This window comes from Notamacropus eugenii, chromosome 4 (genome assembly GCF_028372415.1).
Source record: "Notamacropus eugenii isolate mMacEug1 chromosome 4, mMacEug1.pri_v2, whole genome shotgun sequence".
Lineage (NCBI taxonomy): Eukaryota > Metazoa > Chordata > Mammalia > Diprotodontia > Macropodidae > Notamacropus > Notamacropus eugenii.
Window position 1 is genome coordinate 45,328,159 of NC_092875.1, and position 144,179 is coordinate 45,472,337.

Below are 144,179 nucleotides of genomic sequence, written 5' to 3' on the forward strand. Positions count from 1 at the left end.
TATTCTCTTTATATTTACTGCGTCTATACCATGGGTGGGGAACTTGAGGGCCTAGAGGGCCACATGGATTTACTTAATAAAATTTGATTCAGTCAAAAGACCGCACTTGAGGACCTAGAGGGCTACATGTGGCCTCGAGTCTGCAGCTTCCCCACCCCTGGTCTATACATATACACACACACACACACACACACACACACACACACACACATATATGTTGCTTTCCACATGGAACGCAAGCTTTTTGTGAGTAGATATTGTTTCATTCTATTTGTATGCTTAGTGACTAGAAAAGTGCTTGATACATAGTAATAGTAATAATAGCTAGCATTAATATATTGCTTTAAGGTTTGCAAAGGGCTTTTCCAATATTGTCTCATTTTATCCTCATCATAGCCCTAGGAGGTAGATATCATTATTAATACCATTTTATACATGAAGAAATTGAGGCAGACCGAGGTTAAGTGCTTTGCCTAGGATCACACAGCTATTAAGTGTCTAAGGCTGGATTCTAATTCAGGTCTTCTTGATTCTGGGTTCAGCGTTCTTTTCACTGTACCACCTAGCTCCTTAATAAATGCTTATTAATTAATCGATCGATCTGATTGCTTAAGGTGCCTTCAAACCAAGCTAGGTGGCACAATGGATAAATCAATGGGTCTGGAATCAGGAGGACTTGAATTCAAATCCAGCCTCCTATATTTATTTACTAGCTGTGTGACCCTGAGCAAGTTACTTATCTCTGTATGCCTCCATTTCCTTAACTAAAATGGGAGAATTTACTTCCCAGTGTTGTTGTAAGGATCCACATGTTGCCAATACTTCAATTTTCTGGCCTGTGTCTTTGGGGGGGAATGACCCTTCCATTTCTGGAGACTACATCCCAAACCTTTGACATAGATAGGAAAAGAGTGTTGGGTTCCCATCTCACCCTAGGACTTGGGTCCTTTGACTAGAGGGTAGCGGATTTTAAGGTTAATAACTTGTTGGTGTTTCCCTCTGTCCTCAAAGGACAGTATTGTTTTCCACCTTTTTTTCATTATCCAGGGAGGGAAATAACTTGAGCAGGACCAAAGCCTGTGTGACTGAGCCAAAGGCAGGCCTCAGAACCCTATTTATCAAAGCCCCAGAGGAGTGGGAATAATTACTGGCACTCTGTTGGGGGCGTCAGTAACACCATCGGAGCACAAGGATCACTCAGGCTTTTCAAGGAGAAAAATTAAAAAGGAAAAGCAAGAGAGGGAGAGAGAGAGAGAGAGTGAGGAAGGGGAGGGGGTGGGCAGAGATGATGCTCTTTCCTCACTAGCCTGCCAGTGACATCCCTCTGTCCCTTGCATGGAGTGGCAAGGAGGTTACCTAAGAGAGGTTTTGTCTGATTGAAAAGAGGCTGAAGTGGAGGAAGGGGGCAATACAGGACCTGTCCTCAGCTTCTATTCTTAGAGCAAAATGGGCTGTGTTGCCTTGGGATTAGGTTGGTTAATAAGAAAATCATGGTGGGTAAGCGGGTGGACTTTCTTTTATTTAATAATTGATTAGTTCGCTCTTCAGAAAAGTCAGCACTGCTTCATTTGTTTTTAAACATAAACTCTTAGAAGATGACAGCTGGAAAGGATCTCCAGAGGTCATTTAGTCCAGCCTCCAGCCTCCAGTCTCCAGCCTCCAAGCTGAATCTTATTGAACAGGTTCCTAAAGCTGGATGTTAAATACATCTGATGAGCAGAGGCTAGTCAAAACTCTTCAGACATGAAATTGTCAATTATCTTTTAAATCTCAGTCCAGGTGTTCCTAGCTAAGCAAGCAGATCAGAGGATTTAGGACTGGAAGGGGCCTTAGAGATCTAATTGACTAATCAATAAACATTTATTAAGGTATAATGCCTGGGGCTGAGAATAGAAAGACAAAAAAATAAAAGGGCTCCTGTTCTCAAGAAGCTTATAGTCTGTTGAAGAGAAATAAATACATAGAGAAGAAAAAACAAGCTACATGAAAAATAAATACAAAGAGCTAACTAAGGAACAAATACAAAGTTGATGTCCTTTCCTCCATTTCTATCCCATTTGGGGGCATCAATGACGTGTTAGATCAGGTGGGAGTGGATTTAATCATATATCCTAGCTCCCCCTCCTGCATTTTGTCCTTCCTTCTAGCTTTGCATTAATTTTAAAATTTAATCTAATTAATTAATTTAATCTAATAAATGAGTGTGTGGTCTGTGCAAATGCACAATGCAAGAATGACTTCCCCATCAATAATAAGTCATTTCCCATCTGTTAAAATATAATCAATTCCTTTTTTATATTTTGTTATTCTTTGCCCTTTATATTTTTATCTTGAAAAAAGTGTCCAAAATAAAACTCAGCTTTTCCCCAAAACTCATTTCCAAACTTCCTGATTGCTGTTGAAGGCACCACAATCTTCTCATTAACTCAGATTAACTTCTTATGCTCCCTCACCTTGTTTGATCAAATGAGATACTTGTAAAGCACCTAGCACAGTGCTTGGCACACAGTAGTTGTATAAAATGGGATTCTCAAAGTACATGACGGAAAGGAAACATATCAAAGGCATGAGAATAATCTCAAACCATAATATGACCCAAAAAGTATCCTCCTCCCCGTCCCTGTTCAATTAGTATTTAAGTCTCATTGTTCGTACCTATATAACATTTCTCCCATCCATCCATGCCCTTCTCTTTGTTAACTCAGTTATCACCAAAGTCCAAGCTCTCATGACCTCTTACCTGGACCACGGTAATAGTCCAATGGCATTCCCAGCATTCAATTTCTCCCCTGTCCAATCTCTCCTCCACTCAACTGCTAACTGATACTCCTAACACCTAGCTCTGTCCATATCATTCCTTCAATTGGGAAGTTTCGATGACCCCCAGTTACCTCTAGGATAAAAGACGAACTCCTCTGACTTTGAAGTCCTTTGTTATCTGCTTCTAATCTACCTTCCCAGACTGACCTCACCTCTCTACCCCTTGCTCATTTCGTGGTCCCTGCTGAAGGAAAAATCACTGTAGAGGGAACTTGACACAAGATTCAATTGGACAAAGTCATCCTGAGGGCAGTTATGGATGAAACACGGAGAACAAGAGAGAGATGAAAGAGGAAAATAATCAACAAATTTTGATAAACTTTTTTTAAACTCTCAAGGACAGTTGAGCAGTACATTGCATATATACACTCAAGTATCAGAATTCATTTCAAGTTTGCAATCATTTCCCTGGAGGGCTGGGTTCAAGTCTTCCTCCTAACATCTGTCTGAGGCAAAAGAGTATAATGAAAAGGACATCAGGCTTAAATAAGAAGGCCTAGATTTGCATCTGGCTCTGTCACTTTCTACTTAAGTGATCTCAGGTAAGTAACTTCCCTCTCGGGTCCTCAGTTTACTCATCTGTAAAATGAGGACATTGGACTTCATGACCTCTAAGGTCCCTTTCAGCTCTGAATCTGAAGTCCAGATATTTATATAAAGAAAGTAGAAATGACATTGATGGAAACAAAAGTTGGGGAAAGCAGGTGGACTAATCCAAGTACAAGCATCCACAGGGGAGGTCGTTGTTGAAGGTAATACAGTTTGAAGAGTATTGAAGAATGGATTCTCTAAGCATATGATGGAAGGGAACATAACAAAGGCACGAGAATAATCTCAAACCATAATATGACCCAAAAAGTACCCAAGAAAAGATAATAACTACCAACCTGTATGTTCATTTTTTCATGTATATAACATTTTATGAGAATTATCTACACATGGTATCTTTGATGATGGTATTCGAAGGGAACTGACTGACACAATTGACTGAAAGATGTAGAGAACAAAAGATGCCAGGGTGCTGTTTGTTGACTATTCAAAAAGCAACAACAGCTATTTGATTTAGTAGAGCAGAATACCTCTCGAAAGGCTTTTCTTCAACAAATGGTCTCCCATACCTACATCAAAATCATACAAGAGTCCTCAAATACATCAGCTTGTTCATGATGACTCTTTGATTTTTAATATCAGGGAGAGATATCCTCACCAAAGACATTCATCACTGCCATGGAGGACAAAGTCAAGGTGAAGAAGGATTCCCAATATATTGGTGAAGTCCTCTAGATTCCTCTGTTTACAGAGGATGTAGTGCTGATTACATTAAGCAATGCCTTCTAAGCAAAATTCAGAATCACTCTGAAGATTTTGGTTTATCTACACAGGAAAAACGAGGTGGATGAAGAATGCTTGTTGTCTAGTCTATTTCCAAACAAGCCTTAACTTTCTTAACATTAACATCTGGAAAGATAATAGCATTTATGGAACATAGTTACATGCTACAAGGAACTTGATCAATCTTACCCTGGGGTCAAGAAGACCTAATTTCAATTTGCTCTTGGATACTTAGTAGCCCTATGTCCCTGGGCAAGTTGATTAAAAAATAAACAAACAAACAAAAAAAAAAAACTCTGTATGCCTCAGTTTCCCCATCTGTAAAATGGGGTTAATAATAAAACCTACCTCCCCATGTTGTTGTGAGGATCAAATGAGATAATATTTATAAAGTACTTGGCAAACTTTAAAGTGTTATACACGCATTACCGTTATTATTAAAAAAAAAAAACTGTTGTGAGGAAAGTTCTTTGTAGCTTTTAAAGGGATTGCTACTGGACCAGTGGCATAGGGAATGGGGAAGTGAATGAGGAAACTGCCTCTATTCATGCAAATGAACACTTCCTCTTCAGTTTAAAGGCTTAGGAAGGTACTTAGAACACTGAGAGGCTAAGCAATTTGCCACAATCGGTGTGTGGGACTTGAACCCAAGCCTTGCTGGTTTTTAGGCTAGACTGCTAGCTTCTACGCCATGTTACTTTTCCAGTCATTAAAGTAGTATAGAAACAGGATCTATTATTCACCCAAAATCTGTGTCTCTGTAACTTCCATCCAATGGTTCTAGTTCCGTTCTCAACAACCAAGTGGAATAAGGATTTTTAAGGTTCTATACCTAAATGAGATTACTCCAACAACCTTCTGTTTGTTTATGAAGAAAATAAAGGCAGTGAACTAGGTATTCTTAGGATATGTAGCTTCCATTTCCTGGACAATGAGACACCTAATGAGAGAGGAGAATAGGTGAGGGGGCTAATTAAGGTGACTCAAGACAGAGCAAAAGAGGTTTAATTCTATTTAGGAGTTAATAGTCTCTCCTTGAGACAACCTGTGTAAGACTATGAGAAACCATTAGCCAGAGGGATAATAGAATCATGATTATTTTTTAATTGTAATATCTTTCTAATATGATCTTATGCAAAGAATCTAGTTTAGATAAGGGGCATTTTTACAACATTTCTCTCTCTCTCTCTCTCTCTCTCTCTCTTTCTCTCTCTCTCTCCCCATCCTTCTCTCTCCATGCTCTCCTTTCCTCTTCTCTCCCCCTCTTTTTTCTTCTTTTTTTCCCCTCTCCCTCCCTCTCTCCCTCCACTTCTCTCTTCACCTATCTTTTCTTTACCTCCATCTCTGTTTCCCAGTTTCTCCCTTCCCCCTCACTATTTCTCTCTCTCTCCATTTCTCTTACTCTCTCTGTTCCTCTGTCTCTGTATCTCTTTCTCCATCTCTGTCTCTGTCTTCCCACCTTCCCATAGGACAAATCAAAGAGCTACAAGGAACTTGATCAACCCATGCCTAAACATTAATCTCCTTTATAACATATGTGAGAAGTCATTGCTCAAAGTTTTTTGTAGTGCAGGGGGAGCCCACAGTTTCCTGAGGTAATCCATCCAACTTTCCGTTAGCTCTAATCCTTAGGAAGCCTTTTCTGACATCAAACCTACCTACACTTCTCAGCAGCTTCTATCCTTAACAAATCTAGATCTCTCTTCCACATGAGAACACTTCACATACTTGAAGACCTGATTAAATCACCCCTAAATCTTCTCCAGACTCAACATCTCCATTTCCTTTGCTGGCTTCTTGTATGGCATGTCTTCTAGCCTTCCTGCCATCTTGATCTCCTTTTTCTGGAAATATTCCACCCGGTCTACATCCTTCTCAAATTGTGGTGCTCAGGACTGTATTCCAGATGTGATCTCATGAAGATGGAACACCAGGGAACTATTAACTCATTCTGCATGTTGACTTTCTAAATACAGACTAGAATAGTGCTAGCTTTTGTTGACCATCATAACCCACTTGACTCATGTCAGATGCACTACAATTCCTCATTCTTCTTCATGAGAGCTGTTGTCTAGCCATGCCCCTCTTCTTGAATTTGAGAAATAGATTTTTTGAACCGAACTGTGGGAATTTATATTACTCCCATTACATTTCATCTAATTCAATTCAACCCATTGCCCTAGTTCAGGGTTTTCCAAATTTTTTTGTTCTGCAAACCCCTTTCAAAAGCAACAAACATGTACATGTGTGTGTGTATATACATATATATGTATATATATATATACATACACATACATATGTGTATGTGTATGTATATGTATATATATACATATATATATATAGTGAGCCACAAGGGTAATTTAATACATTATTCATAATATTCTTTCAGATTTATTCACTGAGTGCTTACAATAACTATAATGGTAACTTTTGCTCCCCCAAAACTCCAAATTAAAATTTACATGATATAATTATGGTTATAAAATATAAATTCTATTCTAAGTCATACTCATAAATATTTAATAAACAGTATATAATATATAAACAGTACATAAATGTAAAATCATAAAACATTATGAAATAATTATGAATATTTTATGTACGGAGGGAATGAGTACTTATATAGCATCTACTATGTGCCAGGCATTGTGCTAAGAACTTTTAAACAAAAATTATCTCATTTGACTCTCACAACAACCCTGTGAAGTGCTATTATTATCTCCATTTTACAGCTGAGACAGAGGCTAGATGACTTGCCCAGGATTGCACAGCCTTTAAGTGTCTGAGGCTGGATTTGAACTTAATTTGTCCTGACTCCAAACTTAGCAATCTATCCACTGAGCTTTGGGATTTCTCCAACAACTTTTTATTCTTTTAAGAAGAAATAAGACAGCGACCAAGGTATACTTAGAATAGGTAACTCCAGTTTCCTGGAGAATAAGACACACAACGAGAGGGATGAAAGTAGTCCAGGGAGCTAATTAGGAAGGACACCCAAGACAGGGCGAAAGAGAGAGTGAGTCTTATTTAGGACATGGATTCCTCTGTCTGGGACATTTTATAAGAATTAAAAAGAAATAATCTGGCAAGATTTCATATGCTTACTATTAACTGTAAAATTTCATACTAAATATCTTTTTGTAAACAACATATTGTAGGTATTGTAGAATTATGGGTTTTAATCCATTCTGCTACCCACTTCCATTTTATGGGAGAGTTCATCCCATTCACATTCACAGTTGTAATTACTATCTGCCTTTCTCTCCATCCTATTACCCTAGTTTATGCTTTTCTTTCTCCCTTCTTCCTTTCCCTCTTCACTAGAGTTTTGCTTTTGACCACTACCTCTCTCAATCTGCCCACCCTTCTATACCCCCTCCCTTTTCTTTCCTCTTTCCCCTCCTACTGCCTATAGGACAGGTTAGATTTCTATACCTGAGTATGTTATTCTCTCCTTGAGCCAAATCCAATGAGTAAAGTTCAAACAATGCTCATCTCTCTCCTTTCTTTCCCTCTACTGTAATATGTCTTTGTGCCTCTTCATGTGATGCAATTTACTCTTTTCTGCCTCTTCCTTCCCTCTTCTTCCATTCCAATCCCTTTTCACCACTTAATTAGGGATTTTTTTCATCACATCAAAGTAACATTAAACCCACCCCCTCTGTCTATGTATATCCCTTCTAAATGTCATAATAAAGACATAGTTCCTCTGACCTTCTAAGTTGTCTCTGGCATCAATGGGCTGAGAAGTCTAGAAATTACCACTGCTGCCAGTTATTCAGACACCCCCACCCCCATCCTAGGTCTGCTCTAGTTTTGCTGGGGCCAGGTCTGTGCTGGCCCAGTCTGCACTAGACTGCCCTCCTCTCTCAGCCCAGTGCAACAGACCCTTCCTATCAACCTTCCAGGTTGTCTTGGGCTTGAAATCTGGCTCACTTGATCTCTTTGTGGGTTCTGCTGCTCTAGAATCCATTCAGAGTCACTTTATAAAGGTATTTGAAGGGGTTGGGGGAGAGCTCAGGCGAGTCCCTGCTTTCATCCCATCATCTTGGTTCCACTCCCTCCCAAATATCTTTTTAAAAATATATTTTCTTGAATGTAAACAACATTTTGAAAGAAATAATTTACAACTTGGAGGATGTTTAACATAATATAATATTTATGTATAAATTTAATTTTGATGTTCAATTTTTAAAAATTTGAACAAAGGTTTGAAATACCTGGCTCAACATCAGACATCATAGGGAGGTGAGAGAAAAACATGAAGTTTACTCTCATCACATTCCACTAAAGGAAGGAATAAAATGCACACTCACTTTGGTATGAAAACCTATCTTACAATACAGGAAAGTGGGGGAGAAAGGGATAAGCAGGGTGGGGGGGATGAGGGAAGGGAGGGCTATTGGAGGAGGGAGCAATTAGAAGTCAACACTCTTGGGGAGGGACAGGATCAAAAGAGAGAATAGAAGCAATGGGGGGCAGGATAGGACGGAGGGAAATATAGTTAGTCTTACACAACACAACTATTATGGAAGTCATTTGCAAAACTACACAGATATGGCCTATATTGAATTGCTTGCCTTCCCAATGGGGATGGATAGGGAGGGAGGGAGGAAGAGAAGTTGGAACTCAAAGTTTTAGGATCAACTGTCGAGTACTGTTCTCGCTACTAGGAAATAAGAAATACAGGTAAAGGGGTATAGAAAGTTATCTGGCCCTACAGGACAAAAGAGAAGATGGGGACAGGGGAAGGGAGGGATGATAGAAGAGAGGGCAGATTGGTGATAGGGGCAATTAGAATGCTTGGTGTTTTGGGGTGGGGCAGGGGACAAATGGGGAGAAAATTTGGAACCCCAAATTTTGTAAAAATTACTGTTAAAAGTTAAATAAATTAATGAAAAAAATATCAGACATCATATTAAATCTGGTTCCTCATCAAGTTTATTTAATGATGATGATGATGATGGTGATGACAACTGCTAGAATTTATATAGTTTGAAGTTTGCAAAGTGCTTTAAAAATATTATCTCATTTGATCCTCACAACGTCTGAGAGGTAAGCGTTATCATCTTCATTTTACAGATGAGAAAACTGAGGCAGACAGATTAAGTGATTTGCTCAGAATACCATAGCTAGTAAGTTACAGAGGATAGATTTGAATTCAGGTCTTCTTGACTTTAGGTCTAGGACTTTATTCATTGTGTCACCTAGCTGCTTCTGTATCTTTTCTTTAAAACAAGAATAAAGTGAAAATAATCATTCACACAAATGGGAGGTAGAATTTAACAAGTTATCTTGCTAAAAGACAGAAATTAATTTTATTTTTAGTCATCTCATCAGTTGATGAAAATGAAGAGCTAGTTACGATAATACATTATTTACTTTTCTACTGGATAATGACAAGGCTATATTAAATGATAAGTGTACTTGAAGTTCAATTACATATATTATTTCAATAATACTTATATATAAACTAATTTTATAAATAATAACCCCAAATGTGACTTTCTTCTCTTCTACAATGGGCATACCATCTATACTCTCAGAGAATTCAAGAGAGAGATTAGAGTTAGATATAGAGATCTTGCAATATTCTTCATAAGCATTCTCATTCTCTACTAAATGAAAGACCAGCATTGCCAAACAGCCCACTTGAAAATCCACCTGATTAGAAGAATAGTAACTTAAGCAGATGATTAGTTTAAATCAGAAAATAGCCTTAATTTTTCCATGAGAAGCAATATAAAGTTTGTTTCTGCAGTATGTTTAGAAGATTCTGTGATCATTTCAAGCTAGCTCATCATGCAAACACTCACTGATTATGGTTTTCAAACAACCAGACACTGGCACTACAACAATGAAGAAATTTGCAATATTTTGATCACATGATTATACAGCTGATGAGGTATAGGGTAACAAAGGGGATGTAACATAATGTAAATGAAGTATTATGCATGACTGGTATCTGATTATCCACTGAGAATCAGTGTGGACTCAAATGCCAAACCATGGCAATTTGGAAACAATTTGAGGACAGGTTGAAAAACTGCAAGAAGTCATCATGCTTAGTCAGAAACAATTTGATGTAACTGTTTCATAAATACCAAAATCATTGCAAGCATGATCATGACAGTTTCAAATCACTGAAGAAATAAATCTGTAATGGTTCAAACAGGCACATGCTTGTTGTCACAGAGGAAAAAATATATTTGCAACATAATTGAACAATTATTTACTACTTAAGGTGCCATTAAAGATTTTTTATAGCACGAACCCCTTGGGGGTTTGCAAACACTAAATGGGAATTACTGTTCTAACCCAATGAGTCCTTTCTGGATCTGTTCCTCATCATCTAATGTGCTAGCTTTTTCTCCAAGTTTCATTTCATTTGCAGATTTACTAAGTATTTCATCTGTGCCTTCATCAACCAATGTAATCAGCTGGCATTTTATTAAGTATTTACTACTATAGAAGAAAAAATTTTAAGAGTGCCAGGCACTCTGGTAAGTATTGGGAATAAAAGAAAGAAATAGCAAAAATAGCCCCTGCCCTCATGGAACTTACATTTTAAGTTTCTAAATCAAGATTTCTTGATCTGGGGTCCATGAACTTGTTTTGTTTTACATATATATGTGTATGTATGTATATGTGTGTGTATATTTTATATGTATATATGTGTGTGTACATGTATGTGTTATATGTATATGTGTGTATATGTGTATATATATAACAATATTTTGATATAATTGATTTTCTTTTTTGTTTTTCGTAGTTTGTTTTATGCATTTAAAAAAACCAATACTCTGATAGAGGGTTCATAGACTTTGCCAGACCACCAAAGTGATGCATGAGACAAAAAAAAGGTTAAAACATCTTGATTTAAGACATTATCGAAAAATGTTAAGTAGCAGAGGGTCATGGTATTCTCATCTTTTCCATGAAGTGAAGACAGATTTCTGATGTTATGGATAAGGAAGGGGAAAGGGAAGAAACACACACTTATTATCTTCTACATAGCAGGCACTATCACTTTCTAAATATTATCTCAATCTGATCTTCACAATGACTCTAGGAGGTAGGCGCTATTATTATTGCCATTTTACAATTGGGGAAACTGAGGTAGACAAAAGTGAAATGACGTACAGGGTCGCAGAGCTAGTAAGTGTTTGAGGCTGAATGAATTCAGGTTTTTCTGACCCTGATGTCAACACTCCAGTCACTACACTATTTAGTCACCTCAGTAATATATAAGCATAATGGAATCAGCATCAACCACCAATCTATTCATTAAAAACTATTTATTAAGGATCATGCACTGGGACAGATATGAGGAGAAATAAAGACCTGGTACCTGCCTTTAGAGAGTTATAAGCCAGAAGATGAAAGATGTTAAAACAACTTTGCCGTAGGCAGGCTAGTGGCCAAAATGATTCCTTCCTTCCTCCTTTCCTTCCTTTCTTTCTTCCTTTCTCTCTCTCTCTCCCTTCCTTCCTTCCTCCTTTTGCTCCTTGATTCCTTCCTTCTTTCCTTTCTTCCTTTCTCATTTGTTCAGTGCCTACTATGTGCTAGGTTCTGTACCAGCTATGGGGTAATGATGGTGGCTGTTTTCTCTTCCCTGCCATAACATCTTACATAACAGAACTCCCTTAAACAATCCTTGCTCAGTGCCTAGGCTGACTTCAGATGGTATTTCAAACCTATGAGAGGTTTGGCAACTGTACTTTGGGTGTCCACTGGAGAGATGCAATGTTTTATTAGAAAAATAATTAAATAAGGTGGTCTCCGCGCACCCATCCCCACACCCAGTTACCAACTCTGCTTCTGGGATGATTAGTTTCATGCAAAGGAAGCAGTCAACTCTAAGTCCTTCTATGGAGGGTTGGCAGAACTGTTTTAAAAATGAGTTAAGTACCAAGGGGAAATGGCGCTCTCCATTGTCAAGAAGATACAGTTGGTGCTGCTTTGATTTTTCTCTTAAAAAAAAAAAAACGCAGCAGCAGCTGCTATTTTCAAAGTCAGAGAGAAGATTTTTTTTTTTTAATCTCAAGGAAAGAAGTAGCAGCAGGGTGTTACCTTACTCAGTCTGTGCCCTTTAAAATCCGGCACAGGATATACTATTAATTTTCCTCTCTCTTTTCTGGCATGGGGTTTGAAAAATACCCATCATGCTGCACATCTCTGGATGAATTATTTTCAGATCTGCTGCCATTATGAATATGGTGTGAATAGGAAGCCCTACTCTGCACCCCAAACACACATCTCCTTGCCAATAGCAACTGGTGACCACATGGCCAAAGTCCTGTTGATCCTTCCACCAAAGCAAACTAAAGCTGATAAGGTCTGTCTCCCTCTGCTGCCACACAATGCAGAGATGTGCAGCTGCCCTGACCCCCGGGCCACTGAAATTGTTCGCAGGTCAAAGCCCTGAATATCAATAGACTAATTCCTTAGCCTTCCAACCCTTCAGTCCTCTGCTTGGAATGGAAACTTCTATGCACAGTTTTCACCTTTGACCCTCACCATCATCATGGCTTCACACTTCAAAGAATACTGTTCATGTAGAAAATGCCTTATTGAAAAAAAAATGGTCATAGAGACACAATTATTTTAGAAGCTTCGCATTGTATTTTAGCTGGGGACAGGAGCACAGGCTAAAGTCTTGCAGGCTTTCAGGATTCTGATCTAAATGCCGAGGTTTCAAAATATGAAAGTCGGAACTACAATGGACTGAACACACAAAGCCGATCTTGGCTCCTTGAAATACATGAAATTAAAGAGTGATTCTCAGTTGGACAACTCACCTTCCCATTTTCAAATGCAGGCAACAAAGGACCTGGCTAATGAAGCCAGCGTTTGATAGCTGAATTACACTGGTGCTTTCCTCTTTTCTCTCTAAGCCTTTAAACAACAGCTGTCTGTGAACGGCTCTCAACAGTCATGCAAGAAGCCTCTGACCTTCGAAGACTCTGATTTCTCTTCTGAATTCCACATCAGAGCCCTTTCCGTGGCTAGTCACAATATGGAGGCCCTGCGGGTCAGGCTGGAGATATGAAACCCAAAGAGGGGAGTTATGAGCTTCAGCAAAGATGCAGGGCCCAAATGAAGTAAACTGCTCTTGATGGATGGGATGGAAGAGATGGTCAACCAGTAAGCTTAGCCCTCACTCACCTTGCTCAATTAGATTATTGAGCAAGAGGGATGTATATTAATGAAACAGGAGGTGTTGTAGTCTGGAAATATGGCAGCACACAATGACAATAGAGGTTAAACCACTTGATCCTATACAGATGTCTCTTTGGGGTCTCTGAGGTGATCCTACACTCTGACAGCAAAGGGCCAACTATGGTAGGTCCTAATAGGTTAGAAAATCTTTGAGTACAGTAGACTGTTAGACTGTTGTCCAAAGACCAGTCTGGCTAGAGATGAAGAGGCTGGACACAAGGTGATCAATGTTTTTCATTTTGGTTTGGGTTTTTCTGATGTTGTCTCCGAAATGGACAAAAATACGAAACGTTGCCCTTCATTCATGTGCAGTCTCTTCCAATTTTTGTTCTTATGGTTGTGGACTGAAACAAAGGGGGAGGGGATGGCAAGAGCATATGAAGAATCTTTTTTTATATAAAAAAGAATAAATTAGTATTATAAGTATTTATCTCTCTCATTGCCCCACCTTGTATAATGAAAACAAAAGAAAAATGAACTGGCCCTGCCCCCAATCTATGTCTCATTGAACATTTTCCACCACATTTCTGGCAGGAAGTGGGTTATATGTCTGATCTTGAGTCCTCTGGACAAGTGTGATTTATCATTGTATGGCTCATCGTTCTAAAACATGTCAAAGTTGTTTTTTTCCTACTGTTGTCATCGTGTAATACTCATCCTTCAAGGCTTAGCCTTCAAACACCACCTCCTACATGTAGCCTGCCTAGAACTACCCAAGCAGAAGCAAATCTCTCCTACCTCCAAGCTCTTGAAACACTATACTATGCTGTTCTTGGGCACCTACCACACTTTACATCACAATTATTTGTGTGTGGGAAGCAATGAGTTGTCATGAAAGTGAGCTAATTTTGAAACTGGAGTCAGTTTTGTTCCTTCGCCCAGCATTTAGCACAGGACTTTGCACTTGATAGGTGCTTTATTCATTCATTTACATAGCTTTGAAGTTTGCAAAGTGTTTTGTATCTGGTATCTCATTTGATCCTCACAACAACTCTGTGAAGAGCAATCTTTGGACAAATAACAATAACAGTTAATGTTTATTCAGCAGTATAAGATTTGCAATGTACTTTCCAAATAGTATCTTATTTGATGCTATTTAAGAATGGTAGCCAGAGAATTTTCGTCATTTCTCATCCAGAAAACTACCCAGGTACCAAAAAAAATTCCCACTCAGCTATATTCCTGGGCTCCATCAACCCTGGAAATTGATCATTCTACAATTAAAAATTTAAAAGTTGGAAACTCACACCCTCTTAGTATCCCCTGCCCCTGAGGACCTGCCTTCTCTCTGACTGAAGAGATTGGGAGACGGACATCTGGGGGCTCCTCCCTGATCCTCCTCCATTTAAGGATGATATTTAAGGAATTCTTCTCATCATTTCCCAGTCAGTCACATTGTTGGACTTCATCATTTCCAAAAATGCATATTCTGCAAAATGACATGAACTCAGAAAAACACACCTCTTCAGATCATTTTCCCACCCAGAATATGTAGCTTCATCATGCCTCATTTCTGTGCATCAGGTGCTCCTATACACTTTTTGGCTTCTTTTTATAGGTTGTCTCCCCCATTAGAATGTGAATTCTTCAAAGATAGTCTTTTTCCTAGCACTTAGTACAGAGTCTGGTACATAGAAGAACTTAATAAATGTTTATTTAATTTAAATGTTTATTTATTATTGACATTCTCACAGCTACAGGAGGTAGGTGCCATTTTGCCGTTGAGGAAACTGAGGCAGACAAAGGTTAAGTGACTCATCTAAGGTCACACAGCTAAGCATCTAGGGTAGCATTCAAATTCACATTTCAGTGACAAGTCTAGTTCTATTCCTTATTTCATACCAGAAAGAACAAAAAAAAAATGGAGTCAAAACCAAAAGTATGCAAGGAGAGAGGCATGCTCATGTCATTGCCTTCAATGAATTCCAGTCACCATACTGGACAAAGTTGAGGCAAAGCATACCTCAGGGCACTGAAAGATCCATTGATGTTCACACTGAGCCACTGTTGATGATCTTTGAAATAAAAATCATAACAAAAATTTCATTCATAATAGTAATTTAAGATTTGCAAAATGCTTTACAAGTAATTATCTCATTTTATCCTCACTATAATCCTTCAGGTTAAGTGCTATAATTATCATCCTCCATGGTGGAATAGTAAATAGAGTGCTGGGCCTGAAGTAAGAGAGACCTGAGTTCAAATCCAACCTCAGACACTTGCTAGCTGTATGACCCTGGGCAAGTCACTTTAGCCTGTTTGCCTCAGTTTCCTTATCTGTCAAATGAACTGGAGAAGGAAATGGAAACCACTCTTGTATCTTTTCCAGGAAAATCCCAAATGGGGTTGCAAAGCCTGAATGACAAAAATGATCATCCCTATTTTAAAGATGAGGAAACTGAGAAAGATAGATTAAGTGACTTGTCCAGGGGTCATTCAGCTAGTGAGGCAAGGGATCATGGAGCACAGGGTTGGTGCTACAGAAACAGTGAATGGTAAATGGTATCTAATTAAAAAAAAAAAACACAAGTAAAAGAGTAGCGTCTGCAAAGCACAGGGCAGCAAGCTTGTTTTCAATTCTTTGCAAAATTCTAGAATATGCTATTAAAGAGATGGTTGGTGAACATCTAGAAAAGGAAGAGATGATCTCAAAGCCAACATGGCATCATCATGATCAAAACTTGCCAAGCTATCATCATTTCCTTTTTGGTTTTTTTGGCAGGACTGTTAGATTGGGTAGATCCGAGAAAGACTATGTGATTCACCTAAATTTCAGCAACGCATTTAATGTGAGATTCTTGGGGAAAAGATGAAGAGATATGTCCTAGACAGCAATACAGCTAGGTGGATTTGGAGCTACTCAGATAGTTGGGTGCAAAGAATTATCTTTAATGACTCAAAGTCATCTTGGATGAGGGGTGGGGGATGGGGTTCAGGCATCTGTGTTTTATCCTAAGCTGTTTTTAAAATTATTTTTAAATTGAATTTTATTTTTTCAATCAACAAATAAGCCATCTTCTCTTCCACCTTCCTCACCCTCCTCCCTCCATTGAGAAAGAAAGAAAAACAAAACTCCTCTAACAAACATGTAGAGTCAAGGAAAACAAATTCCTATACTGGTAAAGTCAAAAACAAAAACATGTTTCAATCTGCACGCTGAATGTATTACTTCTCCACCAGGAAATGATAAGCATATTTCATCACAAGCCCTCTGGAACTGTGGTTGGTCACTGCATTGATCAGAGCTCCTCAGTCTGTCATAGCTGCTTGGTTTTTTTTTTTTACAATAATGTTTTAATTATATCAGTTGCGGTTCTGTTTACTTCATTCTGCATCAGTTCATACAAGTCTTTCCAGGTTTCTCTGAAACCATTCCCTTCATCATTTCTTACACACAATAATATTTCATCACATTCATATACCATAGCTTGTTCTGTCATTCCCCAATTGATGGGATCCCCCTCAAAAAGAACTGTTATACATACTTTTGCACATCCTTAAGTAGAACTAATTCCTCCCTTATTCTGCCATCCCCCTTTCCCCTCTTTCCTTCTCCTTTCTCTCCTGTTTCCTTATTGTGAAATATATTTCTGTACCCAGCTATATGTGTTTCTGTGTGCATTCCAACCTCCTTTCACCAGTTCGGATGAAAGTGAGGTCCAAGTGTCAGCAACTCCCTTACTTTTTCCCTGTTTATATAGACTTCTGCTTGCCCAGCTCAATTATGTGAGGTAATTGTCCCCATCCTTCCTCTTTACCCACTCCCAATTTATTCTTCTTCTGCTCCCTTTGATTCTATGATATTAAACATTTTCATTAAAGACATTGACTAAAGGCAAAATGGCAGATCACACAAAGCTTGGAGGGATACTTAACTCTCTAGATGACAGAATTAGGCTCCACAAGATCTCTACAGGGTAGAATACTAGACCAAATATCATAAGATGATGTGTAATAAAATGTCAACAGAATATAGCTAGATATCAGTTTTCTGGAAAAACAAGGGGGAAGGGTAGATTTAGTGGACTTCCCTCTCTACTTACTATCTATAGCTTTGTTAAGTTGGACTCCATGAAACAAGATGACCCTGGCCAGTTCCCCTGGTGCGCCTCCTTCTCCCTACCTTTCCAACTTTCTTTTGTATGTTTTCTTTCCCCATTAGATTGTAAGCTCCTTAAGGGCAGGAACTGTCTTCTTTTTTCTTATTTGCATCCCCAGCACTTAGCACAGTGCCTGACACATAGTAGGCACTTAATGTTTATTGAATTGAACTTCAGTTCAGTAAGTCAACATCATATGGTAGCCTCCCCAGTTAATGGGATATTAAGTTGCTCTCGGAGAAGTGTAGTTTCCAGGACTAGGAAGGCAATAATTCCTCTATTCTGTCCTGTTCTGACCCCATGTAGTATCCTATAATCAGTTGTGGGTGCCAGCTTTTAGGAAAGACAGAGATAAGTGGGAGAGTATACAGGAAAGAATGACAAGGATATAGCATAGGGCCCTGAGAATGTATTATAAAAGGATAGGCTCTAGAACCTGGGAATGTTTAGCCAAAAGAAGAATGGACAGTCAAGTAGGAGAGAGTTAATATTTCTTATGCTTGGCCCCAGTAGGGAGAAATAAGATTAAAAGGGTAGAAGTTGCAGGTTAACAGATCAAGACAATTTCAGGAAAAAAAAACACTAATAATTTGTTGTTCAGTCATGTCCGACTCTTTGTGACCCCATGGAATCTGTCCATGGGGTTTTCTTGGCAAAGACACTGTAATGGTTTGCCATTTCCTTCTCCAGTAGCAAACAGAGGTTAAGTGACTTGTAGTTAAGTCACAGCTAAGAAGTTTCCGAGCCTGGATTTGAACCCAGGACTTATTCTATCCCCTGCACCATTGAGCTGCCCCCATTAATAACTAGAGTTGTCCCAAAGTAGAATAGTCAGTCTTGGAGGTAATGATTTCCCCTTCTCTGGAGATCTTTAGGCAGAATTCATTTAACCACTGACTGGAGATGTTAGGAATGGGATCTTTGGTATGGGTGGGACTGAATAAATGTTGAAGTCATTTCCCAATCTCAGAACTTGTGATTCTTGTAAATAACATCAATAACTAGCATTTATACAGCACTTCCAATGTGCCAGGCACTGTGCTAAGTGCTTTATAAATATTATCTCATTTGATAGATGCAAAGTGCTTTACTTAAAATGCAAAGCTTAAAGCCCTAGCCACAGCCAATCATTACTGCATTCATTATTTCTATTGCTAGATTAAGCCTGGCATACAGGTGCTTGGGGACAGGTCACGAAACTGAATTCAGAAGAACAGTGGGAAGACTAGAGGCAGACTGCTAGTTCTTCCAAGGTAGGTATCAACCCTTACTCATGGCCAGGATTTCCTGAAGTCATTTGCTTTGTTAATCAACCAAATGACCAAAAAAACATATGTAGTCTGTCCAGTCAATCAGAGTCATTTCTTTGCTAGGGTTTCTTTTCTGAATCTTGCAGGGCCATCTCCAGTGGTCCTGGTCTATATCTGGCCACTGGCTCCAGATGACTCCAAAGGAGAAAGTGAGGCTGGTGACTTTGTATAGCCCTGCCTCACTTAAATCCAATTCACTTGCAAGTCATGGCATCACCTTCCTGATGTCATGATCCTCTTCGCGAATGAAGGACAAACCACAGCCACAATCACACAGAACCTTTCTGAGTCTTGTAGAAGCAATTTCAAACATTATTAGGATTTAAAGATAGTTTCACATAATTTTAAATGATCTCAGGATTATCAGATGAGACAATATTTTGTACAGCATTCTGCAAACCTTAAATCGTTATATAAATAATGACTATTATTATAAGAAATGCAGCCAGATCCTAAGCCAGCATCAAAAGACAACCAAAGGATATGCAGAACAGAGAGTTCCTAAGGCCACATCTGGTCATTTGGGACTCGTCATTTCCTTTGGAGGTGGATCTTCCACTGAGATAAAGTATATGGAGAACGATGTAAACCATCAAACATTGTATCCCAAAGTCATCTGTTCTTCTGAATTAGGTCTCCTTCCATTAAGGGACATTTCCCAAGGCACAACTCTGGCAATAAAATTTCAAGTATAGTGCTGCGGACCTAGTAAGTGTCCTATAAACACAGAATGGAACTGAGAGCTGTCATAAAGCAAATCCTTATAGAGTATATCTTTTTCTTTTGCCAGAAAAATCTATGTTAAAAATTAGCTTCTTGTGTTTCAGACCAAGGAATTAGTATCATGTAAACTTTAGATATAACCAAGAACACATAATAAAAGCAAAATCAGAAACATAAGCCTCTCTAATTATGTACATGAGTAAAATTATGCTCCAAGTCCTATAAAATGGGCACAAAGTACTGTATAAATTGATTATAGCCCAGGCTCCAGTGGAATATGGAATGTACATAGAGTTCCTAACATACTATACTAGACCATCTGAAATTTTGGCCTAAAGCGAATATGCTGACACAACATATATTAAATATCCTTTTATAATTTACAAAAGCCTTGGGGGAGGATTTAGATGGGGAGGATTTCTTAAAGGTGCTTTCTAGAACAGTAACAACCACATCAAAGACTGAAACTAAAGACTGTGTAATTACACTGATCAAGATCCACCCTGGAGAAGAGATAGGAGGAGGCACCCCCTTCCTTTCTTCACAGAGATGGGAGAGCATGGAGGGAGAACACAGCCTATACTGTCAGACTTTATTTATGCATTGGCTAACTGTGCTCAATGGCTTCCTGCTGTGCCTTCTTTTCCTCTATTTTTATTGTTCTAAGAAATGACTTTCTGGGTGCGAGATTGGTATATTATATCAAAAAATGTTTTTAAGAAATTGGAAGCTCTTTGAGGACAGGGATTTTTCTTTTTTTCATAGTCTGTAGAATCCATAGATAAAAACTTGAAAGTTTTCTAATCCAACCCTCTCATGTTATGTAGGAGGAAACCAGAGGAGGTCTATAGAAAAGTTGAGCAAATTGCTTAAGGTCACAGGGGAAATTTGAGACTTTGTCCTTGATCCAGACACATTGCTCTTCTTAAAAATTAAATTAAACATTTAAAAATGTTATTTAATAAATTTATTAAACAACCTTTTCTTTTTTGTCTCTAACCTCTACCACCTTTTCTTTTTTGTCTCTAACCTCTACCACCTCCATCAAATATACAAGAAAAACAAAACCCTTGCAATAAATATGTACAATCACGAAAAATTAACTTCCATATTGGTCATTGTCCAAAAATTCATGATTCATTCATCATCATCATCCTCATTGCTGAGTGTAAAAATAGCACTTTAAAGTTTACAAAGTACTCTGGCCATCTCTAGTCATATCTGGCCACTGGACCTAGATGGCTCCAAAGGAGAAAGTAAGGCTGGTGACCTTGCGCAGCCATGACTCACTTAAATCCAATTTACTTGCATGTCATGGCATCACCTTACTGATGTCATGGTCCTCTTCAAGACAAAGGACAAACAGCAACAACAAAGCATTCTGCATATGTTAACAGATTTGAAGCATACTGAGTCCAATATCATTTTCCATTATCAGTTCTCTAGAATCATGATTGACCATTCTATTGATTAGAGAACTTAAGTCTCTCTGAATTGTTGATTTTTATGGTAAGCTCTGCTCACTTCATTCTGCATCTGTTCATACAAGTCCTTACAGATTTCTCTTAAACTGTCCCTTTTGTCATGATTAGTAGCACAAAAGTATACTATTCAACCATTCCCATTTGGTTTCCTGTTCTTTGCCACCAAACTAAAATAAAAAGTGTTTCTACAAATATTTTTGTAACATACGGGTCCTTTCCCTCTTTCATTGATCTCTTTAAGGTATAAGCCTAGTAGTATTGTCACTGGGTCAAAAGTTTACATAGTTTAGTGGCTATTGAGATATAATACTAACTAGTTTTTCAGAAGAGCTGGACCGAAACACAGCTCTACCATCAATATACCTGCACAAAAAGTACATCCATGTACCAGTTTTCCTATTTCCCCTTCAATGTTTTTCACTTTCGTTTTTTGTCAATTTTTTCAATCTTATTTAATTTACATTTGTCTAATTTTTAGTGAATTGGAGCAGTTTTGTAAATGTCCATAGATAGGTTGGATTCCTTCCCTTGAGATCTTTTTGTTCATATCCTTTGACTATTTATCATTTAGGGGTGGAGAAGAGGCACTATTCTTTCTACTATCCCATGACTCCTTCTCTTTGTAAACCTAATGCTTACCAGTCTGTCTGGCACAGACACACTGATGCTTAATCACTGCGCATTGCTTAACTGGCTGAAATAAATCTGAACACCGCCCAGGTGGAGGAAATGGTGAAATATCAGAGAAATCTAAGTGAGTAGTATCACCTTTCATATCCACCTCTGACACCTCATCATGACACGGAAGTACCCCTAGGTTCTAGACATCTGACATCATGAGTGTTACTGCTGACTGTTTGTCTCCAGGGGATTTCTGGGCATCTGTTACTGTTCTATCAGAAGTTTTCTTTATGGTATCTAATTCCATAGCAGTTGGTTTCTTCCTACTCCATCCCCACATCCTTTGATTAGATTTGCAAAACTAAAAGCAAATGCATTTTTACCAGCCCTTTTCAGGTTTACTTCATCCCTGGTCAAGAACCCATCATTCCTATACTTTACATCATGGTTCAAAAATCTAAATTCTACCCCCACATATCATTGTCTTTATCACTTCTTTATTGAAAATGGCAAATATAAAGACTACAAAATATGTGGAAATATTTCACTGAAGCAAAATTAAAACAATAAACACATGGATGAGCAACTAAATAAAACAAAGAAAGAAAGAAAGAAAATATTGTACAAGATCCAGACTGAAAAGAGCATTGCAGAGGAGAAGGGATGGGGGAGCGAATTCAGGGGAGAGGAAGAGAAAAGATAATTTGTCATCATTGGCATTTTTGAAGTTTGCCTTCTTTCCTTTAAACTATGTTATTCATATGACTTTACATGAAGCTATATTTCTTTTTCTCTAGATTTGTCAAGATTGTTATTAAGTTCATAATTTTAAAAATGTTTTTAAAAGAGTAGGAAGTATTGATCACATAATGAAACTTCCCTTTTCCAGGGAGGATAAACTTAAACTGGCAAGAACAGAACAAAAATGACTGATAGGGAATTGATAACCAAGATGAGCAGGAAGATATTACTAGGACACCAAGCTCCCCTAATGAGTTCCACTTACCAGGCACAGATAAATTCTATCTTTAGATGCAACTGGAAGAATTGGCAGAAGTGATCACTGAACCACTGCCTTGATCTCAGAAAGACTGCTGAAAACAAGAGAGATACAGTAGGACTGGAAAAGGACAAAGGAGCCTCTATTTTCAGAAGAGGAAAGAGAAAGGAAGCTAGAAGCTGCAAACCACAGACCAGGGAATTTGATGTCAATTACTAGCAAAAATTCCAGAATGTCTCATTAAAAGGATGGTCAGTGAATACCTAGAAATGGAAATGGTGATGACAGAGTCTGCACGGATTCATCGAGAGCAGATCATTCCAGACTAACCTCATTTCCTTGTTTTGAAAGGGCTATTTGCTTTGCAGATGGTGGTGGTGGTTGTTTCTTTTGTTTTCAAAGAGGACCAGTGACATCACAAGCGATGTCTTGACTTGCTGTGAATTGGATTTAAATGAGGCAGAGTTGTACAGTGTTGTCAGTCTCACTCTTTCTCCCTGAGTCATCAAAGTCCAGATGATTGGCAATGGCTCAGGATGCAACGACACAGAAGGCACTAGGTTGAGGAAGGCTTCCTGTAGGAGATGGAATTTTAGTTGGAACTTAAAGGAAGCCAGGGAGATCAGTAGTTGGGGTGGAGAAGGGAAGCATTCCAGGCATGGGTAACAGCCAGAGAAAATGCCCAGAATCAAGAGATGGAGTGACTTGTTCATTGGAGTGTTATGTTCATAGGACAGCCAGGAGGCCAACCTCACTGAATCAAAGAATATGAGATGAGAGGGTAAGGTATAAGAAGAATAGAAAGGTAAGAAAAGAAGTTTGGACTTGATCCACTAGGCAAGAAACTTACCTTTTATTGGGCTGACAGTATATGTATAAACAAACATATGAAAATATAGACAGGATCAGTACAATGTAATTTTGGGGAGACATCAAACATCTATTGAAAGGTATTGTGGCCTAGTGGATAGAAAGCTCGGCCTCAAAGTCATGAAGACCTGGTTTCAAGTCCCACTTCTGGCACTCACTGGCTGTGTGACCCTGAGTTGTGTCACTTTACCTCTAGACAATTCTCTTAGAGAAGGTACTAATCTGCATTAGTAGAGGGAGTTCCCTTCACCAATGAAATCTAAGGTCCAGTCCCTTTCCCTTAATCTTCTATTAAATATATTAGATCCCTCTTTTCCCTTTCTCTCCATATTTTTCCTCCTTGAATAACTTTTTTTTAAATTTCTGAATGCTGTAGATAACTTCCCTTACCTTGGTGGTATACTTTCTAGGGATGTACACATTGATAATGAGGTTGACACACACATTGCCAGAGCTCGCTCAGTGTTTGGGAGGCTCGGAAGGGAAGTATGGGAGAGAAGAGGTATTAGACTGACTACCAAACTGAAGGTCTACAGAGTCGTTGTGTTGACCTCATTGTTGTATGCTTATAAAACACGGACAGTCTACCAGCGTCAGAAAACTGAGTTACTTCCATCTGAATTGTCTTAGGAAGACTCTGAAGTTCACCTGGCAGGATAAGGGACCTGACACTTACTCAAACTAAACTGCCACTCATGCAAACTGCTTTAGAGAGTGCAATTCCAATGGGCTAGCCATGTTGCTCAAGTGTCAAACATATGTTTGCCTAAAAGACTATTTTACGAAGAACTCACACAGGACAGGTACTTACATGTAGGTCAGAAGAAGTGATACAATGACACTCTCAAAGTCTCTCTGAAGAACTTAGGAATCAATTGGGAGACATGGGAGACACTAGCCAGGATTGCCCAGACTGGCATGCCTGTATCAAAGAAGACACTGTGCTCTGTGAACAAAGCAGAATCACAGCAGCTCAAAAGAAACATGAGATGCACAAATTTAGAGACATGCCATCCCTAATGCTCATGTGAACTACTTGTGCCTGACCCATAGCAGAACTCATATTGATCTGATCAACCATAGTCAGACACACCATAGCGACATCACGATGTCACTTCAGTCCTCTTTGAGTGTGGACAGCAATGATCCCAGGGCATGTAGTAGGTGATTAATAAAGACTTCTGATTTGACTTGAAGTGAGAATGGTTCTGTCTAGATTGCCTTTTAGATATTTCTGCCTGAAGGGGAGAACATGGCCTGGGAATTTTGGAGGTCTCTCAGAGTACCATTTTTTTAAGGTATTGAGACATCATTGGCAGAAATGTACTGTGTGAATGTGAGCTGCTGTTATGAGGGTCCCTTGCCCTGGAGGAAGTAAGTTCTTTATAAACTGAACAGAAAATTCCACTTCTGAAAAAATGCCAACACACTAAAGCCAGAGAAGGCAAAGAGCGCTTATAGACAGAGCTGATCATTAGATGCTTTAATTTGGAAAATATTTTCAAGCAGGGATTTCCTTTTGAGTCCTACAACATACTGATCTGAAACATCTCCCTCTACATTCTGGAACAGGACTGTAATGCTTTAATCATTAATTGGATTGTGGTCGAGTTAACGAAGAATGCACTGCAGCGTTTTCTTTTTTTTCTTTTTCTTTTTCTTTTTTTTTGGAAAGAGCATATGGCCTGCCTTTATTATTCATTAAACATTATGCTTCATCCATTAGCTTGGCTCATAAAACGTTCCTAGGTCTCTAAAATGAGAGAGCCACACGAACTTCTCTGTAATTTCCCTCCCAGCCCCCAGCCCCCAACCCCCTCCTGGAGCTCAGGGAGGCCTAAGCTTCCTTTCAGTTAAGCCCCATTTGGCAACATCCTTGTTTCTCCTAATGCCAACCATCCCATAAGCCACAGGCCTAAGGACTGACAAAGTGTTTCAACATGGATCTAATCTACAGCCTGTAGATCTCAGAGATGGGCTGCTTCTGGGGGACTCTGGAAGAGACAGCAGGAATGGTGAATGAATGGCAGCTGTGATGAGGAGAAAGAAAAAGAAAAAGGCAAGAAGCAGAATAGGAGGATGAGGAAGAGGATGAGGGTAATAGTGATGAAGGATGAGGCAGAGGAAAAAGCACTGGCTTGGCACTCAGAAGGTACAGCTAGGAGGCATATAGTGAATAGTATGACTAGTCAGGGAGTCAGGAAGACCTGGGTTCAAATCCAGCCTCAGACACTTTCTAGCTGTGTGACCAAGGCAAATCACTTAACCCTGTTTGCCTCAGTTTCCTCATCTGTAAAATGAGCTAGAGAAGGGAATGGCAAACTACTTCATTATTGCTGTCAAGAAAAACTCCAATAGGGTCATAGTCAGACATGACTGAAAAATGATTAAACAACAACAGATTAGTCAGAGGATCTTAGTGCAAACACCTTCTGACTCTTCCTATCTGTGTGACCTTGGACATATCACTTGGCTTCCTGGGGTCTGTCTCCTACTCAGCAAAACAAGAGGATTGGATTAGATGGCTGCTAGAAGGCACCATAAAGCGCTAGGCTTGGAGTCAGGAATACCTGAATTCAAAACCAGTCTCAGATACTTACTAGCTGCATGACCCTGGGCAAGTCACTTCACCTGTTTTTGCCTTAGTTCCCTCATGTGCAAAATGGAGATAATACTACAGCACGTACCTTTAGAGGTGGTTGTGAGGATCAAATGAGATAATATTTGTAAAACGCTTTGTTAGTACAGTGCCTGGCATGTAGTAGAGGTTATAGAAATGCTTATTCCCTCTCCACCCAACTCCCATGCCTTCTGAAACCCTTTCCAGTTACAGATCTGCGACCCTATCTATGATGATAATGATGATGGAGGCAAGATAGCAGAAACTACTGGGAGACCTGGGTTTCAATCCTGACTTCTATACTGATCAGCTAATACTATACTAATTCTATACTGATATCCAATGGGTAAACATTGGGCAAGTTGTCTTACCCTTCTAGAAACTGTTTTCCCACCTGTTAAAAGGAGATAACAAAACTCATGCCAAGAAACAACCTGAGCAGGGAGGATAAAAACCAGTCTTGGAACAAAAGACATTCTTTCAAATCTTACCTTATGACCCTGGGCAAGTCATTTGAACACTTGGTACCTCTAAGCAACTCTGAAAAAGCTACGCTGTACATTATGGATGACTTGCAGAGTTATACAAGCTTAATAAGCATTACACCCCTTCTACATTCTTCCTTGATGTTTCTCACACACGGATAGATTTCCATCTCCCATCTCCATGTCTTTGCATAGGCAGTGTTCCATGCCTGGAATGCCCTTCTTCCTCCCCTCCACCTGTAAGATATGTGTTCATCCTTCATTGCCAAAGAAGACCATGCCATCGGAGAAATATGACTTGTACTTGACTTTGTTTTGAGTGAGGGAGGGCTGTTCTCCTCCAGAGCCATCTGAATCCAGTGACAAGATATTCATCAGGATGACTGGAGATGACCCAGGATGAGGTAGTTGAGGTTAAGTGACTTGCCCAAGGCCACACAGCCAGTGAGTGTCAAGTGTCTGAGGTGAGATTTGAACTCAGATCCTCCTGACTCCTGCACTGGTGCTCTATCCACTGCACCACCTAGTTGCCCCCCACCTGTTAGAATCTTTGCCATCAAAGCTCAGATCAACTCCTGCCTTCTCTATGAGGGCTTTCTTGGGGAAAGGGTGGGTATTCTGTGCTGGTCTCTAAGCAGTAGTCCCCTTTGTGTGTTGTCCCTTCCCTCCATTAGAATGGTAAACTCCTTGAGGGAAGAGGTTGGCTTTGTTTTTGTATTCATTTTTCTGTTGTTTAGCACACTACTGGGCACATAATATATGATTGTATTAATATAAAATATAATGTACTGTATTAAAATCACATAATCTGTGATTAATAAATAATAATTCATTCATAAAGCTGGTGTTTAATAAATGTACATTGACTCACTGGCAAAGGGAGTTTTCACACCAGAAATTCTTTCACATGGAAGAAATCACAGGTCTTGGCATCGCCTGTTTCTCAGGACCATGAAAAAGAAAGTATGTTACACATATTTGTTATTATGTATCTTCTAGATACTTAGTTATTTACATATTGTCTCCCTCGTTAGACTGTGACTTGGGTGAGGGCAGGCACTGTGCTTTTGCCTTCTTTTGTAGGCCCAGCATTTAGCATGGTGCCTGGCACGTAGAAAGTCTTAACAAAAAGCTCAATGCCTGAAAAATCCCTGAAATTGTCTGGGCTCAGTTTCTTCACTTGGAAGATGAGGGGGTTGGGCTACATAAGCTCTGGTGTCCCTTCCAAATCTAAACCAAAATCCAATGATCTTGAATCTTCGTAATCATTGACAAAATTACTGCTGTTTGGCTGTGTGGCATTGGAGCTGGATCTTGAAGGACAGTAGCTGGCAAGTCTATAGTGATGCAAGTAAACAAGCATTTTTTAAGCCCCTGCTATGTGCCAGGTTTTGTGCTAAGCCCTTATAAATATTATCATATTTGATCCTCACAACAACCCTTAGAGGGTTGGTGCTTAGAGGTAGGTGCCATTAATATCCCCATTTTACAGTTAAGGAAACTGAGGCAGACCAATTAAGTGACTTACCCAGAGTCACAGAGCTAGTAAGTGTCCCAGGCTGGACTGGAACTCAGGTCTTCCTGACTCCAGGTCCAGGGATTTATCTACTGTTCCACCTAGCTGCTTTAATGCTTATAGATGCAACAGGTATCATTTCCCATTTGACTGAGAACATGAAGAAACCAAGGCTCTGGGAGGCTTGACTGACCTTACTAATAGTCTAATGGCTTGTGAATGACATACCTAGGGTGGAACTTCATAAAGCATGCTGGGTATTCCTGGGTTTCCAGGGATGGAAAGTTACTGCTGGGGCAAGGTACCTCCAGTACCCATTAGCCTTTTAACGTTTGCTGAATTGGAGTCTCCGTTACTCTCTCTCCTCTCCTTGGGAAGTGCAGTTTACTGCATGAAAAGCAGACAAATGTCTCCCCGCATTCTGGGACAGTCTTTCCCTTTGAATGGCCACACAGTGTGTTTAAAAGAACACAGGCTTTGGGAGTCAAAGGATGGATATTCAAACCCCAATTCTGCCACTCCCAGTACAACTTGTATTTGACCTTGGGATAAGTTAAGTCCCCTTTGTGGGCCTCAGTTTCCTCAATTGTCAAATGAGGGTTTGGCTAGCTGACCTCTGAGATCTCTTGCTACCTCTAGATCTCTGATGTCCTGAGGGGGCCTGGGCAGCTACCAGACAGACAGGATAGGCCTCTTGGACTCAAGGTGCTCCGTACAGTGCCACCCCTACTCTTACATCCCGGAGGTCCTTAATAATTATTCCTGGAATGAAAGGATTCCATTAAGGGAAATCAGCAGCCCCTGGGAGGGATCCCGTGGACCACCCTCATTTTCACAAGGCACATTTGTACTGAGAGGGAGGGACAGCTGCTTGCAATCTAGTTGAAGGAGTGCTTATAAACTCTGCACCCTCCAGTCCGTTGTATGGCTACTCTCTGTTCCCCACCTGTACTCAATAAGCCCTCCTTCCCCATACCTAGTGCCTCCCAGGAAGAGACACTTTAGGGAAGGAGTAACTGGAGAAAAGAATGGGGGAAGCACGGTAATCAAAAACAACAACTAAAAAAATTAACAGAAGTTACCCCAAAAAAATGTTTTCAACAATGGAATTCACTTTCCATACTTTAAAAAGGGCTGGGGAGAAAAAATTGTCCCTGCAAATTAAATCTGCTGCCAGGGGGTTAGCTGCTGTAATCTGATCTTCCATCAAATACCTGGAATTTTCATGCCCAGGGTGATCAGACATTTCCTTAAGAGTCCATTTTGGTCAGGGGAAATTGGCTCTGGGTTTTCCCTTTTGGTTCAAGTGGGGCTTGAGGCACTGGAGAGAGAAATTTGGTCATCTCAGCCTAATCCCCCAGTGAGCCTTATCTATCTCACAAAGCCAGTCCAGGCTGCCTAGGAAGGCAGGCATCTTCCCATATGGCTTTCCTTTCCCTTCCCTTTCCTCTTCTCCCCTCCCCCAGGAGGTAGAGGGAGGGCCAGTTCCATCACAAGGATCTGGGCCAATGGACACAGCTGTAGAGAGGCTGAGGTTCTTTCTTTGTCCAGGACTAAAGAGAAAGAGCATCAGGGCCTCTTCTCCAGGAAACATCAAGTCGGGCTCTCCCATGGACGGTATACTCTCATTTACCCGGAGCAGCAGGGACCCCATTCATCCCGGAAATCCCTCAGATAATCCAAAGCCTCACTTTAAGCCCTCCACCCAGCAAATCTTTCCCAGAATAACGGGGTACATTTCACACCATTTTCTATTCTTCATAGGAATATCTCAGGTATGGTGGGCTGATCATATCTCAGGTATGATCACTTACAGAGCCCCACCCCATACAAAGTAAGTGGTAAGATGCCTAATTAATCGATCTTATAGGCCTTGGACAAGGGTGGGAAAGATCTTCACAATACACCAAAATAATTCAGCAACACTCTAGGGACATCCTATAAACTATCAAATAAAACCCACTCGCTAGAAGTTGGAGCTCCATAGAATTCCATCCCATCCCTGAGGAAAAGATGCTGTGGGAGAAAAGAGGAATATCAGAAGAGTCATGGGTTCTATCGGGATCTCAAAGCAGAACACCTGCACTAAGAGAAGTCCCAAGAAAAGACCAGCTCTTTCCCCAATTTCTGCTCTCAATACCCATTTCTATCCATAGACACTATGGTGTCATATATGACTTTATCACTCAAACATGTCCAGCAAACTGAATTTTGACAGAACCACATGGAGGTCAGGAGCCAACTAGAGATAAAAGCATAAAGTGAGTAGCAAACCAGACTTCTGCCTATATGTCTGGAATTTCACCAACTGAGAGCTCAGAGTAATTGTGATTGAATTAATTAACTTTTCATCTAAAATAAGCACTCTAAAACTGAAGGGGAGGGAAACATGTAGACTTTTGGGCCAATTATATTGACCCCTAGGCTTAAAATGAGCTTGTTATTGTAATGTCTTACAATGGGCAGTCATATTTAGTAGGGGAAGGAACAGACCTTTAGTGGTAGGGCATTTTGGAAGAAGATGTCCCCATGCTCATGAAAAAATTTGGCAATGAGAATATGCAAAGGGTTTTGGCCGTAGAAATCAGAATCAATCAGTCAACCAGTGGGGAGAGGAGATGAAAAGGGAGGAGAGGGGAGGGGAGGGAAGAGGAGAGGAGACATTCACTAAGTTCCTATTATGTACCAAACATTACTAGGTGATTAAGAAATAAAAACAAAATAGTTCCTGCCCTCAAGGAGCTTATATTTTATCAAGGGAGATAGCATGTTCATAACTAAGCATATTCAAAATTAATAAATAGATACAAGCTAATGGGGAGTGAGCAGTGCTAATACAGATATTCAGCTCTCACATGACTCCAGGAGGATCATGTAGGATCACAAAGGACCCTAAGGATCCCAGGATCTTCCTCAATGTCCTGCTGCTGAACTTTATTTTCTGGGCCTTCCCATCTGTCTTCAACTGAACCCTCCTATACTAGTAATGATAAGAAATATGTGAGTTTGGCTCAATTTCCTAAATGGACACGTTTCTCTCCTTATGACACAGCAGTATTGTTTTCATAAGTAGCACTGACTAAAACAGAAATAACTCCAAAAAATCATTTCGTATATGTGTTCTGATGACTTTAAAGGTTCTTGATGTCTACTCATATGCCTTGGAATGTCTGCCTACTCAGAAAACAATGCCAGATGGAACAAGATATAGGCTCCAAGATGATAAAAATTGCTAAAACTATAACTTTAAAATTCCACATGTGAAGCAAGACAGGAGGGCTTTTCAGGAATCACTTGGAGACAAGAGATATGATTTATTCACCTTTTTTACAGTTTAAGACCATATTATGCTAAAATTTAAAGAAAAAACAAGCATGACATTCTCTAAGCTTTGTTCATACATTCATTCTTCTTTTAATGTATAATCAAAAATAATGTTATTTGGGGAAGTTGGAAAATTCACTTTGATTCTAATTCATTCATTGATTTTTTTCAAGAAGAACTTTAGGTAGGATTTAGGCTTTGTTTGATGTTCCTGATTAGAAAGCGAAAACTCTCCCCTACCGGCTAAAACTTTTGGTTTTAAAGACTGAATTCTTCACTTGGATTCAGGTAGGTGGCTCTGTGGATATCGTTGCATTCTTTCTAGGAATAGGTTTGATTTCTTTACAAGGAGCAGAATTTATGGGCATTGGGAGAGTTTAGAAGCCATGCTGCTTGGTTAAAATGCCTAGATGTTCACACTTACCTGCACCCAGGTACTCCTTTCAGGGCTAGGAGGAGAAATCAATTACTCTTTTCTTAGCTCCTAACCCCAATTCATGGACTGACCCCTTTGATCAGGCTTTTGTAGGATCAGAGGAACACAGATTTAGAGATGGAATGCACCTTAGGCAATATCCAAGATATCCAAGTCCAGTGCCCTCCCTTCCTTCTCTTTTTTCTTCCTTCCTTCCCTCCCTTCCTTTCCTTCCACTCCCTCTTCTTCTTTCTCTCTCTTTCCTCCTTCCCTCCTTTCTTTTCTCCTTCCTCCTTTTTCCTTCCTTCCTCCCCCTGACTTCTTCCCTTTGCTCTCTCCTTTCTTCCTTCCTTCTCCCTTACTTCCTCTACTTTCCTTCCCTCCTTCCCCCCTCTTTTTCCTTCCTTCCCTCCTTCCTTCCTTCCTTTCTTCTCTCTCTTTTTTGTTTTTGGATTAGCTATTTCTAACTCACTCTGCCTTGAATTACAGTGGCCATTCAGGGGCCAATCCCAATATGACCAACATGAAGACTTTAATCTTCTGTCTGCCTGTCATTGAGCAGTCTAGTGACCTCCAAGACCAGTGGTTCCCCATCAGACAGCTCTCTTGCAACTCAGAATTCCCAAATCCAAGCTCCAACAGTTTCAGCCACCCTAGCATCAGGAGATACAACTGGCTGCCACCTCATTTTCCAGAGAAAGAAACTGAAGCCCAGAGAGGTTAAATGATTAATTTGCTCAAGGTCACAAAGGTAGTCAATGACAGAGAAACCAGGGCCCCTAGCTCTAAATCTAACATTCCTTTCACTGTACTGTGCTGCTTCCTGTCCACTGGAAGTTAGACTAGCAAAATTGTTCCAGCCACCACATCTCTTAAAGAACAGACCAGTTCACCAAAGAATCCCCTGAACTTTGTACCCAGATAAAGCTCCCAGCCTCCTGGTTTAGACCAGCGTGGGTACAATGCTTCAGCAGTCCTGGCCTACCTTGTGGTAGCTAGATGGTTCAGTGGATTGAAGGGTACCTTTGGAGTCAGGAAGACCAGAGTTCAAATCCAGTCTCAGACACATCCTAGCTATGTGACTCTGGGTAAGTCACTTAACCTCTGTTTGCCTCAGTTTCCTCAACTGTAAAATGGGGATAATAATAGCTCTTACTTCTCAAGGGTTATTGTGGATCTCAAATGAGATAATATTTGTAAAATATTTGCTTAGCACAATGCCTGGCACGTACAAGGTAATAAATGTTTATTCTCAGTCTCAGTTGGGTCTCTTGTCACTCCTCCTTTTTAGGATGTATGGACTAGCTAAATAGGCTAAGACACAGCTTTCATAAATGAAACAGGACAATCTTTCCTTCCTAGCACAGCACATGGAATCATAACTCTGGACCCAGAAGGGACCTTAGAAGTCCCCTTTCTTTTATGAATGAGGAAACTGAAGGATAGGGGATCAGCCAACCTTAGGAATGAATGAATGGATGGATGGAAGGATGAATGAATGGATGGATGGATGGATGGATGGATGGATGGATGGATGGATGGATAGATGGATGGATGGATGAATGCTCAGTCATTCCCATACAGGAGGAGAATAGGGCTGGTTCTATCTGTACTTTTATATACTTCAGTCCTTGAAGGATTTGGTGCTCCTGCCACTAATATAGATCTCAACCACCCCATGAAACAAAATCATTTATCATCCAGTGATGAACCTTCTCCCAGTGCAGTAAGGATGATCATAGTAGTGTAGACTTAGTGCTAGAAGAGACCTAAGAGATCATTGACTCTTGGTTGTACAGATGATCAAACTGTAGATCAGAGTGACTTGCCCAGGCTCACAAAGCTAGTATCAAAGGCAAGGTTAGCACTCAATTCTTCCAGTGACCAAAATACTATGCCATGCTACATCCTTAGAACAGGCCCACAGTCTACCACTAGAATAGATACAGAATCTGCCACCCATCCCGCTTCTGGCTTCATGAGACAAGCCAGCGACCAATTTTTGCTGCCTTAACTCTAAAGTTCCTGGGGTCAGCTCTATCTCCTGCTGAGGCATCTGAGGATTTTGGGGAGAATCTATATTTATACTTCATCAATCAATCAATCAAATGTTTATCAAGCATATACTATGTGCCAGGCCCTGGAGGATACAAGTACAAAGAATGAAACAAAGTCTACTAGGAATGAGCTTAGATTCTAATGGAGGTGGCAACACGTATATGTAAAATAGATAAGGATGAATATGTCTTTGTTGAATCATATAATTGATCAAAGATTTGGAGCTGGAAGGGTCCTGAAAGGTTTAACCTCCTTATTTTACAAATGAGGAAACTAAGGCCCAGAGATGTTGTGGCCCAGAGATTTGTGCAAGTTCACATAGCTAGCAGATGTCTGAACTGGGGTTTGAACCTGTTGTCCTGGCTCCAGCTCTCTGAAGATTTTTCTGTAAAGGCTATAAATCTGCCATTTGGTGTTACACTGGGAACTTTGAAAATTTCTACTGGATGAGGGTGGGAGGTTGAAAGAACACATTTCCTCCTACTCTCTAGGAGGCTGGGTCCTGTACCTCTTCCTAAAGGTGATTCCTCCTCCTTCGCCACTTTGCCCCTATCTCCAAGGCCAGCATCTCTAGGGCAGAAAGGTTTCTTGGGATAGGACCTATGTGGGTAAAGTGGCTTTCTTCTCTGTCCTGCCCTGCACACCCACCTCAGGGCTCAAGTCCTCTTGCTATGGGTACCCCTCTTCTATCTGCCTTTCTTAACTCAAATCTCTTTCCATCCTTTTCAGCTCCTGACAAGCAATATAGTATAGTACGGTGGCTCTCGGAGTGTAGCTCATTGACACCTGGGACTGCCCAAAACCTTTTCAATGGGTCCATGAGGTCAAACCTTTTTTATAATAATACTAAGATGTTTTAATTTCTGATGTGACAAATATCTATAGCTATAACCATCACAAACAAAAGCTCTTTGTAGGTGGGGATCCTCAATATTTTTAAGACAATAAAGGGGTCCTAAAAACCAAACATTTTGAAAACAGCTAGTATAGTAGAAGGAATATCAACTCTGTAGTCAGAGGATTTGGGTTCAAATCCTGCTTCTGTTCCTTCACCTATAAAGAGATAGGATAGTACTAAGTGGCATCTATGGTCCCTTCCAGTTCTGGATGGATGCTCCTACAATCCACGTATGACCCTCCCCCATCTCCACCTTTCTCTATCCTCTCTAGCTCTTAAGAGGCTGCAAGGTGTATTGTATTGGGTGTGAAACATGGAGTCAAGAAATGTAAAGAAGGAAGGAAGAAAAACATTTATTAACCATTAATTATGGGCCAGGCAATGTGCTAAACCTTTTACAAAGATCATCTTATTTTTATCCTCACAACAATCCAAAGAAGTAGGTGCTATTGTGATTCAGTTTTACAGTTGAGGAAACTGAGGCAAATAGTGGTTAAGCTAGTAACCATCTAATGCTGGATTTGAATTTGGGTCTTCCTGATTCCAGGTCTAGTGCTCTGTCTACTGTGACACCTAGCTACCTCTAGATTCAGATCCTGCTCCTAATATCGTATGAGTCACTTAATTGATCAATGAGTATTTCTTAAGCACTTTTTATGTTCCAGGAAACAAGGGAGGCACTTAGCTCCTCTTGGCCACAGTTTCTCTATGTAGAAAATGGGAATGACAACACCTATAACACTTGCCGCAGGACTGTTTTAAGGATCAAATGAAATAATATAAGTAAAGGGTTTTGCAAACCAAATGCCAGTTTTTTCAGCTTTTATTATCTGTATCTATTCCCTCTTAAAGGTCAAATCCAAGGTTCTCAGATCGACACTACCCACAACTCAATGATCCTCAATTTAGTGCCCATAGACCCAGGGTACTGTTCACATTACATCAAGAAGAAATCCTCAAAGTCCCAAATGTGATGTTAAAAGAGATATTTATACTTTGGATAATGAAACACCTTCAGGTAAAGCCTCATACTTTTCTAACATGACCAGCTTTTCCTGGTCACCTTGAGCAAATGGACTGGTGACACAGTGAATAGACGCCTGGAGTCAAGAAAAGCTGCATTCAGATCCAACCTCAGAGCCTTACTACCTGTGCAACCCTGGGCAAGTCACTTGACCTCTGTTTGCTTCAGTTTCCTCATCCGTCAAATGGAAATAATGGTACCTTCCTCCCAGGTATGTTGTGATAAGCAAATGAGATGATATTTGTAAAGTACTGAGCACCGTACCTGGCACATAGTAGGTGTTACATAAATGTTTTTGGTTTTCCTTTCTTCTCATAGTTGAAGAAGAAACTCTGGACAATCTAGTGGACAAATTAGCCACCTTGTACAACCCACCATCACTATCTTTTTCTCTTTGCTCTTGAAAATGACCCAGTTTTCAAACCCTGGCTGGAAATCAACTTCAGCATACACTCAGCTGGAAGGATGTTCTGACACTGTAGTGAGCCTGGGGACTTCCTCCTACCTCTGGAACAACTGTCCCACTGGCCAGTCCCCAAATTCCATAGATAAGAGTCACTTCCACAGCTCCCCTTTATCTTTACAGAAAAAGTCAGCCAGGCTTCTCTATCAGTGGCCCCAGATGTTTGTTCTGAGGAGTTGGGAACAATGTGGCCAGGGCAGTCTCTGCTTCCCAGCAGTATCTGTGTTCTTTCCTCAAAAGCATCCTGTTCCCATACCCTGGGATCTCTTCACTTGCAGCTCAGTTTTGTCAGTTTCCTGCTCTCCCAAATTCAAGAGGGCCCCAGAATCAACTTCTATTTTAAGGCTCCCTATTCACTGATCAAGGAACAAGGTTGAGATATTGGTTGAAAGGCAAGTCCTCATTTAAAAGCAGACTAGGGTCCTCCTACTTAACCTATGGTATCTGAATCAATAGATCATATAATATCCGGGTTGTCTGAACAGTGAATCAGATTATGCGTAGCAATGGACCTGACTTTTCAAAATCAGCACTTGATAAAACATTCATAACTCCAGTGATTATCATTAGTTTCTCTGTCTCACTCTTAGGAAAACTACCAAGGATAATTCTGACTTCTTCCAGATGTGTGGAGGGGGATGGTTAGGAGATGTAATTGGCAGATTTCATAGGTCAAATACTTTCATAAACTGTAGAGCCCCCAGAAGGGAATGATGAAGCACTTTGCGTCTGTGCCCTATGAGGGCTGCTTGAAGGAATTGGGAATGGTTAGCATGGTGAAGAGAAGATTAGAGAGATGGGAGAGGTTTTTGTCTTTGAGCATTTAAAAGGGTATAACATAGAAAAGAGATTAGGTTTGTGTTTGATCCCACAGTGCAAAAATGGGAGTGATGGGTAGAGACTGGAGAAAGACAAATTTAGGATTGGTATCAGGAAATGCTTGCTAACAGTTAGAGATATCCCAAAGCAGAGCAGGCACGTAAGGAAGCAGTGGGCTCCAGGTCACTAGAAGTCTCTGAGCAAAACCCAAATGACAGTTTATTGGTTGCATTGTCATGGGGATTCTTTTGTGGGTGTAGGTTGGATTATGAGGCTGTTGAGGCCCCTTCTGATTCTGAAATTCTGTGATTCCATGATTCTTATGACCACTAATTAACCAGTAAGTTGGTCAATAAACATTTATTAAGCATTTGCTATTTGCCAGAAAGTCGATCAACAAACATTTACCAGGCACTGAACTAGGTGCTGAGGATACAAAAATAGGTAAAAACACAGTCCCTGTCTTCAAAAAACTCAGTTTAATGGGAGAGACAACATGCAAACAACCATGTTACATGCAAGATAGGTACAAAAGAGACAGAAAGGAAGCCTAGGAGGAAGGCACTGCTAGTAGATCAGCCAGGCTGGGCTGCCTCCTTTCAGCAAATTTCCAATTTTAGAGGCGAGAAACTATATTGCTGGTAATGCAAGTGAACAACAACAACAAAAAAAAAACCTTTTCAGAAAGTTCCAATGGGTGAACACAGGAGTTCATAGAACTAAGGGAAATCCATCTTAATCCAGACACCTGGCTGAGAAAGCCACATCCACCGCAATGCCAATTCCCTGGTTAATTCGTAGGGGCAAATTCCTTAAGGGAAGTCAGCATTGGAAGGACATCAGAAACCTGTGCTTTCCAAAAACAGACCATCCGTGTTTCCCTTAATAAACAGTACTAGAAGGAGAAAGCAGAGCGTTCCTGGGGCTCTCCTTTCTCTGGGTTTTTGTCCTGAGCCAAGTGAGCACCCTGCTGGTGGAAGGGAGGAAAATCAAACCTCACCTGCAAAATACAGATGACAATGAACCAACGGAGCAACGGTTGTGGTGGAAATCTGCACGCATAAAGTAAGATGCTGCCTAGTCTTTGTGTGAGGCTCCAAACCCGGCCATACCAAGTCTCAATTTGGGCCAGTGGCCATGTTAGCAGTAACAAGAAGAATCCACAAGCATTTATTAAGCACTTGCTGTATACCAGGCATGGTACTAGATGTTGGAGATATAAATGAGAGAACAAAAAAAGGCAGTCCCTGCCCTCAAGAAGCTTCTATTCTATTTTATTATTATATTATATTACATGATAGCATATCATATCATATTCTATCCTATCATGTTATACTATATATAATAATTCTAAAATATTCTATGTAATTCTATTCTATATTATATTCTATTTAATCCTAATTAATTATATAGGGAAGAGAAAGTTGTAGAGACGGGAGAGGTTTCTTTCTTTGAGCATTTAAAAGGATATAATAAAGAAAAGGAATTAACCTTGTGTTTGGTCCCAGAGGACAAAAATGGGAGTGATGAGTAGACTGCAGAAAGACAAGTTTAGGAATAATATCAGGGAACTAGAAAGTGGGGGAGGGTGTGGAAAAGGTGTCCGTACCATCCCCAGTTCCTTTTTTCTCTCACTGCAGCTATACACATCACCCACTTCTCTCTCACTTTAAGAATCAAACAAATTGAATCTCCTTTTCCATGTACTTTTTCTGGGTTACATTGTGAGCCCATTTCCCACATATGTCCATATCCTGTAATATATGGAAGGTAGCACATTTAGTATTCCTCACACAGAAAGGTGGGATGGCTTCTAGATGATTCTAAAGATCTCAGGTTGCTCAGAAAACTCAAGTGGTTCCCTATCACCCCTAGTATAAAATAGAAACTCAGTTTTGGCGGCAGATGATAGTGTGGATAGAGAACTGGTCTTGGGGATAGAGAGACCTTGGATTGAAGTCTTGCCTCTAATACACAGGAAGTGAACCAATGATCCGGTCAAGGGCAGTAGGCCAGTGATGTCAAATTCAAATAGAAACAAGAGAGTACATAAGGATTCCTGCCAGGTGCATATTGACTGAGAAAACCACATATTAGCACTATCCATGTTTTATTATATTTTAATTATTTTGCTAAATGTTTCTCAATTGCATTTTACACTAGTTACATCAGACTGGGGAGTGGTGAAGGTTGCATGCTACCCATAGACTTACTGTTTGAACGCTCTGCTGTAGTCAATTCTCTTAAAACTCTAAGTTATGGAGGAGATGCCAACCTGTATTAATAGAGAATTTCTCACCAGCAGCTCCCTATACCAGTTAAATTACAGATCCAATCCCAACAAGAATCTTGCCAAGAGGCAACATGATGTAGTATCTAGAGTCAGGAAAACCATGGTTCAAATTCTGCCTAAAATACTATGTGATACTAAGCAAACCAATGGATTTCTTTGTGCCTTGTTTTCCTCATCTGTAAAATGAGGGGGTCAGACTTGATGACCTCTAAAATCCCTTGCAGACCTAAATCTATGGTCTTAGAGAGATTCTCTCATGGACATTAAATTAATTACACTTGGGCTCCCTTCTCCAAATGCTTAATAACAGCTGTTATTCCCATTTCATTTTATAATTATAAAATGGTGTATAGAGATCAGCTCTTTTGAGCCTCACAAACACTTTGGGAAAGAGGCAGTACCTTTTTACTATCCCTATTTAACAGATAAGCAAACTGAGGCAAATGTTACACCCAGGGTCAGTGACAAGACCAGGACATGAACCCAGTTTTTCTGATCCCAACTCCAGTGTTCCCAGCAATTGCGTTCTACTGCACCATTTTCAGAGCCACAGAATTTCTGAGTTAGAAGCCAAGAAGGCCATTTCCTTGAACTTGAATTTGAATAAGAATCTCTAGAACACAACTGACAAGGTCTAGCCTTTGCTTTGAAGTTCCCACTTGAGCAGGAACCCGCTATTTGCCAAGGCAGTGCTTTTTGGGGCATCACTAATTATTAAATGGCAAGACAAAGATTTGCTTCTTAGCCATTTCCATCCATTGCTCCTAGGTCTGCCTTCTGGGGACAGAAAGAATGAGTCTAATTCTTCTTCTCTTTGCCATCCCTCTAAATCCCTGAATGAGACCACTAGTGTCCTCCTACAATCCTCCTTCCAAGTCATTTCCTCTTTAGACTAAACATTTCCAATTCTTCAGTAGATTCTCATCTGGCATGAACTTATAGCTCTTCACCCTCATGATTACCCCTTCTCCAGATTCTCTCCAGATCATCAAAATTCTTCCTAAATAGAACATAATACTATCGATGTAATCTGACTAATACAGAGTACAGTGGCAGCTAGATGAGACAGTGGACATTAGTACTGGACTTGGAGTCAGGAAGACCTAAGTTCAAATCTTGCCTCAGATTTTTACTAGCTGCTTGACTCTAATCAAGTCACTTTAACCTCTATTTGCCTCAGTTTCCTCACTGGTAAAATGGGGAGAATAGCAGCACCCATCTCTCAGGATTGTTATGACAATACAATAAGATAATATTTGTAAAGTGCTTTGTAAACCTTAAAGCATTATACAAATGCTAGCCAGTCTTATTGTCTGACACTATGCCCCCACTTGCCACAGCCTAAGATGGCATTAATTTTCTTGGCATCCATGTCCAGCTGTTGACTCATATTGAAAGCACTAACTTGTTTTTCAGACTGTTATCTAAACATGACATCCCATCTCTAATATTTATGATCCTGTATTTTTTGAGCCTGAGAAACATTTGACATTTGTCTCATTTGATTCAACTCAATGCTCTGACCAGGTAAGCTCTTTCTGAATCCTGACCATCACCCAGTGTTCTAGATATTCCTCCAGCTTTGAATCACCTGCAAATTTAATAAGGATGTCACCTATACTTTTGACATTTTTATCAGTAACTTGAATAAATAGCATAGAGCCAAGCATAGATCTCTGAGGCACCCCTGAGGGCCTCCATCCAACCTGGCATCAATCGATTAATGATTGACTACTCTTTTGTTGTAACCCCGTAACCAGTTCTGAATCCATCCAAACTGCAATACTATCTGACCAATATCTCTTCATCTTATCCATAAGAACAGGGTGAAAGATTTAATCAAATACTTTACTATTCTAGACAAACTATATTTACAGCCTTTTCCTGACATACCAGACTGATGATGCTGCCAAAAAAATAAGGAAATGAGTCTGGCATGTTCTGTTCTTGCTCAACTCACACTGCCCCTCTGGAATCACTGCTTCCTCTTCCATATGCCCACTAACCACCCCTTTCAGCCCTCCCCCACTCAAATCAAGTCAACTGCAAGTTGTGTCATCATCTTGGTGTCGTGGTTCTCTTCGAAAACTAAGGGCAAACACAACAACCACCCCTTTAGTAACACACTTTAGAATTTTGCCAAGAGTCAAGATTGAACTCACTGATAAAAAATTTGCAGATTCGTCATGTTCTTTTTTCCCCTCTATGATCTTTCAATCATTGAAATTGGCTCAGCCATTACAAAGACCAGTTAGTTTAGTATCTTGGGACATAGTTTATCTGGGTCAAGTCACTTGATTTCATCCAAAGCACCTGAGGCTCTTACTATTTCCGTATATATCTTGTCTATGAACTTGTCTACCATTTTTCTTCATTTCCGACATCATTCACATTACCAGAGAAAACAAGGAAAGAGGTAGATAGCAAATCAGGCTTACATTAAAGACCTGCCTCTGATACATGTGGTATGTGTGACCTTGGGCAAGTGATTTTACCCTTCAACGCTCCAAGCAACTTACTGAGACTCCAAGTTGCAGGGGAGGTATGAGTTTGTATTGATAAAAACAAATTCCCTATACCACAGGTGGAAAACACATAGCCTTTGGGCATTATTGAACTCCCAATGAGGCAGAATCAGATTAAAATGCAAATGAGGAAAATTTATCAAAAATAAGAATATAACAGAACACAGATAATGTTAATATGTGGTTTTCTAAGTCAATGTGCCCCACCTGGATCTTTAGGTCAGTAGCCCCCATTTTTTAGTTCGACACCAATGACCTACAGAAATCACAGACCCACTCCTCTCAAAAGAGGAAGCAGAATGGAACTGCCCTAGTTTCCCTACCATGTGCTGTTATCAAGCCTTCCATCTGCTGCAGGAAGTAGTCTTCTCCCTGCTTTCGACTCCTTTTTCCCAATTTAGCTTTTCTCGTTGTTCTTAGTTTCCTTCACCAGCCTCAGCTCATTCTAAGCTGTAGCGCCTTGAGCCCTATCCTTCCAGACCCATGCTTTTGTATTCATCCTTTGTCATTTGCCCCTGCTTTCATCTTGACTTTTCTTTTTCAAATCTAAGTTGGTTGATGAATTACCTGTATGTTCACATTTGTCTCTTTAGAAAACTCCCCTTTTGCTCCCTCATTAGATGAGTTTCTCTTTTTTGTCTTCAGAATTGCATTCTTGGGCACTTCCTTTTCCTCTGGGGCTGACTTTGCCTGTAGAATTTCAGTCTATCTTTTGTCTGAACACTTTGAAATCTGCGCCCTAGTAATCTAGGGCACATGTCAGTCTCTGCCTGGCCTCACTGTCTTTACTCTGCTCCTGTATCAGAAATTCCAAGATGTCCTAGACAATGAGGAGGGGACAACAGCCACAGGGCTGGACACCCAACTGTGAAAGGAGAGACAGAGCAGTGCAAATCTAAGCTGTCTATACTGGGTGATGGACAAAAATGTACCCAGGGGGCAGGGCTTCTGGATGCATACTCATGGAAACCAAATATCCTTTACTCTCACAGAATCACAGATTCCTAGCTGGAAAGGACCTAAGAGACCGTCCAACCCCCTCATTTTACAGATGAGGAAACACATATTCAGAGAGTCATACAGCTAGTAAGTGTCAGAGACAAGATTGGAACCCAGGTCTTCTTGACTTCCAGTCTGATGCTTCACACACCACAGTCTCTCTAGAGACAACACTACTCCCATCCCCCAAACTGTGTCCATACAATCCCACACAGAAGAGATGTATTTTACCATGCTGAAAAAGAGAGAATCGGAGACACTGTAAGTTAGCCGATTAAAAATGTATTCCATTAAAGCCACAGTGTGCTAAATGGGACCGTCTTTTATTTTTTCATGATTTGTCATTGCTAAGGGCAGAAGACAGGAACATTGGTCTAAAGGTCCAAAATGCTCACAAGTATCTCCTTTCCTTGCAATAGAACTTGTGGGGAGGAAAGGAGAAAGCAGGACATGTGCAACCTTTAGAGTTAGCCTATAAAGTGTAAAGAAATGACTTTTTAATGCATCATTCACTTGTTCAATCCCAAAGGAGAAAAAAGCCAATAGTTTTGGTTTTTTCCCCTCCAGGCAATAACTACAGGTGCTCATTTGAAAGGAAATCTGTGCATCTCATTCCCAGGACACCTTGGGGTTGAAGTCTAAATTTCTGCTGGGTTTTCTTTTGGTGATCTATCAATTTCTAGGCCCTCCCTTTCCATACAAGTTATCTTTAACCTAGAGCATATAGAGAGACATAGGCAGTCTTTTTTCCAAAATGGTAGCAAGCACCTTATCAGAGCTGTGTTTGGGGGGTGAGGGGAAGGCTATGATCTCCCACAACTCTGTGCTATGTCTGAATTCTATCCCAGGTGCTGGTCCCTGCTTCAAGGTGCCAATGGGTGGATTGAAGACTAGCCAGCAGGAACTCACATGACTGAACTAAAGCTTCCCCAGGTGTTTTTGTGGAGTGTCAAATGAAGGCCAAAGCAGCTCACATGCTATGTGTCAGAAAAAATTTGAGACTATGGGGCCTGTGGGGCATGCCTACTATTGTCTCCTGTGTTGGCAGAACTGACAAGCCCTGTCCAGGTGCCAGAGTCCTGGTTCATGTGGAAGCCATGGCAGTGTCCACAGAGTCCCGGCAAATTCATTTCCTAGCAGTGCAAACATTGATCTAAATGAAGAACGCTCTCTTACTTTTTCCTTGCCCCAGGAGAGGTGAATGAGAAAGATTACTTGTGGATTATAATTGCTTAAAATAGGTTGTGATGTAAAAATCTAATCCTTTCTGCTCTTCAAGAGCAAAGTTCTACAGACAGAGAAATTATGCTTAATGCCAGGATACTGAAGGGAAAAAGGAGGCTGTTTTCCCTTTGGGGGAAGTATAAGGACGTCTTTTTAGAGCTGTCGGAATTCACAAGCTGTAATAAATTATTCTTTTTCATTACTGATTTATTAAGTAGGCTTCTTGCTGTAATGGCAGAAAATTTCTGTTTAATTTTTATAGTAGTAGACCACTGTGTTCCTAAGCTGAAATCAACTAGGGAAGGGGATGGATACATTCTATTTTGTGTTTCTGGACCTGCCTTCACCAAACTTGGACATATACAGAGCCTAAGTCAGCTGATTGTTTGGTAGGAGATTGGCTTGCCAAAGGTATATAACCTGAAATACTCTTTGGCCTGAGCATCATAGACCACAGAATCATGGATTTACATCTGGTAATGACTTTAGAGGCCACTGAGTCCAATCCCCTCATTTTACAGATGAGTAGGCATTTAGTAATTACCTACTAAGTGCCAGGGGAACAGTGCTAAGCACTAGGGATGCTTAGAAAGGCAAAAGACCAATGCTGCCTTCAAGGAACTCATAATCTAATGGTGGAGACAGTAAGGAAACAACGATGCATAATGGTAAATAGGAAATTATTAGAGAGAGAAGGCCTTAAGAGGGGTTGGGAAAGATTTCCTATAAAGGGCAGGATTTTAGCTGAGACTTGAAAGAAGCCAGGAATGGAGGCAGAGATGAGGAATGAGAGTGTTCTGGGCATGGGGGACAGCCAGAGAGAATGCCCAGAACCAAGAGATAGACTGCCTTGTTTATTAAACAGTCAGGAGGTCAATGTCACTGGACTAAAGAGGATGTGGTAGAAAGTAAGGTATAAGAAGACAGGAAAGGTAGGAGGGGGGCTAGTTTTGAAAGGCTTTGAATGCCATACAGAGAGTATTTTGTATTTGTTCCTGGAGATTTCACATTTTTTTTTAAGGAGGGGTGGAGGAAGTTGTAGTGACATAGTCAGACTTATATTTTAGGAAAATCACTTTCAGTGGAATGGAGGGTGGATTAGAGTGGGGAGAGGCTTGAGGTAGACAGACCCACCAGTAAGCTGTTTCAGTAATGTAGCCATGATGCGATGAGATCCTGTACCAGGGTGGTAACAATATCAGAGAAGGGAAGAGAGTTAATTTGAAAGATGCTGAAAAAGTGAAATAGACAAGCCTTAGAAATAGATTGGATATGAGGGGTAAGAGATAGTGAGGAATCTAGGATGATACCTTGGGCTGCATAAGTAGATCTGAAAATTATCAGGAGGGAGATTAGTAATTACATCTATGGGAGCTAATGAGAGATCATTAAGTGAAATGATATGGAGGGAGAAGAAAAGGTACCCCAGAGGGACACTTATGGGTACATGGAATAATCTGGAGGAGGATCCAGCAAAAGGGACTGAAAAGGAATGATCACAAGGGTAGCAGGAGAACCAGAAGAGAGAAGGGGAAGTGTCCCAAAAACCTAGAGAGAACGATCGAGGTTATCAAAGGCTCCAGAGAGGTCAAGGGGAACAAGGAACGAGAAGAGGCCATTGGATTTGCCATTAGGAGATCTTGGGGAACTTTAGAGGGAGTAGCTTTGATTGGAACCCAGAATGAAGGGGCTTAAGGAGAGAATGAGAGGAGAGGAATGGACTCACCTATTATACTTCTGAGGAAGTTAGCCCCAAGGACAGAAGAGATACAGGAAGAGGAAACTGAGACACAGGAAAGTGAATTAGGTAGGTAAGTATCATTATGGATAGAGTTCTGGACTTAAAGTCACCAAGTTCGAACCCTGCCTAAGACACTTACTAGCTATCTGAACCTGGGCAGGTCATTGAACCTCTCTCAGACTCAGTTTCTTCCTCTGTAAAATGGAGATAAAAATGTCACCTACCTCATAGAGTTATTGGAGGAGAAAATGAAACATCTATAAAGTGCTTCACAAACCTTAAAGTGCTATAATTATTATTATCATTAGTTATTATTAATTATATTGTTAATGATTATTGTTATCATTAGCTATTATTAATTTTATCATTAATTATTTTTATCATTAGTTATTAATCATATTATCATTAGTTATTATTATTAATTATATTGCTAATTATTATTGTTATTATTAGGATTTCCATCATCATTATCATTATGTGACTTGCTGAAGGCTACACAGGCAGAGAGCATCAGAGGTGAGATTTGAACCCAAGTCTTCCTAAGTTTAAATCTAACAACCTGGTGAGTTTAGTTACTTTCGGAGGTCTCCTGAGCAACCATAGCCCTGGGCCTGGAGTCAGGTAAAAGTGAATTCAAATTTGGCCTCAGATACTTCCTAGCTGTGTGACTCTAGACAGGTCACTTCACCTCTGTTTGCCTCAGTTTCCTCATCTGTAAAATGGGAATGATAATAACAGCACCTTCCTCGCAGCAATATGAGGATCAAATGGGATAATTATTGTGAAGTGCTTAGCATCATGCCTGACATGTAGTAAGTCCTATATAAATGTTAGCTATTTATCAGCTATTTTCTACTAGGTTCAGAACACCATGATAAGTCCTTGAGGGAATATAAAATTTAGGACAGCAGCAGTTTCTGTCTTAATTAGCTTGGAATAGAAGTTTCAAGGCTTCACTTAACTATGAAGTGGGTATTATTGGTGTCCCCACTTTACAGAGAAGATGACTGAGGGTCACAGTGGTCATATGGCTTGCCCAGGGCCAAACAATTAGGAAAGAGATTTACTCTAGACTCAGCCCTCTGTCTACTACACCATGCTGCCTTTCTGATCAGATACCCACCCAGAACACTATCATACATTCTTCCTTGTAAAATAGAGATTAAAAAATAGCGTTGATAAGATACATTAAAGAATTACGAAACAAAACTCCATGTGAGGTCCAAGAGGGAAGACTGTTAGTGATGGGAGGAAGAGGAAAGGCTCAGTAAAAGAGGAGGTATTCAGCTGAGATATGAAGGATGAGTTGGAATTCAACAGGAGAAAAAGTGATCAATCCAAGCTTAGGGCACAGCTTTATCAAAGGCAGTGGCATGACAAAGTGCATGCTGGGGCTGAGGGTGATGGAACTATCCAACACAGCTAAATAGTAGAGTGTTTAGGAGGAGGCAGTGAAACATAAGACTGGAAACAGAGAATAGGGACCAGTTTGTGGAAGGGTTTGAACAAGAAAAATTCTGAATGTTACTCAACAGGTAATAGGGAGCCACTGAAGATACATGAGTAGGAGTGTGACATAATCAGACCTCTCACCAAGTAGATCTGAAGATGTCCTTAGGGGTGTACCTAGGATTCCCCTTGGCATATAGGGTATAGAACTCTATGTAAGTCATGGGGCTCTCTCTTCTCTTTCCTTTGGAATTAGGGCAGGAAGGAATTTACTTTGAATTTTAGCAAGGAAGATTTCAGAGTGACTAGGTGATGCAGTGGATAGAGTGCTGAACCATGAGTCAGGAAGACTCATTTTCCTAAGTTCAAATCCAGCCTCAGACACTTACTAGCTGTGTGACCCTGGGCAAGTCACATTTAACCCTATTCACCTCAGTTTCTTCATCTGTAAAATGAGTTGGAGAAGGAAATGGCAAACCACTCCAGTATCTCTGCCAAGAAAAACCCAAATAGAATCACAAAGAGTTGGACCTGACTGATACACCTGAACTACAAGAATGATTTCAGCAAGACATTGGAACCGGGCATGGATCTAGAAAATATTAGCTCATCATCAAAAAAGCAGAAGGACTTTCTTAATTGCAAAATAAACAGCTCTTTTTAATTATAAAATAAATAAATCTCCATTTCCCCATCTGAGTAAGTTCCTATGGAAAGTCAGTGCCCATGGAGAGACAAAAGGAAGGAACCAGCAGGGGCTGTTTGCTGTGTTTCCTCACTCAGACGCTGAGTTGAGGTGAATTGCTGTGTCCACTCCCCCTTCCTCACCCAACGTGCAGGGTAATTTATTTCACATGAAAAATGAATAGCAACTACAAATGGTGAATATTGTTTTTGGCCGATCTCCTTCCCTTCTCTTCTGTGGATATACATACATAATATATGTAATACACATATGTATGCATATCCTTGGAATAGAAGGAAAGACCATCCAAGAACAATATTTATAATATATACACATATGTATGTATGTATGTATGTATATATGTATGTATGTTCCTTTGTCAGATGTATATATGCCAAGGGATGTTAGAATGGGTGGTCCTTTCTGTGCCAAGTAAAGAGCCAATCCCTTGGCATAATATTTGAGACCTTCCTTCCTCCACTTGTTTCATTTGAACCTTATAATAACCCTGGGATGTCAGTGTTACTATTATCCCTATTTTTGCAGATGAAGAAACTGAGGAAGACAGAGATTTTAAGGGACTTACCCAAGTTCACATAAGTATTAAATGTCTGAGGCTGGACTGGAATTTGTCTTTCTGATTCCTGCTCCAGCAGGATTCATTATATCATCTAGCTGTATAATGGATGCTCCTTCTTCCAAAGTGAAATGTGACTGTTTATTTTTTCAAATACTAGGGGAAAAGGGAGATTAGGGAACCTGAGTCCATAAGTTTGGGTTCCCAGGCACCTAACGGAACTCTCATTCAGCATCAGCTACTTTGCCTCCTCTCAAAATGGTGAAGATGATGAATGAATGAATGAATGAATTTGTAACTACGTCAAAGCTTTGTTGGAAGATTCTTGATACATGGAAAATAACATGGTTAGGCTTGGTATCTGAGGCCCCCACTCTCAGACACAATCCTGGTAGCAAAAGATTGGTGTCTGGGGCATGGTTCTTGGTGGTTCCTCCAGATGAAAGAACTGGTATCCGATTTTTGGGTCCTGGGTAGCATCTCGGTGTTGACAGACGTTGTACCTGGGTGCTTGATGATTTATTTACTCACCAAGCATTTATTAAGCACCTGCTGTGTGCCAGGCACTGTCCTAGGCACTGGGGAGTGCCTGAGACAAGAATAAGACAAGAATAAAACAATCCTTCCCTTCAGGGAGCTTGAAAGTAACAGGGGAGATCAGGAGAAGGGCAGAGAGGAGATCCTAGGCAATTGGGAGACAATGTTGGGGAAATGTTAGAGAAAATGTCAATGTGATTTTCAAAATCTTCACTGATGAGGGCAAGATTGGAGTAGAGAGGAAGACTTTGTTAACCTTCTTGGGTCTTGGTTTCTCCATCTGTAACATGAGGTTGGACAAGATGGCATCTGACATTCCTTCCAGATCTAGTGATTGGCTTTCCATAGTAGCAGAAAACATCAGGACAGTTGATTCTCAGGGGAATCCATCAAAGCAGGCCTTCAAACTGAGTTGTTGAGTAGGGTCCTAGGGCTGGGGTACCAGCGTCTACTCACCAGTCAAGTATTTTTAGGATCTCAGCCCTCAATGGCTGCTCATGAGGAGCTGCACTCTCCTCCCCACCAACAGTCATTTTTGTCTCTCTCTCTCAGCATCTGGCATAAGTCCCTGTAAACAGGGAGTGCCTAATAAATGGTAATTGATCACTGAGTGACCTTTCAAGGTCCCAGGAGTCTGGCATTTAAAGTTGCTTTGAGGTGGGGCCTTTCCACATGGCACGCCCAAACAAAGTAAGCTCATCTTGGTTTTTGTCAATGATTTTCTGACAACACATTCTCCTCATTCAAGTTTCTTCCATATAAGTGATGCAGGAACACAAACTGAGTCACTTTGTGGGGAACCAGTAAAGAAACATTGTCCCAAAACCCAGACAAGGGGCCAAGTCTTGCCAATCAGGATGCCAGCAGACGGAAACTATCTGAACTAAATAGAGTCAAGCTCCCGATTCAAAAGCAAACAGGCTAGTGTTCCTCTCCTGGCCAATCCCTGGGCCATTGCCCCTGCCTGCCCAGAATGCACCTGGAAAGTTTGGGCTTCCAAGAGGGAGTTCAGTTTGCAGATGGTGAGGCAGGGGCAAGCCCAGGTATTCAAGACGCCCAGTGATCCAGAAAATCATTACAGGCAGGATTTCAGTTTTGACAAGGGGGAAAAAAATTTTAAAATGGAAGAGAAACAAAAAATAACAGGGCCATTAATCTTTCATTAAGTGAAAGGGATGAAAAGGAATCGCTTAAAGTATCATTCTTTCCCCCTCACCACAAGCATGTATGCCCCCTGCTAACTTCAAAGGCACTACAAAGAAGTTGGTTAATATTGTTGGCACCAGACCAGGGTGTGGTTTACTTTTCTTTAAATATGATTCTCTCTCTCCCCCTCCCCCCTTAAACAAAGAAAGTGTAAGAGTAGAAACACTCATTGATGGGAGCCATCCAACCTAAAGGGTTGCTGGGCTGGGCCTCAATATTTTGGCATCAGCCCCGAATTCAGTGATCCTAGACTGTTTTCCAACATACATGGAACCTAACACAATCAAAATGGCCCTGAGAATGGGGTCATTGTTCCTGTTCCATTCCTGCTTTCAGAATGTGCTCCGTCCTGCCAGTGCATCTAGACACAGCTTGGGGAGGGGGACTGCGTTTGGGGGATGGGGAGCAACCATCTGGAGATCTCAGTTAGAGGTGGATAGAGCCATGAGGTCCCCCTCACCTGTTTCAAAAAGTCCTGGAGGTTGCATCTGGAGAAAAGGATGGGTTTTTTTTTTCCTTTAGGTTTCCATTGTTTATTTTTAAAATAAAGCTAATTAGCGATGAATGACAGGAGTCTGTGGTTCCAAGTCTTTTCTCTTTGTACCAGGAGTTGCTAAGTGGTTGACTGAGGTGGCCCCTGTCTGCCAAACAGCAGGAGACAGGGAAAGAGGAAAGAGAGACGTGTCACTGATGGTTTGATGATGTGCTGAAAGGTTGATAGGTCCAGGAAGGCTGGGAGCTGGGATTACATTTAGAGATGGGTTTCCTCCTTCCCTTCCCCTCCCCCAACTTTGTTGTTTGTTTGTTTGCTTTTCATAGGTGGGATATATGAGCTTAAGTATGTTTCCTTGTGAAGCCCTGGCTACAAAATCAGCTTCCTGAGAAGAATCAGGTGTCCAGGGAAGCTGACCTAATGGTTCAACTCAAATCAAACATGGATTAAGGATTATATGCCAAATTTTGTCTTAGACACCAGGGATCTAGAAAGAGGCTTGGCCTGTGTTGAAAATCCTGTGTCTGATGTGTGATTCTGAACAAGTCCCTTCTTGGGACTTCAACCTCAGTTTCCTCCTCTGTAAAATGAAGAGGTTGATTACACTCCTTTCAAGGTCCCTTCCTGCTCTAAACCTAGAATCCCAAGAACCTAACAACACAAAATGAGAGCAATTATTATCAAAGAGCTTACCTTTTACTGTTGGGATACAACAGGTATTAATCAATCAACAAGCATTATTAAGTATCTACTACGTGCTGGGTATGATGCTAGTGCCAAGCACCCACTAAACTTCTGCTATGTGTTGAGCACTGTGCAAAGTGCTGGAGATACAAAGATAAGAATGAGACAGTTCCTGCGTTCAAGGAGTTTATACTCTATTAGAGGAGACCACTGCACATACTGGCCCAGGTATAGACCCCCATTAGCTTTCTTGGATGATGAAGCCTTTCCATGTAGGAGATGCTAGAGAGCTTACTTCTGATGTGAAAGGGAAATAAATGCCTTGAAGAGTCTATGGGTCATGTGTAGACATTCCATAACTGGTTCTGATCAACTAGCCAGGTGGTAAAGGGGAGGCTCTTCGATTGACTTTGGAGGCTTTCAGAAGTACCAGTCACCATCTGTCACCTCCTCTTTCCTTCTTCCCCTTCATTTGGTGACTCCTTGCGGCATCAATACTACATTAGTTGGGGAATATAGATTCATGGTACAACTCTATGAAAGAACACCCTCCTGACATTTTGAACTTGGATCTTCCCGACTCCAGATCTCCGGGGATTATCCACTGCACCCCCTAGCTGCTCCACAGCATAGTCTCTCACTGAAGGAATCCATTCTCTTGGATCAAATGAGATAACATTTATAAAGTGGTTAGCACAGGGCCTAGAACACAGGAGGTATTTAATAAATGCATGTTTTCTTCTTCATGAACAAACGTTCTATTGTCCTCCACTTGGATTGCATCAACCAAGTCATCTTATAGAACCTGGACATGTGCCAGAAGTCCACTAAATTCATTATATAGAGAACATATACAAAATAAGTACAAAGGTGGGGAAGGCATTAATAGCTGGGATGCAGGGATTAGGAAAGTTTTCACATAGGAAGCAGTGCCTGAGCTGAGCTTTGAAGGAAGCCCTGAATTTTAAGAAGGGGTGCACTGTAAGCATAGGGGACTACCTGTATAAAAGTACAGAGGTGGGAAATAGAACATTGCATGAGGAGAAGCAGACAAATCACTGTTCAGTAATTTAGGGAAAGACCACTATGCACCAGAAGGGTCAGGGAAAGCTTCATGTGACCTGCATGAAGTCCTTTCAGTCCAAGGATACTGAATGGTCCATGACAGAGGTAGCATCTAGGGTTTTCTGGATGTGCCCCATGTAAGGAATTGTTTGTTCTTCATTCTCAAAAAGGACCATGTCATCAGGGAAGTGATTCTGTGACCTGCAAGTGAATTGGATTTAAGTGAGGCAGGGCTGTGCAAAGTCACCAACCTCACTTTCTCCTTCAAAGCCATCTGGGTCTAGTGGCCAGATATCAAACAGGATAACTAGAGATGGCCTCACCACATGTAAGAAACAGTCTCAGTATGTGCCTTAAGGAATAGCTTTTAGGAAATAGGCAAGAGCTGGAACAGATGGGAAAATTAGAAAAAAGAATAAAGGATGGCATGCTGGAAAGAGCCCTGGGTGCAGATTCCACTTGGGAAATTTACTGTCTTCATATTCTCAGTCAGCGCAACTTCTCAGAGTCTCAGTTGGCTCATATGTAAAATGAAGAGGTTTGGGCTTAAGTCTTATCCCCATCCATTGTCTACAAAATTACCAAAGTAATTTTCCCATCACAGAGGTCTGATTATGTTCCTTCCCCACTTGATAACTCCCCTGCATGCCTATTACCTAGAGAAGCAAATATAAACAGTTCTGTCCTTTCCAACCTGGCCCCAGTCAACCTTTCTGGCCTTACTAGGTATTACTCCCTTTCATACACTCTATGGTCTAGTCAAACTGGCCTTACTGTTGTCATTTAATCATCTCCAACTTTTCATGACTCTGGGATTTTCTTGGTAGAGAGGAGTGGTTTGCCATTTCCTTCTCTAGCTCATCTGACAGATGAGCAAACTGAGGCAAGTAGGATTAATTGACTTGCTCAAGGTCACGCAGCTAGTAAATAAGGTCAAATTTGAACAGCAGTCTTCCGGACTCCAGGCCCAGACCTCTACCCACAGCGTCACCTAGCTGCCATTTCTCTTATATCATACTCCATTGCACATCTGAATACTTTTGCACTGACCATTTCCCCTACCTAGAATTCATCCTTTAGGTCTTAGAAGCCTTACAGACTCAAGTGTTGCCTTTCACATGAAGCCTTTCCTGATTCCCACTCCCTTCCTTATAGTGTCTCTTCTATCTGTCTGTACCCTTTTTCTGTGACCCCTTTGGCAGTCTGGAGAAGTCTATGGGTCCCTCACAGAATAAGGTTTTTAAATGTTAAAGTAACTAGGATTACAAAGGAAATCAATGATAATTAAATACAATGACCAAAATATCTCAAAAAGTCATCTGCATCCTCTGTGTTAGGAATCCCTGCTTCATACGTACGTTTGTCTGCCTGACTAGAATATAAGCCCCTTGAGGACAGGGACTATTTTTCCTTTTGTCCTTGGGTCTCTAGTGCCTATCACAAGACCTGGCAAACAGAAGGCATTTAATAAATGCTTCTTGACTGATTGAGTAGATGTCACCAGAGGTTCCTTGCTCTCTGATCCTTTGAAAAATCTGTGTCCCCACTCAAGAACCCTACAATCCAAGAAGTTTCTCCAACCAGCTCCATGGAGGAAGACTCTCAATTTTTATCTCTTGGGAGTGAACTTATCCACCAAATATCCAGATCACCTGTCATTTCCTTTCTTGGCATTAACAGTTTCTAAACACTCCAATTCAGCTTTGCAGCCAACAGCAGTCGGAAACACAGTCATCCTTTAACTAACAAGAACTGGGCTCCCGGCCCTCCTGGGAGAGGTAACTACTTGGGAATTTGATCAGAGACCTCCATTTTAAAAAGTAACAAAGAGGGAAAACCATTTGGCAAGGGCTGAGAGCATTTTTTTCCTGATGATTCCCTGGGGGAAAATTTAACTGACTTGCCAATATTTACAGACTGTTTTCCATGAGATCTTCAAGTCAGAATTGGGAGTCAGAGCTCAGTACAGACTCCCCCTATCCCAGGTAAGTCTGACCTGCAGTTAACCCTGCCACACAAGGACTGAGACCAGTTTATGTGCTCAGGCATCCCATTAGTATCAGAAAACACTTGAGTCTTAATCTGGACCATTTGTCTGGTAGTGAAAGGAAACAACCAATTCAGAATGGTATGGTGGGGGTGGAAGGTGGGGATTTGAAACAGAATTAGATTTTTTTTCCAGAGTGGGCTTCTTACTGTAAATTCAGAAGATCTGAAAAGGTGGCAGCTTCCTATGTTGGATGAAAATGAATAAAAATACATTTGGCACTAAAGGGATTCTAGAAAATTTTACACACCCTTAGTAGATACTTATAGGTATGACAACTAATAATAATGATAAATAATAGCCAGTATTCACGTAATGTGCCAGGCACTGTGCTTAATGCTTTACAAACATTATTTCATCAGATCCTCACTCCTGAAGGGTAGGTAGTACTATTATCATTGTCCTATAAATAGAGAAACTGAGGCAGGCAGAAGTCAAATGACTTGTCCAGAGTCACACAGCAAATAAGTGTCTGGGGTTGGATTTGAACTTAGGACTTCCTGATACTAGGTCTAGCAGTCCATCTACAATGCTATCTGTGCCTCTAAGACTGTAAGTTACCATACTTAGAAAAGCTACTGATCCGTCCTGGCATGGAGATTCCTCTTTAGGGGTTCCCTATGTCAACATAATTATAAGTTTAGTGTCCTTTTTTTCCCTTTCCTAAAATGTATAGAGTATTTTGCTGGATGGGGTAGAAAACACACACACGCGCACACACACAAACACACACACATATGCACATACACATAGAATTAGGGTTCCAAATGAAATCAGTGGAAGTACCTAAGAGAGTATAAATAAATTGATCTGTAATGTCCATGGCAGGATAGGGGGAATCATTTATTATATGGTAGAAAATGTTCTGACTCTAGAATCAGAGGACCTCAGTTCAAATCCTGGCCATCATTGGTTACCTGTATGATCTTGACCAAGTCCTTTAACCTGCCTAGGCCTCAGTTTCCTTACCTGTAAAATGAAGAGTTCAGACCAAATGATCTCTGATGTCTCTTTCAGTTCTAAGTTTGTTGTTGTCCTTCATTCTTGAAAAGGACCAAAATGGCATCACTGTGTTGGGGTCAGGGTACAGTGTCTCTGACTGGCTGGTCAGATCAATATGAGCTCAGAAGGCTCCACCACAGGTCAGGCACAAATAGTCCATGTGAACATTTGGAGTGTAGATGTCTCTTAATTTTTGCATCTTGTGTTTCTTTTAAGCTACTGCAATTCTTCTTAACTCGTACAGCACAGCACCTTCTTTGATACAGGCATGCCAAGCTGGGCAGTTCTGTGCCAGTGTCTCTCATGTCTCACAACTGATTACAAAGCTCTTTAGAGAGACCTTAAGAGTATCCTTATATCACGTTTTCTGACCACCATGTGAGCACTTGCCTTGTGTGAATTCTCAATAATAGTCTTTTAGGCAAACATACTTTTGGTATTTGAACTACGTAGCCAGCTCCTAGGAGTTGCATTCTCTGCAGTAGAGTTTGAATGCTTGGCAGTTCTGCTCAAGGAAGGACACAAGTGTCTGGTATCTCATCCTGTCAAGTGATCTTCAGAATCTTCCTAAGACAATGAGGTCAGTACAATGGCTCTGTGGATCCTGCAGACCTTCATTCATGGCGGGGTGAAGGGGGAAGAAATTATTGCATTGTTTAAATATAGCTTGCATGGCAAGAAACCAGACTTGGATTGTTTAGAGACCAGATTTGCTTATCGCTTAACTCAGCAAGTGCAGGTCATGCTGGCCCCAGAAACCTTCCAGAATATCTGAAGATTGATGCAGGGCTTTTCCAATTTCCTGAGATTAACATTTTAAGCAATCTTTGAACCCTACTTGAAAATTTATTACATGCCAGCCAATCAGACAACTGCTCCTTAGTTTCAATTCTATTTAATGTGTATCTCACAGAGATTTGGAGAAGTGGACCACCTATTTTGACTCTCTTGGCCTCTCTTCTATTTGGCATTTCTTCCAGATGACTTAATAAACTCCTTTCTGAAACTTTTTTTTTGTTGTTGTTCTAGGTCTGTTTCTGACACCAACAATTTGGTGTCAGAAATAGGATCCCTGATTGTTGACCAGACAAGTGTCAAAGGTTCACCTGAACCATGGACACTGAGTAAGTCTCTGTGATCTCAGAATTGAAGTAGGTGGGGTCAACCTATCTGAGATCAGCTGGCATGATAAGAACCTTGTGAGTACCCAAGGTTTGGGTGGAACATAGTCTAGTTGCCCCTGGACTAGGTCTTAGAAGTGAGGAATCCAGATGTTCAGAAAACTACGGGGTTGTGTGGTATTTTGACTTAGGGACTTGGGTTAGAACTAGCCAAGATGCCCTTATCAGCAAATTAGTAGCCCTTTCAGACTGAGTCACCCAAGGGCTCTGGGGGAAGCATTGCAATCAGTTAAAATTTGGCTAGTTGTTCAGCAGAGATCCTCTCTGTCTGTCTGTCTCTCACTCTGTCTCTCTCTCTGTTTCTGTCTCTCTCTCTGTCTGTCTCTCTCCCTTCCCCTTCCATTTTTTCCCTTAGTCCTCCATGACTATTAGAAATAGACCAGATACTTGGTCTGAAACTATCTGCTGGTTGGTAGCCTCACAGATATCCTGGTGAGTATGGTAGTGGGATCCAGGACTCCAATGCAAGGGCCACCACTTGAACCACATGACCTGCTGGGAGAGAATTATCAGATATTTGAGTCTTGTCTCATCCTGATACCTTGAGTAACCTTAATGAACTGGCTGTCTAACATCAGTGCTACACCTGATGCCAGATGAATGATGAGGGAAGCTTGAACAAGTATTAGTTTGACCAAGGTTGGGCACTTTCAGGCTGAACACTCATACCCCAACAATAGGGAACCCCTTTTTCTCCCGACCTTCCCCACAAGTTCCTCAGGAAAACCTCTGTCTTGTGTTGTATCTGTTATTGTTTGTAGCTTCTTCTCCCTGACAATGGGTCAATCTAGCTCTAAGAGCTCCTCACAGATGCCCCTCAATAAAATGTTTAAACTCAATGGCTCACATACTGTCAAATATCTTTCATAATGACTTTTTTATACTAGGGACAATCCCCCTTTACAATTCCCTGAGGAAGGCTCCCTTGACCTAGAGAAATTATCTATCTGAGAGAAGCATTTGAGATCAAACCTTCCCCCCAATGGACACTTATCTCTTCTGATATGAGATGACAGATAAAAAAGAAAACTCAGTCTGTTGTTTGCAGATTTGAGGAAAATGAGTGGAGAGTGAATGAGGAAATGACTAGCTTAAGAACTCCGTTGAAGGATAGAGAAGTGTTGTTATCAGTTTTCACAGAAGGCTATGAATTCTGTTCTGAGAGTCCCAGCCCTTTGCCTGATCTATCCCATACTCCCTAAAGATCCTCTTCTACTCTCTGAGGACCTCCTGGATCTATCTACATTCAGTCCTTGGGAATGATAACTATCATGCCCATATCCTTGGTCTCCCTCTAAAAACAGAGACCTTGGAAATTATAATACATTAAGAAAATCTAGTTGACCTTCCAGGACCCTTATAAGCTCTATTCAGGCATTAAAGGTATGGTTCAGGTGAAGGAAGGGCAGCTACGTGGTACAATGGATAGAGTGCCAGTCCAGGAGTCAGGAAGACCTGAGTTCAAATCTGGCCTCAGACACTTCCTAGTTGTGTGATCCTGGGCAAGTCACTTTATCCTATTTGCCTCAGTTTCTTAATCTGCAAAATAAGCTGGAGAAGGAAATGGCAGATTCCAGTTTGCTTGCCAAGAAAACCCCAAATGGGGTCAAAAAGATTCTGATACAACTGAAAAATAACGACTACAATGACAGGTGAAGAAAGTTCAAGGGAGTAAGGAGGGAAAATAAATGAGATTCTTTCTGTTACTGCTATGCCTTTAAGAGACTTTCCACAACAGGTTAGTCTGATTCAATTAATTTATATTCTCGATCACCTATACAATTACATCATTGGGAGTCAAACTCCCCCAAAATCCAAGATAAATCCACTGAATTCATTGAAAAGCTGCAATTTATCTTTAAATCTTATTTTCACTCTTGGGAGGACATCAACTAGTATCTTTATTTCTTGGAACAGATTTAATGGAGTCCACTACTGGATAAGTCAGAATGGTCCAAAGAAATTCCTAAAGGCCCTAATCAAGGCAGAGGGACCTCAGGTTAAGGTGATGGATACTTTTGGAGAAATATCCCCCCAGAAAATAGATTGGGGTGGAATGAGCAGCTGGGTATAGCAGAAGGATGAACACACCCTTGGGACTATTTCTCTCGATTTCAGAGTTGTTATAAAAATCACAGCACTCTAAGGGAACCTGAGGGGGTTTGGGGGTGGGAGGTTGGTGGAGAGGAAAGAAACCCTGAAAGCCCATCGCACTAACGCCCTCGGAGAACAACTAAAGACAGATGCCCCCAAAGCCTTGATTAGTATACATGAGGCTACTCCTGTGGAAATTACAAGTCGCCCCAGGGTTTTTGGAATAGAACAAGACTAAAAAAGAGAAAATGGGGGGGAGGGGAAGCAAGTTATGTTACAGACAGGCAGAAAGGTCTGTCTCCCTTCCCCAAAAGAGCACCTTTCCCTAATAGGAGCCCCCTGAAGGGAGGGACTGATGTTGGCACCTACCCCTCCCAAGGGATACTATATTTATTGTAAGCAGAAAAGACATTGAAGAAATGAGGGCCTGCTATGAAGAAGGGGTAACAGATCACCTCCCACCCTTAAGAAAACTGGATGAGATAGCCAAACAGAGGGCGCTCACAGACTCTTGCCGATTGCGCCCAGAGGCACAGAAGGTACTTACTTACCACCACACTAATTATAACAGGCCCTCCATGCTCTTTTTGTTAGGAGAGGTAAGGACTTGCCTCAGAGATCCTAACTCCGGCTCAGGGGGACAGGAATTGGCCTGCAGCTTATTATAGTCTTCATTTTGACCCTGTAGCCCACGGACTCCCTATTTGTCTATGTGAAGTAGCTTCTGCTACAGTCCTGGTAGAGAAAATCTAGCCTTTGGATGGCCTAGGACACCCCCCTACTATACAGCTCCCTCACAATGCTTGGATGCTTGGCAGCTGCTTATAGCATGAGGCTACCCAACACCTTTATAATCCCCAATTAGCCAATATGAGTGGCTCCTTCTCGAGAACATCACTCTTTCCCGGTGTCCTGTCCTCAGTCCCAAGAGGCTTCTACCAATCTCCCAGTCCCCACATGCTTCCTCACCCTGACACAGTCTTTTAATAACCCATACTCTATCTTCTTTGTTGATGGTCCTTGCCTCAGAGATGAGAAAGGGAACTTTCGTACTGGGTCTGCTACCCTTCTCCCACTGCTGTTTCGGTTTCATGACTTCTGCCTGACTGTTCATCTGCCTGGGTCCCTGAACTTATTGCTCTCACAGAGGCCAAACTGCTACTAATGACAGATGACAGATATGCCTTTGGGGGTAGAGCACAATTTTGCCAAATTTGGAAACTCTGAGTCTTTTTATAATGGCAGCTGGAGCTCCCATCAATGCTGCATACACTGACTCTTCCTTGTAGGCAATACAGCTCCCTTCCTCCCTTGCTATCTGTAAGTGCCAGACTCATTCATCCTCCACTGACTTTGTCAGCTGAGGGAATGCTGCCACTGACCATATGACTGAGGGGGCAACATTTTCCTGAGATTGCTTCTCTTTTTCAGTTCTCTATTTCTACTGTTCCTGGGATACCTCTTCATCCTCAGTGGGGCTGTTCAGTGATAACTCAGGTTATCACTCCCCGGACTGAGCAAACAACTTGGAGGAAGCTTGGTTTGACCTCTGATGACACTAGCATTTGGTCTTTAAACAAGGTTGCCCAGTGACTCCCCCATTTTCTTCTGTATTCCTGGGTTTTTACTGTCCACTCCTTGGCCCACACAAACCAAAAGAGCAATAGGGGAAATCTAAGGGAATGAGACTCTTTGGAGACACACAAGCACCTAAATTAACCTATCCACTATGCTCTATTTGCATGTAGGACAACTCAGACATTAGAATTAAGACTACCCCCAGGAACCTATCAGGGACCCTTTGTTAACATACTGATGACCTTTATCCAACAGCACCCTAAAGAGAATATAAGTATGCTCTGACTAAAGTAGTCAAATTCTCAGGATGGATAGAAGCATTTCCATGCAGAAAGGCTGACACCATCACTGTCACGAAGAAATTACTCAGAGAACTCATCCCCAGATTTGGAGCGTCACTGGTTATAAATTCAGATGGGGGGTGGGGGAGGTATATTTTATAGGTCAAATAATCTCACATATAGAAAAGAGCCAAGGTTGCTTACTGTAGCTACCACTCCAAGTCATCAGGAAAATGTGAAAGGAAAAACTAGGATATTAAAACAGGGTTGGCTAAAATATGTGAACAAACAGGGCTTAGTTGGGTCAAAGCCCTACCACTGGACCTTATGCAAGCTTGAAATAAAAAAATGGGACAATCACCCCATGTAATCCCCTTTGGAAAGCCCTTGAAAATGCTCCACACTAGGTCTATTCTGAACACTCTGGTATTGCATAATGACTCATTGTTTGCTGGCTCTTTATAGGCTACTCTCAAAGACATTCATGGTCAGTTGCACTATAACTAAAACCTCCCACAAAACTATGCCACTCACTGCAGCCAGGAGACTGAGTGTCCAACAAGGAGTTCAGGAGAAAACACAGTTTTCTTCTAGTATCAACCAGCCCAGGTGATTTTTACCCCCCAGCTGTTGTTAACATCTTATTATCCATCCTTGATTTCAAAGAGGACCAATGATATCACAGGCTGATGTCTTAACTTGCGTGTTAATTAGATTTAAGTGAGGCAGAGTTGTACAAAGTCATCAGCCTCACTCTCTCTTCCAGTCATCAAAGTCCAGTGGCAAGAGAAAAGTCAGGATGACTGGCAATGACTCAGATACAGTGGATGAGGTTGGTGTCTTTAATGTTTGACCAAGGTCTAATCATTTGACGGTGACTGTTTCAGCAGCCTGCATGGCCACTGGAACAAATTGTTTTTTCACCCACCCATTCCACTGGGGGAAGTTTTGGGAAATGCTTAGGGCCCTTGGACCCTAGACAAATCACTTCACTATTTAGTTAAGGTACAGGGAAGACTAAACTAGGTGCATACTAGCCACTGCAAACAAGTCTACCTTGACTGAACGTGCTATACCAGACCACTGAAATTTGTGGTCAGAAGGGACAGTCCACCAGTCATACAACTCAAGGTGCAGGAAGGGGAAAATCTCTCCCTCATGAACCAAATCCTCCAGTGAGTCAAGCAGCTGGAGTTGGAGGGCAAGTGTAGATGGGATCTATTCAGATGGTCCATTGTCTGGGTGGAAACCAGGCAGTAGATCACAATCATTGTGTCCCTCTTGGGGTTCACCCTCCCAGCAGTAGTGGATGGGATGACTGTTCTGAGAGTCCGTAAGCACCAAGATTGTCAGTGGACTCTCTAAATATGGCTCTAATTAATAGCTCAGTAACTCAAAATGGCTCTTGTTAAGATTGTTATCACCATCATGGCATGCTTCATACAAGTAGAATAAGGAATTAACTATAATTCTAAAAAACAAAAAAGCCCGTCCCTCCTGAAAGGAAATATGTGGATGATTCTGTCTACTAGCATTTTCAATAGCAGTAACTTCTGTCTACAAAGAGGATTGTCAGAAGACAAAATCATGACAATATCCTACCCCTATTGAATTCATTAGCAACCATAAATTTCTCTGGAATTTTGACATAACTAGGTCCTATGGAAACTTATAGGCTCTATTACTGAAATATTCAATGGAAAAATGGTTAAGTTTCTTCTGTGCAGTATAGGTTATGATGAACCATTAAGTGGAGCTTGAACAGGGACCTATTGTGGTCCAATTTATGAGATTCAGAGTAAACTAGGTTTAAGGTTTTGTGAAAGTAGAAAGAGAAAGAAAGAAGGAAGGAAAAAAAGAAAAGAGAGAGAGAAGAGATAAGGAAAGTAAGAAAAACAGAAAGAGAAGAGAGAGAGAAAGAAAGAAATGAAGGAAGGAAGAAAGAAAGAAAGAAATTTAGCCAGTAAATCCCAAGTTAACTGGGCAGCTTCTGGCCATCAGAATTTACCTTCCTTTGGAGAGAGAAAGAGGGAGAAGGAGAAGGAGAGGACGAGTTGAGTTACCCAACTGACATAGGGAAATGATGACATAACTTGCAGTTGACTTTGATTTGAGTGAGGGAGGGCTGTGCAAGGTCACCAGGCTCACATTTTCCTCCTGTGTGATCTGGGTCCAGCGGCCAGATGTTCATCAGACCCACTAGAGATGACCCAGGATACAATGGGAGACCTGTATTTTGGGCACTCCTGGCTTAGAGCAAATGTCAATGGTAACTGTTTCTCTTTGAAGCAACAACCCTGAAGGGTTTGCCCTCCCTGCCTGATTTTTCTTTTTTTTCTTCTTCTAATTAAAGGGACTATCCCTTGACTCACTTCTTAAAAGGGTGCCTATTCCCTGAATGGGCATTACCTCACTCTAAGTGAGTACCTGAAAAGGTCTTAGCCTAAAAGGGCAAAGGTATCCCATTGCATCCTGGGCCATCTCCAGGTATTCTGATGAATATCTGGTCACTGGATCCAGATGCCTCTGGAGGAGAAAGTGAGGCTGCTGACCTTGCACAGCCTTCCCTCACACAAATCAAAGTCAGCTACAAGTCATGTCATCATTTCCCGATGTTATGCTCCTCTTTGAAAACAAAGGACAAACACAACAATGATGAATCACCAACCATACTAGTAAGGATATAAGTTGTAACCAAACAGAGTCTCCTTTGCCTATGTCCATATGCATCTTCCTATAGGATGATCCCTCCTGGGCACTAGCTTAGTTGTTACTTATGCACTGGTAAATATCATTGAGAATCCTGTGCCCTAGGGTAAGTCAGGACAATTCTTTTCTCCTTTCCCAATAGAGGCATTTATATGACTACATCACCACTTAGGGAGAAAAGGAGTTGTAATGATAATGTCAACCTTCTTTCCAAAGCCAAGTATTGATTTATTTTGACTCTTCCTACATTGGCATCCAAGGATTAATCATTAGGACTTGTAGAAAACGCCAAAGTGGGGTGAGCCCTGGCTACCTCTATAAATCTCGTGTCCACTATGATCTCAGCTCTTAGTACAGAATTAAGGCAGGTGACACAGGTTGTTTTAGAGAATAGGGGTGCCACGGATTACCTTTTGCACAGGGGGAAGAGGTGTAGGAGGAAGAAAAGGATAAACATGGTTGCCCAGGATTTCAGTGCATGCATTGCTTTATTATAATAGTACTATAACTAACAATAGTCATCATTTTTGAAACTCACCTAGAGAATTTGTTCTTAAGTAGCCAATAGTCCTCTATTGATGATGCCTGGTAGACTCAGTTGCAGTCATGGGTGCCTGGCTCCCATAGGATTTCCCATAGGACAGCTCAAACAGATTCTAATGGGGTTTGGAATACTCATGGCTATATGTGTTTTTCTCTGATGTTGCTTTCAATTCTTGGGAAATCTCTCTGTATTATATTAAGTATGTGGTTCCCTGTACAAGACTAAACCCCCTGACTTACAGCCCTTGAGGCTTATTTAATTTGATCTTCCTGACTGACTCATTGAGAAAAGATCTCTCCTTAAAGGAATTCCATCAAGCCCTTGATAAGATGGGCAATACAGGGGATGCCTCCAATGATTTGGGTTCTTTTAATGAACTTCCTTTTATACCTTAACCTCACTCTATAGGTCTGTAATTGTGCTTCTGCTACTATAGGAACGTTGGGTTTCAGAAATTCCAAAAGGAGGAAATTGTGGGAGAAATTATTGGATTATTTGAATCTAGCCTCTAATAGCAAGAAACCAGACATGTGTTGCTTAGAGACCAGACTTGTTTACAGCTTACCTCAGGACACGCAGGTCATGCTGACCACTAAAACCTTCCAGGGGATCTGATTGATGCAAGACATTTCCAATTTCCTGAGATATACATTTTAAGCAATCTATGTGCTTTGTTTTGGAAACTCATTACCTGCTGGCCAATAAGACAACTGTTTTCTAGCTGCTTTGTGTCAATCCTATATAATGTGTAACTCATGGAGGTTCATGGGAACGCGTCACCTATTTTGGCTCTCCCCTCTTTCCAGATGACTTAATAAACTTCTTTCTAAAACTTTTTTAGTCTGGGTTTGTTCTCAACTGTCAAATTCAATTGAATCAATTAATTATCAAACATATATTGAGCATCTACTATGTGACAGGCACTGTGTTAGGCAGCAGAGATCCAAGTACACAAAATAAACAGAGTGCCAGATAACTCAGTCCAAAGCAAGTCTCAGACACTTATTAGCTGTGTGACCCTAGGCAAGTCACTTAACCTCTGTATCCTTCAGCTTCATCAATTGTCAAGTGGGGATAATAATCTATCTATATATATAATATATATAATAATCTATAGCTATTTTGAAGATTAAATGAGATATTTGTAAAGTACCTGGCACATAATAGATACTTGACTATTTTCTTCCTTCCAAGGATCTTTCTAAGGAGAGAGACAACAAGTACATATAAAAATGTATACAATAGAAATATTATTTTTAATAGACACAAATATTTGCAAAATAGCTAAATACAAGGTAGTTTGGTAAAGAAGGCACTAATGGTTGGAGGGCAGGATCAGGAACTGTTTCATGTAGGAGATCATGCCTGAGTTGCATTTTTAAAAAAATAAGTTTTATTTATTATTTATTAAAATTGTCTCTCCCATTAGAAATATAACCTCTTTGAGGACAGAGATTCACTATTATCTTTGTGTCTCCAATGCTTATCATGTTGCTTGGTTCATTCTTTCAATCAATAAACATTTACTAAGCACCTACTTGGCAGGCACTGTGCTTAGCATTAAGGATATAAAAAGTGACAAAAGACAATCCCTGACCCTAAGGAGTTTAAAATCCAGTAGAATAGTAAGCGCTTTTTTTCTTTCATTTCTTCTTTTCAAGAAACATATGATTAGAAAAGGAGCCAGAGCAATCATGTATTGAATCAGGGTATGCTTGTATATATAGGATTCTACATCCTTTTTTTCTTATATTATCATAATTATCCTCAGTATCCTTCTCTCTTCCTCTATTAAAGAGCTATCTCATATAACAAATGTTGTTGTATTTGTCCTTCGTTTTTGAAGAAGACCATGACATCAGAGAAATGATGACATGACTTGCACTTGACTTTGTTTTGAGTGAGGGAGGGCTGTGCAGGTCACCAGCCTCACTTCTCCTCCAGAGCCATCTGGGTTCAGTGACCAGATATTCATCAGGATGACTAGAGATGGCCCAGGAGTCAGTGGGAGACCTTGGCCTTTTTAGGCTGACTTTTTCAGGTACTCACTTAGAGGGAGGTAATGCCCATTGAATACACAGGCCTCTTTTAAGAAGTAGTCTGGCAATAGCCCTTTTAATGAACAAAAGAAAAAAATAACTAAATCAACAGAAACTGTTACTACTGATAATCACGCTAAACCAGCCATTAAATGGAGCTTGGGCAGGGATCTACTGTTGTCCAGCCCATGGGCTTCAGAGTGCATTGGATTTAAGATTTTGGGAAAGAGAAGGAAGGAAAGAAGGAAGGAAGGAAGGAAGGAAGGAAGGAAGGAAGGAAGGAAGGAAGGACATTAGCCAGTAAACTCCAAAGGAAGGGGAGAGGGGGACAGAAGGGTGAGGATGAGCTGGGTTACCCAGCTAGCTGGGTCCCCACTCAGGCAGCTCAGTCTACTCACAGCCTGTGTTCATCCCTCGTTTTCCTTGATAATTTCATGAAAGATGATGTCTAGCCTCTTTTTTTGATCATGGCTTTCAGGTAGGCCCATAATTTTTAAATTGTCTCTCCTGGATCTATTTTCCAGGTCAGTTGTTTTTCCAATGAGATATTTCACATTATCTTCTGTTTTGTCATTCTTTTGGTTTTGTTTTGTGATTTCTTGGTTTCTCATAAAGTCATTGGCCTCCATCTGTTCCATTCTAATTTTGAAAGAACTATTTTCTTCAGTGAGCTTTTGAATCTCCTTTTCCATTTGGCTAATTCTGCTTTTGAAAGCATTCTTCTCCTCATTGGCTTTTTGAACCTCTTTTGCCAATTGAGTTAGCCTGTTTTTCAAGGTGTTATTTTCTTCAGCATTTTTTTGGGTCTCCTTTAGCAGGGTGCTGACCTGCTGTTCATGCTTTGACTGTATATCTCTCATTTCTCTTCCCAGCTTTTCCTCCACCTCTCTAAGTTGATTTTTAAAATCCTTTTTGAGCTCTTCCATGGCCTGAGCCCACAGAATATTTAGTCTGGATGTTTGGGATACAGAGGCCTTGACTTCTATGTCTTTGCCTGATGGTAAGCATTGTTCTTCCTCATCAGAAGGGAAGGGAGGAGATGCCTGTTCACCAAGAAAGTAAGCTTCTATAGTCTTATTTCTTTTCCCTTTTCTGGGCATTTTCCCAGCCAGTGACTTGACCTCTGAATATTCTCCTCATACCCACCTTGCCTCCTGATCCTCCCAGCCAGAGCTTGGGGTCTGAGATTCAAATGCTGCTCCCCAGCCTCGGGGCTTCGGCAGGGGCAGGGCTGCTATTCAGTGTGAGATTAAGTTCAGGTTCTCAAGTCGGGGCAGGGCCACCTCTCAGGCTCTGTTCCCTCAGGGGGTTTATGCACAGACCTTCAACAATGGATCCAGGCTCCTGCCTGCTTGGGGAGCCCTGGTCTGCCGCTGCGTCAGCTACTGCCTCCCGAGGGGGCCTGAGTTATGGGGGCACCCCACTCCCCTCTCGACCTGCCAAGAAGACCCTCTCACTGACCCCCGTCACCTGTGGGTGGAGGGACCTGCGCGGCCGCTGGAGATCCCGTCCCTAAAGCCCGCTCAGATCTGCTCCTCTCTGTGCTGCGGCCGCGGCAGGGCTGGGCTAGGCTCCACGTCCACAGTGCGACGGACCTTTTGCGAGAGGTTTGCAGGTCCCTCTGTAACAGAAATCTCCTTTGCTCCACTGTGCTGTGGCCTCTACTACTCCAGAATTCGCCGTGAGTTCCTTTTTACTGATGTTCTATGGGTTGTGGGTTCGGAGCTATGTGTATATGCGTCTTTCTACTCTGCCATCTTGGCTCCGCCCCCCCATCCCTCGTTTTCAAAGAAGACCATGACATCAGAGAAATTATGACATGACTTGCACTTGACTTTTGAGTGAGGGAGGACTATACAAGGTCACCAGCCTCATTTTCTCCTCCTGAGCCATCTGGCTCCAGTGTCCATATATTCATCAGGATGACTGGAGATGGCCCAGAATGCAATGGGACACCTTGGCCCATTCCAGTATTCACTTAGAGGGAGGTAACGCCCATCGAGTATAAGAAGTAGTCAGAGAATGACCCTTTTAATGAGCAAAAGAAAAAAAAAATAACTAAATCACTTTGGGAGGGAAAGAGAAACTGTTACTATTGATAATCACTCTAAGCCAAGCCATTAAGTAGAGCTTGGGCAGGGACCTTTTGCTGTCCAATCTGTGGCGGAACACAACTTGTGGGTAGACTAAGCTGCCTGACTCGGGACCCAGCTAGCTGGGTAACCCAGTTCATCCTCTCCCTTCTGTCCCCGTCTCCCCTTCCTTTGGGGTTTACTGGGTAGATGTCCTTCCTTTCTTCCTTCCTTCCTTCATATAGCTAATAGTATCTTTTTAAAAGAGGGAAACAAATCAGCACTACTTATTGAGAGACTGAAAAAGTCAGAGCTGCATCTTACAGCAACAGAGGGAATCTTGAGAGGCAGAGGGAAGGAATGCATTCCAGCAGTGGGAGATGACCAGCAGATGCAGCACCCTGAGGAACAGAGACAAGGCCAGTCTGACTGGACTGAAGAGTGCATCGAGGAGATACTTTCTAAAGAGGCTGCAAGGCAAGGTTGGGGCCAGGTTACAAAGTGCTTTAAAAGCTAAAACCAGGGATCTATATTGTCAGACTAATTCCATTTGCACCACCCATCAGTAGCAGCTAGCTTTGCAAAATTGCTGAGCTCTCCTTATGATACCATCATATGCATTTTTTCCCCCAGGACAGCATCACTGTGGAAACAGACCTAACTAGAAAGAATTCCCAAACCTCTCTGGCTGACAAGAGACTCTTTGCACACTGATACAATATTCCTATCACTTTACAGCTGTGTGGCCCTGGACAAGTCAATTCACTTCACTCAGCTTCAGTTCCCTTATCTGAAAAAAGAGGATAATTGTAGCTACCTACCAGAGCTGCTGTGAAGATCAAAGCAAAAAACATATGTAAAAGGTTTAAAAGCAAGTAATGAATTTTTAAAAAATCATTTATTATAGACTTATTATGTACGAAACTCTGAGATAAGCATAAAAATGAAAGTCTCTTCCCTATAGTTGGGGGAAGCAATGAATATAGGAGTGGTCTGGTTATTAATTAGCATCATCATTATCTTCAAGATTGGGGCAGGGTTTGGAATCAGGTGATCACCAGTAAGTGACAGAGGGCCCTCAGTATTTCAAATAGTTCCATGTATTTCAAGTCCTAATGTTGTTAGCAAGAATCTAGCTAAACTTCTATCCTATTACTCCAGGGCACTCTAAAATTTCTTGGGGGAAATGTCAGTATGTTCAGGACAACAAAGGATCATCTTACCATATATGTAATGAAATTACTTCATGCTGGGACTTGCTGTTACATGGAAACCATATCACTCTCCCCTCTGGTGATTAAAACTCATCTATCTCCAACTAGAAAGTTGCACCAGTAATGGACATTCATCTTGCCAGTATTCCACTACTAGGTAGAGTACACTTTAGGGATCTATCTGTCTAAAAAGAGTCTACAAGGCTATTAGTGATTTCCTGAAATTTAATGTGATTGCTATTATTGGACTTGGAATCAAGGGAAGGTTGAACAAGCATTTATTAAGCCCCTACTATGTGACTATTTTACAGAGAACTCACACAAGGCAAGCACTCAATTGGAAGTCAGAAGAAATGATACAGACACTCCCCAGATCTCTTTGAAGAACTTTGGAATTGATTGGGAGGCATGGGAGACACTGGCACAGGACCGTCCAGTACGGCATGGCCTTATCAAAGAAGGTGCTGTACTCTATGAGCAAAGCAGAATTGTAGTAGCTCAAAAGAAATATAAGATGCACAAATTTAGAGCCATCTCCACTCCAAATGTTCACATGAACTATTTGTGCCCAACCTGTGGCAGAGCATTCCAACCTTGTATTTGTCTCATAGCCACAGTCAGAGACATCGTAACTTGACTTTAACATGGTGATGTCATTTTTGTCCTCTTTAAGGGCAAGGGACAAACAAATGAACAATCAGAGGGGAAGTGATGAAGGCAGGATTTGAACATTTCTTTGGAATATTCTAGACCTGTGGACCTCATACATATGTCTTATAAATAATTTGTAATCTTCCCAACAGAACACAGTATATAGATCTGGCTAACTACCAAAGCAACATGTGGAGGTACATCCCATCCTCAGAAAAGTCTGTGAGTTCATTTCAATAGGATTCCTTAGGGTAAAGTTGTTGAAAAAAGATTCACCAATTGTCCCCCTAGAGGGACAATTCTAGTCCCTTCTACTCTCCATTAACCCTACTTACATTAGTTGACTAGTCAGCAGTAAGGTACTTGTTATATGCCAGGGATTGTAAACTTTGGGGATATAAAAAAGGCAAGAACTCAAGAAGCTCACATTCTGATAAGGGAGACAACTTACAAATAATGATGTCAATACATCCTGTTGGTCATGGGAACTACTTGTGAATCAGCCCAGATTACAACCCATCTACACCCTATAGATTGAGAGAGCTGCCTGAGGGTTCAGAAAGGTTAAATTAACTTGCCCAATATCTCACAGCTACTAAGTGGCAGAGGCAGGATTTGAACCTCGTTCTTCCAGACTTCCATTCTATTCACTAAACACATTGCCTCTCACAATCCCATCTGCCTGAACTTACACATCCATCATTCAAACTCATTCTCAAAGTTTAATTCGTGTTCTGTGAACAGTAGGATTCATTTGTCCCAAAAACAGAAATCTGTGATAAATATTTGCATAAAGGAGACATTGGAAAGATCCCATCTGTTCATATGAATTAATAGTTGTGTGTGTGTGTGTGTGTGTGTGTGTGTGTGTGTGTATTGCAAGGTTTAATTACAAACTATTGGTGGAAAGAGCTTGGAAGCTAATTTATCTGCTATCATTCTAAAATGTTTAGTTGTCTAAAACTAAAATTGATCTTTAGTATTATAAAAATATTAAAGAAATAAGTATATTCATTTTGTTGAGGGGAAAGTAATAGGGTTAAATAATTGCTCTATAAAATTACAAATGGCAAAGGATACAAAGAAAGATGGAAAGACTTATGAAATGATAAGGTAGAAGGATTGAGAAATCTGTATTACATTGTACATAGTGACCAGTACTATTTTTAAAAGTATCAAGGAAGCAATAAACATTTATTAAGCTCCTGCCATGTGCTAGGCATTATGCATCAAATATACAAAAAGAAGAAAAATTACAATGATGTCTGATATATACAGAGACAGAGAGAAGGTTACAAAGTGAATAAGATTGTTATTATTGTTGTTGTGTTAAAGGTCATATCTATATAGATACTCTATATTCCTTTTAGCAAATTGTAAACTATACCTTGTTTAGAATTGATGACTTCATGCAGAAAGTAGAACCATCAGAATTAGGAGTATGCAAGCTCCCTGAGGACAGGAACTGTTTCATTTTTGTCTCTATATCCTCACTGAACCTGGAAAACAAAAATGACTTTTCCTTTTGAGATTGAGTCTTCCTACCCCCTCTGGGGCTGAAAGTAAACAGAGGCTGTGTGATCTTGGGCTAGTCATCTTTCAATGCCTCTGGCAATTCTGTAAGATCCTAAGTTGGAGAGAAAGTATTGATCTGCTTGTGAGGTTTTGTTTGTTTGCTTTGGTTTGGATTTTGTTTCTTTTGCCTTTCTTGGCATCTCCAGCTCTTAGCACAGTGCTCACTGACTAGCTTTTTATCCTGATCTCTAAAAAGTGATGTTAAGTGGATAGTGGAGACCTCGAGTTTATAGGTCTAACTCTGAGTAAATATTGGCAAGAAGAGTTTTTTCAACAACTTTACCCTAAGGAATCCTATTGAAATGAACTCACAGACTTTTCTGAGGACGAGATGTACCTCCACATGATGCTTTGGTAACTAATCAGATCTATATAGTGTCTTCTGTTGAGAAGATTACAAATTATTTACAAGACATATGTGTGAGGTAGACAGGTCTAGCATATTCTAAAGAAATGTTCAAATCCTGCCTTCATCACTTCCCCTCTGATTGTTCGTTTGTTTGTCCCTTGTCTTTAAAGAGGACAAAAATGACATCACCAAGTTAAAGTCAAGTTACGATGTCTCTGACTGTGGCTATGAGACAAATACAAGGTTGGAATGCTCTGCCACAGGTTGGGCACAAATAGTTCATGTGCACATTTGGAGTGGAGATGGCTCTAAATTTGTGCATCTCATTTTAGTGAATAGGCTGGTATTATTTATGACAAAGTAATTATGGAAAAGGGGAGCTTTCCAGCTCTTTCAATTTAATTAAAAAACATTGATGAAGTATGTAGTTCTCCATTGCACATATTCTTTAGAGTTGCCCCTCAATGCATTGGTACTTTGACTTTGAGCTCACTCTCCTCAGGGACCATATGTAGAGGGAGAGTGAACCCCTAGTTTTTTGAGGAGTTGTACTAACTTCTCGGTAAATCACTTTTTTAAAGGCAAATAGAATTCAACTGATTCTGTGTAATGAAAGGCAAGCCACAACCACTTTACCAGCTGATATCCCCTGGTATCCCCCCCCCCCCCCCCCCCCCCCCCCGTCCCTTTCCAGATTCCTTTTATATGCTGTCTTTCCCCTTTAGATTAGAAGTTCCTTGAGGGTGGTGACTTTTTCTTTTTTATATCCTCAGGATTTAGCACAATTTCTGGCACATAGTAGGCACTTAATAAATGTTTGTTGGATTGAATTAAATTAATCAACTTGTCCAAGATCACACATACAATATGTGCCTGATATGGAAGTCTTTGTTTCCTCATTTGTAAGATGGAAAGAATTATATCTGTCACACAAACGAGGTCATTTGTGCCTTGCAAAATTTAAAGCACATTATAAATGTCAACTTTATTAATGAGTGGGTAATTTGTGCCTTGCACAGTTGTGCTAGGGCTGGAGGCCTGAGTACCAAACTCCTCCCAATGCCATCCTTTATAGAGGGTAGAAACTGGTTTCTTGGCTCATTCTACTTCAAATCTGCAGCTCTACCTGATTTCAGCTCCAAGGAACAAGATGCCCCTGAGCCAGGTACATGCTGGTGTCCTCCCACCCCACTTTCCTGTCTCCTTTTGTGTGTTCCCCCCCTTTTAGATTATAAGCTCCTTGAGGGCAGGGACTGTCTTTTATTAATTGTATCCCCAGTGCTTAGCATAGTGCCTGATATATAGTAGGTGCTTAATAAATATTTATTAGATTAGATTGGATTGCATATTGAAAATATTCAAAAATGTTGATTTGTTTTATATCATGAATTGCATTAACTATGGTTACTTCTTTTTCTTTTCCTTCTCCTCTTCTTCCTCCTCCTTCTTCTAGTTCCCTGGCCACACGTGTTCTTCTTTACACTTGCGGTATTATGCCACTACATATGTGTACTCTGTCCAAAAGAATATAACTTTGATCACTTAAATTTTGTAAGCTATCTCAGGGGCTAGTTTTTTAAAATTTCTATTTGATGTTTTTTTCAAAAAGCTGGGATAATTTACTCTTTGTCCTGCACTGTTTTCATTTATGGTTCCTTGAAACACAGCTCTGAAAATACATAATATAAAAAAGTCCATTGTGATTCAAATGAATCTATTTGGTTATCTTAAAACTCAAATCACTCTGACTGTCATTGAATAGCCAACAGTGCGTCCCAGCCCAAGCCTCTGCTGCCCACGGTTTGGATCTTGAGGGTTTAGAACGAGTGCAAATATAATTGTTTTCTGTTCTGTCCAGAAACTTGCAGGTTCTTCCCTTAACCAGAATGCTGCTTTTGTGATGGTAAACTAGACCATCTTTTGTCTCCATTCTTACCTAGCCTTCCACAGTCATCGACAAATGACTCAGAGAAACTGAGACCTAGGAAAGACTTTAGTTTATAAAGATCAAGGTCACCCACTGCATCCTAGGCCATCACCACTCCTCTTGACCTTTGTCTTGCCACTGAACTCTCATGACTATAGAGGAGAGAGTAAGCCTGATGACTTTGTACAGTTCTGCCTCACTTAAATCCAATTCATCTGCAATTCAAGACATCACCCTTATGATGTCACTGGTATTCTTTAAAGTCAAACAATAGCAAGTGCTCCACAGCACCTGCTTCAGCCACCTTCATGGCCATTGGAACAAACTGTTCTTCTCTGCTTACTCACCAACAGGTTTGAGGCCCGTTGATTACCCTGAACCTGGTTGGGGCATATGAGATGTTCAAGGAGGATTGGCACCTCTACTTGTGAGGGCTGCCGAGCCCTTTTCAAGGCTACTCATCTACCTTTGGTGTCCATTTGGCACCAAGTTCTCACCTGTGTTCCAAGAAGTTGTAGCACAGGCAGTGGCCAGACCCCAGGAAACCCATCTTGGCAGCCAGGCTAAATCAGGTCCAAGGAGCTTAGCCACAAAAGGGAGGAGCTATGGGATAATGGCTAGCAGGGATGGATGTGTCAAGTGAGGGTTTTTTTGAGGACAGAGAGACATGTAGACAAGGAAGAGATTAAAGATAGAGGAAAGAATAGGGATGAAAGAGGGAGCAATTTGCTGGAAAAGACAGAATTGGATGGGATGGGATGGAATGGGATCATTTGTGAATGTGGAGAGGTTAGCTTGGGCAAGAAGGGTCGCTTTATTATGGGATGAAGGAGGAGATAGTGGCAGAAGCCACCTTGGTCATGTAAGACAAGGATGAGGGGAGAAGAGGGAACTCTCAATGAGCGGCCTCAGTTTTTTCAGTAAAATATGAGGCAAGGGGCAACTAGGTGGCTCAGTGGATACAGCAGCAGCCCTGAAGTCAGGAGGACCTGAGTTCAAGTCTTACCTCAGACACTTAATAGCTGTGTGACTCTGGGCAAGGCATTTAACCCTGATTGCGTCTTTCCCTCCCTTTCTTTCTCTGCATGTATGGCAAGGTTTTCAGTTGAGAGGGTCTACTTTCCATGTTTGAACTCTGTGGAAAATGATGCTGATTGCCTGAAATCTCATCTTCATGCTTTTTATTTTAGCTTTGGATATGTAACTTTCCTGCCTCCCTCAGTTTCCCCTCTCCCCTCTGATTAGATGACTGGAGGATGGAACAATAAATCCCTCCCAAAGCCTTCCTTTATAGAGGGCTGGAATCTGGGCTTCTCAACTAACTCTCACTTTCTATCTGCAGCTTTTCTTAGTTTCAGCTCTAAGGAACACATGGCTCCAATGCTTCTGAGCCAGCTGATCCCCTGCCCCATCTCTATCCCCTTCCATTTCCAGATTCCTTTTGTGTGTTGTAAACTCCATCAGATTGTAAGCTCCTTGAGGGCCAAGACTCTTTATTTTTCTTATTTGTATCCCCAGCTCTCAGCACAGTTCCTGGTACATTGTAGGCACTTACTGAAAGTTCATTGAATTGAGTGAATTAAGTAACTTGTCCAGGGTCATATATGCAGTATGTGTCTGATATAGAAGTTGAACCTGGTACTGGCTGATATTGGCTCCTAATCCATTTCCTATGACTCTCATTATACAGACCTTAATTTTTAAAAGGTCTTTGTAAAGGATGGTTGTGGCATCATTTTTGTCTCCCTACCCATTGTTGGCCCTAACCACAATAATACCTGAGCCTTGGATGTGCTTAGAGAGTTTAAAATAACTTTCTTTTTCAAAATTTAAATAAAAATTCTGTACTGGGATTATTTGGAGGGAAAAACAAATGCTAAGGGTACTGATATTACTTGTAACACACACACATATATATGTAATATGTAAATATATAACTAGCATTATAAAGTGTTTACTATGTGCCAGGCACTGTGCTAAATGCTTTACAAATATTCTCATTTAATCTTCACAGCTTCGGAAGTTAGGTGCTATTATTATCCCCATTTTACAGTTGAGAAAACTGTGGCAAGACAAAGGTGAAATGTTTTGCCTAGGGTCACACAGCTAGTAAATGTCTGAGGTTGGACTTGAACTCAGGTCTTCCTGACTCCAGGCTCAATACTCTATCCACTGTCTTAATCATATTTTTAAAACATTCTCTCCATATGAAGCACCATCTTTCCTTTTGCTGAGATAAAACTTTGAGTTATATATTAATATTAGATAACATTTATATAGCTATATGCCAGGCAGTGTGCTAAGTGCTTTGCAATTACTATTTTGTTTGATCCACACAAAAACCCTGGGAGGTCGGTGCTACCGTTATCCTCATTTTAGTAACTTGCCTAGGGTCATACAGCTAACAAGTATCTGAGGCTAGATTTGAACTTGTTTCTTCCTGACTCTAGGCCCAGAAGGAACCTATCATAATATTTTTAAAACACTCTTTTTATGAAGCATCATTTTTCCTTTTGACTGTGATAAAGTTTTTAACTAGATGTCCACTTGGTGGCTTAAGTCAATTAGATGATGATTCCTCTATGAAATTAGTCTCAGATCCAGGAGGAAAGACAAGGACAAAGAAGTTATGAAAAGATTTAAACCTGATGCTCTGTTCAACGGAATGAAACAGAAGAAACTAGAAAGTGGCTACTTAAACTAAATCGATCCTTGACCAATCACAGTGACCATTGTAAGGACCCAGCCAGAATCTAGTAAAGCACCTCAGAACCAGCAGAGTCTTTAGGACCCTGAGAGAACAAGGTTCTAAAGGATGCTCTCCACTATGGGAACAAATGATAGAGACTATATGGAAAGAAAGAAAGGAAGGAAGGAAGGAAGGAAGAAAAAGGAGGAAAGGAAATAGAAAGAAAGAAGGGAGGAAGAAAGGGAATAAGAAAAGGAAGAGAAGGAAAGAAGAGAAGGAAAGCAAAGAAAAGACAGATCATTAAAATGACCAAAACACTTTTTTTTTTGCATGTCAAGGCCATTCAGACCCCCTTAGAAAGGGAAAAGAAATACAAATAACCAAGAAGCATGGAAGATTTTTAGCCATGAAAAGCCTTGAAACGGATGGATAGCCTCCCTTTGTATTAGGGCTTTCAGGAAGTTTTTCAGGACCAGTATTTATTTTAAATCGGAAATGCTTACAAAAAGTACCACTTTGCAAATTGTGTTTCATGTTCAATCCTAGAGATGACCTCTACTATGCTATGTTGAATTTAGATATTATTTTTAATAGAAAAATAAAAGAGAGATCTCTTTAATCTGCTTAAAAAACATTGTGAATAGACACTCCTCTTATTTAAAAGTTTAACTTTACATTCATCAATTTATAATCAGAGTTCCTCTGGTATGTTTGATTCCTGACAAACAAGGATAAAAGTCTTGTGCCCCCATTGCTAATGAGATGATAAAACAGCAGGGGCCAAGTTTTTAATTACTACGGGCTATGCACTGGAGAGGTAGCAACGATATTTTCTATTGCATGTCTAAGTTGTAACTTCAGGCTTATGACAGCCCTGCTGTGCTTCTGCGCCTTTGATGATCACTCATCTTTGTCTCCTGAGAACATACAAAAATTTCTGAGCTAGAATCCTGGGGGGCTTGTAATTATTGGCGTAACCTGGTGCAGGTTCTACTCTTGAACCATCATTGCTCAGTCAGGATCCAGGACTGCAATGCATCCCATTATAACAAAAAGGAAATTGGACAGCCCAAGCATCTGGGAACTTTTTTACTCGAATGATACTGGTGCTCATACTAATAGAGTACGGACTTCCCCTTATAACAACTGGATACTTGATCAAAATGGAAGCCTTTGACAATCTGGTTTTTCAATTCCTTTTTATTCATGCCTAAAAAATGGAGTTTTGATAAAAATAAAATACCATCTCCAGACAATTTTATGGGCCCCTTACTACCTCCTTAAGCTCATCTGGTTAAAAATTAAAAAAAGAAAAAAGATTGTGGGGACATTAGCTTTGTCAGTTTTTTTTGTTGCTGATGATGGTTAGAACTTTGGGAGGAGCAGCTAAGTGACTCAATGGATAGAATGCTGGGCTTGGGGGAACCTCAGACAAATCTAGCCTCCCTAGCTGTGTGATTCTGGCAAGCCACTTCACCCTGTTGGCCTCAGTTTCCTCATCTGTAAAATGAACTGGAGAAGGAAATAGCAAAACCATTACAGTATCTTTGCCGAGAAAATCCCAAATGGGGTCATGGAGAGTCGAACACAACTGAAAAACAACTAACAATGGCAACAAAGAATTTTTTACTTTAAAAGGGACTCCAAATTTGGTTTTATTTATAAAATGTAAAAATCAGATGATATGAGCAGATGCTAGGAGAGCACACATAGACTCTGATGTTCATAAGCATATTCTTACCACAGAGACAAAGAATCTACCACCTAAGGAGCTAAAACGTCTCATTTAAAAAAAAAAATCAAGTTACAATAATAATGTACATTTGCAAAAATGTACAATATTCACTTACATTATTTTGATGTATATAATACGTCTGTATAACACTTTAGAATTACAAAATAATACCTTACAAAACAACCTTGTATGTATATAGGTGTTTACATGTTGTCTCCCCAGATAGGATGTAACTCCTTGGGGGATTGTGTTTTCCCTTTCTTTACATGCTAAGCACAGCACCTAGCATATAGTAAGCCTAAACAAATACAGAGTGATTGAATTACAAAGCCCTTTCCTATTTATTATCTCCCTCAAAACGTCCTGTAAAGCAGAGATTATGGTAAAAATCATTCTATTGATGATATCAACAATAATTAACAATAATAAACATTCCAAATATGCTCTCACTGATGGCTATATTCCATTATTTATATTCAGTTACATTGTTGCATTATTATATTGTGTGTGTGTGTGTGTGTGTGTGTTTGTCTGCCCATGTAACAGCAAGCTGAACAGTAAAAATAAAAAAAAAATTGTAGGATAGTGACCTATTTCAATAGGACCGTTTTGATGTGAATGAATACATAAATTAAAAACCCTATATAAAACCCTTCTTCGATGTGCTAACCAATGGGATTAGAAAATAACAATAGGGAAAAATACCAACGCGGAAGTCCACAGATCCTGCCCTCAACAAGGTGAGTGGTGACCAGAGAGAGGAATTTTATTTGGAAAGTCAGATAGAGCCCACTGAACAAAATGTGAGGCAAGATAATACTAATTGTTCAAAGTTACATAGAACTTTAAGGCTTGAGAACTTTCCACAAATTGGCTCATTTGATCCTCAAAATAACCTTGCGAGGTAAATGTTACCATCATCTCCATCTTACAGAGGAAATGGAAGCTCTCAGTGGTTGAGAGATCTGCCCAAGATGGGGTAGCCATTGGTGTCTGAGGCAGTATACTCATCCAGGTTTTTCTAATTCACTGTTATGACCATGGAAAGAACCCAAACTCTGAGGTCAGGAAAACCAGATTAAAATCTTGCCACTGACACAGCTTGAATCTCTCTTAACCTTCCTGGGTCTCAACTTCCACATTTGTAAAATGAAAGTGTTAACTTCCAGGGTCCCTTCTGGCTCCAAGCCTATGATCCTAGATGGTCCCTTCTGTCTCTAGCTCTATGATCTTATCACTCCAATTTCAGTGCTCTACTCTCAATGCTATGTGGCCTCTCTGATGAGGAAATGAGGGCCTAAGGAGGTAAACTGAGTTGTTCAAGTTTCCCCAAGGAGTGTCAGAGGCAGGCCTAGAATTCTTAGTATTCTGACACCACATCAAATTAGTTTTCCACAGTGAATGCCTGGCACAGAAACATGTAATTAATGCTTGTTGACTGGCTAACTGACCATACCACACTATCTCTCTCTTAGCCAGAGACAAAAAGTGAGGGAATTCCTTGTAAGTTCATCATATACAGGGGCCAGAGAGAAACCCCAGGGTCTTTTCTACTCAGCATATTGATAATGAATGGATCAGCTAAATATCCTCCCACTCACCACTAAGGGCCTCCCACAATAAACCTTAGATTTCCTGAGTTTTTAACTCATTCTTACTTTATCCATCCATTCTCATAACCTGACCCTTCTTTCCAGTCATGGGGGAAAGGGGTAAAGATCCCAAGAATTAGAAATAGAGTAAAGCAAAGACTCAAATAGATACTACAGTGCATTAGGGCCTGTGCATAGAAGAGGATCTTTACAATTCTTAAAAGAAACTATATAGTTTAAATTTTTACTTCTAACTCAGAATCTAAACTTAAGAAACTGGTTATGAAGCATCTGGGTATTTTTGTTTTTTTTTTAATAGCAGTACTATAAATTTTAGAGTCCTCATTTAAAAATAAACTCACTAGGAAACTCCTGATTTATTTTCTTAATATTGACTCCCCAAAGAGACATTTCAGTAACTCCAACACAAAATACTGTCTAGCTAAAAATACATTCCTAAATTTCAGATTGCTTAAATGAGTTTTCTCCCTTGATAAAAAAAAAATTCCCTAAAACTAGAGACTCTAAAAAATGTACGATTAATTCAAAGTAATTCATACCAGTGTATAAACAATATCAAGGGCATTTAATCTACTTTGAAACATGACATGAAATGAAATTGACCTTTAAATACTAGTAACAGAAACTGCAGAAATCATTCTGGTTCTTTAATGATCTGCTCTCTGAAAGAATTTAGCCTTTAAAAGGTTTAATAAATGTGTATACAGAGAGCATAAATAACGCCTACTATCAGACTATTACATCTTAAAATTAGTTTAGAGATCTGATAACATCAAGGACCACATTAATTTTAATTAGAGCATAGCTAATATTTTCTTAATTTTATTTAGTATACTGTGGCTTAAACCCTCAAATTAACTCTTCATGATATTGGATAAATAATCGACTACAGAATAGAAGATGTTGAAAGTATAACAATGAGTCAGGTATGATGGCCCAGGTCTGTGATTCTTACTCCTGGGAAAGCTGAGGCTGGTGGATTGCTTGAGCTCCGAAGTTTTAAGCTGCAGTAGGGCTAAAATCAGTCAGGTGTCATTATTAAGTCTGGCATCAATATGGTGAACCTCCCAAAAGTGGATGCCTAAAAGGGTGGGGGTGGGGGGTGGAGTGGGGGTGGTAGAGACTGGTCTAGCTTAGAAAAATAGAGCAGATTAAAATGTTTATGCCAGTTACTCATAAAAGACTGCTGTGTTTCCAGCCTGGAGAAGATAGAGAGAGCCAGACTCAAAAAAAAAGAAAAAAGAAAAAGAAAAGAAAAAAAAGAAGAGAAAGAAAAACAAAAGAGTAGGGTAGGATAACAATGGTAGACTGTATAAGACTGTAGCGGTCCAGGAGACACAGGAGATGCTGACACAGGACTGCCCAGCATGGTGTGCCCACATCAAAGAACACATTGTGCTCCATGAGTGAAGCAGAATTGCAGTGGCTCAAAAGAAATGTGAGGTGCACAAATTTAGACATCTCCATCTCATGTGTTCATGTGAACTATTTGTGCCCGACCTGTGGTAGAACGTTCTGAGCTTGTGTTGATTTGATCAGCCAGAGTTGGATGTACTGTACCTTAACTCCAACATAATGGTGTCATTTTGGCCATCTTCAAGAACCAGAAGGGAAGGCACACTGAAGCGGGTCAAAAACCCTCTTCCCCATGGCCTTTTTATCCTGGGTAATTCTTATCTATCTCCCTCAACACAGTATTCATCCAAAGTACTAAAGTCTCTCCTCTTTTATCCTGTCTTCACGTGGGATCTCCAGCTATTATTTCCCATGCTTGCTACATGACCAGACAACTTCATTTTCTACTCGTGCAGAATGTCCCCCAAATCTATCAGCTATTAAAGCTTCAAACCACACTAAGACTTTTGGGATAGCCTGCATGTCTCTGATGATATCCAGGTATATGTTAAACTCCCTGGGAGTAGGGGCTGTTTCATTTTTGTCTTTATGTCCTCAGAACCTAGCAGATAGTAGGTATTTGGTAAATGTTTGTTAAGTTACATTAGTTTGTCTTTTGTTTTTTGTAACAAATATCTCACCGTGTGACTCCCCTACTCAACATCGTTGGCTCCCTATGAAGCTCAAAGATAAAATATAAACTCCATTGTTAAGCTTCCCAAGTCCTCTGCAAACTGTGCTAGCCTATCTTTCAAGTCTCGCTGAAATTAATTTCCCTCCCTGCTCTCTCTGCTATCTTGTTAAACTGACCTTCTCTCTGTTCCTCTTATACCACACTCCTCTCATCTCCACACCTCTGTATTGGGTATTACCATTCTGTTTAATAGAATCCCTCTCTTCCCATAGGATCCCATCTTCTGCATGAAGCCTTCCCTGATCCCTCTGAGTGTTAATACCCTCATCCCCAACAACTCTGTAAAAATTTGTATTCATTAATTTTTCTTTTACATATCTGTACAGGTACTTATTTCTCCCATTGGAATTTAAGCTCCTTGTAAGTAGAGACTGTTTCATGTTCTTAAAGCCTGACACAATGTTTAATGAATACTTGTTGACTGATTGGTTGATTTTTTCATTGCTTATTTCATGCATCAATGGTAATATGCTGAATGCTACTTATGGGTATTAAATACTATTCTGTAGTTTTTTTGATTACTTGTGTAATGGGAAGGATGGCCAAAGATGGTCTTGTCTTTAAGGCATGCACAGGTATTCCCTGCCTGGCTCTAAGCCAATACATGGGAACTCTGGGAAATCAGTTTTCAGTTATGAACGATTAAGGCATTGATACAGCGCAGTGATGAAAAGACTTCTAATTGACTGTGAAGCTAGAGACACAGGAGGCATAGAGGTGGAATGGAGTTCACATATAAAAGGGATGACACTGATCCCTCAGTCTCTTTTCCTTCCTGGCTCCAAGTGAGGCAAGGACTCCTGGGAGCTATATCTATGAGCACCTGGTATTTCTGTTTCTTTTGTGTTTGCTCATCCCTGATCGTAGATGAACAAGTATCTGAAAATGGAATCGATTCTATGAACTTTGAGAGGTTGGAAGATCCATCACAGGTTCCTCCAGTAACTGTCAGTAATAAAATTCATGGATTTTAAATTAAAATCCATGCTACCATAGAGATAGTAGCAATTCCTGACAACTGAGGAAGTACATGCAGATGAATATGGAAATCCAAGCACCTGAATATGGTGGTGGTTTCAGAGAATGGGATCCTTGAAAAAGAGCCACATATGAACTCTAGAAAGATGCAGATCCTTGGAACCCAAGAGATAGCCATAGCTAAGGGAAAGTTCTTGAGGACTTCATGGAGAGAGAACAGGACTCCCAGGGATAGGAGACTTAATATATCTCTGGGTTACATATGTTCTCTACACATGTAGACGTACAGTCCCAGTGTTGGGACCTCTTTTCACCAGTGAAGATTGTAACTCATCTACAATAAATAATAAAATAAGTAAATCCTATGAATGTTTCTTATTGGTCTTGAATATTCAATTAAAAACAAACTCATTCATGTACATCTGCAAGGAGAACTTCTAAGCTACTTTCCCCTTTAACTTGTTATTGTCTTCCAGTTTCATTTACTATGAGAATTCAAGTTTGATATGATTTTGTTTCTCCAGGAATATGTCAACTCCTCCAAGAATATGTTATAATTAGACAAGGATATATCATTTAGAGTATGCATTGCTTAAATTCATAGCTGCAGATAGTCTAAATTTCTCACCCTTTGTGGTTACTCAACTGTGGTCACTACATAAGGAGAGGGGGCACCAAGCAAAACTGAACATCTTTTTTTACATTTGGTTGGTTTGTTTCATGGGTTGCCATGGCTACAGAATTCATTACCAAGTGTCCAGTCTCCCGATGAGGAGCCTTTCTTCTTAGCTAGGTTGCTTATCAGAAATCAGACATGGTCTGTTGCCAGGATGATCCTCAAAGCCTTTCAAGCATGGTAGACCTTGCCAAAAATCTGCCATAGCCAAGAATACAGGGTCACTTCCACACCACCATGAGGCACTGGACTAGGAATGTATCATGGGTATAGACTAATACAATGGGGTGCTATGGAAATCTTTGTTGTCATTGATGTATGTTTCTGGCATGACTATGATTTATCTACAGGTTCCAGGATGCCTGGTGTCTGATGTGAAGATGGTATCAGCATCTGCTTAAAGACCTCCAGTGAGGAAGAACTCACCACCTCCTGAGTTAGCCTATTCAACATTAAGATAATTCTAATTGTTAGGGGAAAAATATTTTCCTGACATTAAGCCAAAAATTGCCTCTGTAGCTCCCACCTATTATTTCTAGCTCTGCCCTCTGGGGCCAAACAGAACAAATCTAATCCCTCTTTCATCTGACAAACTTTGAAATATTTGATGACAGCTAAACATCTCTAGTTCTTTCTTCTATGGCATGAACTTTAGGGCCCTTCACTATTCTGGTTGCCTTCCAATGGAAGTTCTCTGTCTCAACATTCTGTTTCACTATCACTCTACAAACAGAAAGGATGGGACTAAGTTAGCATGGGACTGAGAGTCAACTAATTTGATCAGCTTCTTTCATAACCAATTTCTTGAAAATGTGCCTTATATGAAATAAATGTTTCATGTATATATAGAAACATATAGGTGTATATACATGTATACACACAAATATTTCTTTAAAATGTACAAAAAAGTGTTGTGAGAGCTCCAAGATGGGAAGATCTTTCAAATACTTAGGGGAGAGAAGATCAGGGATGACTTCTTAGAATCATTTGAAATAGGACTTAAAGGAAGGGAATTCAGTAATTGAAAATAGTAGACAAGAATTCTAAACACAAGGAAGAGCATGAGAATGGGAAATAGAAATGGGAAAATATGTGGGAACTGCCTCATGTGAGTCCAGTTGTTAGAGAAGAAGCAATAGGCTCAACCTGGTATTAACTCATATGGAAGCTTGGTGAATCTGCTTACAGAAATTCATGACAGAGGGACTCTTTCTCTTGGCACTTCAGATCTATTTCCTGTTGATTTACTATGTGAAGATCAAAAGTCTTATAAATGGCTGCTAAGCTGAAATGAATTTACATTTGGTGGCAATCAAGGCAAGGATTGCCATGGACCTCCAGATGTGAGAGGAGATTCAGATCCTCTCTCCCCACTCAGCTGCCATGTGGCTGTGAATAAGTGGGCACCTCTATTTCTGTCGTGTTTTTCCTTCCTGGTCTTAGGAGAATGAGTGTCAGAGATGTGTTAGAGTATATGAATATCAAAACAAATTATGACCCGGTGATATTCAAGAAGTTGGAAGAGCCATCACTAGCCTCTGTAGGCAGGTCACTAGTAGCATTAACTGAGTCAGTCAGAAGCCAGATAAGAGAAGTGACCTGATGGACCCAGCTTATTCATGAATCACCCTGGCAGCCAAGACTAGTGAGCCACGATGTGTTCAGGAGCTATGCTACACCTAAAAGTGACCTTGGTGGGTGGAATAGTTGGCAGTAACCCCTTTGAGTTTGAGGTCACTCTTCCCAGTTGCCAAGATGGTAGAGGAGAGTATCCTACTGATTTGGGAGGTTGTTGTACTTCCGCTGATATCTTTTAGGTAAATGTCCCTTTGTAAAATGAATTTGATGTTAACTCATTAAATGATATGGAGAAATATTAACTGTGAATCGGTATTAGAGGAAACATACCAGATGATTTTACTAAGGGGAAAAATAGTCTTTCAAGGTTACCCCTACTATTCTAAGATACTCTGGGGTATGCTGGTCCAAATGGAGGTTGAATGAATGGATAACCTATACCACCCATGTGATGTGTATGGGGGAGAGCAAGTGATACAGTTTGGTTAGACCATGGCACATGTGGAGGAAAAGCAGAATTAGATAAATTTGGAAAGGTAGAATCATTTCCCTGGATCTAAGCTCTCCCAGTTTCAATCCATCCTCCACACGGCTTTTAATTTCCTTAAGTCACAGCTTTGACCGTTTCACTTTTCTACTCAAAAAACCTTCAGTGTCCTTAAGATAAAACCCATTTTCTCTAAGATAAATAACTCCTCAGCATAGCATTTAAAGCCCTCAACAATGTGACTCTAAACTACTTTTCCAGGCTTTCATAATAATCCAGTTACATAGAATAGCTGCTCCCTAAGCTCAGCATTGCAGGTCTTATAACTTTGAACATACAGTTGGCCACCAAGCCAAGGGCACACTCTCCACTTGTAACTCTTACCATCCCTAGCTTCTTTCAAGGTGCAGCTAACGTGACCTACTCAAAACCTTTCTAATCTTTCTCATTTGATCTCTCTCTCTCTCTCTCCTCTATTTGCCTTATCCTTCCTTATACTCAAAAGTTAGCTGCTCTTGACCTATGCATTTATAACAAATAGCCATATGATATAATAATTACGTGTAAATAGCTATGCATTTAATTATCTGTGCCCATTTATTCTCCTCCAACCCAGGTCCAGCAGGATATAAGCTTTTTAAAGACATGGACTGTTTCTTTTTATCTTTATGTTCTTAATGTCTCCCATATCTTTCTTGATTTCATTGGTGAAGGAAAATCCCACTGAGGAGACTCCCTGTGCCACTGTACATCAGCAAGTACTCTCTAACTAGAAGTTTTAAAGAGTTCTCTCAGGTGTTGAAAAGATAAGTTAGCTTGCCCAGAGTCACACAGCCAAGAAGAGTCAGAGATGGTATTTGAGCCTGGGTAGCTCTTCCTGACAGGCCAGTTCTCTATCCATGATGCCAAGCTGCCTCCTACCTAGAGGCTACTCAAGAAATATTTTCTGAAATTGGAACTAAAGTAGTGCTAGACCAAAGAGGTCCTTGGATGCCAGGCTCAAGAGTTAGAACCACTCTATTCAGTATGCAATAGGAAACCTTTGTAAGGTTGTTGTTCAGTTGTTTCTGTCATGTCTGACTCTTTGTGACCCCCCATTTAGGGTTTTCTTGGTAAAGATAGTGGAGAGGTTTACTATTTCCTTTTCTAGCTCATTTTATAGATGAGGAAAACAGGATAAAATGGCTTGCCCAGGGTCACTCAGCTAGTGTCTGAGACTGGTTTTGAACACAGCAAGATGAGTCTTCCTCACTCCAGGGCTGGCACTTTATCCAGATACAGTGTTTTAACCAGCCAAATTGATTCCATCGATATTTATTGATCAACTGATTTGTCACATATAAAGTTTCCCTTTATTCAAATGTTGCTCTTGTTTTCTGGTCATCTCCTTCACCAATCACTTCAGAGGAGAAGATGATGACTGCATTTGAAATCATTAAAAGACCTAGATACAGTTATTTCTCTGGTTAAGACCTGGACTGGACAATAAATAAAAAATATGAAAAGATAAAAAATATTTAAAATTCAAATCATCTCCTTTTATTTTCAACTTTCAGAGATGTAAGGGGAATCCTATAAAGCACTCAGGATCTTGGACTTGATAATAGGCACTTACCAGAAGAGCTTTTTTTTAAATCTTGGAAATTAGGAAGACCCAAAATGGTTGGGATTATTACTCATGTTTTACCAAGATGAGATATCTGAATGTTCCATTTCTACTAAAACCCATTACCATATGCTGACAGTCCTCAATATACTTCATATAGCTATTGTAAGAACCAAGTCCTCTCTTCTCCAAGTTAAATACCTCCAGTTCCTTCAACCAGTTTTTATAGAGCATGATGTTAAGAGTCACCATTATCCTTGCTGCCCTTTTCTGTATGATCTTCAGCAAGGTGCTATGGTGGATTGGACTCAGGAAGACTTGAATTCAAATTTAGCCTCAGACACTTATCGGCTGCTGTGACTCCAGGCAAGTCACTTAACCTCTCTCTGCTTCAGTTTCCTCGTCTATAAAATAGGGATAATAATAGAATTTTCCTCCTAAAGTTGTTGTGAGAATAAAATAAGACAACATTTGTAAAGCATTTTTCAAACCTGAAAAAGCTATATCAATGGTTATTGCTGTTGCTGTTACTCTAAGTACCCTTTCTAAAATATGGTGCTTCATATGAACATAATATTCCAACCATGGTTTGACCAAGAGCTGAGAACAAAGAGAAGGAATGGAAATAATATATACAATTATTCTCTGAGGAGGCAGTCGGACCACTTGAGACTTCAGTGATTCATTGATTTCACTGATGTGGGTACTCCCTTCACCAACACAAGTGCCAACCCCTAAATATCTTCTTATTCCTTTTTTCTTTTTTTTAAAAATTCATTTTTATTTTATTTTTATCTCCAAATTATCTTCCTCCATCCTTCTTCTCCTCCACCCTTCACTCAGGAAGCAAGAAAAATAACACCTATTACATATATATTATATATAATATATGTATTTATATATATGTATATATATATATATATATTCAAGCAAAACAAATTCTTCCATTAACCATGACTCCCACCCCAAACGTGCCTAATTCTGCACTAAGTCATCATGGAGGCTGATAGCATAGCATATTTCTTCTGTAGTTCTCTGGAATTGTAGTTGGTCATTGTATTGATCCAAGTCCCTAAGTCTTTCAAAACCACTTATCTTTACAATATTATTATAGTATAAACTGCTCTCCCGATTCCTCCCTTTGTATCAGGAAGGATGCATACAAGTCTTCCCAGGTTTCTCAGAAATCATCTGTTTCACTGTTTCACAGTAGTATTCCATCATATTCATATACCACATAACATAACTTGTTCAGGCATTTGTCAATTGATAGTTACTCCTCTGCACTGTGATTCTTGATTTCCCTTTATCTTTTAATGGTGGAGAGAGCTTTGAAGGTGATGTATGTGTGTATGACATAGATATATAGTATATACACATGTATATATGTGTATATATGTATATGTGTATATACATACACATATAATACATATTATGTGTGGAAATAGATATATAATATATGCACATGTATGTATATATATGTGTGTATATACATACATATATATCTAGTCCATGCACTTCACAGTTTAAGACTTCCTAAAAACAATAGGAAAAAATATAGGAGTTACTTTGAAAGATGCTTGCTCAAACATGTTCCATGCTTATCTGTATCTTTTCCTAAGTCCTCTCAAGAGCAACTTCTTAAAGTTCTGGAAGTTATATTCGAGGGTTTTTTTAATATCTCAGGTGTCCTACCATAACATTGGACCTGTGTATCTATTCTCTCATTTTCATTACATAATTATGATAATGTTAGCATTTAGGTAGTGCTATGGTTGCAAAGCACTACATATGTGTGTGTGTGTTTACATGTAATTTATATATGTCATTTGACCACATGACTCATTCAGTTCTATTTCTCAGTCTAACATGTTCTCCATAGTTGTGTTGTTCTTTTTCATTCTCCTTCTTGGATATAAGTGAAGTCCAATATAGTACCCAACACACTCGTGCTAACAGTGGAGCTTGAACGTGGTGTCTGCTGTGGCACCTGTACCCGCAGCTCTCTCTCCAGACTGGCTTACTCACCCAAATCTGTCCTTATAATGACAATTCAGGGATTTCTTCCAGGTGGGTAGTGATGACTGGTGATATCCATGCAGCTACAACTCAAGTCTTTCAGGTTCCATTCCTACTACTTGCATCGCTAGTACCTGAAATCCCACTGGTGTTTTCCCAATTAAACAAAATAAGTTGCAATAATTTCACTAGCCCTTAAAAATGAAACATTTACTAAAAAAGAAGAAAAAAGAAATAATAATTAAAACATTTACAAAGAAAGAAAAAGCAGGGATAAGCAAAATATATCCATCCATTCATAAAACAGGGTCACACTCTCCAACCCATGTACACAATGCCTGTGGGGGGAATGTGAATACACAGAAACCTAAAATGGAGCTACATGCATGGGGAAACTCGTGTACCAATGGAAACAGACCACAACCCTTCCACACTTTAATATATGGTTTCATGACTTGCTGTTTTCTAAAGTGAGATTTGGCAAACTACAGCCCAAGGGTCAAGTTCAACCTATCCCTGGCTTTTGTACTGCTTGAGAGCAAACAATGGATCCATTTGGGTTCTGCATTGAGTTTCTTCCACATCATTGATGAACTCCTTTGGAAAGTCCATTTGTCCCACCCCAGCCCCGCTTTTAATGCTTGATATAATAATCGGAGGGACATTGGACAAGCTAATCTCTATTACTTCTCCAAAATGTTTAGATAGCATCGTGGATAATGTTAAACTCAGTGGCAAGAAGGTCTGAGTTCATATCCTGCTTCATACACTTAATAGCTATGTAGACCTGAACCTCTCAAACTCAGTTTCCCCATTGTAAAATGGGGATAATCATAGCACCTATTTCACAGAATTGTTGTAAGGATCAAACGAGATAATATTATATAAAATGCTCTGTAAACCTTGAAGTGCTATATAAATGTTAGCTATTGTTATTGTTATTATTGTATTTCGATGAATCATGTATAATTTTAACGTCTGCATGGGAAAGACCTTTCTGGATAGTCTCCAAGGCAGAGATTCTCGACCTGGGTCTGTGAACTTGTTTTTTAAAGAATATTTTGGCAAATCTATTTCAGTGTAATTGTTTTTCTTTCTAACACTAGGTATTTTATGTTATTCATTCATGATATTATTTGCAGAAGGGGATCATAAGCTTCAACAAATTGCCAAAGGGAATCCAGGACACATGCAAAAAAGTTAAGAACCTTTGCTCTAAGGTGATATTGAATAATGAGGCTAACTGAATTTTTTTTAATAGTCCATTTTGTATTCTCTACATCTTTCAGTCAATTGCATGGTAGTGAAGATAAAACATATTATAAAATGTAATTTGAGAAAACCTACCTTTTCCTATCTAGTACCTCTTTCAGGATGTCTTTGATGCATGTTTAGAGTCCTTGTACAGGTGGGAGACTAGTAATATGGGATGCCAGTTTTCAATATTCTCACAATCATGGTATAAAGGAGGTCAACCAAGAAATGTACATCAGTAAAGAAGATGGGCTCCCTATGTGATGAGAGAAAGGGATAACTGGCAGGTCATCTGGTCTAACTCAGTAATATTCCATCACATTCATGTCCCTCTGTGGTTGATACTTAAACCTAATGATAAACAACCTTTAAATGTGGTACCTACTATGTGCAAGTTCCTATTCTAAGAAATATTTGCATATATTTCTAAAGGTAACTCTATGGAAAATCAGATGTTCATGAATGAGTTTAAAAAGTAATAATTTTTTAAGCACACCAAAATTGGAAAATTATGTGAAGACCTTTAAATTATATATGCTACACATATAGTATAAATACATATAATCTACGTAAATGATTACAAAATGTATCTAGTAATTTGTATTGCTTTGAAGATCTATTTTTCCCACAGCTGTCACAGCATATATAAAGGTTGTATATTTTAATGTTCAAAACATGTTTTAGTGTGCAGTTTTTCTTCTTCTTTTCTTTAAAAAAATCCTTAAGTCATTTTTCATTCCCCGTCATCATTACCAACAGCCATACAGAAAATGCATCCCATATCCCAAATAACTTGAAAGAAGGATGAAGAAAGTAGAAAGAACTCACATGAAATTGTAGTCATTCTGATGAACTAAATTAATGAAATGCAGAATGATTCAACTTGAAACAAAGCAGCAAAGAAATAATTTGCTAAAAAGTGAATTTAATTTCTGCAACCTAAAATGCAGCGAGGCACAGGGGATGAGAAGCCGCGGGGGAACAGGGTCAGTGGGGGTGGGGGGCAGGAAAGCCAATGACATATATGATGGCAAACATTTTGACTTCACTTGAAGGCCTGACCTGACCTTGATTTGCTCGGCATAAAGACATTAATTCCCAATAGCCGCAAAAGTAACAAGAAAACAGTCCTCTCTGGGGATCAGGAGGCCCTATATTAGGGACAGATAAAAGCAATCACTGTTACCAGTTGTGATGCAGTTTTAACAAAGCCACACTCCAACAGCACACACACACACGCACACACACACACACACACACACACACAAGTGCTCAGGAGACAAATGTGAAACCATATGATTTTTTTTCTCCTGCTATGTTAAAAACGAATATCCCTCACCCCACCCCAAGCCCAGTCCGATTAAAGAGGGAGTATCTGTTTTAAGTCCCTCTTTTATGAAAATTACTGAGCTTCCTCAGTGCGCTTATCTTTTAATTTCAAAATTCTTTGTAGCAATAACTTAAGATAATAACCAACCATATTTCTGTCCCCTTTAGAAAAAAAGGGAGAGAAGAAGGAGAAGAAGAAAAAGAAAGAACCATTTTGAGCTTTGAACTCCCTTTTCTAATCCCCTCCCCCCCTTTGGGTCTGATTTGAAAGGGCCCCCTCATTTGCGTTTAAAATGGATGTTTCATACCGGTTGATTAGTGTTAGTATGGGATACCAGCCGCTCGGAGCCTAAGGCTCAGCTTGAGATTCTAGGATTATTCATCAATTTCCCCGGCAGGGGGGATCCACTTCTCACTTTCACTGCTCTGCACCAAAGGGCTCAGCTTTCCTTTTTAAGCATTTTCTTTCTTTCCTCCCCTCCCCCCTTCACAAAGTTTTCACCCCTCCCTCCCCCTGAAGGGGGTTACTTCAATGTACATGACACCAGATCACTTTTTAATACCCAAATCTTTCCCCCTGCCACAGCCTTTCTGTTTTGAGTGGCACATAATAGTTAGGGTCTTATTTACCATTAGTGTTTCTGATTTAAACTGTTGTTTAAGGGTGATGTTATCTCGAGGTATCATCAGGGATTTGGAAAAGGGAAAACTTCATATTTTTATGTTATACTTCTCTGCTCCCTCCTCAGGGCACCTTTCCCTTTCTTCCCCAAGCATTTATTCACTAGAGAAACACATAAAAGGAATCTACTCAGGTAGGAACCTACTACCTACTAAGAAAATCAGTTGCCAAAGTAATACGGTTAGCTGCAGCCTATGCGATTAGAGCAGAGAATGGAAAAACACCAAGTCTTTAGTCTGGTCCCTTGCTCTGTTATTGGCTAGAGGAGTGATCCTTTAGCCAAGATGGTTAATTTTTGTTCACCTGAAAAGGTAGATGATGACATTTTCAAAATGCTGTAAAGTCAGTGAAATTCAGAGATTGCTTAAGACCCAATATTTTTTTCACTTGTGTTTTATGTTTTAGAGGTGCATAGTGCCTGATACACAGCAGGTGCTTAATAAATGTTTATCGACTGACAACTGAAACAGGCAAGCATGGAATAAACGATCATTTCTTGTCCAGCCAAACCTTTACAAAGACACAAAGGATCTACTCAGTGCTTCATTTGAAGTCCCTGGTCAGTCAAATCAACAAGTCAGTCATTAAGTGTTTATGAAGAACTGACTGTGTGCTAAAATGGATAGTTAATGCCTCAATTTCTGATTACCTGAAAAAGGAGGATCATGACATTTTCAGAATGCTGTAAAGTTAGGTAAAGATGAAGACTAATGAAAACCCAACATTTTTCACTTGTGTTTTATAATTTAGGGGTACATACTACTGACAAGTTGAAATAGGCAAATATGGAATAAATGATAACCTGTTCTCTAGCCAAATCTTTACAAAGATAGAAAGCAGTTGGCTTATTGTTTCATATGAAACCCTGGTCACTCAAATCAATCATTCTGTCAATAAGGTACCATATTTAGGACCATACCTGGCACATGTAAAGTGCTTAGTAAACTCTAGTCATTTGGCAAGCTAAGAATAAAGACAGGCAAAAACAGTCCTTGCCCCCACAGGGCTTACACATTCTAAAAGGGAAAACAAACGTTAAAATAACTTGGTAGATACAAGATATCTGTGGATTAGATGAGCAGTAATCTCAAAGGGAAGGCATTATTTCTATTTCATTATTTTAGTCTTTTCCAATAAATGCTCACATCAGAGGATTCCCATTAGCACCTACCTGTCAGAGTTATTGTGAACATAAAATGAGATCATATTTACAAAGTGCTTAGAACACCTTAGAACACTCTATAAATGTTAGCTATTATTGTTAACTAGCTATTATCAGGGTAACTCCCCATTCACTCACTATTCAAGAGTCCATAATATAATATACAGACGATCTCATCTTACTGTTTCCCTCTGTTTCCTCCGTGCTGCTTTCTACTATAGTCACTAACTTTGAGTTTGCATCCTCAGTGGGGATACAGTATCAAAATTTAACATAAGTCTGCTAAGAGCTATCAATGCACATAGCCATTTTTAATAGGACAGGACAGGATAATAAAACTGATGGCCAAAAAAAGAGCATCTACCTGTGGATTTCAACGGCACAAATTTTCTCTTTTGTGCATTAGTTACGACAGAACAAAAAGTAATTGCCATCAGAGTTCAAAAGAGGGAAGAGATCCAACTCCGGGTCTACCATCCTGTAATCCTCACTACTTCAGGGAAGGAGGCAGAGAACAGAGGAGGGGGGATTTTAGCAGAATTTAGAAATGTGACTAGGAATTCAATAGGCAGAAGGAGCTGGGAAAGCATACTACGGAGAGAACAGCATAAGCAAAGGCAGGAACAAATTAACTGCTCTTATTAGTTAGAAAGTACTCAACAAATGCTGTCTGTTCACCATTTCATGGACTTTCCAGTAAGGTTTTTGGTTCTATCGCCCTATAGGGGGATGAGTTATATCATGCTTAGGTGGGCATGTACCTGCATGAAGGACTATCCTCATATGGTGGTTCTCCTTAAATAAATCTGATAAAGGGTATAGAATCCAAGATGATGGAGTAATAGGAAAAAGTATAGACAAAACATGGAAATACGTTTTGCATGATTTCATATGTATATGCATATCATATTTCTTGCCTTCCCAGTAGCTGAGAGATGGGTTTTAGGGAGGATGACAATATGGAACTGAAAATAAAAATAAAATATATTTTTTAAAAGTATAATCAAGCTCACACACACACAACTCCTCTGACCAAATCTAGAAAATATATCAGACTGAGTCCTAATAGGGTAATGCAAGGAGAAAAAAAAAATCACAAGTAGTTTTTCCAGCCCAGGTCAGCACAGAGAGACAAGCTGAGAGGTCTGTGGATACTGGAAACAGTCTGGCCAGAAGCATTCCAAAGACTGTGCCTAAAAGTAAGACAAGGTCCAATACCCACACTTGCGGGTTGTGGGAACAGATATCAACAGAAACAACCCAGCTGTTGTTCACTACCCAGTCCCAAATCACAGATTCAAGGTGGACTGAAGATGCAACATGTGCACAGGGATGGAGTTCTAGAAATGGTTAGGAATGGTTGTGGGTCCTTTCCTATGTACTCAAACAAGGAGAAAGATCAGAAGTAAGCCTCAGTGGTTTGGTTCAGACCCCCAAAATCAGAGCAGGGTCTCAGTTCCAGCTTCTAGCCCAGTGTAAAGCCTGCAGAGACATAACTAGGACAGGAATCCCAGATCAAAGGGAAGCATGTCTGAACTAGCATGGTTTTCAAGGTGGCTGATAGGGGCTGAGACCAGCAGCACTCTACTATAGCTTAGACTTATAAACAGGTCAGAAAATTGCAGAACTCAGGATCAGGCAGGGGTGGAGAACCTGTGGCCTTGAGGATATATGGGCCCTCTATGTCCTCAAGTGAGACCCTTGGACTGAATCCAAATTTAACATTCGTTCTATGAAGTTTGGATTCAGTCAAAAAACTTCACTTGAGGACCCTGAGGGTCCTATGTGGCCTCAAGGGTGCAAGTTCCCCACCTCTGGGCTAGGAGAAGTAATGATCAGACTTTGTCCTGCATTAGGCCACTTTGGGAGCACTTGACGCTTTCCAGTCTCCAGCCTGAGTTGTCACCAAGAGCCTGGAATAATATAACACATAATAGCATTCCACCACTCCCCACCCCTAAGAAATCAGAAGAAAGGTCAGCCCAGACTTTCCCTCCAGAAATTCATAGAGCCTGGACCTAACGTGGTCAACATCCGAACTAAGTTGTAAAAATGAACAATCAAAAAAAAAAAAATGAATTCCACTATTAAAAGCCATATTGGTAACAGGGATGTTCAAAACATACAACCTGAAGGAGAGAATGACTCCAAAATATTGAGAAGCAAAACCTGTAAGAAAAACACAGTTGAGGTGCAAATTCAGCTAGAATTCCTGGAAGAGATGAAGCAACAATTTTTTTTAAGAATTAGAAAATGTTTTCATAAATGAAATGAGAGTACTAGAAGAAAAAAATGGAAAAGAAATAAAAGGGAGAAAAGTGGGAAAAAAGAGTCAGAAAGAGAATTGGTACAAAACTTTGCCCAAACAACAAAACTTCCTAAAAATTGGACTGGACCAAATAGAAGCCAATATAGAATTCCATGAGATGACAAGAAATATTCAAATGAAGTGTAAAGACTGAAAAAGCAAAGAGGAAAAGTCTCATAAGGTATCTCATAGCTAAAACAATTAACTTGGAAAGCAGATTGAGGAGAGAAAACTGGAAAGCCATAGTAAAAATAAAAGCACTATATTTCAAGAAATCTTAAAACTCTCAGATCTCTTAGAACTAGAGGGCAAAGTAGAAAGAGAGAGTCTACTGATTGCCTGTTGAAAGAAAAACCAAAATGAAAACCCCCAGGAACATTATAGCCAAAATCTAGAACTTCCAGGTCAAAGAAAAAAATTACTGCAAGCAATCAAGGAGAAAAAAATTCAAGGCTTGAGAATGCCTAGTTCTAATATGGAGCTAGCCTTCCAGGTCTTTTGAGCATGCCCAGTTTGCTTAGCATGGAACTTGCTGCATCCCCTACAAATTGGGTGGGGTAGTCTTTAATTGGCTCCCAGTGTGTGTATACATTTTATTGTTGTTCAACCAGTTCAGTCTTATCCAACTAACTCTTTGTGATCCCATGTGGGGTTTTCTTGGCAAACATACTGGAGTGGTTTGCCATTTCTTCCTCCAGCTCACTTTACAAATGAGGAAAATGAGACAAACAGGATTGAATGATTTGCCCAGGGTCATAGTAAGTGTCCTAGGCTGGATTTGAACTCAGGTCTTCCTAACTCCAGACCTGAAGTGTTAATCACTGCAGTACCTAGCTGCCAAGACTAATACTTTGCAAAACATGTCTCAATCTGTGTGGGTAGAAGGAGCATTTCTATCCTTACATTAATGAAATCACCATATTACATGATTGCCTATCCCTAACCCCAATACCATTATTAGGATACAGACATTGTAACTCACTGCTCCAAGAGCTGCACAATTCATAGCTACACAAGCTATGCAAATGAATTCCTCTCTAACATGGACTTTTATTATTTTTAACTCTCCTCGCTAGTTTGAAGTGATATTTCAGAAACATTAATTTGCATATCTCTGCTTATTATTTTCAACATTTTTCAGGTGATTATTAAAACTCTCTGTTTCTCCCTTTGGGAATTATTGCTTCCTACTTTTTGATCATCCATCCATTGGAGAATGGATTTTACTATTGTATCAGTTTCTTTTTTAGATTCTGTGTGTCAGAATTTTATCAGAAATATTTACTTGTGGAAGAAGGACTATTTACTAGAATCCTTGGCTATGATGGCTGTTTTCTTTAAAAGGTATGGAAACTGTAATAAAGATTTGTTTGGCTCAGGGGCTAGGGGATCATGTTATTGACATAGTTTCTTGGTCACTTTAATAGAAAAAGGGATAAAGTCAAGACTTCTGACCAGAGGCATGAGATTGCAAGAGAGTTGTGCTCAGATGAATAAAGACCATATCCTTTCCATGCTACTACTTTTCCTTTGCTATGACTACTTCAGTCCCTTTGTGTTAACTGTTAGATGGACTTGGAGTATCTCACTTCATTTCACTCTTGAACCTGAAGTACCAACCCAAGACTGAGGCAGGTCTGGCTTTGTACATATATAGCAGAGCTTTGGACTGACTTCTAAATTGAGGCTATCCCCTCAGGATTCCAGGGGTACCTTTGCAGAGTCAAAGTGTTTTTCATTAGTGTCACTGGCTGAAGCCTCCATTCTGATGTGTCCCCCCAGCTATTTCCCAGAAGGAAATAGACCCTGGTTCCATTGAACCAATTACCATCAATAAGCTTTTACAAAGTAATATTTATTGAGAAGATATTGACAATAGAAGTACAAATATTTCCCCCAACATGGGAGGGCACTATCTCCCCCATACAACCTTCCCACAGCTCCATAGCTAGTCTTTGTCTCTACTACCAATGCACTGTGTCCCTCAGGCCATACCACAGAGCGTCAAAGATGTTTGACTGATTGGTGGCAAAACCCAGCAAAACCAAGTCCCAGATCTCTTCATGGCTCATTCTCCTGATCTTTTAAAGCTTACAAGCTTGTAGCCACATCTAATCTCCTTTACTTAAAATTAGAAAAGAATGCACCCAGAAGAAATAAAAGCAATAGTAATGTGTTCTCAACTTCATGTCATCACCTCTCCAAGCCCCTCCCCAATCTAGAGACTCAAAGTAGTTCAACCTATTTTCCCAACATCAGCCAGTTTGGGTAGAACCAAGGCTTAGCATCAAATGCACCCCAGTTCTAATGACAGTCAATCAATACCTCCGATAACTCCCTATTACCTTCAGGATGAAATAAAAAATCCTGTTTGGCTTTTATAGCTCTTCATAAACAGATGCCTTCCTACCTTTCTCTACCTCTTATACCTTATTCTCCTTCACATAAACAGTCATCCATCTTCTTCTTGTTCTTTGCACAAGAGACTCCATCTGAAAATTCTGTGTTTTTACTGGCTGTCCTCCACTCCTGAAATGCCTCCCTTCCTTGTATCTGCTCCCTAGTTTCCCTAATTTCTTCAAGTCTCAGCTAAAATCCCATCTCAAGGCTTCTATGAGAAGGTTTTCCCATTCTCCTTAATGCCAGGGCTTTCCCTTAGAGATTATCTCCAGTTTATCCTGTATAGATTTTGTTTGTACATAGTTATTTGCAAATTGTACTTCTCTCCTACTAGATTATGAACACCTTGAGGGAAAGAACTGTTTTTGCCTTTCTTTGTATCCCCAGCGCTTAGCCGAATGCCTAACACATAATAGGTACTTACTATGCTTGTTGACTTGAACCAGCTACAGAATACCTTGCCTGCCTGCCCATGCTCAGAATCATGGAGCAGGACACTTTCATTACATGTCATCAGCTGGGAGCAGGTTTCCCAGCTTCTTTATTTAAAAAAATAAAATAAAAAAGTACCTCCAATCATGTGTCAAATGCTTTACAATTATTATCTCATTTGATCCTCATAACAACTCTGGGAGTTAAATGCTATGGTATCTCCTTGTAACACTTGAGGAAACTGAGACAGACATCAATTAAGTGACTTGTCCAGGTTTACCCAGCTAGTAAGTGTTTGAGGCAGGACTTAAACTCAGGTCTTCCTGAGTGCTTTCCAGTATTCTATCCACTGTGCCATTGAGCTGCCTCAGCAGAAACTGAGTAGTAAAAATGATTTGTGTGCCAAAATGGTGTAAAAGATACCTGTAAGGTTGTTGTCCTTCATCTTTAAAGAGGACCAAAATGACATCACCATGATAAAGTGAAATTTCAGTGTGTCCAGCTCTGGCTGATCAGACCAATATGAGCTTGGAATGCTCTACCACAGGTTGGGCACAGATAGTCCATGTGAATATGTGGGGTGGGTATCCCAAATTTGCTCATCCTATGCTTACTTTGTGCTGTCTCAATTCTGCTTTGCTCAAAGAGCACAGCATCCTTTCTGATGTGGGCACTTCATGCTAGGTGGTCCTGTGCCAGTGTCTCCTGTGTCCCACAATCAAATGCAAAGTTCTTGAGAGAAACCTTGAGATTGTCCTTGTTTTGTTTCTTCTGGCCACCACGTGATCTCCTGCCCCATGTCAGTTCTCCATAAAATAATCTTTTTGGCAAGCGTACATTTTGCATTCGAACCACATGGCCAGCCCATCAGAGTGGTGCTCTCTGAAGCATAGTTTGAATACTTGGCAGTTCAACTCAAGCAAGGACTTCAGTGTCTGGTACCTTATCCTGCCAGGAGATCTTTAGAATCTTTCTAAGACAGTTCAAATGGAAGCGATTCAGTTTCCTGGCATGGAGCTGGTAGACTGTCCTAGCATGTAACAATAAGGTCAGCACAATGGCTTTCAATGGACTAAGTAGATCCCTCTTTCAAATGTAATCTCCTTGAGGGCAGGGACTGTTTTGTTTTTGTCTCCATGTCACTATGTCTACAAGAGTGCCTGATATACAGTAGGTACTTAATAAATGCTTATTGGCTTTTGATTGATTTTTTATAGAAAGTTTATAGTTCCTTTTATGTGTCATCTTCTCCCTTTGAAATATAAACTTCTTGATATCAGGGGCTAACTTGCTTACTTGCATTTACATACTTAATGTTTAGCACTGTGACTGGCACACAGTAAGTGCTTAATAAATGCTTTTCCATCCATCCATTCATTTACTTCAGAGAATCATCTTTTGATGAGAATAATTAAACCCATGAATTGATGAAACCACCAAGAAAAAATATGAGAAAAAAGAAAGAGAAGAGGGTTCAAGAGACAGCCTTCAAGAATATCCAAGCTTTGAGGTCAATAGGTGAAATGAACCCAAGAAACTGAAAATGAGCAGTGAGATAACAGGAGGACAGGGAGAGAGTAATATCTCCAAAGCTGTATGACAGAAGCCAAGGGGAGAGAAACTATCTTGGAGGAGGGGGTTATTAACATTGTCAAGAGCTATAGGAAGAAAAAGAAATGAGGACTGTGAAAAATAGATTTTAGCAGTTGAGAGATGTAGTAGTAAAGTTGACAAAGGCAGTTCCAACGAAGAGGTTGTCAGAAGACTAATTACAGGAACGTGGGAACCAAGTGAATAATAAGGAAGTAGGCAGAGAGAGTACGGAACTTCTCCTAGCAACCTGCCAGCAGAAGTGAACAGTGGTACAAGTCAACAGCTTAAGGGAATGGCTGGGTCAACAGAGATGTTTTCCGGGTCTAGGATTTCCCCCCCCAAGTTTGGCAGGGATGACTTGAGTATGCTTCAGCAATAGCGAAGGTGTTAGCAGAAAAGAAAAAAAACTAAAGATGAAAGGAGAGAATGATTGATTGGAGATGCTCCCCAAGGTAGTAGGAGGGAATACACATAGATGGTTTGGCCTTGACAAGAAGGATCCCTACTACTTCTTCAGAGTCTGGAGAAAATGATAAGAAGAAATTTAAAAGCTCTTTAGGAGTTTTGAGGTGTGAGGATGGGGAGATAAAGGAGATTATGACCAATACCTACAAATTCTCAATAAAATTGGGGGTTGGGAGTCATCTGTTGAGAATAGGGTGGAGGCTTCAGAAAAGAGACTAAGGCTTCAGACAGCTGCTCCTGGGAGTGTGATAGAGTTAAGGAAAAAATAAAAGGACTAAATAAAAGGAATAAAAGCATAAAAGGGTAGCATAGTTAAGGTTCAGTTAAGATTAGATAACATGAATGTTTAGAGAACTAAGCTGGCACCCTTGTGACTACCTCCAGCAGATTTCAGTAGAATGGGATTATCAACAGAAAGGTGGATATTGGTGGTTACTAAGGAAAAGCAGTAGAGAAAGGCATGAATGAGTTTTTGATGTGTATAGTTAGAGCAAATACCTATACTTATGAGATGATAGATCCATTGAAGTATATAGCAAATTTTTTTCTCATTTTCTTTTTATTTTTACTCTCCTGTATGTTGAATTCTCCACTTGGCATGTGCTGCTTTACCTGGTCTTTACTCCAAGAAACAAGATGCCCCTCCCAGGATAATCTCATCATTTCTAAATTCATTACCATGTGACTAATTCAAACCTTGACTGATACCATTTCCCTAAGCCTCCTCTTCCCTCTGACTGAAGGGCTGTAGGGTAGAGTACCAAACTCTTCCTAATGCTTCCTTTCTAGAGGGCAGAAACTAGACTTTATGGCTCACTCTATTCCCTATCTACTGCTCTTCTGGTTTCAATTCAAGAGAATAAGAGTGCTGGTTATCCCTTGGTTTGGCCACTGCTTTCCTGCCTTCTTTTGCATGTTGTCCCTCTCCCTCCCCCACCTTAGATTATATAATGGGTGTTGTCCTTCATCTTCCAAGAGAACCAAAATGACATCACCATGATAAAGTGAAATTTCACTTTTTCCGACTGTGGCTGATTAGACCAACATGAGCTCAGAATGTTCTACCACAGGTTGGGCATAGATAGTCCGTGTGAATATTTGGGGTGGATACCCCAAATTTGTGCATCCTATGTTTACTTTGTGCTGTCTCAATTTTGCTTTGCTCAAAGAATATAGCACCCTTTCTGATAAATCCAAGGACAGCTGTGTGCTACAGTGGACAGAGCTCCAGTACTGGAATCAGGTGACCTTGACTTCAGATCTAGCCTCATGACCCTGGGTAAGTCACTTCACCTTGTTTGCCTCAGTTCCTCACCTATAAAACAAGCTGGAGAAGGAAATGGAAAATCACTCCAGTGCCTTTGCCAAGAAAATCTCAAATGGGTTCAGTCAGACGCAATTGAAAAATGTCTGAACTGATTGTGAAATCTAGGTAGGCCATCCATTGTGACCATAACATCCTCCTGATGAAGAGCTATCAACGGACTTCTGATTTCTTCTAGCCTAAAATAAAAGCTCTTTTGTTGGGCATTTAAAGTCCTTCACAATCTGACTCCAATTTATCTGACTAATCTGACATTACTTCCCCTACTTCCCTCTCCAATCTATGTCAAGGATCCTCAACCTGGGGGTCCACTGACCTTTAAAAAATTTTTGTTACTATATTTCAATCGAATTGGCTTCCTATGCATTTTATGTGATGAATTTTTAAAAATAATTCTGAGTCCATAGACTTTATCAGTCTGCCAAAGAACTACTGTTCTACATTCTAGTCAAACCAGTGTTTTAGGCTCTCTTATGGTAGAAATAGTATTTATTTTATATGGGCCATCTTCATCACTTGGATGATTTGGAAGGCTTGGGGAAAACCCAGCCTATTTGGGGTCAAGGTTTTAGAGATTTTCACAGAATTCCCATTGTTCTGAGGAAATGCCTTTTTTCTTTAAAGCCTAGGTTGCTGATTGCTGGTGGTAAATACAGAGGCAAGGAAAGTAGGTTTCATTTGAATTTAAGCAAGAATTGTATGCCTTTTAGTTTTATCAGTGAAGTTCTTGCATTTTATGATCTGCTAGGATTTTGAATCATTTTAACCATGGCCTGACTTACTAGATTGACTTGGGTTAGTCTTGTCCTATAATATTTGGCACAGCTTAACAAAGGTTGAATGCAAAGAAGTTATGGTTAATTTCATTTTTGAAGTAGTGAGGTGTTGGGATTGGAAGCTCAATTCCGTGTGGACGGTCTTGGGCGGGTAAAAGTGGGACTTCTAAATCTTAGAGTCTTACGAGGCCCTCCATGAACAGCGGGGGTTCGAGAAGGTCAGACTGAGCTAACTCGGCTATCGGGTATTTCCGCCTCTCCCCGGGAGATACGTGATGGGTGGAGTCTCCCTGCCCTCGAGATTGTCCCGGATTGGAGCACACCTAGTTACCTAACAGCACGGTATTGAGATGCAAACTGTGCAGCTGAAGGTTAAGTAGGATTGAGGAAGCCTGAAAGCTCTCTCTTAGCACGTGAGGAGCCAAGAGGACAGTAGGCTCCGTTTCTCTTCTCTTCTCTCTCCCCTCCCCCCCTCTCCCCGCTTGTACTTCTACTTCCAACCCCTTAAGCTTAGCCTCCTTAGGAAATCTCCCCCTCTTCCTCCTAAGGAAGACCCCCCTGCACTTGTAACTAGACCCTGTAATAAAGCTCAACCCTTGTTCGACTCTGGAACGTCCTTTCTCTCATATGTGCATCCGGTTTTGGCCAACCGAAGACCTCGGAGGTGAGGTAAGTAGACTCGGGTAGCCCACACAGGCCTCTAGGCCTGGCAGTGAGGGAAGGAAGGTTGGTATAGAAGAAATAGAATCTCAGGTGATTGTTTGACCAACACAGGTGTCCCATGACTGACTTTAGGACTACATGCATGGAGAGCCCTTTCAGTGAGTTAGAAGGATACTGTAGGTTTGGTTCAATGAATATTTAAGAAGCTTGATGGGACAGGGTTGAATGGGCATTTGATTTTTAAGGACCATGACTTGAAGCCAAAGAAGCTGTTTAGGGATCTAGTAACAGTACAGGTGAAGAGATCAATGCTAACGGAGGTGGAGATTGTAGGATAGGAAACAGGATCTCTGACCCCAGAGGTTTTGCTGGAGAATAGGTTAAACCCTAACGAGATTAGGGTTATAAAGTAAAAGAATAGGGGCAGGAGTGAAAAAGAGGATTGAAAACTGGAACTGGGGGGGAAACAGCTCCAGAGTTATATATTAAGCTCAAATGAGATAACGTGTGTAAAGTACCTTACAGATTTTAAAACATGTATAAATTCTAGCTTTTTTTTAAAAAAAAATACTTTTATCCCATTACTATCTCTCTAGTAGTGACTTCCTCCATACAAGGAAGGGTGATTAGGTGGGTTTTCATCATCAAGCTAACAAATTATTAGAACAAATGGCTAATGAGAGTGTGATGGAAGGAAGGAGAGATTGGAGGCAGAAAGACCCATTAGGAGTTTATTGAAATAGTTCAGGCAAGAAATAATAAGGTCCCCAACCAGGGAGAAGGTATGCCTGTGGGGCGGAAATAGATATTAAGAGATGTTTCGAAAGTAGAAGGAGGCAACTAGGTGGTTCAGTGGATAGAGCGCTGGGCCAGGAAGACCTAAGTACAAATCTGGCCTCATACTCTTACTAACTAGGTGACCATAGTCAAGTCACTTAACCTCTATTTTCCTTAAACCACTGGAAGAGGAAATGCACACCACTCCAGTGTCTTTCTCAAGAAAACTGAAGGGACAATATGGTCCCCAAGGTCATGAAAGAACTAGACAACAAAGGAGGTAGAACTTATGAGATTTAGCAACTGACTGAATGTAGGGATTCAGAAAAAGAGAAAAGTCCAAGATGATTCCTATGTGGTAAGCCTGGGAAAAGATGATGAAGATCCCAATAAAAATAGGACTGTTTGAAAGAAGAGTAGGTTTGGAGGAAAATATGGTTTTTGTATTAGATACGTTGAATTTGAGATACTTACAGGATAGCCAAATGGGATGTCAAGAAGGCAGATGTCCAGAAGGGGTCAGAGTTCAGGTGAGAGATTAGGGTTGGATCTATAGACCTGAGAGTCATCTGCTAAAGATAATAATCGAATCAATTGGATCTGATGATCTCATTAAGAGAAAGGTTTTAGAGAGAGAACAAAGGACCCAGAACAGTCTTAGGGGATACCCATATTTAGATGGAAGGAGGAAGAAGATGAGTCAGTAAACAACAATTGAGGCATGGTCAAACAATAGGCTGAGGACCAAGAATAAATGTACTCAGAAAACTGAATATAATACTGTAGGATAAAAAATTGTTCTTTAATTAAATATAGTACTTCCACACATTTCTGATAAAAATATCAGAGTTGAGTAGAAATTTTGAAATGTTTGTTCAGGAATCAAAAGAAAGATAAAATGATAAGTACATGTGAGCAATCTGAAGAGACTATACCAAGGTTAAGTGTTTATTTTCTTATAGGGAAAGACAAAGTAAGAGTCTTCTTAGAACCCTAATGTCACTAAGGATGATAAAGAGTGATAAATAAGACAAAGACCTTGGAGCTAGTTTTGTTGTATTTTGGTGATCTCAAAATAAGAAAGAAAATGGACAAAGGAAAAGGAAAATATTAGGTATAAAAGGGGAAAAAGAATGGGGACTTACCATTATACATGAATGGGATATGTAACTAGAAGATTATGCAAACTAAGAGAAAGGGATGGAGGAATGGATATTATCTGAACCTCACTTTCATCTGATTCAGTCAAAGGATCATAAAACATACGAAGAGTTTAGGGTAGAAATATATTCAGTTCCACAGAGAAATAGAAGGAAACTAGTAGATGGGAATGGGAATAAGAAGGAAGGTACATTTAGGAAGGTGGTAACCAGGTGGCAGAGTTGATACAGTGCTAGATGTGGAGTCAGGAAGAATCATCTTTCTGAGTTCAGATCTGGCCTCGGGCACTTACTAGCTGTGTGACCCTGGGTAAGTCACTTAATCCTGTTTGCCTCAATTTCCTCATCTGTAAAATGAGCTACAGAAGGAAATGGCAAACCACTCTCCTGTCTTTGCCAAGAAAATTCCAAATGGGGTCACAAAGAGTCAGACATGACTGAAAAATGACTGAACAGCACAACATCAACAGAGTTTCAGGGAGATATTAATCACAAGCAAAATAAACTCTAATCTCATAAGGTGGATCAGGAAGAGGTATTTAAAAGGCAATAAAGTACAATAATATGTCATTGGAGTCTAGCTGAGGTGAAAAAAGAAGGGTTGGGAACAGAAGACTGTATCAAGCATAAATCACCAGTGCTGAGCATGTGTCTCACTAGCCATTCTCTTCTTATAAATAGGATGGAGGGAAATACACAATTAGTAATCACATTTGTGAAAGTGAATGGGATGAACTCACTCCTAAAACAAGAAAATAGCAACATTGGTTGAAAGCAGAGTCCAACAATATGTTGTTTACAAAAAATATACCTGGCATAAAGATTCACAAAGTTTAAATAAAAGGCTGGAACAAAATCTATCATACTTAACCTTGACTCGAAAAAGCAGAGGTAGCAACATGATCTTAGACAAAGTAGCACAAAAAGATAGACAGAAGATAGATAGATAAAGTATTTATTTAAAAAAAACATTACATATAAGTTCAGGCAAGCAGGATAATGCCTGTCTTAAAGAAACTTACACTCTAAGTGTGTGAAGACCACACATAAAAGGCTGATAAAATGTAGATGGAGGGGAAATATTAAAGAAGGAGAAGACAGTACTTCCTAAGGAGCATAGTAAAGATATGGCTAGGAAATATTGTGGAGACCTGAGCCCTGGAAAGCTATGGCAAAAGCTCACCTCTCAGAGCTAGGAGACTTGAGGATGGAATCCAGGTTTCTAATGGGTTGGAGAAGGTCAGAGATAGGACCATGGTGAGGATATGGATTGGAAGTAATAGTGTTCTAGGAACTGAAAAGGAATGAATTAACCCCCTATCCTTTCATAACACCTAACTGGGTAGCTGGGAGTGTTGTAAATAGGAAAGCTGTGGTACAGAGCAGGAGGAGTATGGGTTAATTTTGCCCCAAGTAGATTGATCTGGGACTCATTCGGGAGTTTCTTTGGACAAGAGGAGTATAGAAGCAGTTTTTATAACATTGGTGGGTACCTCCAGAGAACTTTCTTGTGCTTACTTTTAACTTTCTTACTCCAGCTTTAATTTATTTTTTTATTTTTGAGAAATACTTTTAATTGTCTTGGGAACTGCTTTTACCTATGGGCATTGGAATATGTTTTTAGTTAAAAAAAACAACAACTCTGAACCCTTGAGTTCCAAGGAATCTATTGCACTAGTGATAGAATAGCAACCAGGAGAGATAGACTTGATTTAAAAACAACAAAATAAGGAAACTATGTTATTCATAAAGGCACTTTCAACAATGAACTTATAGTAATACATAATACATATGCACCAAATGGCATAGTATCAAAAATAAAGGGAAAGTCAAATGAATTACGGGAAGAAATGGACAATAAAAAGTAGCCAATAAAAAATAGTTGAGGGTTTCATTGTACCCTTTTCAGATATAGACAAATCGAACAACAACAAAACAAAACAAAAAGCAGTAAAGAAGTTAAGGACATGAATAGAGTTTTAGAAGACTTAGATATTAAAATAATCCACATATTATAAATTGTTGGCTATCACTAGATGAATACAGAAAGGGATATATATATATATATATATATATATATATATATATATATATATATATATATATATATATATATATATATATATATATTAGCTATAAGTGGCACCTTTACAAAAACTGACCTTGCATTAAGGCATAAAAAGTTCACAAATACACACAGAAAACACATCCTTTATAGACAAACAGGTGAATAGAACACTGGGCAGGGAGGCAGACCTGAGTTCAAATCTGGTCTCAGACATATACTATGTGACCCTGACCAAGTCACTTAACCTTTGTCTGCCTCAGTTTCCTCATCTATGAGGATGGATGGTTACTATGGAGATACTAACCTCTTGAGCTTTTGTGAAGATAAACTGAGATACTACCTAAAAGTATTTTGCAAACCTTTTACTATTATTATTGACCATAATACAATAAAATATAATAAAGGACCATTGAAGAAAGAGTTGTAAATTAATTGGAGATTAAATAAAAATCCTAAAGAACTGTTGAGTCAAAGGACAAATCACAGAAATAATAGATAATTTCATCAAAGAAAATGATAACGGGGAGACAATATGCCACAATTTTTGGTATGCAGCCAAAGTAATCCTGAGGGGAAAAGTTTATATCTCTAAATTCTTTCATCAATAAAAGAGAAGAAATAGGTCAATGAAACAGATATGCAACTAAATATAAAAATCTAGAAAATTGAATGTAAATATGCACTTATTGTTGCTACATCCAGAGAGAACACAAGAAGAAACAGATTTGAAGTTGAAATATGTGGGTTTTTTAGGTATCAGAGAATTTTTTAACCAGTAGAGTGATTAAAACATTCTAACAGGAAAGGTACTAGGTGACACTGTGGAATCTGCAACCTTACAAATCTTTAAAGAACAGGTAGCCAACCATCTGGTTTGCATGGTTTATCTTACTGAAGTCAGGGGACTGGACCAGAGGGCTTCTTGCAGCCTCTGACTGATGGCAAGTTTGGGAGCGTTGCTACTTATATTTCTCTTACATTTGATCCTTTTGCGAATGGACAGCTCAGATCCATAAAGTAAAAACAAAGACCACAAGAGTTTTTGCTGGTGTTTTTTAAAACTAAAATAAATGTGTTCAGCTGCTAAGGTATATTATTCTGTCTCCTTTATGTGTATAAACAAAGAAACAGATCTGTACTCTCACACTGGAGACTGCAGCTGATGCTAAACATCAGCCCACTTCCTCATGCTGGTCCATTCTGTTTCCATGGTGCTAAAGCATTGTGTGAGCTTTCAGATTGGAGCAAACTAATTTTTTTTAAAGCTTTCTTTTTAACCACTATCGTTCATTTGTTGAGGGTGATGCCAGGGCTGGCAAGTTGAATTAAAGCAGAAGGTCCGAATACATTTTTCTGAGCACACATTTTCTGAGAGGTATGACTTAAAACAAAACAAAAAAACTCTTGAAAAATGCATAAAAATCTTTTAAATTCAGACATGGGGGAAATTTCCCATATCATCTCATTTCTAAAGAATGACCAATTAAGGATTAAATGGGCTATTGATTGTTTTGTTTCAGTTTATAGCTTAGTTATAAATGGCTGATGGGAAATGATGACAAACCTTCTATTGTAACCCTCTGGGAGTTCATTAGGTCATTTCTGAGAATGTTGGATAGAGTCATCTGTTGCCCCCAGGTGCTGGATAGCGGCTTTCCTCTTGGGAAAGAAATTTAACAAAGGAGTGTATTTCAAAGAAGGCACTCTGTGTTTTCCACCCTTTTTCTGAAGTGTTTTCAAACACACTCTAAGCTAAAAATTCTTAGAAGTGAGAAAAGGAGGTATATATCAGACGACCCCTGAAGCCACTGACAATTCCAGGGAGCAGAAGTTAGGGTCAGATTCTAGATGCTTGAATCCCAAATACGTTTTCTCTGTAGGAGGGCCTGATTTATTTTTGCCCCACCCACTGGGTCCAAACTTTGAAATGCTCAGTACAAAAGCTTTGGACTAATGCCCTACTTGCATGTCTTATCCTAGTGAAATGTGACATGTCTTATTTCGATCTTATTCCAAAACCAATGGGCAGTTTCTTTGTTGCCAAAAGATGTCTCATTTGTCTAAGCTCATGCATCTCCCTATTTTAATAAAGATATAGCATTTTTATAAATAGATTTATGAGTCAATATAAGGGTAGATATCATGAGGAATTAGTTAAATGGCTTCGTGTGGACAGACATATTAATGCTGTAAAAGAAATATTGATGACAGGAATGGTGTAAAGAAATCATTTCAATTAGGATTTCAGCATGAAAGGTCAATTGTAACTTAAACATCATTGATCATTAATTATCATTGTGTTAGGTTCTGTACAAAACATAGATCTCTGTGTTTTTTATTAGACTTCATTCTCACATATTTTTCAGTTCTTTAAATAGAACATTAGCTATTTTTATTAAAAGGATATTATTATATTTAAAGAATATTCAGTTCTTTAAATGGCACATAGCATTAAATAGCACATTCAGTAATGTTTCTTGCCTTTTCACTAATGACCTTTTTTTAAATAAAAGCTGAATCCCTTTAGAATTTATTTCTTTTAGAATACTATTTAAAATGCCCATAACAAAAGAGGATTGCCATGGCCAGCATTTAAGTATATACTCTCTGAGGATTACTAAGCAATTCATCAACATATTTTTAAAGAGTCACCATAGAGAAACTATATTCAATGTGATATTACTCATGGCACAAGCAAAAAAGTTATACTTAAATTTTTAGAATAAAATTTAATCTATTGCTATTATCAGTGTTTCTATTTGCAAGATGGGTCAGTCATTTCCAGATTTCCTAAATACTTTTGTCTAAAGAAAATTAGAAATGTTTATAAGGTCATAGATTTAGAGCTGGAAGGAGCATTAGACATAATCTAAAGAAATTTTTTCATTTTTCAAATGATGGAAAGCAGGCATAAAAAGGTTAAGTTACATGCTCATGGTAATACAGATAGTAAGGGTCTTTGGTAGGATTTGAACCCAAGTCTTCTTATCTCCTAATCCAGAACCATTATACACATTGAATTTCTACTTTTTTCTTTGCTGATAAAAACATCTAGTATAGTCAAAAAATAAGGTTATTGAATCTTGAAATTATTTTTCATTGGATTTCTTAAGTGTCTTTAAAGTTATTAACCCGGGTCATCACAGTAGAACATTGGAACTCCATGTAGATTGTGATTTGATGGGTTATCAGTTCACAGACTCACCACAGTTTCTCAGGCTCTTGATCATTCATTTGGGCTGAAGGTTTTTAAAAGGTCTGTTAAAATGCAGATATAAAGGAGAATATTAATGCCTTACCATGCAAGATGGCAGCATGGATTGGTATATATCAATTCCCTTCCCCTTCAATATGAACAAGAATTACATCAGAATAGGTAAGTTTATAACACTAAGTATCTGACCTAATGGAAAGATCACTAGATCTTGATCCAGGGGACCTTGGTTTGAATGCTATTTGCTATTTTAATTACTAAATCCAATGGGGTTCACTCTCCCCACCAAAAAAACTGAGGGATTTGGCCTAAATTATCTCCACAAGTGGATGGAGGGTACCAAAAAGAGAAATAGCAGCAGGAGCTAAGACCAAATTTAAATCAAGTTAAGGTATTTTATTCTCTAGAAAAGTTTTCATAAGTGAATGTACTTATGCCATGCATCAAGATAAACTCCAAACAAGCATGTGACTTAGACATAAAACATGACATTGGAAGAAAATCAGAGGAGCAAGGAAGAAATTACTTTTCATAGCTAAAGATAAGAAAAGAGTTCATGATTAAACAAGTAATAGAAGATCATAGAAAATAAAACGGAAATTTTTATTATATAAGGTAGACCAAGTTTTTCTAAAAACAAGTCTAAAGCAATTAACATTAGAAGGAAAATTGGTAACTGCAGGAAAAATCTTTTCAGTAAATTTCTCTGATAAAGATTTCATAGTCAAGATATATAAGGATTTTATTCAAATTATAAGATAAAATAAAGCCATTCCCCAATAGATAAATAAATGGTCAAATGGTATGAACAGAGTGTTTTCAAAGGAAGCTATCCAAACTTTCAATAATCATGAAAAAAATGCTCCAAAGCATTAACATTTAGAGAAATACAAATTAAAACAATTCTGAGGCTTCTCCTTATATACCAGCAAAATTGGCAAAAGAAGAAAATACAAGTGTTGGAAGAGCTGTGGGAAAATAGGCACATTTCTGTACTGTTGGTGAAAATGAATTGGTCTAGCTAGTCTGGAGAAAGTTGAATTATACCCCCCAAATTACTAAAGTTTACCTATCTTTTGACCCAGCAATACCTCTACTAAACCTCAATCCTACAGAGATCAAAGAAAGAAAGAAAGAACCCAGATATACAAAAATATTCATAGTAGTTCCTTTTATAGTAGCAATAGAAATTAAGGGGGTGACCAGTCATTAAGGAATAGATAAGCAAATCATAAAAAAATGGTGAAAATGTAAAAATTGGGAAGAGCACTATGAACTGATGGAAAGTAAGCAGAACCAGATGAGAATTTATACATTATAGAGAAAAACAACTTTAAAAGACTTTAGAACTGATTCATATAATCATACACCACTAGTCCAAAGGCCTAAAGATGAACTATATCACCACCTCTTGCCAAAGAAGGTAGTGGACTTAAAATCCAGAATGGGAACATGCATTTCTGGACGTGGTCAAGGTAAGAATTTTTTTCCTCAACTGGATATTCTTTGTGAGTGGTCTGATTTTGTCCTTCATTGTTTCACTGAAGGTAAGAAAAGAAATAAACTAACTTAAATTTTTAAGAAGCAACCACAAAAGGAGTTTTTAAAAGTGAAGTATTAAGTTTTCCTTTCTAGCAGATGACTCTAGACCTCTTTATAATCAACTGGCCAACAATTCAGCCTTTATTAAGTGACTACTATATGCCAGGTACTTTGCTACATGCTGGGACTGCAAAGACAACCACGAAACAGTTCCTGCCTTCAGAGAGCTTATATTCTTTTAGGCAAAAATCATGCACACATGATTGTGTAAAATAAATACAAGATAATGTGGGGTGGCACTAGCAGCTATGGCAGGGGGGAGTGTCAAGGAAAGGCCTCATCTAGGGGGTAGCATTAGAGTTGAGGACTGAAGGAAGGATTCTATGGGAAAAAAATTAAGGAATACATGCCATATGTGAAAAATAGCCTGTTTAAAGGCAAAAAAATAAAAAGATGTAAGATGAAATGGAATGAATGGGTATGGCCGCACTGTAGAGTACCTGAAGGGGAGTGATACATAATAAGCCTGGAAAGGTAAGTTGCATCCAATATGTTTTTATTTCAACCAAGAGACAGTGGGGAGCCACTGCAATTTCTTGAGCAGAAGAGTGATGTGTTCAGAACCGAGGTTTAAAATATCACTTTGGCAGCTGCGCATAAGATAGATTGGAACAAGGAGGGACTTGAGGCAGAGAAGACAATTAGAATACTATGGTAATAAATAATTAAGAGAATGGTGATGAGGAGCTGAACCAGGATGGTGTGCAGATAAGTTGCATTTTATAAGTACCTACTATGCACCAGGTACTTTGCTAAGCACTTTACAAATATTATCTCATTGTATCTTTAAACCACCCCTGCAAAGTAGATGCTATTATTATCCCCACTTTATGGTTGAGAAAATTGAGGCAGAAAGAGGTTAAATGACTTACTCAGGATCATCTAAGTGTCTGAAACTAGATTTGAACTCAGATCTTCCAAATCCAGGTTCAGCAATCTACTGCACCACAAAGACATCTCTACATTAATCCATGCCAACAGAATATGAATGACAACCTATGCCAATCAAACTAAGATGTTATTTTATGCAACTACAAAACAGAATAAAACTCATTTAGAAAAACCAAAAATATAGAATCTCAAAACAAGTAAGGAAAATAATGCAAAAATGAAACACGTGGAGTACTACCAGGTTGCAAACATTATAAATATTGTTTTGAAAAATAAATTAATTACAAATTAAATTCATTAAACATTATAAACATATTGTGATACAATAATACTCCAATTATTTTGTACTTATTAAAAATAAGAGAGTAAGTGAGTGAAACAAACCAGATGTAGAAGAATCAGAAATAACCAAATTTAATGAGCCAGGGCTCAATAAACTTTAGAAGATAAAATGCTCAGGAAGAACTCTCTCTATATATGACACAGGCTTCTGGGAAAATTGAATATCAGTTTGATGGAAATTAGATTTAGACCAACATCTTGCAACATATGGTACCATAAGCTCAAAATTGATGTGATACCTGAATATAAAAAGTCACCACAGAATATTGGAAAAGAATGAGATCAGATACAGCATGGTTACTACTAGGAGGAGAATGGTGAACTTCAAACAAGGAATAAAGTCAATAACAAAGGATGAAAGAAATGATTGTGACTACATGAAACTGAAAAGCTTTTGCGCTAACAAAATCAACCCAGCTATGAATAAAAGGGGAAAGCACTATTGAGAAAAGCAATCTTCAATCAACTAATTCTAGGAACAGTCTAATATCCAAAATACACAGGAAATTCACACAAATAATTAAGACCAAGACCCATTGTGTAATGAATAAACTGTTTAGACTATTAGCAACTGTGAGAAAGATGGTTTCATATCATTAATAACAAAAGAAATGCTCATAACAACTCTGAGATTGTACCTCATATCCAGCAAATTGAAAAAGATAGAAACAGAGTTGGAAGGTCTGAGGAAATTCAGGCACCTCAATGTACGGTTGGGTTGAACTATTTATTAGGCCAATCAATCTGGAAAGCAGGCTAGCCAAATGCTCCACTTTGCATCTGCTGCGCTGCCTTGTTTCAATTCCGTGGAACAGGATGACTCAGTGCTGGGAGTCCTCCCTAGTGTCCCATCCCCTTTTGTGTGTTGTCTTCCCCCTTTCGATTATAAGCTCCTTCAAGGAAAGGACTATCTTTCTTTTTATTAATTATATCCCCAGGATTTAGCACAGTGACTAGCACACAGTAGGGGCTTAATACATGTTTACTGGATTGAATAATGCTCTAAAATGACTAAAAAGTCCACATCCTTTTTGATTCAGAGGTGATTACTGCTGTTCAGTTGTGTCCATAGATCATAGCATGTCAATACTAGACATGGGATTTTCTTGGCAAAGATGCTGGGGTGGTTTGGCATTTCCTTCTCCAGTGGATTAAGGCAAACAGAGGTTAAGTGACTTGCCTATGGTCATACAACTAGTGAGTATCTGAGGTTGGATTTGAACTCATGTCTTCTTACTCCAGATCCAGTACTCTACCCACAGAGCCACTGCACTGGTTCCTCAGAGATCATATAGACCCAAAGAGATCATAGACAGGAAGAAATATACCACAACATACCATATACTATATATTATATGATAATATATAAACCACAATATCCATATTTTTGTCATAGTAAAGAATTAGAAACAAAGTAGACACCCATCATCTGAGGAATGACCTAAGCAAATTGTGGCATACAAATGTAATAGGTTATTGTGTTGTAAGAAATAGTGAATATGAAGAATTCTGAGAAACATGAAAAGGTGTTTATGAACGGATGCAGAAGAAAGTAAGCAGAATCAAGAAAAACATACATAATAGCTACAGCAATGTAATGGAGAAAAAAACAGTAAAATGATACCAAATGCTACATAATGAAAAACTTAACTCCAGAGGAGAATCTGGAAAATGTACCTCTTTTCCTTCATTGGAGGAGTGGGAGAATATGATTGCTGAATATATATGTATATATACATATATATATATATATATATACATATATATTATCAGATAGAGCTGGTGTGTTGGTTGGTTTTATTGAACTTTTTCTTCCCTTTTTCCTTCTTAATTAAAAGAATGTTGCATTTGTCCTTCATTCTCAAAGAGGACCATAACATCAAGATGATGACATGACTTGCAATTGACTTTGATTTGAGTGAGGGAGGGCTACGGAAGGTCACCAGCCTTACTTTCTTCTCCTGAGCCATCTGGGTCCAGTGACCTAGAATGGCTCTCTGGATAGTGGATGGAGTAGGAACATATTGATAAATGAAGATGATGTTAAAACAAAGAGCATCAATATAAGTAAAATTCTTTCATAAAATAAACACATTTCAAGAAGAAAAGTATCAAGCAATCTTTCAAAAAAATATTCTACAATACAAATGCACATTGGCAATAACTGAGGTTTCATATATCACTCCCATCAAATTAGCAAATCAGCAAACCCAGAAATTGTCAGTAGCAGAGGGGTTTATGGAAAGATGGGCACACTGATGTACTGTTTAGTGAAGCTATGAATTGATCCAAACATTGTGGCAATCAACGTATGATTTTGCAAGAGAAATTACAAAACTTTTCATACCCTTTGACCCAAAAATCCTAACACTGGATACTTACCTCATACAGATAAATGACAAGAAAAAAATAGCTTCTCTGTCTCAGACTGTCTGTCTATTCGTCTGTCTGTCTCCATATAAACATACACACACACACACATATGTGTGTATATATGTAAATATTCACAGCCGCACCTTCAAAGGTGCCTGTTATTGGGGAATCATCAAGAAATCATGGAGGAACAAGTAGGACAAATGAAAAGACACACAGGAAGACTTCTATGACTGAAGAAAGTTGAAGCAAGAGATAACTATAGACAATGACCAAAAAATGTAAGCAATGATAACACTAAAAGCAGTATAACTCAAAATATCATAACCAATCTCAGTTCTGGAAAACTGTTAAGCAGACATACCATCCTTTCTTTCATGAGTTAGGACCTACAGATGTTAAATGCAAGATTGTTGTGAAAATGAAGACTCATAGATGTTCAATGATTTGACCAGGGTCTCATAACTAGTCTGTGTCAAAATAAATGACAATGAACAGAATTGTTGATACTGCTGTCATTTAGTCAGTCAGTCATGTTAGACTCTTCATGACCCCATGAATCTTAATGTCCATTGGCTTTTCTTGGAAAAGATGCTAGAGTGGTTTGCCATTTCCTTCTACGGTGAATTAAATCAAACAGAGGTTAAGTGAGTTGTCCAGGGTCACACAGCTAATGCAATATATACAGTCAGATTCAGTGGTTGGTTTTAACGAAAAATTATTCTTGGAGGGTGGAACAAAATAAAGGAATGAGGCAGGAATTTACCTGAATTCTCTCAAATTCACCTCCAAACAACTATAAAATAATGTCTCAAAACAAATTCTGGAGTGGCAGAACCAACAAAAGGATGAGGTGAAACAATTTGCCAGCCCAAGTCAACTTAGAAGGTCAGCAAGAAAAGTTGGTCTGATTCAGGTAAAAGGAGAGCGCAGTCCAGTACAGGTGACAAACCTCTAGTCTGCTGCATCCCAGCAAGCCAGTAGTGAGGTCTAAGTCCCAATACAAGTTGGTGGCAGGGCACTCTGCTCCCAGAAAACTGAGAAAAAAATTTATAGCAAGTATCTCTGACAAAAGTCTCATTTCTCAATATATAGATAACAGTTAAATTTATAAGATACAAGTCACACAATGAGGGAGTGTCTGAGGATGGATTTGAACTCAGACCTTCTTACTCCAGGTCCGGTACTCTATCCACTGAGCCATCTAGTTGTCTCTACGATATCAATTAGCTAGCCATAATTAATTTGCTTTTAATTAAGGCTTTTAAGGTAATATAGTAAAGAGTTGGTAGCAAAACCTTCTCCCTCCTAAAAAAAAGTATATAACATTTTATCCCACAAGTACATGCAGAGTATGGGGGAAAGTGGGTTCAAGCTTAGTGAGCATATGTGGCAAAGGGATAACTCAGAGCTTCTGATTGGATGGAATTCCTTTTCTCCCTTCCAGGAGCCCCCTGAAGTTCTCTATCTATCTATCTATCTATCTATCTATCTATCTATCTATCTATCTATCTATCTCTGTCTGTCTGTCTGTCTGTCTGTCTGTCTGTCTATCTATCTATCTATCTGTCTCTAAGCTGGGCCCTGAATATGGGGGACTTAAAGATTCCTGAAGTTGCCAAAGTAGTTACAATTCCTAAGGCTGCCTTTCTTAGGTCTTAACTGGATTCACTGTTTGTTACTGATCCATGACATGGACCTAATGACATGGTATGTGGGTGAGTGTGATATATCTTTTATTCTAATTCTTTCCCCTCCTCCCCCCCAAAGCTTCTTGCTCTTGTTAAAGGTACAAGTATTTAGATCCTCAAATTTTCCCCAAAGCTTAACTCTCAAAGTCTTGCTAGAATTTTCTTCTCTGAGATAAAGAAACCTGAGTGAGGAAGCAAGCAATCTAATTCTTTCAACCAGTCCCAACACATTTCGTCATCTGATTTCATCAATGGTTTGAAACACTTCACTCCTTCCCAACTTGAGTAACTAGATTGTTTGTACCTAGTTTATAGTTTGACTGATGCACTGATCTAAAAAAAGTATCCAGGAATAGTTGACACTTATGTTACACCTTTGATTGATTAATTCTATAACCCAATAAAAGTGGTGTTCGCACCTAATAAAGATGTAATAGCACAGAACATCTTGTCATTTGGGTTTAGGGTATTGGGTTACACAAGCAATCTACAGGTGAAGGTGAAAGCAATTCAAGCTAGTTTTGAGAATTCTCATTCATTTTTGTCTCCCTATTATTCTGACAAAGTAGTGATTAAAATAACTCAAATTTCAGTAAGTCCTCAGTTTCCATGGGATCTACACATACTATGACTTGTGAAAGAGTGTCAGGCATCTAGTGACATCAAGATTAACTTCTAGACTTTTCCTAAATGCCTCTTGGAAGTTTTCCTGGACCTAGAGGGCTAGCACTGGCAAATAACTGACACTCTGACCCAGCCATTCTTAAGGAGGCACCACCCTGTTCAGCCTCACCTCGAAGCAATGCTAGGAGCGGATCAGAATTCAGGTTTGTCTGGGAGATTCCTAGGGTGACTGTATCTCATGATGCTGGTGGGTGGGGTGGGAGGAAAGGACAAAGGAAGATCTGAAGGTCATGGAGGAGTGAGCCTCGTTTTGGTAACAGCAAAAAGTAGAAAGGTAGAATGCAATAGGAGAGATCAAGAGATCAAAGATCAGGATACCAAAAATCAGAATCCTGAAATGATCACAGATAAAAAAATAGGTCTATATAACATAAGAATATTATCAACAATAAGGATTCTGATGGCTCTAAGGAATCATGGAGAACCCACAGGAGAATATAAGCTGTGAGAAGGCAGGGATGATCTCATTTGTTGCTTTGTCTTTCTAGTTCACCACTATATACAATGTTTGTTGAATTGAGCAGGTCAATCCAGGCTAAAGTTAAATTGAGACATGAGTAAAACTGAATACAAAGAGAGGTCAACTTTATTGTGCTCAAGTTGTTGGATGCCCCTGCTGGCTTTAAAAATAAGGTTCTCCAGGGTACCACATTCCCATAATCTTTTGGTGCAGGCAGTTAGTGGAGAAAGCACTGGGCCTAGAGTCAAAAAGACCTGGGTTCAATTCTAGCCTCAAACACTTACTAGCTGTGTGACACTGGGCAAGTCTCTTAACCTCTATTTGCCTCAATTTCCTCATCTATAAAATGGGGACAATAATAGTACCTACCCTCCCAGGGTTGTTGTAAGGATCCAATGAGATAATTTTTTTTAAGCATTTAGCACAGTTCCTGGCCCGTAGTAGGTGACTAATAAATGCTTGTCCCCTTCTCACATCATCTCCTATTAGAGTTAAATATGGTAATTAGTGACAGCCTAGAAGGGTTTTCAAGCATTTCCTGCTATTTCCTTTTTTCCCCTTTTTTCCCCAATGAATGAAATGGGATGGGAGGAAGGACAGGGAGAGTAACAGCAGTTTTTTTTTTTTTTATAATGCTTTATGGTTATGTATGTCATCTAATTTGCTTCTCACAAGAAGGATAAGGAGGTCTTGCTATACCCAACACTGGAAAAAGAAGCACAAACTAAAATGTAATTTTTGTAATCATTCCTAGGACATCTTGACTAATGATTAAGTTGAATTTAGGTCCTAAATTTAGACAAGTTTTATCTGAACATCTATATGATGCTCTGATTCCTATTTTTTCTGATCATGCTCTAGAAGGCAAGTGGAGATTGTAAAGTAACTTCACATGGTAAGCATCTTAAGAGAAGAAGAGGGAGGTAGCTTGGGGTCATAGAATGGGGTTTAGACTTAGAAGGAGAAAGACCTGAAATTCAAGCCCTACTTCCAACATTTTCTGGTTGTGTGACTCTGGACAAGGCATTTCACTTTTCAGTGCCTCAAGCAACTCTCCAAGGCTATAGAAAGTAGGCATTTAGTAAATATTTACTGACTGTTGATAAAGGGAGATTTCTCATCAGGAATTCCCAATACCCATAAAGTCAAAAGTATGATCAAAACAAATAACAACAACCAAACCCTTTGGGTTGTGCTAAATTGTGTTGTCAATCAATTGTGTCTGACTCTTCTTGGCCCCGTTTAGGGTTTCCTTGGCAAAAATACTGGAGTGGTTTGCCATTTCCTTCTCCAGATAGTTTTTACAGATGAGGAACTAAGGCAAACTGGGCTAAGTGACATGTCCAGGGTTATCCACTTAGTAAGTGTCAGACACTAGATCCTGAAGATGAAACTTTCTGATTCCAAGTCTAGTGCTCTGTTCATTATGGAGCCATCTAGCAGCCCGTCTTAAGCTGTAATAGTCATTTATATAATAGCAACATTGAAGCTTAATATAATGGTGACCATCCCATAACTTGGACCCACTTCTCATTCTAAATTTCTAGTAGTTTTCCTAATAAAAAAGACATGACTGCCCCTGTGAGGACAATTACCATTCAACTGAAACCTAATATTCAAATAGTCAATACACATGTATTAAACTACTCTATGCCAGGTATTATGCTAAGCCCCGAGGACACAAAAGACAGTGTTCTCAAGAAGGTCACAATCTTGGGGGGGGGGCCGCAATAAGAAAATGATTCTATACAAACATGCTATATACAAGATAAATTGGTAATAATCAACAGAGGGAAGAAACTAGAATATTCAGCCTTTGGAAGAGAGCAGCAACATTATTTCATTCTGCTGAAATGTCTGGTGCAAGGATTGCATGCTGGCAATACAGCTCGTGACAATACAGGTCATGCTCAAAGGGAAAATGAAATAATATCATTTCAAGATGTAATAAAGAGTTAGAACATCTTTAGGGTTCGAAAGCCAACTCTTTGTGAAGAAAGCAAGCTCAATGAACAATTAGCAAGAGTTCAATTTTTTGGATGGGGGCATTTTGGAAACAATATTTATGTCCTAATTATGCTCTGATGATTGGGGGGGTGGAGCTGTGAGTGCAGAATATATCTATCCTATGCAATCACTGAGAACATTGTCTCATTGCAGCTATTAGAGCTTGTCTGTCAAATTCCACTCTCACTTCACGACTAATTGAATCTGCAGGGAAATCTTATTTGATCTCAAACACCCTCTACTGTGAAAGGGCTAGCTAGCATTTCCAACAGAACCAATCCAAAGACTACAGAGAAAATCGGAAAGAGAAGGGGTGTACCATTCAACATGAATCACTGGAATAAAGCTTTTTTCCCCCTTTAATACAACTGTAAAGAAGATAAATTCACTTGGTCAAAATTTGACAAAGAGGATTTTATAATTCTTGAAGATGCTCAGGAGTGGACTATTTATAGTAGCAACATATAATAGAAGCCGAGAAAATTAACTCATTTTGTGGAAAAGTCTCCCATCTGCAAATGTCGCTAATTATTTTGGGGAGAAGGGGGAGGAGAGAAGGTGTGACTGTTTTTTTCAATATGTTGGCAGAGTAAACTCTTGCTAATTGTTCACTGAACCTGCCTTCTTCACAAGGAGTTAGCTTCTGAACCCTAAAGACAGTCTACTTGTAAATCTTGAAATGGGATTATTGCATTTTCCCTTTGAGCATGACCTATTTTGTCATGAGACATGTTCCAGACATTTCAGCTGTCAGGGGCTTTAGAGACCATCTAGAGTGACTCCCACATTTTACAAATGAGGAAATGAAGGTTTGGAGAGCTGAAGTGACTTACCCCAAGGTCACAAAGATGGTAAGCAGCAGACATGGGATTTGAACTCAGGACTCCAAATCCATTGCTCTTTTCATTGTATCACATTGCCTCTTCTGTTGTAGCACTCTTCTCATTTGTAGAATATCAATGGTAACAGTCTGGGGTGAGGGAGGACTCCAGTAGAAACAAAGTGTGATGGCATGGTCTTCTTTGGCAACGAAGGACGAACACACACACTAACCAGTCAACAAGCATTTATTAAGCACTTTACTATATACCAGGGACTGTGCTAAGTTCTGGGAATATTTTGTTGTTCATTGGTTTCAGTTGCATCTGACTTTTTGTGACCCTATTTAGGGTTTTCGTGGCAGAGATTCTGGAGTGGTTTGCCATTTCCTTCTCCAGCTCATTTGACAGATGAGGAAACTGAGGCAAACCAGGTTAAGTGACTTGCCCAGGATCACACAGCTAATTTAAAGTGTCTGAGGTTGGATTTGAACTCAGGAAAATGAATCTTCCTGACTCGAAGCCTGGTGCTCTATTCATTGCACTACCCTGCTGTTCTATACTTATATATGGGGATATAAAGAAAAGGAAAAAAAAACCAGTCCCTGCTCCCAAGAAGCTTACTGGCTATTCTTTTGCCTCTTAGTTTCTCTGGTTTCCTAAGAGACTCTCTAAAATTCCACCTTCTGCAGAAGGAATTTCCTGCCTTTACCCTCCCCCACCCCAGCTCCAAAACTTCAAGTGCCTTTACCTTGGAAATCACCTCCCACTTATTCTGTACATATCCTGTAAGTACCCAGTTATTCACATGTTGATTCCCCCATTAGAATGGCAACTCCTTGGGGACAGGGTATTTTTCTCCCACACATTTTGTATTCCACTACCACCCTCCCCACCGCACAGCACTTAGCGCATTGACTGGCACATAGTTGGAACCTAATAAATGCTCATTTACTGTATGATTGAAGAGTAAACCAGCCAGAGTGAAATTTTTCCATTTCATAGGATCATACAATTTTGAGCTGGAATCACAGGTGGGCTGATAAACATTTAATAACCAGCTCTCTGGGGTAGGGAAATATAAGCATAACACACTTTTAACTTAGTCTACACCATTAACATTTTCTCCAGCATTTCTTATGTGTAGATAATCAACCAAACAATAAATCAAGTCCTGATTTGTAGTGTTTGCAAATTCCCATAGGTATAAATGATCACACTGGAAATTTAACAATTGGCTCTTCATTAACACTGCTTTCCTTCCATTCCTCCCTGATTTTCTAGATGAGGAAGCTGATTTGAAACCTAATAAATAGCAGAGCTGGGATTTGAGTTCCCCATCATCTGGACTCCAAATTGGTGTCCTTTCCCCTATGTCTGATGTCTATGACCTTTAAGCCCAAAGACATTCTCAAGTTGTTTGCCATTTTGTTTACAAACAAAATGATTGTTTACAAACAATGCCTATAAGTAAGCCTCATGGAGAGGTATACCTTTGGACAATCTAGTCTTTAAAAGTCTTCTACTCCTAGAGAGACTACTTGCCATTCAAATAAGGTTTATGGCACTTGAAGCATTTTTGTTCTTAATCCATTTGAGACAGGAAAGAAATAGCTCCTGGTGGTGATGGATAGTCTCTTTTTTGTATACACAACACCAGAGATCAAGTCATATCTATTATACAATGCTCCGCTATACGGCAACTTAACCTGATTGATTCATTCTAAATTAGAGATATTAAAAAAAGATTTACCATAAAGGAGAGGCAGAAAACTGGAGAATCTTGTATGCCAAGAGGTAAAAGTGATTTATATTGGCAACCTATTGCACAATAGTCATTAAAAAAGGCTAACAAGATGCTAGTTGCCTTAGCAGGGGTACAGAAAACAAAAACAAGTGTATCAACACCTTTCACTTATAAAGAACTTGCTGAATCCACAGTGGAGTCACAGGAGGAGCTCAGAGCACCATACTAACAATTAAATGGACAAATGAAAAAGCACTTAGTATGTACCAGGCACTGTGCTAAATACTAGGGATACAACTATAGGTATGCAATGCAATCCTTACTCTCAAGGAGTTTACATTCTAATATGGGACCTAGATGTATGTGCTGGCAGGGAGAAACAGGTATCCATACGGTGCCATGATTTAGAAATGTCAGGTAAATGGTGTGGAGATTTGGTTCATGGAAAGATAAGGGTGAAAATTCACCTATCAGGTTCAGGGTCCAAAGGTCAGAGTCTGAATTCTGGTGGGAGGAAGATAAGGAGGATGGCAAAAGTGTAGGTGGTAAAGTTTGGAAATCATAGAATTTCAAAAGTGTAAAAGATCTCAGTAGTTCCAAACTCTATTTGAAAAAGAATCTCTGTTTCAGCATATCCAGCAAGTGGTCATTCAGTCCTTGTTGTAGACAATCTAATGTTCTTTTGGACAGCTCTAATTATTAGGGAGGGCAGTTAGGTGGCTCAGTGGACAGAGCCCTAAGCCTGGAGTCAGAAGACCTGAGTTCACATTTGGCCTCAGACACTTACTAGCTGTGTCCCTGGGCAAGTCACTTACCCCTGTATGCCTTGTAAAAGGAGATGGAAATGGCAAACCACTTCAGTATTTTTCCCAAGGAAAACCCCAAATGGGGTCACAAAAAGTCAGAAATGATTAAACAATAGCAAAAATTATTATGGAGTTGTGTTTTTTTCCCTGACATCTAGCCTAAATCTGCGTCTTTGCAACTTCTATTCAATGCTCCCAATTCTTCCTCTAGAGCCAAAGGAAAAAAGTCTAATGACCCTCTTTCACATGAGAGTCTTTCATATATTTGGAGGCTGCTGAGCTCCTTCTTTAACCTCTTCTCCAGATTGAACATCCCCAGTTCTGTTACCTGATCCTTATAAGGCATGGACTTGAGGGCTCTTCACCATCCTCCTCTCCTAGACAATTTCAAAATTATTAAGGTCTTTTCCCAAATGGTGTCAAGAATTGTGCACAATATTTCAGGTGTCTGACCAGGGCACAGGTAGGTCACTAGGAGTCTGAGCATTATAGAAAAGTCCCAGATATGGCAATAAAAATGGCTCCAGGTGAGAAAAATCTAAATTAAAAAATGGACAGTCTGATTGGCTTTTTCTCCTTGGAAACATCAAATCCTGCAGATGACTTTAGACACTCTTGAAAATCCTGGGAAAACAGGCATCCTTATGTGACATTGATAGACTGTGAATTAATAAGTCCAGACAGCCTGGAAAGCAGTTTGAAACTTTGCCAAAAAGTTATTAAACTGTGCATATTCTTTGACCCAGTGATACCACTACTAGGCCTATATGCCAAATAGATGTAAAGAAAAGGACCTAAATATACCAAAAATACTTCTACCAGCTCTTTTCATGATGGCAAAGAACTGAAAACTAAGGAGGTGGCCATCAATTTTGGAATAGCAGAGCAGATTAGGGTAAACAAAAAAAAAATGGACTTTTCTTGTGCCATAAGAAATGATGAAAGGGATGATTTCAGAGAAACCTGGGAAGACTTGCATGGCTTGATGCAGAGAGAAGTGAACAGAAAGGGGAATAATTTATATTATAACAACATTGTTAAAAGAAACTTTGAAAGACTTAAGAACTCTGCTCAACTAATGGCAAATATGATTCCAGAGGACCAAAGATGAAGAATGCTCCCTACCTCCTGCCAGATGATGGCAAAATGAGACCCACATTTTTGTACTTCGCTAATGGGGAGATTTGTTTTAGTCAGCTACGTTGTCATAAGGGTGTTTTTCCTCCAAATGTAGGGAAGTGGAAGGGACAGAAAATAAATGCCTATTAACTGATTAAAATGAAAAAAGGGAGAAAAATCTTCTTGGAGCAATGTGGTGGTCTGAATACTAATATCAAAAGCCTGAAGACCATCTTGAGGGAGAAAAGTCACATTCTCACTAGGCGAGTAGATTTATTGTCATCCAAACCTGGCCAACTAGTTTTAGTCAATTCCTGTCTGGGATAATAGATAGCATCACATATGTTGCTCCTCTTTCTTAGATAGAGCCCGCATCCTGTTAATTAGCAGTGGCAAAATTTGTTGATTTCTGCACCCATCCGGCCATCCAGAACAAAGGTAGGAAGGAACCAGTCTCTCTCTCCTCCTGGGCTTACACGCCAAATACTGACCTAATATGGAGTTGCTTTGGAGAATATGGAGCTTCCCTCACCACTGCAAGGAATGGTCTGAATTAAAAGCTGCTACCCTCTGCTGCACATTTCTTCTGCTAGTGAGACAATAATAAAGCAACAAGGGGAGGCTGGGTCTCCCAGCTCTGCTCCATTGTTCCAGAGGCGATCAAGCCCCTCTAGGTGGGATGAGTCCTGCTAAATACTCCAAAATGGAGTTCCAACATTTCTCTCTTTTTCCTCCTATCTCATTAAATAGTTTAGCTCATAAATGTTTCCAATGGTTCTTTACCCTGAATCCATGGAGAACTTGATCAGCTGGACCTGTATGAACCAAGATACTAATAATAATAGCTACCATTTACCATGAGGAAACTGAAGTAAATAGAGGTTAAGTGATTTACCCAAGGTCACAGAGCTAGTAAGTTTCTGAAGCTGAATTTGAACTCAACTATTCCTGACTCTAGACCCACCAATCTATACACTGCACCACTTAGCTGCCATAAGATAAGGTGAATGATTTGCAGAGAGCTGGTGAAATATGTATGTTTTTGTTAAATACATATATATCTAAGTAGGTATTAATCTCCACTTGAAAACAAGAGAAAGAACAAACAGAATTTGCTCTGCTTGCAAAGACAGAAACATTTCAAAATCCTTTCATTTATTCAGTAACTACTTATTAAGCATATATTATGTGCAAAGCATTATTCCAGGGAGAATACAAGTAGAATTATGACAGTCCTTTGTAGCAGATCCTTCTTCTCCCCTGAAGTTGTAGAAATATGGCTTTAGTCTGTACAGCTGCAGAGAGACATGCTTCAGCATGCCTTGTCCACCTGGCTGCGGCTGCACATCCTGTCTTCGTAGCCCTTCGGGATGGGTAAGAGAAGAGCTTCTCAAGACCATCCCAGAGCCAGCAGAACATCTGGCTTTATTCTCAGAGAAGAGGCAAAGCAGATATTGTGAAGAAACTAAAAGGTGGCAATGCGATTCAATCAGCAACAGGCATATGGAATGCATTTAATATAGGTACACAGAAGGGACTAGTTAAAAAAAATCCTGCTATTTAAAACGCATCCATAGAGCTGACCGAAAGTGAAATGGGCTGCCTTCAGAGGCAGTCAGTTTCCTGTCACTGTAGGACTTCAGATAGAGACTGGATGACCAGTAATGCATGAATGGTGCTTTGCAAACTTTATGGCCTCATATAAGTGTCAGCTGCAATTATTATCATCACATCTTTCACAATAGGTGAGTGCCATTATATTATGTATTAAGAGCCTTACTTTGAATTAATGTTTGGAATAAAGAAAAGAGAAAGACTAATTCAGGGAAATATATATGTATATACATATATGCATACACATATGTTGTATGTATATATACACACACATGTTGTATGTATATACACACATAGGTTCAAATCTCTTTTTTCCAAACTATTTATTTATTTTTAAATTCAAAATTCTATTAGGTTACTGAGAAAAGAAAATATCCTAAATGAGAAAAAAAAAGAAAAAAGCAATTGGGGAAGAAAAGAAACTCTTTTATTAGGTTAGCTGAGTTAGATAGGAGCAAAAGATTTGTCAACTTCAAATATTTTCAGAGCTTTGACCATTATAATAAAAGCTAGCATTTATACAGTGTTTTAAGGTTTACAAAACAAGTAACAGACATCATTTCATTTGATCCTCACAACCACCCTGGAAGGGAAGTACTATTGTTGTCATTCTCATTTTACAGATGAGGAAACTGAGGCAGACAGAGGTTAAATGACATGGTCAGCATCACACAGCTAGTTCTTTTTGACTCCAGGGCCAGCTCTCTATTCACAGAGCTACTTAGGCACTACAATGTTCACATTAACCCTCTTACCTACAAGCCTGCTGTGGTTTTACTCAAAAAGCAGTGTAATATCTCAGATTTGGAATCCGGAGACCTGTTTTCCAATCCTGGCTTCCACACACACCAGCTGTATGACTCAGGGAAGTCCCAAGGTTTCAGAGTCCAAGATGTCTAATTTGCAGAACGGTGATAATAGTACTGGCACTAAGCTACCACTTCTCAGGACTGTCATGAAAAAAGAGCTTTGTCAATCTCAGTACACTAAAGAAAGGAGAGCTATTACAATTCCTCTGTGAAGCTGATAGCGATCTTTTTTACCTGCTGGGGTCCTTTTCTAATCTCAGGGAAAATCTAAGGCAAATGGACAAAACTGGATTTGAGTCAATACTCTAGTAACGCTTATAAATTAAAGGGAAAACTGGGGAGATGTGAGGCAGAGAAGCCTAATCAAGTGTCCTTTGGTTGGTCTATTTCCCTTGGGTCTCCTCTAGCCTATAAAATGTGTTCCATGCTACTTTTCTTCCTCCTATTAACCAATATCACTTCGTGTCATGTCTGATAATATTCCGCTAACATGCCAATCTCGCAAACGGTTACATTCACTGTTACTTTATGCCAGACTCATTGTGACAAGAAAGGGGGAAAGGGCCATATGTTACTGGTTAAGAAGCCTGGCCAGACGAGATATGTGCATGCCAAATCGGTGAAAGACTGATTTGTTCCTGAAGGGAGGGGAAAAAAAAATCTCATATTTATTACCACATATGGGACTCAGACAAGAAGATAACCTAAGCTGCATTAACAGTCTGCTGGATGCAAGTTTCTGACAGACAAGTCCTTTAAGAAAGACATAAAGAAAGACGAAAGAAACCAGCCAATTTAAAGCTTAGTTACATATTTTCATTAAGCTAACTGGCTAAATGATCATTGTCTGCAGCTTTATGCCTACATGCAAATCAAATGTCTTAGACAAATATACCTTAAAAACCTCCCTCAAAACTAGTGATTTGAGTGTTTGGATCAATTTAAATCCAATTAAACATTTTGAGGTTGGGAGGAGGAAGTATCTGGATGAAATCTGGTGGGTAGAAATAAAGATGCTGTGAAACTGTACACACATGTACCTACCTCATTTTAAGTAAAACCAATTAATTTTTTAATGAAAACCTCTTAGATTTCCATAAGCAAACAGCATAATAGAGACAGACATGCAGAGCGGCCTGCAGACAAACAGATGGCACTTATTATATGCCAGACATTGTGCAAAGCAGTCAGGATACAAATACAAAGGGGTCCCTGCCCCAACGGGGAGCTTACATATTAAAGGAGGAAGACAACATATAAAGGCAAACTGGGAGGGATGGTTGGTGTTAAGATCACAGCATAGCCTGTAAGTAGAGTTAGAGGCTTGGATCCTGGTGAGACAAGGCCAAAAATGACCTATCAGATATCAGGGGGTTCTAGAGGCAGAGTCCAAAGTTCAAGTGATAGAACATGGACATATTGCCAGAGCGTGGAAGTTTAAAATGAGATTTTTTTGTGTGTGGTTTCATATTGTGTATGTATAAAACATATACCTACATATGCGTGTACATATAAACATGAATATATGTAGATATTTATCTAGATGTGTATACATACATAATCTCTACACATATGTTTAATATAGTAATACATATATGTTTATATGTATAGATATAGACATGTGTGTATCTTTATCGATAGATGCTTTAGTTTTCTTGTAATGAGAATACCTCGCCCATCTTGGATTCAGATAGCTGACAACCTTTCCTTTTTGGTACATAGTTGAGATCCAAGAAAGAAGCATAAAAAGGTATCTAACTCTTCCCCTCCCCGACAAAAAACTGTTTAGATCATTCACGAGCATGCTGGTCAGGGGCTCATGGGAGTTTAATTCATTTCACTCATAATTTCAAGAAGTTTGGTGATCTCATTTCCAAGACCACAGTCCTAATTGACTAAATAAATAAGTAAGTAAGGAGGGGTAGGGGCTTCTCTAGGGAGACATACTGATAGTGGGAGGGGAGGGGGAGAACTAACCCTCTGATAACCCAAAATGAGAGCCCACAGAAACTATAAAATACCAGACATAAAATTAATAAGAGCAGTCTGGAGCCCTTTTGTGCAGGAACAAAGAGTGCTCCCCCCCACCCCCCATCAATAGGTCCTAAGGAGATCCTTCTTTTAGTCACTGATGTTTAAGGTGGAGATTATTAGTTATCAAGATAAGGTTAAGTATGTTGGTGTGGAAGAGATCTTGACTTCTCAAAATCTATACTAAGTATAAGTAAACCCTGGCAGATCTAAAGAAAATGTTTCCAGGATGAGATTATAGCGAAAGACTGTCTGTAGTCTGAGGACGAGCTGAGCTCTGCTCTTCTAAAGAGGAGCAGTTTGGTGATCTGTACTTGCTGTGGTAGTACCCAGACCAATGATTTCTGAAGGAAAAACTCCCCCAGCATATTCTATTAAAGAAATCATATATTCTACATTCATAAAAATTGTTTCCTTATTGCTGAAAATAAAGCTTTTTTACTTGAATGGATAAATCTTTGGGTAATTCTCTAAACTTGATGTGTTTGGCATTAAGAGCTCATGAGGATTTAAGACTGATTACAGATTGTAAGCCACTTGGCCATTTCATAGTTCTCTATATCCAGCACAACTTCATGCACACAATAGGCACTTAAATGTTTTGAAGGAACACCACATTTCCAGGTATAACCTTTGTATTTTCCTCCTTTTTCCTCTAGAACTATCTCACATATTACAGGAAAAACTCACTTAAGAAAGTGCTATAAATCCAGTCTTGAAATAGTGTGTGTTTGTCCTTCGTTGCCAAAGAAGACCCTGTCATCAGAGAAATGATGACATGACTTGCACTTGACTTTGTTTTGAGTGAGGGAGGGCAGTGCAGGTCACCAGCCTCACTTCTCCTCCAGAGCCATCTGAATCCAGTGACCAGATATTCATCAGGATGACTGGAGATGACCCAGAATTGGGCAATTGGGGCTAAGTGACTTGCCCAAGGTCACACAGCTAGTGAGTGTCAAGTGTCTGAGGTGAGATTTGAACTCAGGTCCTCCTGGCTCCTGCACCACTTAGCTGCCCCCTTGATTCTGACTCAGTAAATGAATGAGGGTCCAGAATGCTAGGAGAATGGGGTATTTTGGTGAATTTTAGTTTTCTAGTTTTTCTGGTTTAAAACCCTTGTAAATTTCTTCATAGATTCATCTACCATCTTACCTTAGAATGTATGGATGGTCAGCTTTATTTAATCTTTGTTAATAATTGAAGGGTCTCTAAGTGCCTAGGGTGAATCCTCATAGTGAATATCCATTACTCCAGGACAGAGCTAGAGATACACCATAGAGAGTAGTGGAGAATGGGTTGAAGCTCGTGATGTCAGTTTTAGCTTTTACAGTTTATTTCCAGTTTAAGCTTAGGTAGTAGGAATAATGGAGTGAGTCAAGTGACTTGTCTGCCAGTCTTGGTTTTCTGCCTTTTAACTCAGCTGTCTGAGCTTCTTATGCCTATCTTTTCACCTGTAAAATGGAGTTGAACTAGATCGCTCCAGCTTAAAAGTTTTATGACTGAATATTTACAAAAGACACATCACTGATGCTCCTTAACCCTGTTGTAGAGGACAGAGAACAAAAATGTTGATATTGATAAAATTCTATTTTCCACATTTTCAATCTGGGGTCCACAGATCATCTACCCATTTGTGGATAGACTTCATAGGGATCTGTGCACTTGGATAGGAAGAAATTACATCTTTATTTAAATACCTTTGCTTTCCTTTGTAACCCTAAGTGTTATATTTCATTTATTTAAAAACATTCTGAGAAAGATTCCATTGGCTATACCAAACTACCAACGGGGTCTAAGCCACAAAAAAAGGTTAGTCTAGTAGAATGGCCTAGTAGAATGTCAACACAGAACCAGTCAAAGAACTCTCAGACTTAAAAAGAATATCAGAAGTCATTTATTCCAATTCATACTCCACTGTCCTGTTCTCTCCCCCGTATGAACCTATTATCTATGTTCTTTTATATTTTTATTTATTTTGTCAAATATTTTCCAATTACATTTTAATTTGGTTTTATGGACAAGGGGAACATTTTGACTCAGAGGACATGTTTAACATCTCTGCTCTACAATGTACCTGACCTGTGTTTAGTTTACCTTTGCTTGAAAAGAGCAGGGAACCCACTTACTCCCAAGGTAATCCTTTCCACTTTTAGATAACTAATTACCAGGAAATGTTCCCTTACATCATATCTAAATTTCCTTCTGTTCAGTTTCCAGCCCATTGCTCCCAGTTCTGTCTTCTGGGACTGAACAGAACAAGTCTGATCCCTTTTCCACAAGGCAGTTCTCAAATGCTGGCTGGCTAAAGGACAAGGATCTCACATTTAGAGTAACAGTAGTTAAGTCTATGTTTTAAACCTGTCATTCCTAGAGCTCTCTGCTACCCTTTCCACTACTCTACTACCAGACCTGCAAGACCAGGTACAGGATCATTTTCTTTGATTCCCAAGCTGCCACTGCCAAGAAATAAATCACCTTGTGGGAAACTGGCGGATGATGTCTTTCTGAACCAAGCTAGGTTGGTCCTCAGAGTAGACAGAGTTTGTCACCTAGGACCATACTTGAAGTTGCTTCAACATGGTGGGACCTGCCAGAGAGTCCATTTATGCTCTGGAAAGGAGAGGATCCTAGTTGGTATTTCAGAGTTGCTGACTTTTTGCAGCAACTTGGGGGTCACTAAAATGCCACACTGTTTTTTCAAAAGTAGTCCATTCCAATCTCCTCTTCCTATTTCAATATAGGCCCAGAGCACAGTCCATCAGCAATGCCTATCCAGGATAACGATACAGCTATCAACAAGCTGCCCTACACAAATAATACTTATAAAAATTCTAAGACTAGTAGCAAATCAGAGAATATTTAAATGACCACGGTGCTGAGGTGGATGGGTAGAGACATAATGCTTACCTGTAGTTAGTGAGGTATAGTGGAGAAAGCATTGACTCTGTAGTCAGAGGACTTGGGTTCCAATGTCACCTTAATAATAATAATAGCTAACATGTATATAGTATTTTGGGATAATAATAATAACTAGCATTTATATAGCACTTTAAGTTTGCAAAGTGCTTTACAAATATCTCCTTTTGTCCTCTCAACAACCCTGGGAGATATGTGTGCAAAGTATATATATATGTATGTGTCATCCAAATTTTGCTGAGTAAGAAATCAAGGCAAACAGAAGTTAAATGACTTGCCCAGGGTCACCCAGCTAGTAAGTGTCACCTGGTTGCTTCTATAATAGTAGTAGGAGTTCATGTTTGAGAAGGGGTCACTGAAGACATATTCACACAATGGACAATTCTTCTGAAATTTCCCAATGGAACAGTCTTCAGAACTAGATTTGGGCAAGTAAATCAGCCTAAGATTTAAATCATACTCTTCTTTCCCCCTGAAAGTGAGATGGTACAAAAAGCAGATCTAACATAGAGGCCACAGATTAATCCTGGCCTATAAACCCATAGTTTCTTAAGCACCAGTCTGACTGAGAATTAAAAGCAATCATTTCAAAAAATGATTCTGTAGCTTAAGAAAACATACCCCAACAATGACTATTTCCTTTTCCATGTAACCAAATTCACTGTACATTACAACTTTAAAGCTAAGATCTAAGGTTCAGCTCAACTCTTTAATCCCAACTGTGGCTTTGGGTACTTCCTGGTATTAATGAGCCATGCCCCAGGCCTGCAGCTGGGCTTTGAACAACAACTGAAAAAAGAAAAACATAATGAACTTAGTTGACTGGGAACAAAGTTTAGAGTATTAAAAAGGTTAAGTTATGGCACTGGAAAATCTGATGCTTCAAGAGTCTGTAATTCAATGATACAACAAAATCTTTGTGTATCTTCAGAGTGCTCCAGGTCAAATTAAATAATTTACTTTGACTAAAATGGAGTAAGAATGACATCTCATCTTTACCTGAATAACTTAAAAAAAACACATTCAGAGCCTTGAGTATCTGAAACTTCCTTTCAGAGCTGTTGCTACATTTTTCTTGAACTGGTATCTGACATTCTGTGCCATATATAATGAGTATCAATTATTTAGATATTCATATACACACATATACACATATATTGGGCTGGCTTCATAATTTATCTACACACATACACATAAAAGTAAATATAGAAAATATAATGTAAGAAAGGCAGCTAGGTGGTGCACTGGATAGAGTACCAGGCTGGGAGTCAAGAAGACATGTTCCTGAGCTCAAATTTGACTTACAGATACTAGCTAAGTGACTCTAGACAAGTCACTTAACTCTGTTTGCCTCAGTTCCTTATCTGTGAAATGAGTTGAAGAAGGAAATGGGGCAGCTTGTTACCATGGATAGGTTGTTGGGCTTGGAGTCAAGAAGTCTCATTTTCTTGAATTCAAATCTAACCTCAGATACTTAATAACTGTGTGACCCTGAGCAAGTCACTTAGCCCTGTTTGCCTCAGTTTCCTCATGTGTAAACTGAGATAGAGAAGGAAATGGCAAACCACTCCAGTATCTTTGCCAAGAAAATCCCAAATGGGCTCATGAAGAATTGGACACGACTGAAAAGCAACTGAACAATAAGTAACATAAATTATGTACAACATATGTATATATATAGTATAAATACAAATAACTAAAAATATATACTGTGCTATACATGTACTACATGTATAAATATACATAGATATACATATATGTGTATGTATCTCTGTGTGTATGGGTGTGTACATATACACATATATATATATATACTTACATACATACATACTTAGAAGGCAGATGAAATTCAGTTTTATGCTGATAGTAACAATCCAAAGCACTTTTATGATTCCCTGAAGGATATTTATGGACCAAAAACCTATGATGCATCACAACTACTCAGTGCTGATGGAGCCACATTGATTAGTGATAAGGACATGATCCTAGAGAGATGGGCTGAACACTTTCATAATGTTCTCAACAGACCATCATCAATCAATGCTGAGGCCATTGACTGTTTACCTCAGGTTGAAGTCAATCCCTCCTTAGCTGAACTTCCAGCTGAAGAAGAGGTTTTGAGGGCCATTAGGCTCTTTTCATGTGGCAAAGCACCTGGTGCTGATTCTCTTCCAGCTGAGATTTACAAGGTAGGGGGACCGTGGCTCACACAAAAGCTGACTGAAATTTTCCAGGTTATATGTTAAGAGGAGGTTATGCCCCAGGAGTTCAAGGATACCTCCATTGTCCATCTCTATAAGGGTAAAGGGAACAGGTTGTCCTGCAACAGTCACAGGGAGATCCCTCTCTTAGTCATTGCTTGCAAAATTCTTGCTAGAGTCCCCCTTAATACACTAATCCTTCACCTGGAAGATGGTCATATACCTGAGAGCCAATGTGTCTTCAGAAAAGGCCGAGGAACAGTCAATATGGTGTTTGCTGCCTGACAACTCCAGGAGAAATGCCAGGAGCAAAACAGAGGTCTGTACACAATGTTTGTGGATCTGACCAAGGCCTTTGACGCTGTTAGTCGTGAGGGCTTATGGAACATTATGTCAAAATTTGGTTGTCCAGAGAAGTTCATCAATATTGTATGTCAGTTTCATGATGACATGTTTGCCCAGGTTCTGGATAGTGGACAATGCTCTCGTGCCTTCCTGGTCACCAGTGGAGTGAAACAGGGCTATGTGCTTGCTCCGATTCTTTTTAGCATGATGTTTTCAGCCATGTTGTCAAATGCTTTCAGTGAGGATGAACAAGACATCAAGGTCAACTACCATACGGATGGTAAGTTCTTCAATTCGAAAAGGCTACAAGTCAAGACCAAAGTGGAGGGAGTGTTGGTGCATGATTTTTTGTTTGCAGATGATTGTGCACTCAGTGCAGCCTCTGAAGCTGAGATGCAACAAAGTATGGATTAATTCTCTGATGCCTGTGCTAATTTTGGCCTGATAATTAACACCAAGAAAACACAGGTGCTCCATCAGCCACACCATCCATACATGGAGCCATCGGTTACAACAAATGCAGAAGTTTTGAATGCTGTGGATAAGTTCACTTACCTTAGTAGTGTACTTTCCAGGGATGTACACATTGACAATGAGGTTGATGCGTGCATTGCCAGAGCTAGCTCAGTGTTTGGGAGGCTCCGAAGAAAAGTTTGGGGAGAAGAGGTATTAGACTGACTATCAACCTGAAGGTCTCCAGAACCATTGTGCTGACCTCATTGTTATATGCTTGTGAAACATGGACAGTCCATCAGTACCATGCCTGGAAACTGAATCGCTTCCATTTGAACTGTCTTAGGAAGATTCTAAGGATTACCTGGCAGGATAAGGTACCACACACTGAAGTCCTTGCTCGAGCTGAACTGCCAAATATTCAAATTATGCTTCGGAGAGTGCAACTCTGATGGGCTAGCCATGTTGTTCGAATGCAGAATGTGCACTTGCCAAAAAGACTATTTTATGATGAACTCACATGAGGCAGGTGATCACATGGTGGCCAGAAGAAGGGATACAAAAAGATACTCTCAGAGTTTCTCTCAAGAACTTTGGATTTGACTGTGCAACATGGGAAATACTGGCACAGGGCTGCTTAGCATGGCATGCACACATCAGAAAGGGTGCTGTGCTCTATGAGCAAAACAGAACTGAGATAGCACAAAGTAAATGCAGGATGCACAAATTTGGGATATACACTCCAAATATTCACATGGACTATCTGTGCCCAACCTGTAGTAGAACATTTCGAGCTCATATTAGTCTGATCAGCCACAGTCAGACACACTGAAATTTCACTTTATCCTGTGATGGATTTTTGTCATTTTGGTCCTCTTCAAAGGCGAATGACAACAACCAACTACATTACATACATACTTACATAAATATACACACACCAATACCTATAAGGTTCTTTTCTTGTTCTTTGCCTCAAAGAGCCAGCATCTCCCATTGCATCCTGGGTCATCTCCAGTCCATCCTGACGAATATTTGACCATTGGACCCAGATGGCTCTGGAGGAGAAAGTAAGGCTGGTGACCTTGCATAGCCCTCCCTCACTCAAATTAAAGTCAACTGCAAGTCATGTCATCATTTCCCTGATGTCAGGGTCCTCTTCAAAAACAAAGGACAAATACAACCTGTATGGAGACCAAGCTGCTTGAGTGGGGACCCAGCCAGTTAATTCTGCTGGTCCTCTCCCTCTCCATCTCCTCCTTTTCTCCAAAGGAAGGTAAATTGCCCAGTTAACTTGGGGTTTACTGGCTAGATTTCTTTCTTTCTTTTCTCTTTCTGTCTTTTTCAAATCAGGTTGGCTGGCCTGTTGTTTCAAAGGCCAAGACACCTTAAGTTGTTCTCAATTTCTATAGTACTTCCTAGAAAATCTTAAAAAGGCCATTGTCAATCTAGGAAAAAAATACTGTGTGCCCCTCAGCACAGCTTTTGTCAGAATGGCTCCTCTTCCTTCTGCATGTTCTAGTAGCCCCCTAAATGCATCACCAAGCATTACATATTTACTTTGTCCCAGACAAGGTGCCAGGTATATGCCCGTATGAATATCCTGCCCTCAAGAAGCTCAGATTCTGCTAGAGTCATCCAGCATGTTCACAGATGAGTAAATATAGGATCTCTCTGAATTTGCCTGTCTCTCACTCAGCGATGGGAGAGAGAAGGGCATGCTCTAAGAGCTCTGGGTATCAGGAAAGATTATGTGAAGGGGGTGGCAAGTTGAGTCATGGGTTACAAGAGATGGAGGTAAGGAGACAGAACATTTTGGGCATAGGGGAACAGTCCATGGAAAGGCATCCAGGTGGGAAATGGAATGTTACATATAGGAAGCAGCAGGCTGGCCACGTTGACTGGAGCATCAAACACATGACGTCATTAGTCTGGAGAGATAGACTGGAGCCACATGGTGGATGGCCTTAAATGTCATAAAGAAGATTATGCATTTTATTGTAATGACAATGGGGTGCTGTTGAACTGTCCTGAACATGGAGAGGAGTGATGTGGTCAGATTTGTGCTTCAGGAATATCAGTCTGGCAGGCGTGTGAAGAAGGGCTGGAGAGGTGAAGTCTTTACATGAAGACTACATCTTACTTGTAAAATTAAATGGAGAAGTGAATAACTCAAAGAGTGCTTCAAGCCTCTCTGCTTTTGCTGGTATAAATGAAGCTTTTTAAGGAGCAGCAGAAGACAAGCAAGAAATCCTAATTCCAGGCCCCACTCCCAATTCCTATACACCCTCCTATTACAAATTCCCTTATTATCCTATCTCCAAAAGTGCTACTAACAACATGAATTCCCAGCTTCCCACTGAAGCAATTCCGGGCTCCACAGGCATCTTTTTCCTGTTTATACTCATACATCAAATGGGCCTTTGGAAAATTCCCTGATTTCTTTTGTCCTGTTTTCTTTGTTCTATTTCCATGCAGTCCATTTCCCTTTAGAGGTGACATGGATGGGAAATGGCTTATTGCCTCAACAGGAGGCCACAGGCAAGAGGCCCACGTCATGGGAAAAACAAACATCCAAGCAGAGGCCGTGCCCAGGAACCACAAAACATGCACACGCTTTGGTTGGCTCAAATATGCCTACCTTTGGCAATTTGCTACAGAAGAAAGAAAAATTAGGACAAATTTTCCCAAAGCTTCCAACTTCCAAAACACACAAATAAGACAATTTCTTCTTATAGATACAGCAGCTTATGTATCTAGTTGCACCTGCTGTCTACTTCTTAGCCTTGATCAAAAGATGCTCATTACAGAGGTATGTTTGTCTATTGGACTACTGCTGGTGATAAATGTGGCATCGTGGCACAGAGCCAGCCAGATCATGTTATGAGTCAGATATTTAAGGAATACTGGGATCAATAGACTCATTTTATGGAATTTTATTTTCAAATGAGCTAATAATAGTGATGCACTTAGCACAGTCCCTAGCACATAGTAAGATCTATATAAATATTAGCTATTATAATTATTTGAAGCATCAAAAGGGAGAAATACTTTAAGAAGGCTGGATACTAATTACTTCAGCAACATTTACCAATGCCTGGCTAGAAATAATTGGAGTCTGTGAATGTAATATTGGTGAGTTGACAAGATTTGGAAAAATCAGTTATCTAAATATTAAGTACTGGTGTTTACAGGTTTGATTTGGATTGGAATCATGTTTTCCCCCACCCCTTCCTCCAGTGGCTTAAAGATTGTGATGAAGCTTCTCTAATCCTCTCATCTATCCTTCTAACAATGCTGAGCTCCAATGATCTGCATGGCAGGTTTGGAGGTTAGGAAGCTGTTAGCAATGAAATGGTACTTTTTGCTTTTGGCATCCATTAAAGTCCTTATAGATGTGACCCTGAATTTTTGGAGACTAAGCTATATCACTATGCCACTGCCAAGATTTTGCTGACCCTGCCACACTGGAAGGATTTTACTTTGGAAACTTAATGACATTAACTTGACCAAGCTGGTTCAATTTAGAGATTTTACCTGACCTATAGAATAGATCCGCAGGCCAAATGATAACATTCCCCATGGTGGGTAAAGAGGGCAGGGAAGTACAGTAATGATCACTCTTCCTAAAAGCAGTCAATATGCATAACTGTGCTGCTAGCTTTGTTAAACATTTATCTATACGGATAATGAAGCGATGAAAAATTCTATGGTAAAAAGGACTGGGACCTTCTTAGTGACCTCAGGCTTCCCATCTTAAACTGGAATTGCACAATGGGTTTAGTTCCTGTCATTTAGGATGACAATAAACAAAATTAAACTTGAGGCTAACCAGAACTAAAGCAAGCAAAGTACTTTGTGGGTTTTAATGCCAATGATCTGTAAACATTTTCTTTACCTGGATCTAAATAAGTGACCATCAATTATTCTAAAAGTGAATTAAATAATGACAGAGTTAACCAGTCTTCAAGTTAATTGATCATAGGTTACTTTGTGCAACTCTGTCTCACCTAAATCCAATTCATGAGCAATTCAAGACATCATCCCATGGTGTCATTGATCCTCTTAGAAAGGAAAGATGGAACAACAATTGCATGATATTCCCCTGGCACATGAAATTTTGAGACACAGAAAACTTAACGTAATTTTCAACTAAGAGGTATATAAGTATGGCTAAGAAAGTATAATTTAAAAACTACTTTATTTTTATGTCAAATTCATTTTGAAATATATCCCAATATCTAATAATCAATAAATTTAATTAATATTTAATATAATATAAAGAAAGCCATTTCTTATTACAAAGATTAATAAAAGAAAGGGGGAAAAAGCAATTCAACAAAACCAGTGGAGACATTGACCACATACACTCTTCTCCTATAGTCATCCACCTCTACAAAGAAGGAAGGAAGACACTTCTCTCAACTTTTCTCTAGAGCCAAGGTTGGTCAATAAAGTCATGGTATAGTTCAGCTTTTTTTTTTTACTCTGTTTAATATAAATCAAGATTAGGAAATCACTCTGTTGACACAAGCTCTTAAACTACTGGTTTTCTTCTTTATTAGTCTATTTTACTATCAAAGGGGAGTTAAACCAATACATCAGTCTCTGGGACAAAGGAGCAAACAAAAACCACAGTTTATCAGTTTACCAGGAAATATTGACTTCAAAGACGGCTAATTTCATCAGTGGGGGGCCAAATCATCCCTAAGCTCTAATATTCGTTCAAGTTCTAAAGAATAAAAACAAAAACAAATTCCTAGGTGGTGGCTAACCTTCTGGTGATCAAAATCTCTAAACTGAGCCAAGTTGGTCAAGTTAATGTCATTAAGTTTCCAAAGTAAAATCCTTCCAGTGTGGCAGGGTCAGCAAAATCTTGGCAGTGGCATAGTGATATAGCTTAGTCTCCAAAAATTCAGGGTCACATCTATAAGGACTTTAATGGATGCCAAGAGCAAAAAGTAGCATTTCATTGCTAACAGCTTCCTAATGAAAAACAGAAGCTGTTAATTAAACCCCTAGACTAAGAAACAGGCACCATTTATTAATTTGCTGATAGGACATACACATATGGGGCATACAGATACATATATACACAAAGTGTTATTACTGAAACTATCATATTGGGACAGCCATAAAGAAAATAACCATTTTTCTTCTTAAGATATTAATTATAGATTAGAATGATGGAATTCAAATAAACTGATATGCATATAACACTTTAACATTCACTAAACTTCTTTTTTCTAAGTTACTTGAACGATATTGGATCATTTTTAGAAGCTCCAGGAAATAAAATGCAAATAACTTGTACTAATTCAAATGAAAGAGTTTAAATTAGGGGAAAATGCAAAACCTAAGTTCTTTTAAAATTTATTTTCTTTTTGTTTTCAAATACGTACTACACGACTGCATTTCAACAAAGCATGGTAAATATGAAGATTATACAGAAATATGAAAAATTCTCTATGAAGTAAAGCAAAGCTAATGTGAAATACTGTATACACTGATTTCATGTAAAGTAAGCTTAAGCAATCTTAAAGATTGAAAAAGATTATAGCGCTGATTAGTCTTCATTTACCATTGCTGTTCAGTCGTATATGCTCAATTTTTAATTATAAATACAATGAAATACTAAACTTTTAAAACATAAATGTACACAAAAATGGAATCGACTGCTTTTTAAAAGATTCAAGTATGAATTCAATTCAATTCTGCAACATTAAGTGCTTACTCTGAGTAAACTCTCTCTCCCTTGGCTAACTCTTTGAAAAGGCTGTCTCCAATAAGGTCCTCCACTTTCTTTCCTTCCACTCTCTTCTTAACTCTCTATGGCTTTGCTTCTGACCTCATTATTTCATTCCAAAATTACCCACAGTCTCTTAATTGCCTAATCTAACTGTTTTCTCAGTCCTCACCCTACTTTACTTCTCTGAAACCTATGATACTGTTTATTGATTGACCTTTTTTCTCAAATACTATCTCTCCTCTAGGTTTTTTGAGATACTGCTCTCTTTTGGTTCTTGGATCCCCCTTAGTCTTCTTTGCTGGTTATTCTTCTAGGTCACTTCCACTAACTATAGGGATCCTCCAAGGCTCTGTCCTGGACCTTCTTTTCTATTCCCTTTATGGGACTTCACTTAGTGATCTTTTCACCTTCCATGGACTTAATTATCTCTGTGTCTATCATTCTTAGATGCATTTGTCCTGTTCTAACCTCTTTCTTGATCTCTAGTCTCACATCTCACATCTCAGTCATTCCAGTCCTATCCAACTCTTCCTGATCCCATTTGGAGTTTTCTTGGCAAAAATACTGGTATAGTTTGCCATTTCTTTCTCCAGCTCATTTGATGGATGAGAAAATTGAGGCAAACAATGGTAAGTGATTTGCCCATGGTCACCCAGCTAGTAAGTGTCTGAGGTCAGATTTGAACTGGAAGATGAGTCTTCTTGACTCCAGACTCAGCACTCTATCCATTGCAAAATGGAGCTGCCCAGTTGTCTAGTAGACATGTAGAGTTGTTCAAAACTAAACACATTATCTTTTCCCCAACACCCTACACTCTTCCAAACTTCCCTAATACCATCCAAGGCAACATCATCCTCCAGCTACCTGCACTCAAAAGCCTTGGTGCCATCCTCACCTCTTTTCTCATAGTTACTCCACATTTCCAATTTTTGTTAAGTCTTATCATTTCTAATTTCATAACATCACTTGTACATGTTCCCTTCTCTTTAATCCCAACCACCAGTCTGGTGCAAGGTCTTATTACTTCATGTTTCAATGATTTCCATGGCCTTCTAGATGGTATCTCTCTCTCTAGTCTCCCCCCACTCCAATCCATTCTCCATTCAGCTGCCAGTTATTTTCCTTAAAGTATAGCTATAACCATGCCACCCACCTCCATACCCACTCTATCCAGGGGTTCTTTATCTCCTTCAGGATCAAATATAAAACCTCTCTGGCATTTAAACATCTTCTTTTATATCCAGACTGATTACATTTTACTTCTCTCCACACACTCTACTTGCTATTTCTCACAGATTTGAAGAAATGAAGATTGGTTAAAGAGTGATGGATGTTTCAGTTAAAACAGTGAACACTATCTGCTAAGTCCAGAGGGGTTAAGATCCATGGCAATGAAGAAGGAACCAGAGAGGCTAGAATTGGGGGAGAGAAAGAGAACTGTATTTTAGATCAGGAAGACTTGATCTGCTTCTTATGTGAGTAATGATGAGTTACATGACCGCAAAGCCTCAGATTACTTATTTATAAAACAGGGATAATACAGCCATGAGAATAACAATGACAAACTACATGGGAAGTCCTTTGTAAAATTTATAGCTCTATTGAAAATATCATTTATTGTCCTTATGATATAATATATTAAAGAAATAAATGCAAAGTAACAATGATTTTACAATGACATCACGATAAGATGTCTTGATTTGCACATGAATTGGATTTAAGTGAGGCAGAGTTGCACAAAGTCATTAGTCTCACTCTCTTTTCCAAAGTCATTAAAGTCCACTGACAGGACAGAAGAAGACTGGCAATGTCCCAGGCTGCAGTGGATGACCTTGGCTTCTTCAATGTCTGATCAAGCTCTAAGTGCTCCATAGCCTCCTTCATGGCCTTGAAACAAATTGATCTCATCAGCCCATTCTAACAGGGAAAGTCTTCATATGCTTGGGGTAGACATCCCTCTAACTCACAGAAAGGTCTGAGGCTTTCTGGTTACCCTCAACCTGGTTTAGGCCATCTGCTCAGAAGGTTTTACAAGAGTGTGGCCCCTGCACATGCTACAGCTTCTTGGAGTCACAAGCAACAGTTGGGTGAAGGTAGACACCAAAGGTAGATGAGCAGCCCTGAAAAGCGATCAGCAGCCATCCCATTAGCTGTGCTAGTCCTCCCTATGTACCCCATACATTCCTTGAAATAGGTAAAGAGGTGGGCACAACAAGGGATGCTTTTTCTGATAGCAGAAAATTCCACTTCCTTGGAATACTGATTCATTGTTGGTAGAACTGTGAGTTGATACAACCATTCTAGAGAACAATTTGGAACTATGTCAAAAAGACTATAAAAATGTGCTTACCCTTTGACCCAGCAATACTGCTTCTAGTATCCTAGAAGAATACTGCTTTTTGTATCCTAAAGAGATTATAAAAATGGGAAAAGGACCCACATGTACAAAAATATTTATAGCAGCTCTTTTTGTGGTGGCCAGGAACTAGAAATCGAGGGGATACCCATCAACTGGAGAATGGCTGAATAAGTTGTAGTATATGAATGTAATGGAATATTATTGTGCCATAAGTAATGATGAACAGGCAAACTTCAGAAAAAC